Source organism: Orcinus orca, chromosome 8, assembly GCF_937001465.1.
Source record: "Orcinus orca chromosome 8, mOrcOrc1.1, whole genome shotgun sequence".
NCBI lineage: Eukaryota > Metazoa > Chordata > Mammalia > Artiodactyla > Delphinidae > Orcinus > Orcinus orca.
Genome location: NC_064566.1, coordinates 38,481,978 through 38,595,192, shown reverse-complemented (window position 1 = coordinate 38,595,192; position 113,215 = coordinate 38,481,978). Strand labels below are relative to the sequence as shown.

Genomic DNA, 113,215 nt, shown 5'->3' with positions numbered 1-113,215 from the left:
GTAGTACAGTAAATGACTTTTTCAATTCTTCAGGGCTCCAGATTTGGGACTTTATCAATTTATTTGGTAGATAGAGAGCAGTTCTCTCGGCAAAGCTATATTGCCTTCCATCTCTGCAGACTTGCTTACCTTAGCCCGAGCCACATCTCTCCTGTAGGACTTTTCTGAAAGAGGCAAGGCGCAGCCCACACATGCTAGCATTCTGAAATTCTACCACCATTTTCTCTGATACCTTAACCTCAGTTGGCATGAAGTATCACTGCCCCAAACCCTACCTTCTTAACAAAGCCAATTCCATTTTTTCAGATCCTTTTACTTGCTGCACCTTACTTCTAGCTACCAAATTCTGTATAGGTTAAGATTCTTCATTGTAAGTAATAGAATCATCTTCAGCTACTAAACAGAATGGGATTGATGGGGGGGGAGCAGTATAGATAGATAGCTCACAGAATCTTTGGGAGGGCTGAAAGAACGGAACTTAGGCTGAGCTTCTAGGAACTGCATCATGAGACTGGGCTGCCAAAGAAGCTGCTGCTTTTGGAACAATCAAGAAGCTGCCTGCTAAATCAGGAAGCCACCTGCCATATTAGGAAGTCATGAAGTTGCCAGCTCCAGAACCACACCACCTCTGCCTTGCTTTGTGTCAGCAAAAATGGATATTTCGTGTCCTGCTTCTCTCCCCATGTAATTCAGTTCTGAGTAAAAGTTTCAAGTGAGTACATCTGATTGTTTGGACCAATCATATCTGGAACCCTAGCTGCAAGGGAGGTTGGGAAATAATATTTAATTTCCTACCCCTGTAGTACAGGAATGCATGTTTAAAGCTGTTGAGTGAACAAATCTACTGTAATACCTCAAAAATTTACACTGTTTCTTTTAACATTAATAATTTTTAAAACTCTTAGTTCTCATTTTACAAATTTTAAAATAATCATTGCATACTCCTCCAAACACTTCAGATTTTTTTCCTTAAATCATGGATCCCAAAATTAAATAGAGCAATCTAGAAAAGTTCTGCTTATATGTAGCTTAAAAAAACCCACAGAAATTACTCAGGAGACTAATGCTATGCTTCTTTAGAGATAGAAAAGACTTCCTATCTCTGTTGTTTAAATTGTAGCAAATATTTTTGAATGATCTGGGATATCCTTTTGTTGATGACTCTATCTGTAAGCGTTATTGTGATAAGACAGGGATTCACCTAGGATAAATTTTTTTAGATGGTGGACTAGGGTCAAATCAGAAAGTAATTGGAGACAATAATATTGTACTTTTATGAAATGTGACAAATATCAATACAACAGCAGTCATATTATAATATATTAAATATATCAAAGTAACACATCTTGCACCTTAAATTTACACAGTGGTATATGTCAAATATATTCAAGTAAAAAAATAGTAATTGGAGGAGAACTTAGAGAAATTTTTTAAAATGCTCTTTTGGCATGAGTAGATAACGGACGGATATTAATGTAGACATACCTCACAGTTTCCAGCAAATTATTAATTTATATTATTAAAAAAAGAATTGTTGGCCTAAGATTATTTATGGGCATAAGGAATCCCAGTTCTTATGAGTATTGGGCATTTATGAGTAAAGATTGTTTCTTAAAGAGTTGCTAATAGTATTTTTTCCAGCTCTGTTAGAAAGTATTCATCCTGTGTTTGATTTATCCCATTCTTCTTCATATTCTTAGATATTAAGAAGTCTTTGGTTTAGTTGACTTAGTGGTATGTATAAGTAATTTGGAACTTTGTTTCACATATGAATTTTCATGAAGCATGTACATTTTATAGTATACTTAGATATATATAATTAAAATTATATTTTAAAAGACAGTGGTCCTCTAGAATATTTGACGCTCACTAAAGGAAACTGCAATTTAGAAGCAGTGGTAAAAAATCCTTTGAGATATGGCTCTACTTTTTTTTTTTTAACCAAGATTTGTTTACAATGGCATTTTTTTCATGCTAATTGAACAGATTTGTATTACCATAAGCCTAAATGCAAATCTGTTTTTCCCATGAAGAAAAATATAAAGGAAATTTTAATATTTGTGATAATGTGACTTTTAAGATAGTCTAGCTAATAAAAGAGGGGGTAAGAAATGTATTTCCTTTAGGGAGAAATATTGACAAGTCTAGTTCTGGTTAGTGCCTAAAGTTTAATTTTTGTTTTATAGCTGTGCAATAAATCGAGAAGAAATTGATAAAGAGGCAGAGTTAGATGATGACCTTCATCATTTTCATGCAAGATTTTTGTCGCCTGAAAAAGCTGCTAGAGAAGATCATCTTTACCCTTAACCACTGGTGTCTCAACTTGATACTTGAATAATTCATTTGTTTTTTGTTGGAATTGAGAAACTAAGGTGTATTAGGTAAAATGCAGAGTTCCTATAGGTGATACAATGGAAGACTCTAATTACAGCTTGTTTTCAAGGTATGAGATTTGAAGGAAATTGGATCTTTTCCTTGCTTTTTGTTTTTTTTAACACAGTATCATTAGCAGGATTTCAGTCTTTCCCTACCCATGTTTTAATTAGTTAATTAATCAATTAATTAATTAAAATCCAACAATTTAGATCTAATAGGTGACTTTTTTCAGTTTTTAAAATTTCATATTGAACTATAGTTAATTAACAATATTATGTTAGTGTACAGTAAAGTGATTCATATATATTTATATGTGTATATATACTTTTCAGATTCTTTTTCATTATAGATTATAAGATATTGAATATAGTTCCCTGTGCTCTCCAGTAAATCCTTGCTGTTTATCTATTTTGTACATAGTGTTGTATCTTTTAATCCCATATTCCTAGTTTATCCCTCTATCCCCCTTTTCCCTTTGATAACCATGTTTGTTTTCTATGTCTGTGAGTCTGTTTCTGTTTCGTGAATAAATTTATTTGTATTATTTTTTAGATTTCACATATAAGTGATATCATATAGTATTTTCTCTGACTTACTTCACTTAGAATGATAATCTCTAGGTCCATCCATGTTGCTGCAAATGGCAATATTTCATTCTTTTTTATGACTGAGTAATATTCCATTGTAGTGTGTGTGTGTGTGTGTGTGTGTGTGTGTGTGTGTGTGTGTGTGTGTGTATACCACACCTTCTTTATCCATTCATCTGTTAATGGACACCTAGGTTGCTTGGCTATTATAAATAGTGATGCCAAAAATCTTGGCTGTCTGTGCACCAATGCCAGAAAGAAATACGGAGACAGAGTTTTGGAGAAACAAGAAAAATGGTCTTAATCTTTGCCTGACAAAGGGGAAAACACAGCAGGCTAGTGCCTCCAGAACTGTGCCCCCCCTTCCCTGGGGAATAAGGAAAGGTTATATAGCCTGGGGCTTGAAGTCTGGGGTAGGTGATAAGGCTCAAAGTAATTAAGGTCTTGCATTTCTTTTCTTCTGCAAATTCATGGCCAAAGCTGGCATCAGGCAGCTCAGCAACCGGGTCTGATGGCCCTGAAGTTATCAGCCCATGATGTTCTTTTTGAAATGAAGAGTGCTACAAGGGAGTGTGGGGGAGAAGAAATGCTAGGTGCAAAGGGTAATTCATATGGAATCAAGAGTAATCAGTTTTGTGAAGGACAGGTCTAGCTACAAGTGTTTGTTAGTAGTAACAGCTAAAGAATAACCAAGATTGCTTAACTCTTTCAGGTCTGTTTATGTTGTTTCCCCAGCCTGTTCATTGTTTCCTTATTTTCCTTGTTTATCAGAAAAGAAAAGTCTCATTTCTATTTTGTTTTTGTAAATTTATTTATTTATCTTGGCTGCGTTGGGTCTTTGTTGCTGCATGCAGGCTTTCTCTAATTGCTGCGAGTGGGGGCTACTCTTCGTTGCAGTGTGCGGGCTTGTCATTGCAGTGGCTTCTCTTTTTGCAGAGCACAGGCTCTAGGCACGTGGGCTTCAGTAGTTATGGCACACGGGCTCAGTAGTTGTGGCTCGCGGGCTCTAGAGTGCAGGCTCAGTAGTTGTGGTGCACGGGCTTAGTTGCTCTGTGACATGTGGGATCTTCCCAGACCAGGGCTTAAATCCGTGTCCCCCGCATTGGCAGGCAGATCCTTAACCACCAGGGAATTCCCTCATTTCTATTTTTGCTGCAACAAATTCCCCACTGCTAGTTCATTCCCTCCATATCAATGGAGGAAGGGAGAAGGGCATCATTCTTGTCTGGCTGAGGACAAAACTTCAGTTTTGCTCCATTTGATAAAACACCAGCTGTCCAGCCCTGGGGCCCATCTATTTCCTACTTCAATAGCGCTATACTTTATTTATTTAATTATTTCATTAAAAAAAATTTTATTGGAGTATAGTTGACTTACAGTGTTGTGTTAGTTTCAGGTGTACAGCAAAGTGAATCAGTTATATACATATACATATATCCACTCTTTTTTAGATTCTTTTCCCATATAGGCCGTTACAGAGTACCGAGTGGAGTTCCCTATGCTATACAGTAGGTCCTTATTAGTTATCTATTTTATATATAGTGGTGTGTATATGTCAATCCCAATCTCCCAATTTATCCCTCCCCCCACTTACCCCCGATAACCATAGTTTGTTTTCTATATCGGTAAATATTTCTGTTTTGTAGATAAGTTCATTTGTACCCTTTTTTAGATCCCACATATAAGTGATAATCATATATTTGCCTTTCTCTCTCTGACTTACTTCGCTTAGTATGACAATCTCTAGGTGCATCCATGTTGCTGCATATGGCATTACTTTGTTCTTTTTTATGGCTGAGTAGTTAGTTATGCATTAGTAACCTTGCTTAAAAAAATTCAAGAACTGAGCCAGAACAAGCAGCAGCAGCAAGTGGTGAAGACACCAAATTGAAAAGTTTGGATTTATGGTTACCAGCACTACCAAACTGTTTACTGAGATAAAAGCAAAGCAAAACAAAACCAATAAAACCTTTTATTTAATTTCAGAAATTCAGGGATTTTTCCAAATATTGCCTATAGAGTTATGTAGAAAAAAATTTACATTTCACGTTTACAGATATCTACAGTTTTCACAAATTAAGTTTATATTTTAATTGATATTAGTCATGTTCTTAATGATGAATGCCATGTACCATCTTGGTTGTCAGTCAGCCCTTGACAGTGTATTTTTACTTATAGGCTCACCCTTCCAGTTGCCTTCCAAGCTCTGCCTGCCTGTTAACAAGTTGTTTTGTTTTGTTTTTTAACAATTTTTTAACTAGTTTTGATTATAATTTGTTTACAATCTATTGTAAGCAATAGATATGACTTTTGCTATGCAAATTTTCTTACCTGTTTTTTTTTGGCCACGCCACACAGCTTGTGGGATCTTAGTTCCCCCACCAGGGATCAAATCCAGGCCCATGGCAGTGAAAGCACCTAGTCCTAACCACTGGACTGCCAGGGAATTCCTGCTCCTTTTTTTTTTTTTTTCTCCTTTTGTTTTATCCTTAGTAATAAGTATGTTTCCTAAGACTGTCCAGGATTATGAATATATATCTTGCAGTTAAAGTGTTAAAATATTTCATTTTAGGGCTTCCCTGGTGGCGCAGTAGTTGAGAGTCCGCCTGCCGATGCAGGGGACACAGGTTCGTGCCCCAGTCCGGGAAGATCCCACATGCCGCGGAGCGGCTGGGCCCGTGGGCCGTGGCCGCTGGGCCTGCGCGTCCGGAGCTTGTGCTCTGCAACAGGAGAGGCCACAACAGTGACAGGCCCGCGTACCACAAAAAAAAAAAAAAAAATTGCATTTTACAATTCTTATAATTTTGCTACTCCATGAAATTTTTTAATGAATAATGATTTTAAAGTTGTAACTTGTCTGAGTATTTTAAAAATAAGGGAGGAAAAAATAAAATTCCATCTACTAGCTCTCTTTGCCATCTCCCATGAATCATTGTATTAAAATGTTATTTTTTAATTTTAGTCCATTTAACATCTCCTTTTTAGTGATATGAAAATATGTGTCATTTAATTAAATCCTCACCCTCACTTTACATTCCCTGTGTATGGAGTAAGTAACACATGTACGGCTTATGCCATTCTATATTTGTTTTGTACCATGTGACTTTACCTATTTTGCTGTCCACTATTACTCTTCACTTGTCAAAGTGATTTGAGTTTGCTTTACTTTTGAACTTTATCCTTTCTTTTCTTGGTGTTGCTACTTCATAAATATGTCCTTGTTAGAGTAGTGATGTATTATAGATTATTTCTTTTTTGAGACATATTTGCCATGCCCCTTTTTTTTTTTTTTTTTTTTGCGGTACGCGGGCCTCGCACTGTTGTGGCCTCTCCCGTTGGGCTCCGGATGCGCAGGCCCAGCGGCCATGGCTCACGGGCCCAGCCGCTCCGCGGCATGTGGGATCTTCCCAGACCGGGGTACGAACCCGTGTCCCCTGCATCGGCAGGCGGACTCCCAACCACTGCGCCACCAGGGAAGCCCTGCCATTCCCCTTAATGTTTTAAACATTTTTATGGTAGTACTGAAGCATTTTCCTCAAACACAACAATTTAAAACTCCTATATCTTTGTGTAGTGATTCCTTCTTGTTCTATAGCATTGAGTAATGTGTATTAGAATTTGTATTTTAACTTTTTCCTGACCAAATCTCAGTTCTAATCCTGTATTCATTTCTTGTTTCCTTTGATGTGTATGTGTTTTCACTCTCTGATATTTCTAGTATGTTTCATTGAGGGTCAAGGTTGATCTTGGGGAAAAGAAAACTATGTCAGCAGAAAAGTCAGGTTTTCTAGAGCTTGTTAGACAAGAAGGCAGTCCTTGCTAGAGTGGTTTCTGAGCACGGTGGAGAGTGCTTCTAACCCTGAAAAAAGTTTCTGACTCATGAGTAGAGATTTCCTGACTCCTTCCCTTTAACAGAGTGAAACAGCTTACAGAGCAAAAGCGTCCAGATTGTGGTGAATGTCCGTTGTCCAATTCTTTAGCTTTTTTATACCCTCCTTAAATAATAATAGTATTTAAAAATACTTTGTGCATCCCAACAGACATTCTCCATCTTGCAGTTGTTAATAAAGGAAAATAAGTATTTTTTGGAACAGAAAGACCAGGACATGAATTTGGCAATCTCTGATTAGAAGAGAAGTAGCATATTTTATTGTTTTATCATCACTTTTGCCTGGATGATCTGAGTTTTAGTTAAGTTCCTCTCTAAGTACTCTCCCATTTTTCTACTGTTGTATTGACTTTTCCACTATTGTATTTCTAATGCACCTCCTTAATCATTGGAGAGTTCCGAGGGATGTAGAATGTTGTAGCACCATTGTTAGAGGTCTTAAGGTATCATAGCCACCAGCTTCATGGGGCTTATTATCCAGACTTTCAAATGAATTCTCCTCTTCCCTCACAATCCCAAATAATAATCTTTTCTCTAAGGAAGTCTGTTACTAATTAAGATTTAGAGGTGATTTTATTAAAACAGGATTAATTTCCAAAAGGTTTATATAAAAGATAAAATAGAGGCTAAATCTTTTATTTTAAGGACAACAATTTGAAGCCAGTTAATGCTCAGAGTGACTGTTTCATTCATTTGGAATGTTTCTGGTGACTTCCAGGTAGTTTGGTCTGCCCCTCTCTATCTAGTTTAAGGACCTAAGAATGGAAGGGCCCTGGAGGCTGAAGTACTGTAGCCAAGGGGGAAGAAGGAGCCCCATCCTGCTGAAGGTGTTTCTTTCTCTGAAGCAGTTAGTCCAGGATCTATTAGCAAATGAAAGTTCTAAGCCCTTGCAACTTTCAAAGTATCCGTCTGTGTACCAATTCATGTAGCCTCTAATTGAAAGATCATATTTTTGGAAAGAATATGTGTTTATATGTAAGCTTGTGCCTAAAACAGGTCTGAAGGGAAGACCATTATTTATCCTGTGTTTTTTGAAAAAAATTGTCTTCTGAAATTAAAACATAAAAAACATTTTTTCATTATTGCTTTTCTTTCTCATGAAGGAAACCTGTGTTGCATAATCCATATTTAATCAATATTTATTATGTTTTAAAAACCATTTAATAATGATGGTTTATATATCCTATTTTGTCAGAATTTTTTAATTAATCAATTAATTAATTTTTGGCTACGTTGGGTCTTCGTTGCTGCGTGTGGGCTTTCTCTAGTTGCGGCGAGCTGGGGCTACTCTTCGTTGCAGTGCGCCGGCTTCTCATTGCGGTGGCTTCTCTTGTTGCGGAGCATGGGCTCCAGGTGCACAGGCTTCAGAAGTTGTGGCACATGGGCTCAGTAGTTGTGGCTCGTGGGCTCTAGAGCGCAGGCTCAGTAGCTGTGGCTCATGGGCTTAGTTGCTCTGCGGCATGTGGGATCCTCCTGGACCAGGGCTCGAACACGCATCCCCTGCATTGGCAGGTGGACTCTTAACCACTGCGCCACCAGGGAAGCCCTAAGGTCAGAATTTTAAATATCTTTTATTTGTTATTACTAATTCTGGGGGATTTTGAAAAGTTTTCAATTTAAATGAGTTAAAAAAGTAAGCATTTATAAATATGTGGCCAGACATGTTCTGTTGATTTTAAACTTTGGAAAGAAATTTTATTAGTTTTAAGTATCCTCAGTTTAATTCTTTTTGGCTTATTTAGATACTTTGGACTATTTTTAAAACTACAAATAAATAATTGGATTTCAATTTGATAATTAGGAAGACAGAGAGTTTATACGACTTTGTTATTTTTTTTAATAAATTTATTTTATTTTTATTTTTACTTTTGGCTGCGTTGGGTCTTTGTTGCTGCACGCGGGCTTTCTCTAGTTGTGGTGAGCGGGGGCTACTCTTCATTGCAGTGCACGTTGCAGTGGCTTCTCTTGTTGCGGAGCACAGGCTCTAGACATGCAGGCTTCCGTAGTTGTGGCATGTGGGCTCAGCAGTTGTGGCTCGCAGGCTCAGTAGTTGTGGCTCATGGGCTCTAGAGCACAGGCTCAGTAGTTGTGGCGCATGGGCTTAGTTGCTCTGCGGCATGTGGGATCTTCCCGGACCAGGGCTCAAACCCATGTCCCCTGCACTGGCAGACAGATTCTTAACCACTGGGCCACCAGGGAAGCTCAACTTTGTTATATTTGAATTTGTCTTTTGACTATATGTTGTAAGAATTCTTCCAGTGCAATATTTGTTGGAAAATATTATTCTAGTCATCATTTGTATAGGTTTATATTTAATTATATTAAATGTAAAATCAGAAAAATATGTAATATTTGTTGTAATTTTCTGGGGAAAAAGACAAATTTGACAATGTTGAAAGAATGAATTGTTTGAAAAACACTAATGTTGTACATTTTGGCTAGAATATTAAAATTTGTAATTTGTACATATCCTACATTGTTATTTTAATAGTATCACTAGCATATTTATTTTCTACACTAGATATTGAGCAAAAACATTTCTTTTGTGCGTGTGTTTCCGGCTAGCGTGATAAATGCTTATATGCATGTATGTAAATGTAACATGGCTGAGCCTTTTTCTTTTACCTCAGTTTAAAAAAATGCCAAACAGCACAATAGCCATAACTAAATTATCTATGGAGTGTTTACTTTGGAGGTGAGATAAGTTAGCTAACAAAAATACTTGAGAATAAACATAATGAGGCAACTTTTATACAGGGAAATATATTTCCACTATTCAAAGTGCTTCATATATTCATAGAAACATTAGAAAATGTAACTCTGCCTAAATAATGCCATACTCTTATAATATAATTTAAGATGTTAAATTCAAATGAAGTGATTTATCATTTCTAAAAACAAACAAACAAACAAGAAACACTAACATTGCAGAGTCATAGAGCCTCAGGGTCTTAGAGATCATTTACCTGGAAGGGACCTCTTCTCCAGCATTTCCTCGTAGACTTTTATCCAGCCCTGCTTCCAGTGATAGGACTGAAGTGGAAATCACAGTAGTTACCAGGCTTGTCTCCAATATTGGAATCACCTAAGAGCTTCAAAAAATACTGATTCCTGTGTCCCACCTCCAGAGATTGTGATTTCATTCTTCTGGAGGGCAGTCTGGGCTATGAAATTTTTAAAAGATCTTCGGGTGATTCTAATGTGCAGACAAGTTTGGGAACTGCTGGTAGATCATGTGGAAAACCAATCAACATTAGAGAATCTACGCTGGGGAGGAAACCTGACTGATGTTATGAAGGCTCTGTAAGCATTTAAATGTCACTTCAGTTACATGCACGCACACACCAGTGTTTGTAATGTGTAGGAAACATTTCCACTTAAATTCAAGAACCTTTTAATAGCAAGATATCACAGTGACAAAGAATCCATGATAATGGGATAGTGGAAAGTACTGGGGGCTGGGTGTTAGGACCCTGGCTCTGTCATTCTCCAACTATATGATTTTTTTTTTCCTCCTAGTGTCTGGAGAAAAAACTCTAAAAGTTCTAGACTGTGAGCTTTTACTAACTTTACTAACTAAAATTTCCTAACTTTTCCATTTGAAAGCATTTCAGATTTGCAAAAAGCATGCAAAAATAGTACAAAGAATTCCCATAAGCCCTTCATCTAGCTTCCCCAAGTGATAACATCTTACAAAGTTATTAAAATCAGGAAATCAACATTAATACAATTTTACTAACTAATCTGCAAATTTTGCCAATTATCCCACTAATACACTTTTTCTAGGCTAAGAACAAATCCAGGATCTCACATTGCATTTAGTTGTGTGTACATGTGTGTGTTTGTTAACTCTGACAAAAAATTATCAAGCCTATCCAAAAAGGTTGCAGCAATTGTACAGGTAATTCAAGTATGCCCTTCCCCTAGATATATCAGTTCTTAGCAGCTTGCCACATTTGCCTTCAAGCTTTCTCTCTGTATAATTCAGTTTTTTTTACTGAAGCATTTCAGTAAAAAAGTTTTTTTTTTTACTGAAGTTTCAGACATTGTGATCCCTTACTGTAAATATGTGAGTGAGCATCTCCTAAGAACAAGGACATTCTTTTATAATAACCGTCTTATAAAAATTATCCTCTTATCAAATTCAGGAAATTTAACATTGTTACTATGGACAAAGGATGTGGTCTGCCATTTCAATAAAGAAAGGATGTTGCTACCCTCAAGCCATCAGCCACCATAGCTGCCCACAAGAGTGCACCCTGAGGAGAACTCAGGATGGAGATAAACAGGATACTAGTCCTTAGAGAGTTGAAGTGCATATCAAAGGCATGATTTCAGTGAGCCCAGATTCTTGCATCTTCCCTTACATAGAAAAGTGCTAAATTCATTAACCTGAGATGTCTGGTTTTCTTTAATTAACGGTAATCTTTTAATGTTCTGACGACCTGTTTTTATTGTTTTTGTTTTTTCCACAAAAACTCCTATACAGTATATCCTGGTTCCTCCCTTACCTCTTTGGAACAGCCCCTTGGAGCTATCTGAGAGGCTGTCTCCCAGGCTTCAGTCCTCATTAAGTCCCCTGAATAAAACATAATTCTCGGGCTTCCCTGGTGGCGCAGTGGTTGAGAGTTCACCTGCCGATGCAGGGGACAGGGGTTCGTGCCCTGGTCCGGGAGGATCCCACGTGCCGCGGAGCGGCTGGGCCCGTGGGCCATGGCAGCTGGGCCTGGGCGTCCGGAGCCTGTGCTCTGCGACGGGAGAGGCCACAGCAGTGAGAGGCCCGCGTACCGCAAAAAAAAAAAAAAAACCACATAATTCTCAACTCTTAGGTTATATGTTTTTTTTCAGTTGACATTCTAATACTATTGATCTATTATAACATCTGGTCCATATTCAGATTTCACCAGTTGTCTGAATACTGTCCTTCATAGTAATTTCTTTTTTTTGTCATCTAGGATTTAATCCAGAATCAAGCTTTGCATTTACTTGTCGTGTCTCTTTTATTTCCCTTAAGCTGAAATAGCTCTTCAGCCTTTCTTTGTCTTTCATGACATTGATATTTTTGAAAAGTACAGGCCAGTTATTGAATGGCCCTCAACTTGCATTTGTCTAGATCAGTGTTTCTCAAAGTATGTTCTGTGACTGGTACTGGTCTATACACCAGTGTCACCCAACAATGAGGGGTCAACATAGAAACTGAAATTAGTTATGCCTTTGAAAATAATTTTATGTCTGTTTTATAATAAAAATGGGAGCTTATATTTTTATGTCTTGATTTCCTTTTTCTAAGAATTCATTTTTGTTGTATTTTATAAAATATCAGTCCCCAAAGGGTTGGATATTTTCTTTAAAAAGGTCCTTTGTCACAGCTACTTTGAGCAGCACTGGTCTAGATGAGCTTTGTGAAGCTAAGGACTGTGCTTTATTCACCTGAATCCATTATATTCAGACCGTACCTGGCAGAGTTCAGTGAATGGTTGCCTGTGGGATGACTTAAAATGGCCATTCCTGGGCTTCCCTGGTGGCGCAGTGGTTGAGAGTCTGCCTGCCGATGCAGGGGACACGGGTTCGTGCCCCGGTCCGGGAAGATTCCACATGCTGCGGAGCGGCTGGGCCCGTGAGCCATGGCCGCTGAGCCTGCGCGTTCGGAGCCTGCGCGTTCGGAGCCTGCGCTCCGCAACGGGAGAGGCCACAGCAGTAAGAGGCCCGCGTACGGCAAAAAAAAAAAAAAAAAAAAAAGGCCATTCCTTTATTAGAGACACATGCTGAGTTCAAATCTGTCTCTCCATAAATTCTACATAGGAACCTTCCTTCTGCCTTCAAAAACATGCAACATGTCTACGCATATACTTATGTGTTAGCTTTTCAGAGAGTTAAAAACTGATAATAAGTCTTAAAGCCCCAGTCTACTCCAAGCAAAAGTAGCTCCATTTCTTTTACCATTTGTAGTGATTAGGATTAAGTTTTGCTGAAAATAAGAACACCTCAAATAAGAATGGCTTATTGACTTTGTTTCTTATGTTCTGCAAGCTCAGAGGTGTCATTCTAGGGCTGGTAGGGAAGTTTCCCAAATCATCAGGGACCCAGCACCCCTCTATTTTGCTGTCCCATTGTCTCCAATGTGTGACTTTTACACTATGGTCCAAGATGTTTGCTGATGCTCTAGCTATTACATCTGCATTCCTGCCAGCAGATGGAGGAAAGGGTAAAGAGCATATCCCTCCCTTTAAAGACATTTCCCAGAAAGCACACAAAACACTTCCATTTATATTAATTGGGTCAGAACTTGGTCATATGGCCACAGTGAGCTTGTTCTGCAGATAAGGGAGAATGTAAATATTTGTTTAGTTACTGACAGTACCACTAACTCAAAATTCACTGTGCCAATAAGACTACTCTTTATTGGGATTTGATCCACAGCCCACAGGATACTGTAATTCTTACAACAGTCCTGCAGGGAAGAATTTACGACCTGAATTTTAGAGAAGTGGAAATCGAGGCTGTCGGGGGTAGAGGGGGTGAGGTAACTTGCCTTTTGTCCTGCAAAGAGCAGCTGGTGTAGCTGGCATTTGAGTCCAGTTCTGCCTGTGAGTTTCTGTAGGTTACACTCTTTTTAAAGATGTGAGAAAAATAATTAAATAGGATCAATGAGACTACTGGAATGCAAGATGCTGGAGAAAGAGATATGTGCGTTTATAACAACAGCAAATGCCACTTGTGTTCTGAACTTGGCAGTTAAATTGATTTTAAAGGTGGTCTGGAGATTGTAAAACTTGATCACTGAGCATTTTGTTTTGCTTGGAGAGGTCACAAGCCACGTTTTGGTTAGTAAGGGGAAATGGGCTGTTTTCAGACATTTGACTGAAGCATCCTGGAAATATAAATTTAGCTTTAGGTTTCAGTAATATAAGATTTTTTTTTAAAGAAATGTAAGTTGGAGCTGGTAGCAGATGTTCCTATTCTATAAGTTTGCTTTACAACAATATGAAAACACGTGACATTCTTTACAGGTTGAAGGGTTTATTTTTTGTATGTCGGCTGAAAAAATACGCGCATCCTAAAAGTTATGGGTTTTTTTTAACATCTTTATTGGAGTATAATTGCTTTACAATGGTGTGTTAGTTTCTTCTGTATCACAAAGTGAATCAGATATACATATATCCCCATATCTCCTCCCTCTTGCGTCTCCCTCCCACCCTCCCTATCCCACCCCTCTAGGTGGTCACAGAGCAGCCAGCTGATCTCCCTGTGCTATGCAGCTGCTTCCCACTAGCTATCTATTTTACATTTGGTAGTATATGTAAGTCAATGCCACTCTCTGAGTTATGTTTTATTCGGCGGGAATTTTTAGGACTTCAAGCCCAGGAGGCAGCATCTCAAGTAACCCTGAGAAAACTGCTCCAAGGAGGCGAGGGGGCGGGTTTTGCAACAAAGGGCAGGGAGTCGGGAACATCAAAAGATTATTGTAATTAAAGAAAACCAGATACCCCAAGTTAAGGAATTAAGCCCATTTCTACGTATGGGAAGATGCAAGAGTCTGGGCTCACTGAAATCATTCCTTTGGTATGTACCTTAACTATCTGGGGCCAGTGTCCTGTGTTTTTGTAGGGAGTGGCTGCGGTCTGATGGCTGCTAGATGGCAGGTATTCTTTCCTTCCTGAGTTGCCTCAAGGCTCACCAGCTTACCTTCTGGTGGTGGCTACAATCCCCGGTGACTGTGACAGCCTCTGTTTACTGATATGTTAGGAAATAATCCATTTCTCAGTATCAAAATAAAGAAGGACTTTTCAGAACCGTAAAAAAAAAAAAAAAAGTAATGTTAGTTTACCATGCTGATGGTAAGAACAATTGCCCCCAATGCGCTCCTGCATAGTGGATCTTCCTTAGAGCAGCGTCCAGGCGATCGGATCCTGGCCTCAGCTTATAAAGCGAACGTAGAGGCTGACGCGAACCCTGTGCCCATGCCGGCCGGCGCGCTCGGAGGCAGGAACTTCCTGCCCACTGCTAGCCGCTCCCACTCCCGGCGCGCGCGCGCAGCCGGTGGAAGTGTGACTGAGAAAGGCGCTGTCAGTAACTTTCCGTCTCTGTGAACGGAGCAACCAAAACGACTTCTCGCAGAGTTGCAGAAGGTGCAAATGCGCCATTAACTAATTCTGCGTAAAGTTCCACTCACCGCGCAAGAGATGTCCCGTCACCCACTCCTTAGGACCTGCCCACTCCTAAGAGGAAGAAAGCAACTAAGAGAAAGTTTGAGGATGCAAGTTCCGGGAGGCTGTGGCCACGGCGCAGAGGGCGGGCGGCCCAACGGGGTGGGGCTCCGTGCTGTGTTCCCGGTTCTGGTGCTGATCCTGGGGCTCACGCTGCTCACCGCAGGTAGGGCAGGAGGGAGAGAAGGAAGGAGGCAGGGAGGGAGGAGGGGTGGCTTTCACTACGCAGTGAGGTCCGAGTCCGGCTGGGGCTAAATATCTTAAAAAGCCCCAACCAACCCTGAACTCTGTATTGTGAAATGCGGATTCATTTACTGATTCAACAGTTGTATACTGACGCCTGCTATGTGCAGAGTCGGCACTTGTAGGAGTCTGTGAGCACACGCTCTGATGTTCTGTAAACCTCTGCTTCTCTTGCATCTTGCCAGTTGCTGGAACGGAGAGGCGTGAAATAAGAAATTTACTCTGGGACTTCCCTGGTGGTCCAGTGGTTGAGACTCCACGCTTCCACTGCAGGGGGCACGGGTTCGATCCCTGATTGGGGAACTAAGATCCCGCATGCATGCTGCCAAAACAACAACAACAACAACAAGTTTATTTCCCACAGTTCTGGAAGCTGGGAAGTCCATGATCAAGGTGCTGACTGATTTGGTTCCTGGTGAGGGACCCCTTCCCGGCTTGTAGGTGAACACTTTCTTACTATATCCTCAGGTTTGGAGAGATGTCTCATATTTCTCATGTCTCTTATTTTTTATTTTTATTTATTTATTTTTTGGCTGCATGGCATGTGGGATCTTAATTCCCCGATCAGGGACCAAACCCATGTCCCCTGCAGTGGAAGCACAGAGTCTAAACCACTTGACCGCCAGGAAACTCCCTCTCATGTCTCTTATAAGAGCACTAATCTGATTCATGAGGGCTCACCCTCATGACCTAATTATCTCCCAAAGGCCCCTCCTCCAAATACCATCACACTGGGGATTAGGCCACAACATGTGAATTTGGTGGGGACACAAACAGTCCATAACACATCCGCCAAACACATTTGTGGATTAGAAGCAACATTGCTAAGATGGCAATACTTGCCAAATTGATCTACAGATTCAGTTCAATTCCTATTAGAAACTTAGCTGACTTCTTTGTAGAAATTGATAAACTGTTTCTCAAATTCCTCTGAAATTGCAAGGCACCCAGCATAGCCAAAACAATCTTGGGAAAAAAAAAAAAAAAGAACAAAGTTGAAGGAGTTTATGTGGATTAATGAGGGGCCATAAACTAAGGGCCTTTGTATCTGAAGACCCCTCCCCCCTGCCCCCACAAAAAGGGAAGTTGTTTCCAATTATATGGCAGTGTTTTAGAGCCCCAGGCCTATGTTTCTTCCAAGGGTCTTCTATAACACAGTTCTCATATTGCCCCAGGTTTTCTGGAAGTGGAGATGGCAGGAAGGACTCAGATGGTTTTCCTGAATGAAAATGCGACTATCTTTTGCAAGATCCCTGGTTTCCCACACCTGGACATCAACAGTATGGGTATCACCTGGTTTCGGAAGGCTCAGTTGTCTGAAATAGAGATCAAACTGTTTGAATTTTTTGGAGACCACAAAGTGGCATTCCGACCTGGAGCCAACGTGTCTCCATGGAGGCTGAAGAGGGGGGATGCCTCACTGCAGCTGCCTGGGGTCCAACTGTGGGAAGCAGGAGAGTACCGATGTGAGTTGGTGGTCACTCCTCAGAAGGCACAGGGGAGAGTCTGGCTGGAGGTTGTAGGTGAGTGCCTGAGGGCAGTGCTCTGTGATTCCCATGGTGATGGGGCTTGGGGTGGAGATGTAGATGGGCCAAGTGGAGCAGAGCATGGGCCTAGGAGTCACATAGACGTGGGTTTGAGTCCTGGGCTTCCATGGACTTCTAGACAACTTCGGACAAGTTATTAATCACGCTGAATCTCAATGCCCTTCCCTCTAAACAAATGTAATAGTACTTTTCTAAGAGGATTGATTGTAGGGAAGAGGCTATGAAAAATGCAAGGAGGATGCTTAGAATAGTGTTTGGCCCATTTTAAGTTCGCAGTAAAAGATAGTCAAAGTAATTATATAATTTCCTTGGTGTGTGGACAGTTAGTCTTCACTGAAGAGGTACCTCTGAAAGGTAGCTGGGGAAGGAGAGAGATTGCACTCTGGTTCCATGGATCTGAATCCTATTCTATCTAACTTTGTTGCTTCCAAACTGAGTGATTGGGTCAGCCATTTAACATCTTTACACGTGAATTTTCCCATGTGCAAATGAATTTTCCATGTGCAAAATGAGGCAATAAGTCATACCTGCCTCATAGTGTTCTGAGGATTACACAAGATCATGTATGAAAATGCTCAGCCAGTGCTGTTGTGAGGTAGGTGCTCAGTCAAGATTTATAACAACACTTTTCCCTAAACACGTTTTTGAGCTCCACTTTCTTCTATTATAAATAGGTCAGATACTCTGTGGATGAGCTTGGGGCTGCCATAACAAAACACCACTGACTGGGTGGCTTAAACAACAGAAATTTATTTTCTCACAATTCTAGAGTCTAGATGAGATCAAGGTGACAGCAGGGTTGGTTTCTTCAGAGGCCTCTCTCCTTGGCTTGTAGGTGCTTGTCTTCTCCTTGTGTCTTCACCCCCTCTTCCCTCTGTATTTGTGTATCCTAATCTCCTCTTCTTATACAGACATCAGTCATATTAGATTAGGATTCAACCTAATGATCTCATTTAACTTGCCAACCTCAATGAAAACCCTACCTTCAAATATAGTCACAGTCTGAGGGACTAGGACTAGGGATTAGGACTTCAACATATGAATTTGAGGGGGGCATACAATTCAGCCTGTAACTGAGGGGCAGTGTCTGTGAGCCCTCCATAATTGTACTTAAGACTTTGAATGTTTTGTACATATTAATTTTGGTAATGGGGATGTATATTAGAATTCATTTCCTCTGCAACTGACAGAAAGCCTAAAATAAAAGGGTTTTTTTTCCAAAAATTAGATACATTTTATTTTTTAGAAGAGTTTTAGATTTACAGAGAAATTGGAAAGTTAGTACCGAGTTCCCATATTACTCTTGCCTCCGCACCCCACTTGCCCCATTAGTATCGTCTTGTATTTATGGTATATTTGTTATAATTGATGAATTGATTATTCATTAATAATGTTCTTTTTCGGTTAGTATTAGTTCTCTTTGGGTTCTCTTTGGGTTAGTTCTCTTTGGGTTAGTATTAGTATGGTATATCTTTCTCAATCCTTTTACTTTTAATCTATTTGGGTCCTCATTTAAAGTGGGTTTCTTGTAGAAAGCACATGTTTGAGTCTTTTTTTTATCCACTATGACAGTCTCTGTCTTTTAGTTGATGTAGTTAGACCATTCATTTAAAGTGATTGCATATATAGTTGGACTGATATGTATTGTGTTTGTATCTGTTTTCTATTTGGTGCCCTTTGTTTTTTAAATTTTTTTAATTTAATTTTCCGCCTCTTTTTATGCCTTCTCTGTTTCGTTTTTTTTTTTGTTCTTTTGCGGTACGCGGGCCTCTTACTGTTGTGGCCTCTCCCGTTGCAGAGCACAGGCTCTGGACGCGCAGGCTCAGCGGCCATGGCTCACAGGCCTAGCTGCTCCGCGGCATGTGGGATCTTCCTGGACCGGGGCACGAACCCGTGTCGCTTGCATCAGCAGGCGGACTCTCAACCACTGCACCACCAGGGAAGCCCCCCTTCTCTGGTTTTAATTGAATATTTTATATGATACCATTTTCTCTCTTTTCTCTGTATATCAATTATACTTATTTAAAATTTATTTTAATGGTTGTCCTAGAGTTTGCAGTGTACATTTACAACTAATTTAAGTCTGCTTTCAAATAACACTGTATTGCTCCAAGGGTAGTACAGGTCCTTAATAACAGAGTATTTCCAGTTCTTCTCTCCCATCTCTTATAACATTACTGTCATTCATTTAACTTTTTCATATGCTATAACCACCCAGTACATTGTTGCTATTATTATTTTGAATGAACACAATGATCTGTTAGATCTGTTAGTTATCTGTTAGTTATCTGTTAGTTAAGCATAAGAAAAATAAATGTTTTATTTTGCCTTCATTTATTCCTTCTCTGACACTCTTCCTTTCTTTTTGTAGATTCTAGTTTCTGACCTATATCATTCTCCATCTCTATGAAGAACTTCTTTTAACATGTAGCAAAGCAGGTCTACTGGTGACAGATTTCCTCAGTTTTTGTCTGTCTGAGAAAGTATACTTCATTTTTGAAGGGTAATTCTTCTGGATATAGGAGTCTAGATTGGTGGGGTTTTCTTTCTTCGAATACTTTAAATATTTCACTCCACTCTCTTCTTTCTTGCATTTAAGAAGTCCCATGTCATCCTTATCCTTGTTCCTCTATAGGTAAGTTATTTTTTTCCTCTGGCTCTTTCAAGATTTTCTCTTTGTTTTTTGCATTTTGAATATGGTATACCTAGGTATAAATTTTTTTTTTTCTTTTTTTGGTATTTTTCTGCTCAGTGTTGTCTGAGCTTCCTGGATCTGTGCTTTGGTGTCTGTCATTAATTTTGGAAAATTCTCAGCCATTATTTTTCAAAATGTTCCTTCTGCTCCTTTCTCTTTTCTTTTTCTGGTATTCCTATTACATATGTTACCTTTTGCTGTCATCTCACAGTTCTTGGATATTCTGTTCCCTTCTGGGTTTTTCCCCCATTCTTTTTTCTCTTTGCATTTCAGTTTGGGAAGTTTCTATTGACATTTTTAAGCTAGCTAATTCTTTCCTTGGCACTGTGAAGTTTACTGATGAGCCCATCAGAGGCATTCTTCATTTCTTTTATAATGTTTTTGATTTCTAGCATTTCCTTTTGATTCTTTCTTAAAGTTTCCATCTGTCTATTTACATTATCCATTTGTTCTTGCATATTGTCTGCTTTTTCCATTAGTGCTCTTAACATTTTAATCATTATTTAGAATTCTCTATCTGATAATTCTAAAATCTGTGTCATACGAGAGTCTTGTTCTGAGGCTTGCTTTGTCTTTTCATACTTTTCAGCATGCCTTGTAATTTTTTGTTGAAAACCAGATATTATGTATCAGGTAGTAAGAACTGAGGTGAATAGGCTTTTGGTGTGAGAGTCTATGTTGTTTTGGCTAGGCGTTAGGCTGTGTTTAGTGTTAATGCTGTACCTGTAGGTGCCAGAGTTTTCCCCCTTCCTTGTTTTGTTTGAATTTCCCTATGAACACCTTAAACAGAGCCTGTGTTTAACAGCTCTCTCAGTTGTAATCTGTTACCATTCTGGAACTCTGTTGATGTAGTGGTAAGGTGTTGTGGAGGAGAAGCAGTCTATACTCTTATGGTTAAATCTCATTCTTTTGAGTTGCCTGAGCCCCTAGGCTGTCTCACCTTCAGAAGTGTTTCTAGGTGAGGCGGGAAGGCTAGAGGGGGCTGGAGTTGGCTAATCATCACTATCCCAGGTCAGGCAAGACTCTGGCAAAGTCTTTTCCCTTGAGAGCATCCTTTATTATGGAGAATGCACTGGGTATATTTTAAATAGTTAACTTTTCCTCTCCCCATTGCTCAAAATAGGAGGGAATTTTTCTTGGATCTTCACAGTGAGAGCGTGGTGGGATTCTGGGAGGTAAAACTCATGAAAGTGTTGTGACCCCCCCCTAAGACTGGGCCTTTAGGAGTTTTTTATTCTCAATCTAGTCCACACTTATCCTTTAGCAGTTTGTCAGAGTTACTGCTTAAGTGTGTCGACCAGTTTATTACTCCAGTACCTTCTGCTTAAGGTTTTATGATCTCGGCTGTGATTCTCTCAATCTGCCTGTCTTTTTTCAGGGTGGTGGTTTGCCCTGTCACCTCAATTCTCTGATGGATCTAAGAAAAGCTGTGGATTTACAGTTTGTTCAGCTCAGCTTTTTTTTCCTTTTATGAGGATAGAAGTGATGACTTTAGGTCTTTACATGTCAGAGGGAAGCGAGAAGTCAATAGTGCTTTTAAGAAGGTAGTTTATTTTCCTTTCACAAAACTGTAGCCAACCCAGGGCATGTATGGCAGTTCTGTGATCATCTAGGACCCAGGATCCTTTTATGTCATCACTTTGCCATCCTCAACCTGCATTTCCACCTTGTGCTTGGAAATGTCTTCTCCATCTCCAGCCATGACATGGTATTGCAGCCATTCTGCAAGAAGGAAGAAGTGGAGGGGGAGAGACACTGTTCTTTTCTTTAAGATACCCTTGTTATTTCAGGAGACTTCTTAGAAGTTGCTCTCACTACTTCTGAATACATCCAAACTTCCAGACCCTTAGTTCACATGCCTACACCCAGCTGCAGAGAAAGGTGGGAGAAGTAGCTTTAACTTGGAGGTGTCTTTGAAGAATAGAGATTCGCAGCAATTAGCAGTCTCTGCCACAACACTGTTCCAAGGCTTTCCTCAGATTCTCAACCGTGTCTATGACACAGAGGGGCTTAAGAAACTCTGCTTTATAAAATTGCTGTGAGTTTCGGGGTCACAGCATATCGGCACCCTGCCAGCACTGGAACCAGCATACCCAGATCATTTAGCCTAGGCAGAATACCATTCAGTTGACTCACCTTTCCTGAAGGCTTGCCATGGGTCTGACATTGGGCTAATAATAAGCAAGTCCCTACCCACCCTCAAGGCATGATTTCTCTCCCCTGGCAGCTCACCCAGTCAGTAGCTTGTTTCTGGAGCGAGCCGTGATGAAAGATAATGAAGACAGACATATTTTGTGTAAGTCAAGTGGATTCTACCCAGAGTATATTAACATAACATGGAAAAGGTGGACCCAGAAGGATCCCCAGTTCCAGGAGATTTCTGAGGACGTTATCACTGGCCCCACCATGAAGAATGAGGATGGTACATTTAATATCACCAGCGACTTGAGGCTGAAGCCCTCTCTGGAAGACAATGTGACCATCTACCAGTGTGTGGTATGGCATGTATCGTCACTCATGTGCCAGAGTTTCAACTTCACCCCGATTCTGATAGGTAAGCAGCCCCCTAGACATTTCCCCAGCTCTTCCTCTTGAGGGGAATATAATATCAACTTTGGTTCCCACACAGTCTAGGGGAATATGGGGGCCAATAGGGAAGGAGAGAAAGCTTGGTCTGGTTTAGCTCAGCCCCAGAGTCAGCAGTCCAGCTTAGGTCCTTAAGCTGGGACAGATGGTCTAATAGGTAGAGAGTGGTGACGACCTGGCTTCCAGGGTCATGGCTCTGGTCCTGCTGGTCCAATGCATCTGCCTAGAGGTGAGGGAGGTAAGGAAGGCAGAGGCTAACCAGTGGCCCTGGGAAATGTGGTCAGGGTGTGCCAGGTGGGGCTTGGGATGGCCCTGAAGGGAGAGAGAAATTGTTCCTGGAAGTAAGGACTAGGGATTGTGTGGGTGGGTGGTGTGTGCAGGGATGTGTTTAGGATACGTGTGGGGCATGGGGAATATGAAATTGAAATATGCTTTGTGTGTATGGTATAAGGCATTTGTCTGGGTGATATGTGTATGTCTTAGTGCGTATGGGCTGCTATTGGGTTGGCCAAAGGTTCATTCGTTTTTTTCCATAAGATGGCTCTATTAGCACTTAGTTGTCTTTAACTTCATTCAAAACAATTTTGTGAGATTGTACGTGACAGCTGTCGTATCAGTGTGCATTTAAAAAAAGACATCAAAATTGGTGAATTTTTGTGTAGCCATTTTAATATTGAAGATGGAAGAAAAAAAGCAACATTTTTGGCATATTATGCTTTATTATTTCAAGAAAAGTAAAAACACAACCGAAATGCAAAAAAGACTTGTCCAGTGTATGGAGAAGGTTGCTGTGACTGATCAAACGTGTCGAAAGTGGTTTGCGAAGTTTCGTGCTGGAGATTTCTTGCTGGACGATGCTCCACGGTCAGGTAGACCAGTTGAAGTTGATAGCGATCAAATCAAGACATTAATTGAGAACAATCAACATTATACCACGCAGGAGATAGCCAACATACTCAAAATATCCAAACCAAGCGTTGAAAATCATTTACACCAGCTTGGTTTTGTTCATCTCTTTGATGTTTGGGTTGCACATAAGTTAAGCAAAAAAAAACCTTCTTGACCGTATTTCTGCATGCGATTCTCTACTTAAACATAACGAAAATGTTCTGTTTTTAAAACAAATTGTGACGGGCGATGAAAACTGGATACTGTACAATAACGTGAAACGGAAGAGATCGTAGGCAAGCGAATTGAACCACCACCAGCCACACGAAATGCCAGTCTTCATCCAAAGAAGGTGATGTGTATATGGTGGGATTGGAAGGGAGTCCTCTATTATGAGCTCCTTCCAGAAAACCAGACGATTAATTCCAACAAGTACTGCTCCCAATTAGACCAACTGAAAGCAGTACTTGACGAAAAGCATCCAGGATTAGTCAACAGAAAACACATAATCTTCCATCAGGATAATGTAACACCACATGTTTCTTTGATGACCTGGCAAAAACTGTTACAGCTTGGCTGGGAAGTTCTGATTCATCTGCCGTATTCACCAGACATTGCACCTTTGGATTTCCATTTATTTAGGTCTTTACAAAATTCTCTTAATGGAAAAAAATTCAATTCCCTGGAAGACTATAAAAGGCACCTGCAACGGTTCTTTGCTCAAAAAGATTAAAAGTTTTGGGAAGATGGAATTATGAAGTTGCCTGAAAAACAGAAGATAGTGGAACAAAAGGGTGAATACGTTGTTCAATAAGTTCTTGGTGAAAATGAAAAATGTGTCTTTTATTTTTACTTAAAAATCGAAGGCACGTTTTGGCCAACCCAGTACAACAAATTGCCACAGACTGGGTCACTTATAAAGAACAGAACTTTATTTTTCACAGTTCTGGAGGCTGGAATTCTGAGATTAGTGCGCCACTATGGCTGAGAGCCCTTTTCCAGGTTTCAGACTTCTCATGGTGTCCTCACATGGTGGAAGGGGTGAGGGATCTCTCAAGGGCCTCCTTTATAAGGCACTAATCTGACTCATGAGGGCTCCACCCTCATGACCTAAAGCTCCCCAAAGCCCCACCTCCTAATACTATCGTATTGGGCATTAGGATTTCAACATAAGAATTTTGAGGGGAGATAGACATTCAGTCTACAGCAGTATACAAGTGATACAGGGTAGTGTAGTAGTATGGAAGCTTTGGACGTATGCATGGTATGTGTATATTGTATGTGGTGTTTGATATTGCGGTGTTTTTCTGGCAAGTGCTAAGCAGGCTGTTTGATGTGTGAAGGTGTTAAGTGATAGGATGGAGGATGCAAAGACATGTGGCAGAAGGTTGGTGGTTCTATCTCTGACAGGGAAGATGATACACAGCCACACAGATCCTAGAAGCAGTCGTGTGGTCTTCTTTGGCCCCTGCCAGTAGGTTTCCTCTTAATGTTCTCCTCTTCTTTCTCTCTGCAGAATCTGAGAAGAAAACTGACTCGTGGATTGTTTGGTTGTATATTGGATTGATCTCTGCTGGACTGATCCTATTAATTTTATTTTTATATTTTTTTCTTTGGAAAAGATAAGAGGCTGCAAAGCAAAGTTTAGACTTATGTTTTGGAGTAGACTCTGGGAATTCAGAATTCATTGCCAATGCATGGTGTTGGGGAGTTCTCAGGGTTGATGCTGGGATATTCTAAGTGTGTTTATGGTGTGTAGCTTTTTCTGATGTGTTGGGGAGGAACTGTCCCATTTGGTCTCCATGTGGTGGCCTGGGACTCTGAGGAGATGCATTGTAAAGCCCCTCTGCCTTCTCATAATAAAGTCTCACTGTAAATCGAACCTGACCTCATTGTTCACACCAGTCCTGTGAATGATGTGGGCTGCACTAGTGTTCTCACATATAGAATCCACAGCTCAGAGAGGGGAATTCCTTCCCCCGGTTGCTCATATTTTGTTAATAGCTCAATGAGATAACTTACCACCCAGATTTTACTGGTTTAACCAAGAACTTCTAACCCTAGTGAGGGTGTTTCCAAACTAAAACGTTTCCAAACATGTTTATCCCTCTGGCCCACATAGCAAATAAAATAACTCAGGCTGTTGTTAAGACCAGTGTAAATGTGTTGGTTAAATGGTTCTAGGTAATAAAATTGCCTCCAGTTATTTATGAGCCTGCCAAGGCAGAATCTGTGCAATAGCTAATATATCTCATTATAAATGCTTTAGGAAAAGCAGAACAATCGATTAATCAAGAAAAAAGGCTGTTTGTCTAAAGTTGACCAACTGATTCATAGAGCCTGCTGGAGGGTGAGAGACACCGGAATCAGAGCCTGCTAGAGGATGAGAGACCCTGGAAGCTGGAGCTAGTTGCTCTAGTGGAGGCCAGTCTGGATCAGATGACAGCCACCGGACATGTAAGCAAATCTAGCTGAGATCATCAGCATCAACAGAACCAACTCTCAGATGCATGAGAAATACTTACTTTTTCTTTTTCTTTTTTTGGTGGATGGGCTGTGTCACAGCATGTGGGATCTTAATATTCCCGGCCAGGGATCGAACCCGTGTCCCCTACAGGGGGAGCATGGAGTCTTAACCACTGGAGCGCCAGGGAAGACGCTTTGTTTTTCTTGCTTTCTTTTTTTGAGAAATACTTATTTTTTCAAAGCCACTGTGTTTTAGGGTGGTTTGTTACATAGCAAAAGCTAACTGATACAACTCCCCAGGAAGTTGAATTTTGACCCAAAAGTGTGGTTGCCGTGATGTGCTGCTGAGAGCCCCTCCAAGACAGAGCCTGCTATGAAGAGTGTACTTAGCCACCATGTTCCAGCTATGGTATCTCAGGGATCTGCTGTAGCTTTTGAGCTTATGCCATGCTCTCCTGGCCAGCCAATGGCCGATCAAGGCAGGAATCTTTGGAGCTCCCTGTTGGGGTGGCTGAGATTTTCTTGGAGTTGCACTGTCATCTGACGCTCTTGCTAGCCAATCGTCCTTTCTTCCTCCCTTCACAGGTATAAGACCTATGTCAAAGTTTCAGTCAGAACTGTAGTTATTTACTTCCGTCTGGTTTACGCTGGCGTATCTTCCCTTCCCCAATAATAATGGCATTATGGGGAAAACTGGAGTTGATCAAGTGAAGAGTACACAGAGGCAGGGCTGCGTAATAAATTGTGTAGTGTATCACTGCTTTACTCATTGGCATCAGTGCCTGGAAGGACCTAAGTATGGGGGACAGAGAGAAGTTCACACTCCTGTACCCAAGTTGGCCGGTCTGATGTGGTGGCCTGCCTTTCACATCACTCCAGAGTTGGGCCAGCCCAGAGTGGAAATAGAGTAGGGTGTAGGTAAATGGAGATGTACAATGCCCCAGTCAGGTGGTCCTGGCACAGAGGATGCCAGTAATCTAGATTCTAATGCAACAAACCCACTCTCTGGAACTCAGTTCTGACCTTAATCCCATTGTTCGGCCTTTCCGCAATTCCTTTCAAGTTGGAACAGATCTGTTGTTCTTCAGGCCTGCCCCAGTCTAGGGTCAGCAGCATTCATGTCTTCTTCCCCCAAGTCTTCTGCATGTCTTGGTACAATAGGGTGTCTGACACTGGACCTGGGGAGACCTCAAAGGTGAGCCCAGAGATGTGTGGGGAGCCAGGGCTACTCCCTGCAGCAAGCTCCCTAGGAAAGTTCTCCCTAAAAGAAGATGTTGGAGAGGAACTCAAGAGCAGGACAGAGCTGGGAGGATGCTACCTGAGGAGAATGGGTTCTATAGAAGCTGGGTGAGTCCTCCCCAGCAGAAAGGCTGGAGGTCCACCTTAGTGGGCCACATGTGGGCCATGCAGTGACTGGCTGGAGATGCCAAATCCAGAGGCATTAGGCCTGAGCAGGTTTCCAGTATGGCTAGGGGGCTAGTTTTCCCAGACTGGCAATTCAGTTTCACTACTAGAAGAGGGTGGCTTGGCTTCCCTCCTCTCTTGGACTCAGGACTGAGGCCCAGGACACATGTCACAACACCTGTTGTGAGTTGGGGACAGACAGGAGTGGCAGATGTGCCCCATTAGTCTGCATTGCCACCTGACTGGCTGTGGGAAAGGTAGCCTGGAAGGTAGGGACCCCAGTCCATTTGCAAGAAGGCAGAAGATGGAGGGTTCATCATACACATGGGTGGGAGAAAGTGTTGGTGAGGTCCTGTAATAGGGAAGAACCTTTGTATTCTATTACAAGTTAATCACTAAAGGGATGTTGCCTATAAGCTTAAATTATACCCCTGGGAACCCCGCCTCCCACGTAATGAGTATTAAGCTAAAATACCTTTGTTTAGCTCAAAGGAAACATCCTGACCAGGCCCACCTGTGAATGACTGCAGGAAGGAAGAAATTAACACACACCCTCTGGAGGCTGACAGGAACCAGGACATGTTTGACTTTACCCCCTCCCCTTTTAGCATAAAAGAAGCCTGAATTTCTAACTCAGGCAAGATGGTTCCTGGGGGCACGAGCCACCACCTTCTCTGTCTGCTGGCTTTATGAATAAAGTCGCTGTTCTTTGCCCCAACAACTCGTCTCTTGATTTATTGGCCTGGCATGTGGCGAGCAGTACAAGCTTGGACTCAGTTAACAGTCCCTCTGGCTCCCTTGGTGTTTTGGACGTGATCTAGGCTGTCACTTATCATAGCTGAGTCTGTATCAGTCTCCAATCTGGGGCCTTCCTGAGTTGCGCTTTCGCTTCCTGTTCTTGGTCTAGAGACACGACGCTTGAGATCAAGGTGGCACCCCTAGAGAAAGGTGGCGCTCAGGAGATTGGGACTGTGCAGCAGGGGGAAGGGAGCAGGGCTGTGGTTTGAGACAGACTCGGGTTCAAATCTTGGGCCTGCCACTTACTAGCTGTGAGATGTTAGCAAGTTAACACCAAGTCTGATGCCGACTCCTCATCTGCAAACCCAGAGAACAGTGCCTCTGTCAGCACTGGACCACAGTGACCTGAGATACATCCTTGGGATCTGGAGAGCCAGCTCTGCACACAGGGTGTGGACGAGCTTGGACTGCTACATCTGCTCTCACGTGACACCCGGTGCTGTCCGCGAGGCGGAATATCAGAAACAAAATTCTCGCAAAAGTTCCTGCTGGGCTGAGTGGAGCTCAGGGGAGCTCCCTTGTCTAGTTTAGACAAGTGCCTTAAAAAGGGGCTGCCCCCAAATGGTGGGAGCACTGTCAGTGGACAAGAACATCCGGTGGAGGGTGTCAAGGAAGGTCTGGTCCAGCTGTCCCTCCATGCCTGGAACTTTCCAGCTCCTCCCTGAGCTAAGCCTAAAGGCTAGGTAGGGGTCTCAGAGCGGAAAGCCTCGACCAGTGGTTCTGAGTTTCGGGGATCAAGTAGGTCTTGTCTGTGGTCAGCAGGTGGCGCTGAGCCCTCAGTTCTGCCGGTTCACTGTCACCAGCTGTTTAAGGTGCATGAGGGAGTGGAGGAAGGTTACTCTGGATGGTCCCCAGGGAAGGTGCTGCCCAGGGGCTTCTCATTAGTGAGTCTGGCCTCCTGCTCTGGTCTTAAGGACTGTCAAGCTGAGTCCCAAGAGCCAGGCACTGTCCCCAGAACTCTGGGCCAGCTCTGAGGAGCTTCTCATCCCTTCTTCCTCTAAGCCAGAAACAGGTCAGCTCAGCAAAGAATCAATGTTGGGGGGTCTGTGGGTGCAGAGAGGGGGCATCTTAGAGCTTCGACCAGCAGCTTCCTGGCCGTTCAGGCCTGCCTCTGGAGTAGCCTGGGACAAACTCTCACTGATCCAGCCAAAGCCCTCTGCAGGCCTCAAACTGCAGCATTGACCTTGGCTTGTCCTGTACATTATCCACCATTCATTCATTCATTCAGCACTTACTCAGGGCCAGTCACAGTGCTGAATCAGGCACAGTCCCAGACCTCAAGGAGCCATGGACTTGGGGATGGGGAGACGGACCCATAAACACAGGCAAAAGTAGAATGCCCACAAGCACAGAGGAAGGGAAGGGACCATCGCTTTCTAGAGGAATCAGGGGAGGCTTCAAGGAGGCATCATTTGGCTTGGACCTTAATGGATTTCAACAGGTAGAGATGAGGCGTGGGCATTCCAGGCAAAGGGAATAAACAAGCAAAAGCTCAGATGTAGGAAGATAAATACAAGGAGGGGATGCTGAGGCTGCCAGCGGGACGGGTGGTTGCACAGTGTCCTGGCCAGAGAACAGTAAGCTGTAAGGCTGGAAAGCAGGCAAAGCCTGAAATGACTGGTCACAGGTCTAGCCTTGACCAGAAGGTGATGAGGAACTACTGGAGGCACTTGACGTTGGAGAGAATGATGTCTTTTAATAAGACCACTCTGGTGGCTACATGGCAGATGGTGTGCAGAGGATGAGATGGAGACAAGAAGCCCAGGTAACAGTTGCAGTCACAGCCCCTGTCGTCGGGGTCTGAGCTGCGAGGGGACATTGTGTAGAAAGTAAGACCAGGCAGAGAAACGCATCACCAGGGGACATATAATAGCACCTTCTCTCAGCACTTGCTTGCTCAGTTGTCTCATCACGTGGCTGATTGAATAGCAGTCTCAACAGTTAACATTTATTGAGCACTTATTATGGACGAGGCACTCAAGCATTTGACATAACGCTTTTCACTTACTCCAACAATTCTATGAGGTAGGTACTTGTAGTATCCCCACTTTATAGATGAGGCAACTGAGGCACAGAGAGGTTAAGTTATGTGACCAAGGTCTTAGAACTCAAGCAACTGTTTTGAGAGCTAACGCTCCAATTGCCACACTAATGCCTGTGACATACCCGCCTCTCTCCTGAGCCCCTCGGCCTTCCATCAGCCCCCTGGGAGTGGAGGCAGGGCTCAGGGCTATAAGCCTGATGGGTGCCCAACGGAGACGGTCAGACGGTCTTGTAGGGCTGGGCTACCAAAGGCAGGAAGGGGAAGTCTCTGAACTAGGGGAAGAGGGCCAGCCCCAGGTCCCTTTCCTGGCCTCCCAGCTGGGGTCCATGGCACCTCTGAGATGTAGGCTGGCAGCTGCCAGCCCCTGCTCTCCCTGCCCACCAGCAAGAACAGCCCAGAGTTTAGGTCACGAAGGGGGAGGCTTTATTGACAATGGAGAAGGCAGAATTCTGGGCAAGTACACACAGCACTGCTCCAAGAGTCTGGCTTGGGGGTCAAGCCTGTCAGGACCAAGGGCCTTTGTGCCTCAGGGACCTCACACACCCACTCCATCCTGAGCTTTCCAACATCTCCTTTTCTAGCAACCCAAAGGCCCTCCATGGCCACCCTCTGGACAAAGTGAGTGGCAGCCACTGGGTGGGGGGGAGCCAGGCCAGGGTACAGTCTGAGGCCTGCCAAACGTGGTGGGCCCAGGACCCCAGTCTCTCCCCAGCCTCTTTCAGCTTGGCATGCCAGGGTCCGCCCCAGCCCACTCCAGCCTCCCAGGGCCGGGGACAGAATGGAAGTAGGCAGGTGCAGCAGCCCCAGCCCCTGGAGTCCCTGCTGAAGAAGCCTTGGGGTCAGGGGTAAGGGGCCCGTCTCCCCTTCCCCGTGCCCGGGCAGGGCTCAGCAAGGTAAGCCTCCCGGTGCCATTTCCTCTCTGCCGAGCCCGCCCCAGGGAGGCTCCACATCTCCAGCCCTCCAGCTAGACTGTGTTCCCTCATTGCCTGCCCTCCCCAGCAGGCCAGGCCCACCCTTTTGGCCATCACCTTTTCAGGGACCAAGTAGGGGCTGGGGCCTCAGCACAGGCATCTCTCAGGGCCACAGAAACAGAGCAGCAGGCCTCCCATCTGGGGACTGTTCTTCCCCAGCCACCCGTCCTGCTTGCAGCCGGTCGGTCGTGGGGGCCGAGGACTAGATGGAGTCCCAGCTTTAGGGCCTGACACTTCCCACAGCTCCCCTAGCCTGGGGCAGGGTCGGGGGGAAAGCCAGTCCTGAGTTGGGGCTGGGAGGAGCAGGGACAAAAATAACCCGGTACAGGCTCCTGCTGAAGCCAGAAATAGAGTAGCGACAAGTGCCTTGCAACACCCTGGGCGAGCAGCAGGCAGGGAGGCTGAGATGAGGAGGGCCCAGCCTCTTAACAGGTCCTGGCCTGGCCGAGGGGCCCGCACTATGTCCAGTCTACATACCATGCCACACTGGCCTGCATGCACATGAGGAGGGGGGCCCAAGGGAGCAGGGCTCAGGACAGGGAATCTGGACAGATGCTGAACTTGGCCTTGGCCTTGGCCACGGCCACGCTGCGCTTGCGCAGGGGCCCACGGGCGAGGGTCAGGACATCCAGCAGGCTGGGGTCCTCATCCAGCTGGCGGGCCGTGCAGAGCGGCGTGGGCACTTTGATGGTATTGCCAAACTTGGAGTAGTCCACAGAGTAGCGGCCATCCTCCTCGGCCACGATGGGTACAAAGCGCTGGCCCCACAGGATCTCGTCGGCCAGGTAGGAGGTGCGGGCCTGGGTGGTGATGCCCGTGGTTTCCACCACACCTTCCAGGATGACGATGATCTCAAGGTCCTGATGGTGGTGCAGGTCGCAGGGCGCCAGGTCATAGAGCGGGCTGTTGGCGTCAATGACGTGGTAGATGATGAGGGGAGCCACCAGGAAGATGTTATTGCCACCCACACCATTCTCCATGGGGATGTCCACCTGGTGGAGGGGTACCACCTCGCCCTCAGGGCTGGTGGTCTTGCGCACCACCTGCATGTGGATGGTGGCGCTGATGATCATGCTCTTGCGGAGGTCGCCCACGCGCAGCATGAAGCAGAGGCGGCTGTGGCGCAGGGCGATGACCGCGTGCTTGCTGAAGATGAGGGTCTCAGCCCGCCGGTGGGCCTGGGCAGTCTTCATGAAGATGCAGCCCAGCATGATGGCATTGATCATGAGCCCCACGATGTTCTGCATAATGAGGATCAGGATGGCCAGAGGGCACTCCTCGGTCACCATGCGCCCGCCGAAACCGATGGTCACCTGCACCTCAATGGAGAAAAGGAAGGCAGATGAAAAGGAGTGGATGCTGGTGACGCAGGGCACAGCAGCACCCTCACCAGGGGCCAGGTCACCGTGGGCGAAGGCAATGAGCCACCAGACCATGGCAAAGAGCAGCCAGCTGCACAGGAAGGACATGGTGAAGATGAGCAGCGTGTATGGCCACTTGAGGTCCACCAGCGTGGTGAACACGTCCTGCAGGAAGCGACCTTGCTCCCGGATGTTCTTGTGGGCCACGTTGCAGTTGCCATTCTTGGACACGAAACGGGCTCTCCGCTCACGGGCACGGTACCGGGGCTCTGTCGGGTCCTCTGCTAGCCGCGTCAGCACATACTCCTCAGGGATGATGCCTTTGCGGGACAGCATGGCTCCAGCGACCACCAGGGAGAGGTCTCCCCCATGGGGGAGGAGCAACCACCTGACTGAGCCTTCAACCTACTTTGGGGTTTCTGCCCTGGGACCACCCTAAGTCTGCACCGGCCTCACTTCTGAGATGCCTCCCCAGCTAGACTCATCCTCAGCTCCACCTGGCCCCTCCTTCACTTTATACCAGCCTCACACCTCAGCCCACCTGCCCACTGCCTACTGAACCCCCTACTCTGCCTGTTCCCCACCTGGCTCTGGATCCCAGCTCAGCTCTCCTCCACTCGCTGACCACCCCTGGGCGTCTCCCTAGGACCCTTCTCCCCACTCAGCCTTCTTTCTCAACCCACCTCTCCCACCTGGGAACGTCACACCTCCGGATCTTACCAACCGACCACACCCCACACAACCCGCACCGTATTTCCCGCCTCAGCCATTTCGGCCCCGGGCTCCCCTCCAAGCTCCAGTTTCATACCGTCTCACCTCCAGGTACCTCTTTCCTAACCCACCCTCCGTAGCGCTCTCGCCGCTCTCCGATCTCCCTCTAGCTCTCGTCCTCTCTGTCTCCTTGGGATCCTCCGCCCTCCAGAGTCACCACTCCACCCAGCTCCACTCCTGATCCCCTCGCCCCCAGCGCGACCTGGCTGGCGGGGCCCACTCTAAGCCACGGCCTCCCGGCTCCGCGCCGGCAGCACGCACGCCGGCGCCGCGACCCCGCCCGCCGTTCCGTCCCTGCCCCAACCCCCGCGCTCCTCGCCGCGGCACCTGCTCCTGCTCATCAAGCCGCAGTCCTCGCCTCCCCGCCCCCTCCTGCTGCCCGGGCGCTCGCGGAGGGCCGTCCTCCGGTCCTTCTGTGTGTCAATCGGCCCGCGGAGGCCGACCTGTGCTAGGTGGGGTGGAGAATTGAGGACACCGAACGCCGGAGGCGTGGAGTGGGAGCCGGGGGCCGCCAGGGGGAGCCCGCCCTATTCCTGGGCTGGAGGGCTGGCGGGCACAAGCTCAAGCCCCGCCCCTCGCCATTCACCTCCCACCGTCTTCCTTCTCCCGGCTCGCTTCGTCTGGCCTTGGGAGTTTGCCCAATCAGATGGACTAAAGAGGTTCCTCCCAGCCCACACGCACGAAATTAGGGCGGGGCGGGGCGGGGCGGGACGGGGGCGGGGTGAAGGGAGTCGTGACCCGCCCTCCCATTCTGGGGACCGATTCCCTGTCGCCCTGGTCCCACCGCAATTTCCCCATCCTGGGTTGGGTCAGTATCCGCCTGGGCTTTGTGGGTTCCCAGTAAAAGGAGGTACCGAGGAGCTGTGTCACCAACCTGGTGACTGGGGTTGGGGCGGGGAGATTAGGTGGCCCAAGGACTCCTAACTGACCGCTTCTTTTCTATGGCGATGATTTTAGTATTTTCAGAGTCACGAATCCTTTGAGGGTCTGATGAAAGCCACGGACTTCCTGGGGGTGGGGGGTGGAGATGTACCTTAGTAGGTGTAGAAACATAGTTTAACACCCACTACAGGGGATGCTGGATGCTGCAGCCCAGAAGCCAGGGTGGTTGCATCTTCTCAATCATGACCCACACTTTCAATCCCACCCCTGCATTTTATTATATCTTATTTTATTATTTATTTATTTAAAAAATTTTTTAATTTATTTGTTTATTTTTGGCTGTGTTGGGTCTCGTTGCTGTTCGTGGGCTTTCTCTAGTTGCAGTGAACGGGGGCTTCTCTTCGCTGAGGTGCGCAGGCTTCTCATTGTGGTGGCCTGTGGAGCACGGGCTCTAGGCACTTGGGCTTCAGTAGTTGTGGCACACGGGTTCAGTAGTTGTGGCTCGCAGGCTCTAGAGTGCAGGCTCAGTAGTTGTGGTGCACGGGCTTAGTTGCTCCGCGGCATGTGGGATCTTCCCAGACCAGGGCTCCAACCCGTGTCCCCTGCTTTGGCGGGCGGATTCTTAACCACTGCGCCACCAGGGGAGCCCCCACCCCTGCATTTTAAAGGGGGTTTGAGCTACTGGCACTTGCTTTACACCTCCTTACACCTGCAGCCTGAGGAGCTGTGTCAGGGCTAGCTTGGGCACTGGGGTTCCTAAGCTCTTGGCCTGAAGAGGAGTGGTGTTTCTACTGCAGGCATCAACCTAGTATTGTCCTGTGGCTTGGGCCCCCTCTACTACTCATGGTAGATCTTGGGCTATACTGCCAGAGATGCAGTGCTTAGGGTGGGGAAAGGAAAATAGGGTGAGCAGAGAGGGCAGCTCAACGAGACAGAGTTACACAGGAGAACTCTGGGGCAACTACGGCTGCTCAGCCATCAGAAAAGGAACCTTGGAGAGTCTTCCCAGGGAGTTCAGATACTATCGCAGAAACCCCTGAGGTCCAAGGAGGATGGACTATTTTGTGTGGTCCAAAGTATAAACCAGTATAGACACTGAGTGGAACAGAGGCAGGCTTTGATTTCACGTATGGAAGAGTCATTTCTAATTACCAGAGATGACCCTCATCTATGGGGTATCCAAGTCGAGGCTGGCACACCATCAGGGGTGCTATAGAGGAATCTGGGCTAGAATGGCCTGAGGCATCTCTGCAAGACTTCAGTGTGAGCTGTGATGTGCCCCTGTGCCCTTGCTACTTCCCTTTAATCCTTTGGCTGGTCATAGGCATGGGGGGTGGGAATCCTCTTTTCCCTCCTTAGGCTCTGCTCCTGGGAGGCCCAACGGTGGAGGGAGTGCCGGGCCCCCAGAGGCATCTCAGAGCTGGAAAGGCTAGGACTTGCCTCACAGCGTGACCCTGAGGCCTCGCTTGCCAGGAAGGTGAGCCCCCCACCAAAAGGGCTCAGCCTCCTGCTCTGCTCCGTCCTGCACCTCCTCATACTCATCTTCCCCAAACACTGCACTTGTCAGGTCCCTTTCGCATTCAGAAACCTTCTCCACTTCCCTTTTGTGCATAGGCATGTCCCAGACTCCTTGTCCTGGCATTCAAGGCTCTCTGCTTATCTAATTCTCACCCTTCCCATGCCCAACTTAAATCCTGCCTCTCCCAGGAGCCTGCCAGGCCTCACAGAGCTCTCCTTTCCTGAGCTCCTCTGGCTCCTGGAACAGCCAGAAGGGTCTGTGCTGGACCCCTCTCCAATGACTGGTGGATTTTCTTTGCACCGTATGACTCTGACCCCCTTGCATACAACAAGGATGAAGGCCCAAGACTCCTCGGTCTGCACCCCAAGGGCCTGGTACAGCCGGTACTGAAGGCAACGTGTAAATGATAATAAAATGATACGCAAACAAGCACCTTCCTTTCTTGGTGGGACAGGTATACACTCGTGTCTCATGATGCACGTGGAGTCTGAGGACAGCTGTTTTTTAGTCTCCCCAGTGTCTGGGCCCTAGTATGTCCCAGTCACTACCTGGACGACTTGTGGCATATGTACTGTGCTTTCTCTCTGAAGGGCCGCCCTTCTCCCACTTCTGAATGTCCCTATGTGTGGGATGGAGATGGGGACATGTGATTCAGGCCCCTCTCTTTTGCAGAGGGGTAGGATGTAAGCTGGAGGTGCTAGTGGCCATCTGTCATGGGGGAGGGAGAGGAAGATGGAATTCATCACCCCTGATGTCAAACACCTGGATCTAGCCGTGCTTCAAGTAGTAACCTCCTGGTCTTCTCAATCACATAGGATAATAAATTCCACTGTTTAAGCCACTTTGAGTTGGGTTCCTGTCATTTGCAATGTAAATAATGCTAATCCGGGGTACCTGGGGACCCACAGTTTTAATCCAAGAATTAAACTGAGAAGGAAAAGGGACCAAGATATATGCAGATCTGCTACCTTATCTGATGAGATAATCACAAAAATACTATAACTCTGTTATGGACTGAATTGCATTCCCCCCAAAATTCATATATTGGAGCCCCTGCAATGTGATAGGGCCAGTGAAGAGGTAATTTAGTTTAAATGAGGTCATAGGAGTGCAGCCTCATCCAATATGCCTAGTATCCTAATAAGGAGAGAGAGAGATAAAAGGGGTGTGCACACAGAGGAAAGGCTGCATGAGGACGCAGCTAGAAAGTGGCTGTCTGGAACCGAGGAGAGAGGCCTCAGGAGAAACCAAGCCTGCGACACTTTGATCTTGGACTTCCAGCCTCCAGCACTGTCAGCAATAAATTTCTGCTGTTTAAGCCATCCAGGCTATGGTATTTTGTTGCAGCAGACGAATACGACCTAGCAGACTAAGACAGCCCTCATGTCACAGGTGAGGAAACATGCTTTTGCCCACACTCACAGAGCTTCGTCAGGTCTGCCTGATGCTAAAGTCAGACTGCTTCCACGGGACCCACGGTCCACCCCCGTCCCTGCCCACCAGACCCACGGCCTCAGGTAGGAAATAACCAGTCTCTTTATTTACAAGTGATTTTACAGTTAGAGAACCCAGGCGGGAGGTGGGGGCAGGGTGGGGCATGGGATGGCACTTGGGCTCTGGTAGGTCACTTGTCTGCACGGACAAAAGAGGCGAAGACGCTGTCCTTCTGGCTGAGCAGCTTCTCTGGCTTGTCGAACTCAAGGATGGCGCCGCGCTTCAGGACGATCACCAGGTCTGCACTCAGGATGGTGTGCACGCGGTGCTGGGCGGGGCAGGAGGGGCTGTCAGGGTGTGTGTGGGGGGGGCGGGCTGGGGCAGCTGAGGCATCCCTCCTGCAGCTTGGAGGAGGGGGCATGTGGCCAGAATGTCTTATCTCTGCGGTGACTGCCCTTTCCCGGGGTGGCTGTAACTCCAAACCCTCCATCTGCTAATGCCACCCTCTCCCTCACCAGGTCTCAGCTCTGCCCCACCTCCAGGCTTCAAGACTCAGAGATTCTCCCAACGCCCCCATCTCCCATTTGCTCTGGAGAAGTAACCCTATCCTAGCTCACAGGGCCTTGGGACAGGAGCGGACCTTGGAACCTGGAGAAAGAGGGGAGGTCTGAGGGAAGTGCAGGCACAAACCCTCCTACACCCCAAATCCTGCAATCCAGGCTCGCTGCAAGTCTGCCAGACTCCTTGCCCTGCACTGCCACAGGGTCCTCTCTTGATTACCAGGCGCAGGTGAGCCCAGAGGCTGCCCACTGATGACAGCCTCAGGAGGCCAGCTGTCTCTCTGGGTGTCCCCCCTGCACCCCATCACGGGCCCCTTACCGCTATGGTGACCACAGTGCGGTCTGCGAAGGCCGTCATCACCACCTTCTGGAGGATGTTCTCCTGCCAGGTCGGAGCAGCAACTGTTGGCTCACCTGCCCAGTGGGTGGGGTCTGGCCTGGCTTCTGGCCCAGCTCCCATCTGACCCCAACCCTAGCCCCACCCCCTCCCTCTGGCTCTAGTCCCCATAGGACCAACCAGGCTCCCAGTGTTCAGGGGCTGGGTTCCGCCTGTTGGGAGCTCAGCTGTGTGCATGTGTGTGTGCTGTGAGTGTGTCTGGGTGTGCTGGGTTGTGGGGACGGGTGTGAAATTTGTGGGTCCGTGTGCAGCTTGTGTGTATGTGTGTTATATTCCAGCCTTAAGACTAGCTGGAATCTGGGTCCCCCAGCCCGTCGCCTTTTCTGCTCCACATGACTCTTGATGTTAAAGGCAACTTGAGTTTCAGGACTATTTTAGGCAACCTTCTCCCTAACACCCCCGAAAACCCTCTCCAAGACCCCCACCCCATGGGTGTGCCCAGCACCGACCGTGGCCATGTCGATGGAAGCCGTGGCTTCGTCCATGATGAAGATGCTGGTCTTCCTCACAAAGGCCCGGGCCAAGCAGAACAGCTGCCTCTGGCCCTGGCTGAAGTTTTCCCCGCCTTCCGTGATGATGGCATCTGGAAACAGCCCCAGGAAGGGGGCACAGGGCTGAGTTAATTCTGCGTCGTGAGTTTAGTGGACGGAGTGGCTTGGGGTTTCGGGAAATGTGTGTACAGGGGTAAATATGTAGGTGTGTGTCATGAGTACAGGTGTGCACAGGGTGGCTGCACCTTACACAACACGGATGCCATCTGCTAGAGTTACAAAGAGAAGAGCGCTCTGTGGAGTTATGCACGGCTGTGGCCCTGGGCAGTTCTGGGAGGCGCATCAGCACAGAGTGTGTCCGTCCTGCATGTGTATAGGCCTTGGTGGGGTGATTTTCTGAAGCCAAGGCTTGGCCGGCCCCCAGTCCCAGGGGTTTCAACAGATACACCAAGGTCCTGCTGACCCCCGGGGTGGGGACACAGTCTTCCCAGTAGCCTCCATGAGTGACCTGTGCCTGTGGTTTCCAGTCAGTCCTCTCCTCCCTCAGGGCAGAACTGGGCAGGCAGGTGGATGCGGAGGGCAGGGCTGAATATACCATCATGGTATTGGGGACTTGCAAGCTCTGTCTCCTTACTGTACCCCTGTGCCCTGTAGGAGAGGCCAGATCCTGACTGACCAGTTGTGTGACCTGGGACAAATCACTTGACATCTCTGAGCTCCTATATAGTGAGAAGTAGAACTTAATGGTCTCTGGGATCCTGCCAGACCCCAGACTCTAAACTCTGAGCAAAGCTAAGACACGGGTGTGAGTTGTCCCTTCCCAGCCCTCACAAGCGTCCTTTAGTACCCAGCCTGTGCTCAGCCAGGAGTAGTTACCGAGGCCTCCGGGCAGCGCCTTCACCACCAGCTTCAACTGGGCTATCTCCAGGGCCTCCCACAGTGTGCTGTCAGAGCACTTCTTCTCCGGGTCCAGGTTAAATCTGGAGGGGGACACACAAAGCCCTTAGAGAGGGGAGCAGGGTCCTGGCTCTATTCCCGGGGGACACGCAGAGGGTGAGACTGGTGAAGGGAGCAGTGAGCGGGAACTGATTGACTTGGGGGTCTGGCTGGGAGGGGGCAGCAAGGTACTGGCAGTGGGTGGAGGAAAGCATCCCGGGCTTGAGGGTTGGGGGACCCCTACCAGTGCCTAGGCCTAACGGAAAAGAGAAAGGCATGAGGTGCAGCTTTAACGAACCCGCGCCAGCCCTTCATGCCCAGAGCTATAGCAGGGCTGCTTGCCCAGGGAGGCTCGTCCACCCCTTCCTCTCTATGCCCCAGATCTGGAGGAGCGGAGCCGGGCCTGGGGCTGGGGTGGGCCTGGTGGCGGGGGTCAGGGGGCTCACCGGATGGTGCCGCTGAAGAGGACGGGGTCCTGCAGGATGATGGAAAGGCGCGAGCGCAGGGTGTGCAGCGGCAGTTTGGCGATGTCGATGCCATCGATGATGATGCGCCCTGCATGCAGACAGTGTCACAGGTGGGGCACCAAGGAGCGGGGAGACGGTGGCACTGGGGACAGGGTCTGCCTGCAACATGGGTCCCAATGAGGATGCGGGGGAAGGCAGTGATGGCTGGGCCTCCTGTGACGTCTGACCATACCCAGGACTGAGGTCCCATCTGGTGGCTGTGGGTACATGAGGGGTGCCCGTCACACAGCTCACCTTCGAACATGTCCACCATGCGGAAGAAGGCAAGAGAGAAGGAGGACTTCCCACTGCCTGTACGGCCACAGATCCCAATCTGGAAAGAGAGGAGCAGGTACGCTGTGGGCACCTGGGGTGTCTGGGAGCCTCTAGTGCTGGGCTGTGCAGGTGTGGGAAGCCCCAGCATCTCTTCTCGTCCTGGTGTTCTGACCAGCATCTCTTTAGCTAGGGCTGGGCCCGGGTTTGGGCTTGTTTCCTGCAGTGGATCCAGAGGGGGCTCCTACTTGGCTGGCTGGGTGTGGTACATGACTGCAGATGTCTGACTGCAGGAGCTGGGGACACGGGTGTCTCTCTATGTGCCTGGGTGTGGCGGGAGGGCACAGGGGTGGCTGAGCGTAGTGCACAGGATGTACCCCACCTTAAACTGGAGTCGCCTCTCACCCCATCGCATCCGATACGGAGACAGAGGTGGTGATATAGAAGGATAAGAGAGGCAGGGACAGAGGTACATCTAAAGGTCAGAGACAGTGAGACAGACAGCCACAGACAATGACAGAGTGAGAGAGACAGAGGCAAAGAGACAGGAGGAGAGGGGCAGCGTCGGAGCAGAGGGGGAGAGAGGGGGGAGTCAGTCAGAGTCGGATTGGAGTGCCAGACAGGAGCTCCCTCCCCAGGACAGGGCCTCACTCTCTGCCCCAGGACCCTGCTCTGAAGTTCAGGGTACAGTGTCCTGGGAGAGCCCCTAACCATTTGTGGGGGGCCCTGACAAAACCCCTCTGAGTCAGGGGAGTCGGGGGTGTCCTGTCCATCTCCTTGGCGGGTGAGTGAGGGCAGCAGGAGGAGAAGGCGAGAGGCCCGGGCCTGGGAGACTGGCGGGCCCTGAGGGCCAGGAGGTGACTCTGTGAGGCGGTCCAGCCCTCTGCCCTCCCCGCTCCCCTGACCTTCTGTCCTGGGGAGATGAGGGCGTTGACGTGCTTCAGCACTGGCTTCAGGGAGCTGTCGTAGCGCACACTCAGGTTCTGGATCTGGATTTTCCCTTGGTCTGGCCAGTTCTTCGGGATCAGCGATGGTGCTGGGGGCCGGGCTGGGGGTCAGCTGCCAGGTGTGGGCCACAGCTGGTATCCAGGCATGCCCTCCTGCCCCCAGGCTCCTCATGTCCCCCTCAACCCAAACACACATCCACGCTGGGTCCTTCCCCCAGAAGTCCTCCCGCGCCCCTCACCCAGCAGCCCCTCGTAGCGCTCTGCTTCAGTGTTCAGGAGCCCGTGGATGCGTTTCACGGCCCCCAGCTGGAGCTCCATGTCCGCCAGGTTCCTCACCATCCAATTGAGGTAGTTGGACACCTGTGGGGAGCAATCCGTTCACAGTTAGTGATCACTTGGCCCTGTCCCTGGCCACCAGGATGGCTCTTCTTACAGTTGAGGATGCCTTTTGCTGCCCACCGCTGACTGTCCAGGGGGCCCTCCATGGAGGTTACAGTGAGTGTGGATCCTCACCCACCCCCACCTGGGGCCCAGGCCTGGGTGAAGGGGCAGGGACCTGCAGTAAGCCCTCCTGTCCACATGGTCCCTCTGGCATCAGACTCCGTATAGCTTGGGTTAAGGCCTGGGAGCGTCTCAGTCAGGGAGGGTGCCCTGGGCTTCCCCAGGGGCTGGTGTCTGACTCCTCCCCTGCCCTACCTGCTGCCACTCACCATTAAGGCGTAGGTAAGGCCCAGGCCCACCAGGCCGGCAGAGAGCTCCCTGTGCAGGGAGTTGGAGATGGAGGTCACGGCCGCGATGAGGACCACACATGCACCAATGTACTCCTGCAGAGGGAGTGGAGCTGGCCTGGACCCTCAGGGGTTGAAGGCACAGCACCCCTACCCCTCACTCCCTTCAGGGCACAGAGCAGCTCAGCCGAGACTCAACCCCAGCCCCGCAACACATCATCAGACACACAGGAGGCTGTGAAGGCTGGAGCCCCAGTAGACAACGTATGCACACAGCTCTGCTCCCCCCGCCCCCAAGGCCAGCACGCATGCCTCACCAGCTGGCCCACACCTGTCATATGACCCACTTCAGACACACCTGTCACAGCTAAACACACAACTGTTCTCGCTCTTGGCACACACCTCAGACACACAAGCGTCCAGGCAGTGATATAAGGAAGGGAGGGCTCAGGTCAGACACGGGGAGGACCAGCAGAGTTGGGAGAAGCAGGAGGGCTCGATGCCCACCCCGAATGCACACCAGGCCGGTATCCGTCCTCTCTTCCCACCCTCCGGCCCCTGTTTGGCCCTTGCTCTGGCTGCACAGCCCTATGAGAACCCCCTCTCCCGGGGGTGCGGGGAGCTGGGGGCCACTTGCCATGCGAACTTCGAGCCACCTGTTGGCGGCCGTCAGGAAGAGGGAGGCGATGTTGTTGGAGTCTGTGTATTCAAGGAGCTTCTGCTGGAACCGGGCCTCGTACCTGGGGGGAGGATGGGGAGGGTGAGGGGGAATAATCTTGGTCCGTGTAGCCCCCGGGACTTTCCTCACCTGCAGAGGGGGCTGCCTGGGCCTCAGCAGCCCCCAGACATGCCACCTCTGCCACCTTATGGATGCCACTCCTTCCTGGAACTCCTTCCCAGCTCCCTCCTGCTTATTCAAACCTGTCAAAGGTGCCACCTCCTTCAAACACTTGTTTTCACCCCAAGACCTGTTCTCCTCTGCAGGGCTTCCCTGTTACAATAAAGCGCACCTCCACCCACCCAGGCACTCAGGCTGGAAACCCAGGAATCATCGGGATTCACATCCAATCCCTCAGTCCTCTTATTTCTTTCTCCAAAATAGCCCTGGCCTCTGCCTGCCTCTGGCCTGCTTCCTGCCCACTGCAAACTCACTTGGACTATTGTATCAGCTTCCTGATAGGTCTCCCTGCTATCTCCCTTCAGTCTACCCTCCACACAGCAGCCAGCATAATCTTTCTAAGTCATAAATTGCATCCTATCTCTCCCCTGCTAAGAATATGAATGACTTTTCGGATAAAGAACCACCTCCTTGCCAGAAGCCTGTGTGAGCCAGTTCCTGCCAACCTCACCCACCTCCTTCCATGCCACAAATTCCCTTGCTCACTGTGTTGCAGACACAGAAATTACAGTAAAGTAATTTATTACTTTACTTGCCTTTTTTCAGTTTTGTGACCATGCCAAGTTCTTCCCCACCCCAGGGCCTTTGAACATGCTGTTCCCTCTGCCTGGAAGGCTTTCTCCTCTGCTCTTCCCAAGGCTGACTCCTCTCCACTTTCAGGCTTTACCTTAAGTGGCACCTCCTCAGAGTGGCCTTTCCTGGCCTCTTTTTCTCCATCTCTGCAGCCTGTTTATTTCATAACCTCTGCTCATATGTTAATTTCTCTAGCTGTTTAGTGTCCATCTCCCTCACTAGACTGTAAACTCCATGAGGATGGAGACCATGTTTGTTTTGGTCACCAATGTATCCCCAGCACCTGGCACTGTCAATAAATATCTGTCAAACGAATGAACCTTCCCTGACCCTCTAAGATAGATGGGACCTCTCTGTACCAGGAACTCTGGAGGCTTCTTTCCTGCCCTCGTGCCCTCATCACGCTCTCCCTTGGGTTACTTTGTAGGGATCTGCCTCTCCCCTCTGACAAGCCTGGGCTCCTGGTGTCGCTCTCCTTGGCCACCCCTTCAGACTTTGCGCCAGGCCTAGAGGAGGGGGCAGGTGTACTTGTTTGATGGTGAATGCAAGAATGAATGAAAGCTGTCTCAGCATATGCTCTCAGGGAGACAACTGAGGGGACTCAGAAGAACTCAAGATGGATCTCGTGGGCATTTGCTTTTCACTCCCAGAAGCTGTTTGTTCTGCTTCGATTTGTTCTGGGTGGAGGGCCTGTGTCTGAATCACGTGTCTGAGGAGAGCAAAGCAAGTCTCTGAGTTGTGAGAGGGTGTGATCGCCCAGCCGCAGGGTCGATGTGTGTGTGTGGGTGATGTGTCTGAGGGGAGTGTGAAACTATCGGTCTGAGGGTCTGTGTGAGTAAGTGGGTGTTGTAGATGTGTATGTATGTGTGAGTGCATGTGAGTGACTGGGGAGTCTGAGGGGTGTGTGACTGGCCTGAGGGGTGGGTGTGCATGAGAGTGTGCGTGAGATGGGAGCTTCTGTGGTAGGTGTATGACGGTATAAGGAATGTGGGAAGAGCCCCAGTTTGGGGGCCATGTGGACCCCGGTTGGAGTCTGAGCATTATTACTTACAGGCTGTGCCTCAGGACCAAGGCTCAGTCTCCTCACCAGTAAAATGGGGATAGTAATAGTTCCTATGTGGACTGAAACCACCATTCAGTGTTGGGCACCCTTGAAACTTTTCTTGGGAAAAAGCAGGGCCTCCAGAAAAACCCGGAAGGTCAGCCAGGCCTGGGTTCCAAGCCCAGCACCAGCTCTCACTGTCTGCGTGACCTTGGATACTCAGCCTCAGCTGTACAGCGTGGCTTCTCCTGCCTATGTCATGAGGCTCTTACGAGGATTAAATGTAATAACCCACACACATACCTGGCACGTGGGAAGTGTACAACCAATAAATGCCAGGTAGCTCTGAGCAGGACAGGCCTCTGGGCAAAAAGCCAATGAATTCAACACATTCAGGGATGATGTAAAAAGTCCTTCGCTCAAATTTAAAACTCATTGACCGTGTCAGTGCAGGGTGTGGGAGGCCTCCCAGGCAGCAGTTTCTCTGGCTAACCGCTGGCTTGGTCTGAGGCTGGTTGCAGGATGTGGGCATACACTCAGATCCTACTGAAGGGTCTGGCCCACTCTAGGAAAGTCGCACTCTCTCTGCCCCAGGCCCTGCCCAAAGGCCTCCAGGATATCAATTCTAAGAGGAGCATCACCGAAACTTAGAGTAGAGGTTGGCCCAGGAGTGTTGAGGGGTCTGGAAGGTGAAGGAACTGGGGAGTTCAGGCTTGAGAAGAGGAGGAGGCTGGAAGGAAACCCTGGAGTCATGCCAGGCTCCAGGGAGCTTCTGTGGGGAAGACAGCACAGGCTTGCACAGTGGCAGGGGATGTCCAGGGAGCAGAGCCAAGGCCATGGCAGAGCTCTGCTTTGCTTTGCTTTACTAGGACAAGACCCCAAAGAGGACCTCCCATCGGCCCCAGATGCCCCAGAGAGTGAACTGGGGCTGCGGTGCTGTGCCAGGAGCCTGGGCACCTCTCCCAGGGCAGCAGCTAGACTTTGGGGGTTGGAGGGAGGAGATGCAGGCAAGCCTCCTCAAACCCTGTCAGCTGGCCCTTGAGCCCTAGGGTTACTGGACACAAGGCTGGTGTCACATGGTTACTGTCATGCCCCGCACAGCTGTGCCATCCTAAAAATAACCTAGAATCATTCTCTGGGTGAGGCTTAGAGACCAGAGCCCCAGTATCTGGGTCAGGGGTCTCTGGCCTGTCTATCTGGAGGAGAGATGCCCTAATACTTCAGACAGAGACTGAGGTGGGGAGCAACAGCCCCCTCCACTCCCAAGGCAGCCTCAGATGCTTCTGTCAAGCCCAATATCACAACTCAGAGTGGCAAGAGGATGGTGGGAGTTTTGGAGGAACTGAAACTGAAGTTTTGGGAGAGTTCCTCCAGCCTGGTGAAGTCTTATCTCCTCTTTGAGTCCTAGCACTAATGACACCTCCTCAATGAAGCCTTCCATGACTGCCTCCCTTCTATGTTCCCAGAGCCTGTGTCCCCCTTTCTTTCAGAGTACTTGTCACATGGGTTTGCCCTGGCCTGCTCAAAGCCTGGACTGTAAATGCTTCCAGGGCAGGGGCTCATCTGACTCATTTTTGTCTTTTTAGTGCCTGGTGTGGGGCTTGGTGAACACTCAGTAAATGTTTGTTGAATGAACAAGCAGGTTCAAATCTGTACTTTGTGGGACCTTACAGAGAGCCTCAGTTTCCTTATCTGAGAACTGGGAATAATCAAGCTTTCCGTTTCAGATTGCAGTGCAGAATGAATGAGACTGGCATGTAAAGGACTCAACACAGTGTTTGGCTCACAGGAGAGTCTCAATGAAAGATGGCCTCAGGGCTGGCCCACACCATGTAAGGGCCTTTCCAGCATTGATTTGTGAGGAATTGTCCCAGCCTTTTCTCTTTTCATGTTTTGCCTTAGTTCACAGAGGCCATGGGCTTGGCTCTAGGCCTGAGATTCTCCTCTCTGGATCATGCCGCTAGAGCCCACTAGACCTGACACCTTGGGTGGACTGGCCTTGGGGACTGATGAGGGGGTGGGAGACATGTGTCCTGGGCTTTCCTAAGCAGAGTCCTGAGAATTGAATCTCATGACCTGTGACCCTGGCTCCATCCCCACCCCCCTACCCGCCCCCCCAGGGTGAATCTGGTACCTGAAGGCCCGGATGGTGGTGAGACCTTCCACGGTTTCGGCAAAGTGCGAGAGCAGCGGGAGCTGGGTGGTGTCGTCCAGCTGCTGCAGGTCCCTGTGCAGGGGAGCAGAGCCGAATGGTTAAGAGGGCAGCTCAGGGCTCAGCCTGGGCCTGAATCCTAGCTCCACCTTCTACTACAGTGCGGGCAAATAGCTTCACCTCTCTAGGCCTCAGTTTCTCGCCTGTAAAGAGGGGAGACAAGGGTACCACCCCATCAAGCACTCGTGAGGACTGGATGAGCTCGTTTATGTAGATACTTAAGCAGAGCATGCTGAACGGTTACTGTTATCCTGGGCATCGTCCACCTCACGTCTGCATCTATCTATTTGCTTTGCCACACCGCCTCACTCTGCAGCAGTGTTAGTTCCCTTTCACAGACGAACAACTTGAACAGCTAGTCAAAGGAACAGAAAGACCAAACTCCACGCTTTCAGTCCCCTCCACGATAACCACCAGAGGCTTTGGATTTAAAGAGCTCCTGGAGAGGGTAAGGCCAGTGGTTTCCATGGCAACGGAATTATTCCTGCTCCCCACAGCTGCACCTTGACAAGTGTATTAGTGCCAAGGGGGTCAGCTTGGGAATGCAGGAAGCAGCTTTCCTGGACAACCTGTCCCCAGGGCCAGAGTGGGTGCCAGGGGAACAGGGTGGTTTCTCTGGCAGAAGAAATGAACCTTGTAGATCAGCTTGTACGGTGTTTAAAAAGCCACTGTGATTTTGTGAATATCAGTGCACTATGTTCCATGTGGGTACCAGGGGATTCTGGATCATCCAGGCAAAAAGCCGTTTACACCAATCGTGATCCTTGTGGGCAGGGTAATTGTGGCCAAAATGTATCTCAATTTAATTATTATTATCATAGCCAATCAGTATTTTGACTCATTTCTAACAAACTCTGTGTACTTGAGAGAGGTACTTAACCTTTCTGACCACAACTCCTAGTAAGAAACACATTTTGTATCACGAATCAGTACACACACACCCCCATACATGACCAAAACAAAGGTTTCATCAAGCAAAGCTTACTGTTACTATGTGAATACAGTCTCATATTTTCTATTCTATTTCATTAAAAAAGTTACGGGTTGTGATCTATGATACCGATTTCATGACCCACTGATAGGTTGTGATTGGCAGTTTGAGACATACTGGCCTAAAGATTCTTAAAAATTGTCCCTACAAATCTTTGAATCTATGAGCTTAACAGAATCACTCCCAGAAAGAACTTCCAAGAGAACATTCTTAGACAATTTTGAGTAGGAAAGAGTCATGCGTGGCTCCAAGGCTCATGAAGGCGAATGTGATCAACGCGAAAGGCCGTGAGAGGCTCCCTCGAGTCCAGGCTTCTAGCCACGCTCTGGATCCACGTGGGTTGGGAGGTCTGGTTGCCATAAGACCCCTCACATCAGGTGCCCTCTGATTTTATGCATCAGCCGTCAGCCTGGACACTGGAATCATACAATCCTCCCGGGAAGCACTTTGGCAAAACGAACGAAGGGCATAATCACGTGCCTACACCCTGACCTAGCGATCCCAGTCCTGAGCATATCACCCAAGGAAACAGTTCAACTAGTAACTGCAGTGTGTGCGTGCTGACAGATGGTTATATTAGGGTAGTGGAATATGAATACTTCAATTTTCCATTGTTTTGGGGGACACGACTCTACTGCTTCTACGATGATGATTCTAATAACTGTGCTGAAGTGCCTGTTGCAAAGAACTTCCCATCCCTCACCCCCTGGCAAGTGCTGCCATCACCTGGATGCCACCCGGAAGTACTTCTGGATGAAGTAGCACACGACAGCCAGGGGCAGGAGGGCCACGAGGAACACAGGTGTGACATAGGAGATGACGGCCAGAGCTGAGACACAGAGCAGGGTGGAGCGGCTCAGGCACTCCAGCGTGGACGGGATGTGCTGCAGGAGGGGAGGGTGAGAAAGGGAGGTGAGTTTTGGTATTTGATGGCCTTCAGTGTGTTACCTGGAGTCATATTTTGCTCTCTTCCTTTATTACGGGTGCATGTCTTACCCCTGCAGCTATGCTGTAGGCTCCCTGAGAACAGGAATTAGAGCTTTGTTTTTCACCATCTAGTATGATGGCAAATAAAGAACACAGGCTAAATGGAAATGAATATTCTCCACAAAATCAGTCACCTTGGTTTAGAGTATGTTTGCAACCTTATTGTGAGCCAGAGTGGGCTTGGATGGAAGCCAAAGGGATGTGGTTTCCTTCAGCCTTATTAGGAGGGTCTCCCAGGGGAGGCCCCAGGTCCTGAGGCAGCATTATAATCAGATGGGGGCCACTGGGTTCCTACCCCAAGGCTCTGATCTGGGGAAGCCAGTGCCAGACAGGAAAAGCTCCTGGGGGCCTGGCCTCTCTGAACTGCGGAAATGCGTCGCCGTCCTGTGTACCTGGTCGATGGTGTTACAATCGGATGAGAACCTGTTCAGGATGCTTCCAAGGGGTGTGGTCTCGAAAAACCTAAGAGGTAACCAGAGGAGCAGTTACTCATATGTTTACTGATTTCCTTCCTGTTTACTGAAGGAGGACAGTTATTTCTTTCGTTTCAATGTCTATGGGGTCATCCCCAGGTCTGCTTTCCCAGGGGCATGCGCCTTTGCAGGTCTGTAGACATCTGGCCTGTGTCGCTGAGAATCCGGGTGGCCACCCAAAGGAGTGCTGGCCCCTCCCCAGCCTCTCTGACCCTACAGCCCATGTGTGACCTCTGCCACCGTTCTCAGCTTCTCGCTCTGCCCGACACACTCAGGACTCCCTCTGTGTCCTCCTAGGGACACAGAGTTCTCTCCAGAGGGACAACTCTCCCAGGGTGGGGAGGGGACAGGGCCCCGGGGCAGCTTGTTGGCCGGCTGACCCTGCAAGGCCACTCCAGCTGTCAGCACTCCGGCTGTGACCCAGAACCGGCACAACCCCAACAAGAGGATTTCAGAACCACAGATCTGGACAAATAGAGGGTAAGTAAACCTGGAGGCCATGTCTGTGGGCCACAGAGTGCTCACAAGGCTGAAAAGTAAAAAGTGCAGATGGTGAGGTCTGGCATTGAGGAGGGGCCAGATAAGCTGTTTGCCTACTGTATTTGTAAACCGAGTTAGCCAGCCAATTGGGCTGCGACAGCCTTAAACCTCTTTCACACCAAGCAGCCTTTGGGGGTTTTATCCATCCCATTACGGAGGATGAGAACAGCTTCCCTGTGTGTCCCTGGGGTCAGAACCTGCAGAATGGCTGCGGGCAGAGAGAGAGGCAGGGGAGGTGAGAGCTGAACCGTGGGTGGTACCTGACTAGGGAGGGGAAACTAACATTTACGCAGAGCCTGCAGACACTCGCTGTGAAGGGCTGTGGTGACAATTAGATGAGCTAACCATGTAAGATTCCTAGCACCATGTCTGGCTGAGTACATGCCAGTTTCCCTCTGCTTTCTGCACCGAGGAGGGCACTTTTCTCACATCATCTCCTTGAGTCACCCCCAGAAGCCTGCGACAGAGATCGTATATCCCCATTTTATTGATGGGAGACCTGAGGCCCAGAGAACAATGACTTGCCCATAGCCCAGCACAGCCAGGGGAGAGGCCTACCTCATGGGAGCCAGGATGATCTGGTTTAGCAGGCTACAGTGCAACCTCTTGGCCACCTTCAGGCCTGTCCACTCCACTGTGATGGATGTGACAAGGCACAGCACGATGCCCAGACTGCAGAGCACTGTGAACACCATGGCGTAGACGGTCTGGTTGAGGGAGCACTCCTGGGCCTGGCAGAGAATGAGGCAGCGTCCTGCGGGGGGCGGGGGTGTCCATGCTCAGCCCTCCCCCCACCCCAGCCCCGGCGCTGGGGCTGCTGGCCACACCTGGCTGAGGGAGCAGTTCCTGGACGTGGGGCTCAGGATCAGGGCGCTGTCAGTCCACTTGGCCAGCCAGTAGTCAATGGCCACCAAGACCATGTGCTTGAGCAGCTGGGAGAAGACGAGCAGTGAGAGAAGCAGGATGCCGGCTGAGGACAGGTACTTGGTGCAGGCCCGCCACGGGATCTTGGCGCGCTGGTGCAGCACCGACGACAAGTTGTCCTCCTCCTCACTCTCGGCCGCCTCCTCTGCAGGCCGCAAGAACCCTCCCTGTGGCTTCACATTGCACACCCCTCTGAGGGGAACCAGGGGGTGTGTGTCAGCCCTACTTACAGATGGAAAGACTGAGGCACACAGATGGGATGGGATTTCATCAGAGGCACACTATCTCCCCACTCCCGGAACCCCAAACCTTAGTCTCCTCAAGGTTGATCAGACCTCAGGCCATGATTTCACTCCAGTCCCACTGTCTGTACCTTCCTCTTCTTCCTCATCCTGCAGGAGGCCATCTCTCGAGGACATGGCCCGGGGCAGGCCCTGGGGTGGCTCTGCGGCTTTTCGCTCCACAATGGTCTCCTGAAAGACAGATGGGTCTGGCCGACGTCCTTGGGGTGTGCAGAGGGGAAAAGGGAGGGTAGGGGGGCAACCACCCCCAGTGATGTCCAGTGTCCGTTTCCAGGTTGCCACTGCCTGGGGGACGGTCCAGATGGACACGTTTGCCTGCCAGAATTTATTCCTTCCCCTTCATCAGCTACTAGCACCCCTACATCCCTGTGGGAGACCGCCTCTCCCCTATTCTTAGTCTCTGTGATTCAGGGGCTGATCATTCTCCCTTGCTCCTGGGGTGTGCACGTGACCCAGGACTGGTCAATCTTCACACTCCACATCCCTGACCACAGTGATTTGTTTGGGGCGGGCACATGACCAAATCGGACCAATAAGAGTCAGCCCTGGGACTTCTGCTAAACTATCATGAAAGAGGCACTTTCCTTCTGGCAGAGTTGTTGACCTGGGAGAATGGAAACCTGAGATTGCCAATGGCCCTCATTGTTATATGAGAATGAAGCCAGTGTGAGGTGAGTAGAGCCAAGGGATGGTGAGAAATAGATTCCTGATGATATTGCTTGACTACCTGGATCTAGCTGCACCTGAAGCTATGGCATTGACTTTCCAGTTTCTTGAGCCACTAAATCCTTAACTACCCACCCTTTTTTTTTCTTTGCTTAGCCAGTTTGCATTGGTTATCTGAAGCTTTGTAACTCAATGGGACCTGACTATCTCAGGATAAGGGGAAGTCATCCTCCCGACTCTGCCTTGGGTAGCTGGCACAGGTACTGGCTCTCTACTGGGAGCAAGTTCATGCCCAGCTCCCACATCTGTCCTTTGTGTGTGTGTGTGTGTGTGGGGGCTTCCTGGGGCCAATGAGGGCAGGAAGACCTTTATGAGTTCAGGTTCTAGCAAAACCTTCCCCTCAGGGGGTGGCTGACTGACCCCCCAAATACACCCACCTTCTCCAGCTCTTGGTCCTGCCGGTTCATAAGGGTCTTCCAGTGCTCAAAGAGCTGGCACTCAGACCTCTGGAAGTCCTTGAGTGTGCCCTCTCTCTGGATGGTGCCATCCTTCATGGCGATGATCTGGAAAGACAGAAACAAACCTGGCGGGGGGCTGGCTGGGGAGGAAGGGAGGAGGCCACAGCCCTGCCTGACCGAGAGCTCTAAGATGGATGTACACAGAGCACCTATCTCTTCCCCACCACAAACGGCCTCCAGCTTGCCCACTGCCCTCAGCAACACACTCCAGGATTTAGAGTCTGGTACCTCTGGGTCGGGGTGGGGGGTGTATTCTCAATGGTTGCCCCGTGGTTGATAGAAGGGTTTGCAGAGCAAATTAGAGCATCCTGGTCAAGCTGTCTGGCTATCCCCAAGGACTCCAGCAGTGAGAGCTGTTTCCATACACTGAAAGGGCTAATAGCACATTACCCTTAGCTCCTCCTCATGGCAGGTCTGATATGTTCCACCCGTGTCTGGCAAAGCACCTGTTGGTCTAAGTGTGTGTGGCCTCTTTGAAATCAATAAAACTTATTTTATTTGAAACATTCAATGTTTTATACTCATGTAGACCCATCAGTAATTCAGAAACTCATCCTGCTCCTCTCACCCCCACCCACCCCATGCTGGGGTTCAGGGACGGATGCCCAGGAGTCCTGTTCACTGACACCTTGAGGAACCAGGCACCTCTGTGTCTGCCTTCTTTGGACTAAAGAATTGTCTCACCAGAATCACCACAAAAATTCAGACACGAACCTGTACCTGCTTTAATAGCTTTTTAAAGAAATCTAATTTTTTTTCTTTTTTCTGCTTTAATATCTTTTTGTGAAAATCTGGATCTTTTTTGTTTTTTTTTTCCACAGTAGAGGGAAGATCTTACCACATGTAGAAGGAAGACTTATTTGGGGGGAATTAGCAGGGCCGATTAATACAGACCTGAAGCTTAGGAGGACCTCAATTTCCCCAGACAAATTTATGTAGGATTCAGGCAAGACCCAGATTTCACAAGTCACATGATTTCCGTCTTAAAAATTAAATGCTTTCCAATTATTTGAAAAGTAACTATTGTCTTCATGTTGAGGAATATGGGAATTTAACTGATGTGGGATTTCACAAAGTTGCATTCTACTGGTAATACTGAAGTTTCTATTACTACTGCCGTTGTTTGTTTCCATATTTTCCATTGGATCCTAACTTGAATCTGATGCACTAGTGGGCAGGAAGATGGCTCTCCCCTCCAAATGGGCACTCCCCAAGGCTAGGGGGGGTGAGTCATCAAACTGGGCAGGAAACAGAGGTAAGAACTGAGTGTCTGCTTCTTTTTGAGACTTCTTTGTGCCAGCCTTGTGTGTACCCACATGGGGCCCGTGTCAGGATATGGATGTCTGCAGCTCTAGGTGATACCAAACCCTTGGGCTATGCAGGGTCTCCCTGACTGGCCCAGCCTGTGTGAAGCCATCCATTGCTGATCTCTTCTGCTTTGTGGCCCTCAGCAGTTGCTACTGAGACATCTGATTGACTCCTTTGAAGATGTCTGACTGCCTCTCCCGCCTCAGCCCTCCACAGCTTGACCCCCTTGTGGCCCCTCACCCAGTCTGCATGCGGCAGGTACTGCAGCTTGTGTGTCACTAGGACCACTGTCCGCTTATCATCTCGGAGCAGCTCAAGGATCCCAGCCTGCATCAGGTGGTCACTCAGATGGACATCCAGAGCTGAGAAGGGGTCATCCTAGGCAGAAGGGAGAAGGTAGGGACACACGCGGGAAGAGGGGATAACAGTGAGCGTAAAAACCACCAGAGTTACACCAGCTCTGTTTTAGGGACTGACACGAACCCAGCCCACTGCGTGGTCCTGGACAGTGCAACCAACCTTTCTGGGCCTCAGTTGCCTCGTCTTGAAATGGGGCTATCAGTTATGCCTCTCAAACAGATCTAATCACAAGCATTTCCTGACTCCTGAACCTCCACTGACTCCCTATAGTTTATTAAGTCTGAATTCCTTAGCACACTAATCCAGGCCCTTTATTTACCACCTGCTCAGTCTTCCTTTCCAGTCTCACTTCTCATCTGTCTTGTGCAAGCTCCCTACGCTCCAGGTTTCCAGGGAATTTGCCATTCCAGGCCTTTGCCCAAGCTGTTTCCTCTGCCTGGAGTGCTGATCTGCCTCTTGTCTGTCTGGTGAACTGTTATTCATAGTAGTAGTGGAGGGTGGAGAATAAAGCTGGGGTCAGAGACCTGAGGTTCCTTCTTCTAACCGTCTGTCCAAATGGGCTTCCTCTTTCCTTCTGTTTAATTGACTCACTCTTCAAGACCCTCCTCTAGGAAGCCCTCCCTGATTACTCTAGCCCTCACAGTTGTCTCCCTGGACACAGTCTGTGTCACACAGTTTGGCTTTCAAGTGGGCTGTGGCTCTTAAGTGTGGGTAAGCTCTGTCTCCCTAATCAGACTCTCAACCTTTGAGGCCAAGGGCTAGGTTTTAGAATTCTTCAGTATCAACTAAGGTACCTCACTCAGAACTTGGCGTGAAATAGGGCAGGTATAGATAAGTTTTATCTCATGTTTGATTACTAGTGGTTAACTGGAGTGCTGTGTTGAGAAGGATTCTGAGGCCAAGTTAAGTTTCCATGGGAAAGAAAGCTGTGATCAATTAGCAATGTCTGCTCTGGGCATGAGATGTGAAGTGGTAACTCACCTTCCATGTGTTTGCCATTTTTATAGTCGGGCTAAATAAATGTTAATAGGTTGGGGCTGTCCTACAGGGAGGAGGCCTATAATTATTACTCGCCTCCCCTCATGGCTACTGCAGAGCCCCGTGCGAAATCCACATGGGTCAATTGGACTAACCTTGCCTCAGTTTCTCCATCAATAAGATGGGTAGGTAATATCTCTGGCAGGAGAGGATTGCTCCTGGAGGGGGAGGTTGTTGGGTGATGGTGTGTGTGGGACTGTCATCTGTGTAGGCAATGAGCCAAGGTGGCAGCCAGACACGAGGGCCCTAAGGAGGTACCAGCTGGTGCACTCACCAAGAAGACGACGTTAGTGTGCTGGTAGAGGGCTCGGGCCACGCTGATGCGCTGGCGCTGACCACCGGACAGGTTGATGCCCTGCCGCCAAAGGGGAGGAAAGGTCATGCCCTCACAGCCCTTCAGGAGAGACTGTCCTGGCCCCTCCTTGTGAGCTCTTTGGGAGGGAGGCCTGGCTCTATGCACCTCTTTGCCCCCTCTTCACCTGGCAGAGAAGGGGAACTTGTACATGTTTACTAAATTCATTCAGAAGTGGGGAGAATGATTCCCAAGGTGCTAGGGACCATCTGACCCATGAAAACCAGGATGGAGGAAGGGTGGATTTAAATCACACATAAGGAGGACAGCCACAGAAGAATCCTATTTGTTTAAGCTTATGGAGGAGGGACCCCGCCCGGAGAGGGAACAGGAAGAACCACCCTGAGTCTAGCGCAGTGTTGTGCGGGCTCTCAGTACATACTTGGGGCATGAATGGAGATGTCAAGTCATCTCCAGCCTGGGAAAGTGCTAAGCTGACCTCTGCACCAAGCAAGACCGAAAACTTTTCGAGGACAGCCACCAGCCCAGGGCTCAAGGAGATCATTTTGATCCCACGGCAGGCAACTCTTCAGCCTTCCCCCTCTCTCATTTCTCATTACCTGTTCTCCCTGAGAAGGATGTCAGGGCATGGTGATGGTGATGGGTGGGGAGCAGGGGAGGCTGAGGGCCCCAACTTTGAGAACCAGCCCCTGGAAGCTGCTACTAACCCGTTCCCCAATCTGGGTCTGGTCTCCATGGGGCAGGATGTCGATGTCTGGCTGCAGGGAGCAGGCTTCGATGACCATCTTGTACCTGCAGTGGGGTGGGTGGGGACACAGCTGATCAGCCTGGCCAGAGGTGGGCCTGGGCATTTGTAGAGGGTCATTACCTTCCGGGCAGACATGCCCAGGAGGAGCAATGGCTTTAATGGGCCTCCTGATGGGTGTAAGCAAACACCCCGTGAGCTTGAAAAGAGCTGAGGGCAGCACCTGACACCATCATGAAGAAAGTTAAATATTTGAAAGATGAAATTGGATGGGAGCAGATAGCCACATAAGTGACAAGAGAAGGCCTGGGGCCCCTGTGCAGTGGGAAAAACTGTAGCCAGAGCCCATGCTTGGAGCACTGACAGGGAAAAATCACTGCTGGTTTGCTTAGGCAGTAAACGATGATGGCTGGTCAAATATTCGCCCAGCCTGCTCCCCTCACACTTCCCTGGTCAGCTCTCAGCCTGGGCAGGTGCCAGCCAGAGTGCATGGAGGCATCACAGTGTCTTGGTGACATGTACTTGGGTGTCAGGAAGACTTGGATTTGAAACCCATTTCTGTCACTTACTGGCTGGGTGGCCTTGGGAAAGTTACCTAACCTTCCTGAGTCTTGGTTTCCTCATCTATAAAATGGGGATAATAATAGTACCTGCCTACTGGGATGATGTGAGCATTACAGCAAGTCATGCATAGCAAGAGCACCTGGAAAGAGCTCCATGATGTTAGCAGTCATTAGCACTGGAGGGATTTGTGTACAAGCTGCGGAGCTGGGGGCAGGGAAGCACAAGAACGGAGACTCACGGAGGGCTGGGCGAGCTTTTTCACCAACCTCAAGAGAAGGCACCAGGGTTCCTGCACCTCCCTCCCCTCCTGCCTTCTCAACCACGGGAGCTGGACTGCCCTGATGCCCAGCACATCTGGATCATTTCCAGATGGACCATATGGAACAGGCTGGAATCCAGATAAGGGGGCTGGAGAGCAGGATGGCTGGGTGAGTAAGATCGATGGAGGAGCAGGCAGCCGGCTGGGCTTGGGGGCTGGGGCAGTGGCTCATGCATGACCAATTGCTCCCCACCCCCAGCTTGCCCCCCAACCCACCTCCTCGAGGCTTTTACCGTTGTTTGTTGAAGGGACTCTCAAAGGTGATGTTCTCCTCCACGGTGGCATTTAGCAGCCATGGTTTCTGAGAAGCATAGGCCACGGGGCCTCTCTTCCTGGAAAAGGCGGGGCAGGAGTAGGGAGGTATTCTCAGGGGGTCATTGTCAGAGGTGGTTGTCAAGCTGATGGCTTAAACTGGGGCAAGGGGGTGGGGGCAGCACTAAGATGAGGAGGTGCAGTTGGCAGAAATCTGCTTTGAGTGGCTCCTGGTGGCCTCTCGTTCCCCAAGGGCCCGAGGCAGGCTTGGGTGCTGGGTCTTAGCTGGCTGGGGGATAAGGGACCTCAACCCCTCCCTGCTCTCCACCCCTCCCTATCCCACCCCTTCAGTCTGTTGCCCTTCCTAAGTCTCTACCCAGAGCCTGGGAAGACCCCAAAGTGTGACCAAACTAAGTAAATACTTGAACCCTGATTTCCTCCTTCGTCGAGTAGCCCTCAAACCACTCGACTTTGATGTTAGCAGGCAACACTCCAAATGGAACTTTTTAAAAATGAAGAGTCAAGGAACCCACATTTAGTGTGATGTGGTTCTGAAGACAAAAAAAAAAAAAGGAAAGAAAGAAAAGGAAAAGATGACCACCAGACAAAACTGATCTGGTGTGAAGCGAGCGGCTTGACGCACGGAAGCAGCGGCGGCCTCCGAACCACCGCATGGAGCACAGCGCCCTCCCTGGCCTCCTCTGCAGCTGGGCTGGACCTGGGGGGCTGCCTTCCAGAGCTCTGTGGCTCCCTTGGCCTGAGACCCCCTCTGAGGAAGTCTGCCCTGGAGGGCGATGCTCTCGGGACACAGTACCTGATATCCGAGTCGGTTGCCGTCTCCCGCTCTGGGCTGCAGCAGGGGAGGAAAGACGTACCTTCAGGGTTCACCTGAGTAGACTGAGTTCTCCATAGACATTTTGAGCTCCCTCAAGCCCAGCGTGAATGCCTTTATAATCCCTGAGACCAAGACTGCAGCCACAAAAGCCACACGCCACCCAGGGGAAGCCTCCGCTGCCTGAATACACGCGGCGTGTGTGAGGAAGGCCTCAGGGGACCTGGTTAAGTTACGAGGGACAGTGGGGGGAAGGCGCCACTGGTGTAGGCTCATGTTGGGGGTGGTGCTTCCCACGTCAGAGGAGCATGAGGCCCAACATGTGGCTTCTGCAGACCCAGCCTCTGCATTAGGGCGCGGACGCACTGGCCGAAGTCACGGGCTGACATGGCTGCACAAATATCTGGGGCAGGAAGTGCGCTTTGACCATAGCCAGGCGAGGCCGGGCAGGCCACCATGGGTGCCTGCAGTCTGGGGATGGCAACCTACAGCCGATGGAACTGAGTGTGGCACCTAGAGAGCTGAAAAGGGCTCCAGGTGTGATTTGCAGCCCCAGGTCCCTGTCAGAAGACAACCGTGGAGCCTGGGGGATCTGCCGACAGGGACGTGGTCAGCTGTGGTGCCCACGTAGCCTGGACAGACCCCAACTGCTCCAGTGTCAAATACTCCGTCTCGTTGTGTTCATCCATGCGTTCATACTTGTCACATACCATGAGGCCTGATTTTTGGCTCAAGAACTATGGTCACTATGGCTAGAGAGTCTGGGCTGTCATCATGCCCTGGCACTTGGCGACAAGATGGGAGAAAGGGCAGAGAAAGTATGGGGAACTGAAACTTCTGTGGTGTTGGAGAGTGAAGGCCAGAAGCTTAAACGGATTTCCAAGGTCAAGTCAACCTCCCACTCCTGACTTCCCACCACCTCCAGTGTGTCTCGATTGTCTTGGAAGAGGTGTGGTTAGGCAGGGTTTTGAAGGTCTTAGAGCCACATCAATCTATTTCACTTGGATGTCTTAGACGACCAGAACATAAAGCACATTGAACATAAAGCAACACGACTGAATTTTCTGTCTACCTAGGGGATACCCACCTCCGCTTTTTATAGCTTTGTTTCTCAACTTTTCTTTCTTTCTTTTTTTTTTAAATTTATTTTTTTATCTTTGGCCGCTCTGTGCAGCATGCGGGATCTTAGTTCCCCGACCAGGGATCTAACCCATGACCCCTGCACTGGGAGCATGAAGTCCTAACTGCTCGACCGCCAGGGAATTCTCCAAGCCCCTTCCCTTTATTGGAACCCACTTCCAACCGAGCTCCAAGGCTGTACCTGGGGTCCTCTCCCGTCTCGCTGTCAGGAAGGCTGCTGGGGCACAAATCAGAAAAAACAATACCCGTTACTTCTCACTCCACTGCCTTCCTCTCCATCACACTGTGTCTTTGGGGAGAAGCAACCCCACAATCCCCACCCCTCTGACCCATCCCCAGTGCCCCCAAGCGGCTTCCATGGGGGCAGAAACTGTTCTTCTCAATCTCTGTCCCTCCCGCAGCAACTGGATGGGCCCCCTCCAAACAGCAAGGGCTTCATTAGTACTCCTGACACAACTCCAAGCAGCAGTGAAGATGGTTTGGCATCAAGACTGGCTTATAGTTGGGAAAACTAAAGCTCAGGGAGGGAAAATGACTTTCCCAAGGTCATAATCATTTCGTACAGCGTTTTCCAACTGTGGATTGGGACCCGAAAATTGGGTCTGAAACAAGTAAACTGCAACTGCACTTGAAAAGAAAAGAAAAGAAGAAAATACCAATGTGCATTGCATGTGGTCAAGATGTGTATTTTTTGTGTGAATTTTTTTTTCTCTTACTTATCAATGCATAAATGTAGTGGACTGTGATGTAAAATCTGTTTCATACTGTGGATTACAGTAAAAATTTTTTTGAAAAACACTGAGTGAGGGGCTTCCCTGGTGGCGCAGTGGTTGAGAGTCCGCCTGCTGATGCAGGGGACACGGGTTCGTGCCCTGGTCCGGGAGGATCCCACATGCCGCGGAACGGCTGGGCCCGTGAGCCATGGCCGCTGAGCCTGCGCGTCCGGAGGCTGTGCTCTGCGACGGGAGAGGCCACAGCAGTGAGAGGCCCGTGTACCGCAAAAAACAAAACAAAACAAAACAAAACAAAAAACACTGAACGAGGTGACCTGAATTTTGGTGCCAACTTTGTCAGTGCTCTTTCGCCTGACCCAGGCCACCTTTCAACCTTCCAGAAGCAACCTTCTGCCAATGAAGTATGTACTTCTGACATGCACATTTGGGGAAGATCAATCTGTTCTGTCTTCATGCAGATCTTACTTTAATAATAGTAAAACCAGCTAACATTTATTGAACTTTTATAAGCACTTGTGATAAGCACTGCAATAGCATTATCTATTTTAAAGCTCAAAAAAACCATATGAAGGAGGTCCGCACTTTATAGACAAGGAAAGTGAGACTAAGAGAGGCTAAGTAACTTGCCCAACGTCACACAGCCAGCAAATAGCAAAGAAAATAGATTTGTCTAACTCCAAAGCTTCATGCTCTTAATGACTATGCTGCATTGCTTCACTGTGATTACCCAGGCCATACCTCTGATAAATTTCTTGCCAGGAAAACAGGATGGACAAAAACAGGGATGGAAAGAAGCCTGATGAAATTCTCTTTTGTCCTCTGCTGAGGAGCAGAACAGAATGGACCCTGATGGATATATAATCACCAGTTCCCTATGATCCTATTCGCCGATCTTTATGGTTTCATTTCACTCCCTCAACTCCACCTAACCTCATGTTCCCTAACCACCAGATTGCTGTAGTTTATGGACAAGCTGGTCATGTGGGACAGATTAAAAAACCCAAGCTTACAAATTCCAACTCTGTGGCCACAGCCCAGATAAGCTCATCGCTGCAGTCTTCGGCCTTGACTGCTTCCAGAGTTGCAAAGGCTGTTACTTTTCTGGAGGGAAGCACATCTGTGGCCTCCCTGAGGACCCCAGCACACACTGAACTCCCTCGGCTCTAACTCAGTTTGCAGCATTATCTGGGCTGTTCATTTAGCCCTTATAATGGACTACCTTCTTCTCTAATCAGCTCCTGTGTACGTCTTTTATCCCCAGCGGGATTTTAAGGCAGGAAGAGCATCTTTTTCAGCTCCACAGTGCTTAGCACATGACAGGTCTGTAATAAATGGAGGTTGGTAACAGACATCTTTAATCGTTTGGGAGGAAGGAAGGGAGGGGGGCTAGCACTCAATGCGGGCCATCCTCATGCCAGGCACTGTGTGAAGTTGTTTGTATTCATCACTTCATCCTCACAACAACTCTATAAAAAGATGTTAGTATCCCCATCTTACAGATGGAAACACTGAGGCTTAGAGTTTGCCTGATGTGCCCAATGGTACAGAGCTAGAAAGAGGGGAAGCTGGGATGTGAATCCAGGTTCCTCTTCTCCTCTTTCCAGTGCAGTTCCAGCCTTCCTAGAATGAGCCTCCTCATTGTGTGTGTATGTCTTAAGCTGAAAAGTAAAAAATGGCATATGTGGCACACACTTCCTCTCATTGATTGCTGGGCTCTTAAATGATTGTTCCTCTTCTGCCTGCACTTTTGGGACCAAGCAGTGAGCTAAGAAGATGATCTCTCCTTTTCTCTGACCCACCTCCTTCCCTGCAGCCAGCTGTGAGCTGGGTGCCTGTGTGCATGGCAACCCGAATCACTGCACAGAGCCTGCCCTCAAAGGGCTCACGGTCTGGCAGAGCGAATCAGACAGGTACAGATGTCAGAAAGTTATAAGGGCCAAAAGAAAAGTAGGAGCAAGAAAGTCCTATAGAAATTTGGGGGAAAAGTACACACAAACACATATGCAAATATGCAGAGAAAAGACTGGAAACTTCTGGGTGGCGGGATATTAGGTGGTTTTTAATCTTCTTTATACTTGCATATCTTTTCTCTTTTAATGTACATTCTTTTAGAGTCAGAGAAAAATGTACTTTTTACAAGTAGTTTGGAGGAGGAAGAAATCTGAGAAAGTGAGGAAGGGCTCATAGAAGTTACAGGTGAACGGAACCACGAAGCGGGAAGGATGGAGACAGCGGAGGTGGAGGGAGGGAATTCTAGGCTGGAGGAGGAGTCTGCATGAGTGCAGGCAGTGTGAGAAGTGGAAGGAACATGGGCTCTAAAGTTTGTATCCGATGGGCTTCTCTACTCACTGGTTGTGAAATCTTACGCAAGTCCCTTTCCTTAGGGGAGCCTGTTTCCTTATCTATAAAATTGGGGTAATGGTAGGAACCTCACCATGACTCTGGGAGGATGTATTACCAACATAGCTCATAGCTGGTTGGTGGGAAGGACCTGGGTGGGGTTCGAGAATGAGGGATGGGGTGGGCAGGAGATCATCCTTTCAGCTCGGTGCTTGGTTTCAAAGGCACAGGCAGAGGAGGAGTCCAATGGCCCCAACATTCATTTAAGACCCCAACAATAAATAAAAAGGAAAGCAGTGGAAATTGAGGTTGGAAGGGGAAGTTAGGACTTATGGGTCTCCATGATCCATTCATCCTGCCCCAGAGGGGCTTGTTGCTGCCCTGAAATGTTACCTTTCACGCACAGTGCCCTTTCTGATTGATGTCGTTGGGTCCTAATGCCAAATCTCTGAGGGAGGAAAGGGTTTTTCTTATAGTTCAGATGAGGAAACTAAGATGCAGAGAGGTGAAGTAACCTGCCCAAGGTCACACAGCTATCGAGTGGCAGAGTCAGGACCACAACCAGAGACTATCTAGTTCCCAAGTCGGGCTCATCATGTCCACATGGTGCCCCTGCTGTCTGCTCACCGTCTCACCACACCTGCCTCCTGCAGGAAACCTGGGGTGCCCTTGAGCCCCTGACCCAACTCCCCAAAGGCTCCAACGAACTGTATGAACAGATGGGATCGCAGAGTCGTCCTGAGACAAGTCTATTTTTCACCCTGGGGAATCGGGGGTCTCAGGAGGCAGCCTTCACACCAAAAGGCAACAATGTCCTGAGGCAGGCTCAGAACAAGTAGGGCCCGGGGCGCACACCTCCGTGGGTGGCAGGGGCAGCAGGGAGCTCCAGAGAGGCCAGTTTGCAGTTCCTCGTGGGGAGGTACCTCAACACTTTCCTCGGATCCCCGCTTCCTGCTGTCTCCCCAGGGCTGTTTAAAATCAATCTACTGTGGACATTAATGGCCCTATTTTTTACTTCCAGGGAAAGAATTTCACTTGAATATATCTGCTAATTTTGAGTGTTTATCAGAATGTTTTCCTCCTAAAGATTAAGGAGAGAGTTTGCAAATTCCCAGGTTAACAGTGAATCGAAGCAGAGAGCCAGGCAGGCGCAGGTGACTATCAGTAAAGTGAATATTTGGGAGCCGCACGAGACCTGGGTTCTCCCAGAGACATGGAGCCGGGCAACAACCGATGTGCAGGACCCACTCAAGGCTGCCTCAGTAACTCTGCAGCCTAGAATGTAGGGCCTCACCGCTGAAGCCCCCATGCGCATCCCAGGCCTCTGTCCACCCAGGACTGGTGAGCCCCCTGAGGGCAGGGGCCAGGTCTTCTCCTTTGTAGCTTACACAGAGTGGTTCACAAAATACACATCCTGTGGGGGGGGCACCTGGGGCATAGCATGGAGTAGCCCTCCAGTCCCATCTCCAAGGAGCTCAGTGTCATGGGGGAGACATGCCCCAGCATACGGTGTGAGGCACGCACGAATAGGATTTGCACATTCCAAATGCTGGTGGAGAAGTTGGGTGGTGGAGGTCTGGGTGAGGGAAACAGCTTGGGCAAACGCATGTGGGAAGGAGAGAGAGGTAAAGGCTCATTAATTGCAGTCTCCTAAAGGTCATAAGTTGTTCCTGGTTCATTCATTTAGCAAATGCATTCATTTAGCAAAGGCGCTGTGGATACAGAGAGACAAACAAGATATGATCTTTATCCCCAGGGAGCTCACTACAGTCTCTCCTGGAGACAGGCTGGAGTATAATTAAAGAGCAATAGGGGAATTTTGTTCCTGGAATAGAAGTACATCGTCAAAGAATAATATTTATAATAATATTTATAGGGCATTTGCTACATGCCAGGTTAAACCTCACATTAACTCCACGGGTAATAAGGGAAAACTGGTACAGAAGGGTCACAGAATTTCCCAAAGCACAGAGTCCAGATTTGAACCCAGACAGCCTGCCTCCAGAATGTTTGCTCCTATCCGCTCAGCAGTACTGCTCATTTTCTTCAAGGAAGGAATAAACAAATGGTTGTACACACAAAGCAATCTCCCCAGAGCATTCTCTGCTGTGACCCTCCTCATCCCCCAAATCCCTGCCTTGTACCTCCTGGAACTCTTTCTGGCTGCCTGGTCACCAGGTCTTGGCCCTGGTATGGATGAAAAACACTGGAGCGGCTTGGCATCGCCCCTGCCTCTGGCTGCAGACAGCCAGGCCCCGGGAGGGGCTGCTGGGTCAAATGCTATTTTGCTCTTGGCTCACTTGGCAAGCGCATCGTTGCCCTGCAGCCCTGCAGCCCAGGGTCTGAGGCATGGAGCTCCTGCAAGTAACGGAGGGGGGCCTCAACACACAGTCCCCACACTTAACTCATTGCCCAGGGTAGGTGGGCCAGGCAGAGCTGTGTACGTAACCAGGATTTTGAGAGACAAACAGCAGATGAAGCCAGCTGAGCCAGGTATGACCAGCCTCCTTCTCCCATCCGCTGTAATGAACTCCTGACTGATCTCCCTTCCTGCAGTCTCTCTCTCCCCGATCCCTCATCCTGTATCACCAGCACGTTTCTCCTACAGCCTTCAGGCTAAATCTTGTTTCCCAGACCAGGTATACAGGGTGTCTGACCTCAGCCCAGCCCACTTCTTTCTTTTTTTTTTTGCAGTTCGCGGGCCTCTCACTGTTGTGTACTCCCCTACTGCGGAGTACAGGCTCCGGATGCGCAGGCCCAGCGGCCATGGCTCACGGACCCAGCCGCACGGGCCCAGCCGCTCCGCGGCATGCGGGATCCTCCCAGACCGGGGCACGGACCCGTGTCCCCTGCATCGGCAGGCGGACTCTCAACCACTGCGCCACCAGGGAAGCCCCCAGCCCACTTCTTTAGTCCTGTCCTTCACCAGCGTCCCTAACACCCACTGCTCTGGCACCAGAACCACACCCTCTTACATGATCACACCTTTGCCCACGCTGATACCCTTGCCTGGAACACCTTCCTCTCCCACCCCGGCCTCTTCCATCTGATGAAACCACGCTCATCCTTCAAGGCTCAGATACCATGTCCACGTGAGCCTTCTTTCCTTGACCACAGAGTTCACTGTTCCTCTGTGCTCGATGGTGGCACTGATCTCTGTTCTCCTCCCTTGGAAGCAGCGACCACGTCTTCACCATCTTTGCATTCCTATTGCTGTGCTCGGGGTCTGGCACACAGCAGGTGCTCAGTAAATATGGGGTGAGCGAATACATCAATGCAGAGAAGCCAGAACATGAGCTGAGTCATGAACAAATTCTCACAATGTCCCGGGGTTGGCTGCAGGCTACCCTGATGCACCCGCTATGCTTGGGAGGGAGGCTGTGCTGTGGAGGGGGGCAAAGTGGATCCTGGAACAAAAAGATCCTTTCACCATCACCCCTCGCTGAGCCTGGAACAGAGCCAGGATGTGGGGCCCCACCTGCCGGTCGAGGAGAGTGTCAACGCAGACAGAGCTGTGAGCTGTGCTGCGATGGTTCTGCTGAGGTGGGGCGGCGGGGTATCACAGCCATTGAGGCTGCTGGCCTTCAGAGTGGTCAGGCTAGCTATTTCTTTGTGTTGCTCTCAAGCCCCTGCTCTCTCAGCACACGGTGGAAAGCCCATGCACTTGAGCACTTAGGGACACATCCCACTTCTGCCATTTAAGGGCTGGGTGGCCTTGGGCAACTTGCTTCCCCTCAGTTTCCTCATCTGTTAAATGGGGATAATGATAATGCCTACTTCACAGAGTTTGGTGAAGACTGACCGAGACAATGAAGTAAATAAAGTGCCTTACACAGTATCTGGCACACAAGAGGCGCTCCAGCACCCTGGAGAGGCCCCTGTACCCGCTGGGGCTGGGGCAGAGGTTTCCTAAGAAAGAAGAGGCAGCAGTCAGACCCTGAGGGTTGGCACACCTTGGAGAGGAGGTTGGGGCCGAGGCTGAGCTGCCTCTGTAGAGGCCAGAGAGGTGCTGACACTGGTGTGACGGCACCTGAGGCTGAAGGGGGTGGGGAGGAGATGAAGGAAGTGGGGCAAAGGGGACACGCTCAGAGGGGGTCTGATTCAGGCTGAGTGGGACACAGACAGGGGAATCTAGGGGCAGCCCCAGTCTCTGGGCTCTGTAATCTCATCTAGGAAAGGCCTGCCCTGAGAGAGGGGCTGGGTCCAGTTTGCCCTCCACATGGAATTTGGAGAATAATCCCTGGAACTAGGACCCAAGGGACCCCAGCCCAAGGCAGTGGCCAGGCTTGAGGGAAAGAGCCCAGGCTTGGGACCCTGGTCTGCATGCTGACCGGTAAGTCACCCAGCCTCTCTGTCCTCAGTTCTTACTTCTGTGAAATGGGGCGATAACACCCAGCGGGAAGCTTCAGTGAGATCGTGCCTGCAGTGCACTTAGCAAAGGGCCTGCCCGTAGCAGGTGCCCAATAAATGGTCAGTTGCTTTCTTCAGCTCACAGTTCACTGGGGGCTCCTGTCTTCCCATCACAGACACACACAGGCAGTCAACGGACAAGGGCTCCTCCCTCCAAAGCCCTGAGGGGCAGTTGGTACAAGGGCCTGGCAACGCAATGCTTGGACCTTTCCTGTCAGGCTGTGTTGAGAGACACCCGAATAAGATAGGGAATGGATGCAGAGACCGTCTGTCCCAGACATACCACATCCCCAGTGGAATCAAGGTTCCAGAGACTAAGGTCATGGGAAACCCAAGGGGCTTGTTTGCCAACCCACAGCCCCGTTGAGGAGGGAAACTTGCCAGATGTGCTGGGTGCACCATTCAGGGACATTTTGGAAAAACAGGAAATGCGGGTACATGCAGGTGTTCAGACACTGGTCCCAAGGTCTTTCTCTCTGCTCAGTCTGCACTCAAGCTTATGAAAAAACCTGACATCTTGCCTCTGGCTGTGACTTTCATTCCTGAAACCTCAGTCGGATCCCTCTTTCTCTTGGATTCTTGGATACTGGGGACGGGGAGGTGTTGGGGATGAGTGCCGGTAGGCTCCAAGCCACGCTGTGTGATGACTGCAGTAGCCATGTTCTGTCCAGGTTTCTGAACACCTTTTCCACCCTCTTCATTTCTTGGCTCTTCTTTTCTGGCTTTTAAAAAAGTCTTTATTTTATTTGTATCTTTAATCAACTAGTTTCAAGTGCTTTTTGGAAGTGGGTATAAATAATAGATTCATGACTGACTCAGTCTAGGGTTCCGGCTCTTTAATTAGGATAGTGATCTTTGCCCAGAAACCTACATTTGTCTGGTTTATCTCTGGCTCCTTGAAATACCCACTGAATGGTCTGTATCAACTTTGCTGATGACCAAGCCAGAAACCAATGTTTGTGTTACGGTCCCTCACACTGGGAGGCAGTGCGGCTGCGTGAACGCAGAATTTGGAGTCAAACAGAACTGCGTTCGAATTCCAGCTCTGCCACTTATTAGCTGGGTGAATGAGGGCAAAGAGTTTGGCCCTTCTCTACAACACGAGATCTGTTAACACTACTTACCTTGCTGGTTTTCATAAGGATTTTCATAAGGACATAGTGTGTGCAGAGGACATAGCAAAGTACCTGGCACATAGTGAGGGCTTAACAAATACTAATGATGGTAATGAGAATAACAATTCAGTGCTTTCATTGAGTACTCGCTGAACACACTCAGTAAATGCATGATGCATCCTCCACTGAGAAGCACGGTTGAAAAGAGGGCTTCTGCCTGCCCACTGTCTTTCCCCACTAACTGAGCCCAGAGGATGCATGTAGTACCTGTTCCAGAAGACGCCCCCCGAGACCTTCTGCATCTCCCCCAGGGTGGCTAGGAGGAGCGAGGACTTGCCGCAGCCCACCTGCCCCACGATCATGGTCAGCTGGCCTGCAGGGAGGGAGGGCGGCAGATGGGACTGGGGCCAGGAGGGAGTCTGAACAACCACCACCCGGAAAGACAGACAGACAGATATACCCAACCCCGGGGCCCCCATTTGCTTTCCTCCTACCTAGAATCCCCAGGGAGTCCTTTGAGCTTTTCCTTCTGGAAACCTACATCTTACCTCTGGCTCCCCAGGTCCTTCCTCCTTCCTACTGCTTATCCCCCCCGCCCCTTTCTAAGCACCTGCTTCTCCTTCCAGTGCTCTCAAGTGTGCCCAGCGCCTCCCAGTCCCAACAAAGGGCACCCTTTCCTTCCCACTTCCATGCTTTGCTCCTGCTGCCTCCCCTGCAGAATGTCCACGCTGCCTCATGGCTCGAGGCACCCTGCTCATTCTCAGAATCCCCGCCTCTTCCACTATGACTTCCCTGGCTACTGGGGATTGCTTTTCCTTTTGTGAAGCACCCATTCTGTCTGCAACAGATGGCTTGACATCAAGGTCCCGCTGTCTTGCCCTGTCCTTGCTGTTGCACTGCTGCCTAGCACATGGACTCGTCGGGGAAGTAGCCCACCCCCTCTCTAACCTTCATACCCTAGAGCACACACCAAGAGTGCACATAGAGCAGGTACTCAATCGATCCTGATTTTTCTTTTTCTCCCCATGTCACTCAGGGGAGCGTGGGAAGGGAGCACTTCAAACACGACTCCAAGGGGGACACCCCCAGACCATGATAGAGGGGTGAGCTGGGCCATACCTCGGGGGATGCAGATGGTGATGTTGGACAGTGTGGGGATTCCATCGGGGGTCCACGTGAAGAAGCCTCCAATGATCTTCGTTGGCGGTACCCCAGCCCCGGAAGAGAACAGAAAGGCAGCTGGGGTCTCAGTGTGAATAGTCCGTCGCCTCCCCTCCCCCATGAAAGCCAGAAAACACCGATTCCAGTCCCCAGATCACTTCCAAGGCAGGGGAGTGGGGGAATGGCCTTCTCATGCAGACCTCTCTACCTGAGGCACCCTCCCCAGAGGACTGCTACAGGTCCCCCCACTTGGTGGAGATGGAAGCATTGTCCCTGGTCTCAGGACTCCTATGGACTCTGCAGGCAGCCAGGTGACCTCCAGGGCAGAGGGCTCAGCACACAGGTCTCTGGCACTTCAGATTTAGTGTTTCCTCCTGGAGTTGGCGCTGGGTGGCGAGCGTCGGGCTGCGGGGTCTCAGACTCACCTGGACACAGCAGTTGTCAGCATCCCCATCTGCACTGGGGGTCAGGCTCTGCAGCGGACCCATGATGCCCCGACAATCCTCCCAGGCTGGACACTTGCGATTCACAACCTTGAGGGGCTGGGGATGGTTAGGAGGAGGTGAGGGCCCAGGGGCTGGGAGCTGTGCAGGGAAGGGAGCTCCCCCCCAGTGAGGACAGGCTGAGGCAGGACCAGCAGGGAACGAGCTGCATGCATTAAAGAAAAACACTGTGTGTGGGGGGGGGAGGTATGGCAAGGGGACGCTGGACACTCACCACCGCCTGGTACTTGCTGGCCTGGCCCCGGGGCTCGGGCTCCCGGGGAGCACACTGCTCCTCGCGGATCTCTGCGCTGGACAGGAACTCGCTCAGCTTCTGCACGCTGCAGAGGAAGTGCAGACACCCCTCACCCTGCCCAGGGCAGAGGGGAGGGGAGAGGGAGGAGGGCGAGGCCTGAGAGAGCAGCTCTGAGAAGATGCCAGGTTCTAGGTGTGGCCCTCAAAAAGCCCACACTGGAGGGGACAGACAGGGGGCATCCCATGGGGGGCGATAGGTGTTACCAAGGTTGGTTAGGGTCTACTAGTCAGCTGGAGTAGGTTAGGGCGTGGATCAGGTGGGATTGGCTAGTTTTAGGGTTAGCGTTACAGTTGATTAGTCTTGAGTTATTAGACTGAAGGATGTTGGGCTTTACCAGTGACTTTTAGGTTAGTTAGGATTAGGATTGGCTATCAACCACAACTGATATTTTTTGATCGCGTAATATACATGAAACACTGTTAAATACTTCATAAGCACATAATTTAATCCCCATAATATAATTTGATCTTGCTGGGGGAGGTGTGGAAGAGGTATTATTCCCAACTCATGGAGGAAAAGGCTCCACCCCTGGGATTTCTTTATGGACTCAGAGGAGGTTCCAGAAGCTTCACTCTTTTGATTCATTCTCTCTTATCCCTGGGGGTGGGCAAGATGCCTGGGGAATCTTGAGAATTGTTCGTGTACCCCTCTCCCACCTTTTGCTTAAATGTCCAACAGCCTGGGGCCACCCCCACCCCTGTTTCTGTTCTGGGCATGACACCCCCTCCCCACAGCAGGAGCAGACAGCCAGCCTCGTCCGCTTCCCCCTCTGTCCTTGTTCCAACATGACTTGGCAGGGGTTGTGGGGGAGGGGAGGAGCTGGCCTTGGGGTCAACCTTCAGGCTGTGTCCTGTTCCCACTTTCAGCCCAGAGTCTGGTCTCCCTCTTTAAAAAGGGCTTAGTGGGCTTCCCTGGTGGCGCAGTGGTTGGGAGTCCGCCTGCCGATTCAGGGGGCGCAGGTTTGTGCCCCGGTCCGGGAGGATCCCGCATGCCACGGAGCGGCTGGGCCCGTGAGCCATGGCCGCTGAGCCTGCGCGTCCGGAGCCTGTGCTCCGCAATGGGAGAGGTCACAGCAGTGAGAGGCCCGCGTACCATAAATAAATAAATAAATAAATAAATAAATAAATAAATAAATAAAACGGCCTTAGCTATCCTGATGATGGTGACATGAGAACGGTTTACACAGAAATACTTCTGACTCAGGCAAGGGATTTTCCATAGGTGTAGCATCCTTGAATCTGTGGGTTCTACACAGAATCACAGGCTGGGGTGTGGGTGGGGGAGGAGGGCTGATCATTAGAAGTCACAATGCCACGGCCAACAAAAGTGAGTCAGCATAGCCGACCCTGGAAACGGGAACTAATCCCTTTCCAGCCGGCTACTCCCTAGTCAGATACTCCTATGACCACAGTTCTACTGCATTATGACCCCTTCCATCCTTGACCCTCCTTCCATCAGCTACTTCATTCCAACAGCTACCCCTCCCTGCCAGCTGCCTCGGACTTGCCAGGGTCCCCGAGACAGGGGTGTCACTTCCCTCAAGGCTGGAGGGGCTTGGGTACAGAGGACATTTGTTACTGTCTGGTCCCATTGGTGATGAGAAAGGACACAGCCAGCTCTCCCCAGTGGCACGACTGGCCCTTGCTTTCAAGGAGCTGTTTCAAAGGCCTAAGGAGATCTTCGCACTCCAGCTGTGGCATTCTCCAGCCAGAGCCTCAGCCTTCTACCTTCAGGCTTTCACTCCCAAGAAGGCAATGCCTCTGGGAGAGGGGCAGAGTCACCACTGGGCTCTAGAGCCCAGAGGTGGGGCCTCCCAGAGTGCGAGCCAACTGGGGACAGGGTGTACAGGCACCTGGAGGAAGCTGCTCCACTGAGCGGGGCTGTGAAGGCGCTGAGACCCGTGGAGAGAACAGGGGATGTTCAGCTTAGGGAAGACCAAGATTTTGGGGATACCTTCTGAAATCTGAGGGGCTGTCACGTGGGGGAGGGATGGCGCTCATTCTGTGGGGCCCCGGAAGGCAGAACTAGGACCAATGGTTAGAATTGATGAGGTTATACCAAATTTGGCTCAATGTTGAATTTTCCTTTTTATGGAGTTCTCTCGGAGGTGACACTCTCCTTGCAGGATGTAAGCACGTTGGCTAGTCCTTCTCAGGGACTAGAGGGAGGGAAGCTACACATGGCCCATGTCCCTCTGACCAACCACAACCAGCTTCAGTGAAGCCCAGATCAACGGGCAGGCATGTCCTGGGACCAAACAGCTGTGGTTGTAGCAGTGACCAGAGTGAGCCCTGGGGCCGACACGTGAGCGGCCTGACCACTGCCCTTGCTGGACCCTCCTCTCACCTGACCAGAGCTTTGACTGTGGACCGGACCACACTGGACAGCAGGAACAGTGGCGTCACCAGGATGTGGAAGAGGGAGAGGGAGGCAAAGGCTACCGAAGGGGAGAAGTCGGCCTCTTTGAAGAAGCTGACGTGGCCCATGAAGGTCTGCGGACAGAGGCACAGATGCGACAGAGCAGAGCGTGACTCAGCGTGTGGGCCCCTCCCGCACTGGCAGCCCTCAGCCCTGGGAAGGAAATGAGAGGCGGGAAGCAGGGGACCTAGGGGACCTTTGGGTTGGAGACACCACCATTCTCACAGCCATCTCATGGAACCGTCCCTCCCTGCCCTGCCTCCTTCACTCCAGGAATGACCAGGGAGGAGCCCTCAGGGTAGGTCAGCTCTGCCTTCTCAGACTGTAGTCCTCAGTCGGAAATGTAAACACGATCATCACAAAACCACCTCTTCGCCTGCCGCCTGCCCCCCAGCCTCCGGGTACCTGGCTCGGCTCCGTGGCCTCTGCTACCCAGAGTTCCCCAGGGAACCAGGCCAGGAACCAAGTCAGTAAGTCACGTTGAAAGTGAATTCCCAAGTGTGACTGACAGGCTGTGAGCTCGCCACAGTTCAGGGACGCCGGCCCCGGGGGAAAGTCACAGCAGCCAGGGATGGGAGCCCCGGGTGAGGGGCTGTGGGCGTGGGGCCTTTCTGAGGGGCGCACTGCCGGCCCCCACTGTTCAGCTCCTACTCAGCTTTGGTCAAAATTGCTTTAGAAAACCACCATTGTCATATTTAATGGCATGGAGAATTCTTCGTGTCATATTCTTAAATTTTAAAAAGCAGTTTACAAACCTGCATAGGAAGCACAATCCTAATTTTGTAAAAATGCCGTATTCTGTGAATCAAAAACAGACTGGAGAAAAATACATTAACTTTGTTGCCAGTGGGATTATGGGTGATTTAAGTTCTCTTTGCCCTTTCCCTTCTGTATTTCCCAAAATTTCTACAAAAACATTGTAGAAATTTTTACTTTTATAATGAAGAAGTTTCACTTTTATAATGAAGAGGTTTGATAGTTTTTTTTTTTTTTTTCTTTTAAAGAAAGTTTAATTGCTCTAGAGACTAAGCGTCAGGTCTTCCAGGAGAGGGGTTGGAGGTCCTGTCTGCCTGGAGTGGGGCAGTGGAGGGACTGGCTGCATATATAGACTCTCCATCCAGCACCCTATTCTCAGTCCTGCTGCTGAGCCCATCTTCCGAAGCCCCTGTGCAGAAAGGCCAAACCCTGGGCGCCTCTCACGCCAGACAGCCTTCCCCACCCCGCCCAACCAACTCTCACCGGGAGAAGAAGAAAGGATCCACTTACGATGAGGACGGCTGCGATGGGGATGGCCGTGTTCATGAAAACTGCGGAGGAAGCACAGGGGGAGTTTAGTGGGAGGAAGGAGACGGCTGGAAGTGAAGCTGTCCAGGTTGGTGTGAAGGCAGGGCAGCCTCTGGGGTCCTTTCCCCAGCCTGCGGGGTGGAGCTGGGCAGAACTCTAGCTCTGTGGCACCTCCAGCTCCTAACGTGTGTCCCTCAGGACACTTATCTCCATCACTGAGACTTAAGCCTTTAAATAAAGGTTGAAATGCTCTTACTCTGCTCCATGTGGACAGTGTGAAGAAAGCCCTGTGAGAAAGTGGCAGGGGAAGGGATTGGAGAGCTGGCGGACTGCGGTCAACCATGAGGTCAGCAGCACGTGTTTCTGGGGGCACCAAGTTGCTACTCCTTCCTCTACGTCTGGTCCTTGAATCCCAGGCTCACTCTGAGGCTGAGAGGCTTCCCAGTCTCCCATGGCTCTTAGGAAGGATTTCAAACTCATTCACACTGAGGTATTAGTGACTGAGGACAGCTGGAAGCAGGGTCTGCCTTAGCTCTAAGGCTGACAGCCCACGCCCAGGTAGGACAGTTGGTTTGCTGCAACAGAGGCCCTCTCCTTATTCTGTTTATGGTGTGGCCCTCAGGCTCTTCATAGGGACCCCAAAGAGCAAAGAGATCTGGACTTAAAGTCAGAGAAGGGCGGAGTCCCCATTATTTCTAAGCTGTGTCATCTTGGGCTGATCGTTCACCTTCTCTGAGCCTCGGTTTCTTCACCTGATTTTTGTAAACTTGTACTTACTTGTTCACATACGCTGGCTCTCTCCAAGGTGAGAGCAGGTAATGCAGGGAACAGGTCTCTGTGATGCCTCAGTGCTACCTGAGTATTATACCTCATGGGCTGCTAGCTTAGCCCTGCTCCTCTGGTCCAAGCTGTGAGATGCCCGAGAGTGCCCTGACCCCAGGCCAGAACTTCCAGAGAGAGTAGCCCTCCTGGAGTAAGAGACGCCCATCCTAGCTGCCACCTTCCCACCTCCTCCTCCTTCCTTCCAGGAGCCTCTTCCAGGCCAGCGCAGAAAGGAGTCTGGTTCTGCCATTAGCTAAATTAAAGGAGAAGCCAAGAGCCAGGAGCCAGAGGCCAGAGTGTCTGACACTCTGAAGAATTCCAGACCGTCAACACCATTCCAAGAAGCTGATTGTCTACTTACTCCAAGAGTCCTGCACCACCTAGTACATACATGGAGATGTGGAACCCCAAGGGAGTGGAAGAACGTGGTCCCCGATCTCAGGGGGCTCCCAGTCTGAGGAAGGAGACAGGAGGAACTATGCTCCCAGGAGACACCTTGTAGGACGGGGAAAGAGGAAACATGCCCATAAGGGGTTCCCAAGCAGATAGGAAAGATATTGTGCCCATCTTTGGGGAATCCCCAATCTATGCGCCCTGCCATTGGAGGGTTCCCTGTCTCATGGAGAAGATATGGCTGGAGCCCTTGGGGCACTGCCAATCTCTCCGACCACAAGGCTTTTTATCAACACTAATATCACACATGACAGTGATTTAATTGCCCTTCTTTTTTTTTTTTTTTTTGCGGTACGCGGGCCTCTCACTGCTGTGGCCTCTCCCATTGCAGAGCACAGGCTCCGGACGCGCAGGCTCAGCGGCCATGGCTCACGGGCCCAGCCGCTCCGCGGCATGTGGGATCCTCCTGGACCGGGGCACGAACCTGTGTCCCCTGCATCGGCAGGCAGACTCTCAACCACTGCGCCACCAGGGAAGCCCTTAACTGCCCTTCTTGATGAAGGTTCCATGGTCTCCTGGTGCCTACCTCAATGCCACAGCCCTCCCTCACAGCCCTCTCGTACTGCAGGGGGCAGGATAAGCATTATTGGTTTTCCCACAGCATAAGGAACCCAGATCTGGGACATAGGACAGAGCATGGCCATCACTGGCTGGGGAGAGGGAGGGAGAGGAGGATGTCCATCAGGCCTGGGCCATTGACCATCACCAGTGATGAAGCTGAAAAGACAGTTAGCCTCGTCCCTCCCCTCCAAGGCAGTTCCTCCAGGGAGCTCCCTCAGGCAGGGGCCACCTTCCGTTCCTCTCCTGCCCATCCTGTCAGAAGGTACCTGTGCACCCCACCTCGGCCCCTGCCCCAGGCCAAGACCCCTCCCCCACACACGGGGGCTCAACTCCCAGCTGAAGAATAGGCTTGGAAGTTAGATTATAAATTGGTACAACTCGCTCAGAAAGCAGTCTGGTGCTTTGTAGCTAGAGCTGCACAGGAGTTCAGACTTCTGATCCTACCATCCCTCTCCTGGAAATTTATCCTGAATAATCACTCAAGAGAAGCACAAAGCCCTCAGCAAGATGCTGTTAGCTGCAGCACTGCCTGTCACAGCAACACAAAAACCACTACCACAGCAACGAACCCCTGAAACCAAGTAAACTGGAAACATCCAACAGGATCAGCTGTTTTAGTAAATGAGGGAAAAAGGCAGCTCCGGGGAGCCTCCATTTTCCTGAACCACATAAGGGCCGATGGGACATTAAATGCAGCGGAGGAGTGGGAAATATAACCAAGAATAGATTTCTCTCCAACTTTGGCATGGGGTGGGCTGACTCACTTAGATTTGATCTAGGAAACAATTCAAAAAAGAAGGACATGACAGTGCTCAACGCTTGAATGTTAGGGAGTAGGGAATACTGTTAAATAACACTAAGTGAAAGCAGAAGATTATGAAACGATGTGTGAGTGTGATGCTGTTATGGAAAAGTTTGGTTGCATGTAGGCAGGTCAGAAAGGCCACCTTCAAGAGGGAAAGCCTTTTTGTAATGGAGTAGAGATAAGGGTACCTATTGTTTTAATACTGCCCCTCCATCCTTTAAGAAATATTCATTCAGAAATTCTTTTTTGAGGGTCTCTGCTGTTTCAGGCATTGTGTTGTGTTCTGGGGGTTCCGTAGTGAACAATTGTGTCAGCTTTTCATACCCCCCAAACAAAACAAAACAACAGATCAACTGAAAACAAAGCAGGGCTCAGATCAACTGCTCCCCCGCCTGCCGCCCGCCACCCGCTGGGCTTTGGCCAAGGAATGCTGTCTGGCCTTGTGGGTGGCAGTCCCCCGCGCACTGCAATAGCAGGAGCTTTTCATTTGCAAAACATTGATAAATATTTCAGAAGCCATGCACGGGGAGGCACAGTGAGCCATTTGTGCCTCTGGTTAACTTCACCCCCTCCCCTACCCAGGGCCAGGGGAGGAGCTGCCAGCTCACAGTGACTGCAGGCTGCACCTGTAGGAGGGGAAAGGCATTTCGAAGTGAACAGAGCTATTCAGTCCGGTAGTCAGTCTGAAGTCAGCAGAGGGAAGGAAAGTAGGCAGTGGCGTGTGTCCGGCGCTGGAGGTGGTGGAAGCGAGGCAGGAGGCTCACAGCCACACTGATTGCGGCTTCCAGCTCTCCCTCAGACACCCAAACCCCCCGCCAGGCTATGCATCAGCAACCCACTGTGGCTGTACCAGCTGGTGGAAGGAAGGGCAGACGCTGAAGTTCAGAGAAGCTGGAGAAGGAAGGGGGACCAGGTCTGGAGGTCTCCTTGTCCCCGCACACTGGCTGTTCTGAGTCAGGGCCTCCGCCTAGGAGGAGACACTCGCCAAGAACAGCCAGGGCCTGGGTTGCGGGGAGGGGCAGGTGCTGGGTGCCCTGTGAATGGGGTTCACAGGCACCATCCTGCCCACCCCACACCTCCATCCGAGCTTGGGGGCTTGTTTTTTGCTTTTCAAAACATAGCATGAGGCCAGTCACATTCATTTGATGTGAACCACCTGACTGTGGCTCGGACCCGAGTGGGAAGAGGGAAGACCCCTGACCACAGAACACTGGAAGAGATGGCAGACCCACCTTTCCTTTAAAATCCTTCAATGCCTCTCCTGCCTCAGGAGAAAACCCAGCACACAAGGTCCTGCATGATCTGGTCTCGTTACCCTCTCCTCACCGTGATATACTCGAGTCTTGAACACACCCGTCATCCTTTTCACCTTTAGGCCTTTGTGCCTGGAACATTCTTCCCTCACTTGGCTGACAAGGGATCCTACGGGCATCGGCAATGGGTTTCACCGAGCACAAGGCTTCCTTGACACCCACCACTCCTAAGATGAGGTTGGGTGCCGCTCTGATGGATTCCACTTTCTGTTCCTGTCACTCACGACACAGCTGCCCGTCTGGCTTCCCTACTAGACTGTGAACAGCCTGCCGCATCCCCCAGGCCTGGCATAGGGCTTGACACATAGTGGGTGCTCAGTAAATATTTATTAGATAAGGGAACGAAAGAAATAAAGGAGGCCAGGGCCAGGTGTGCCCATGAAAGAGAACAGGGGGATTTAGAACTGACCCTGTGGCTCTAACCACAGGCACGGCCCCTGTTCACGGCCTGGTCTCCCACAAGACTGCGAGGGTGAGGACCGTGCAGCCCCCTCTCTAATGTCCAGGGCCTCAGGAGAGTCTAGCACAGAGAGGAGGAACGGGTGCTGCACAAAGGACAGAATGAACTGGCAGCATGTCAACTGGTTGACAGTTAGGGCCTGGGACCCCTGTGTCACCCCTGCAAAGCTTTCCTCAAATTTATGGCTGGACTGGACACCTAGAGCTACGCGGGTTCTGCAAGGAAATAAGGGTTGAATTGGTTTCTAAGGGGAGTGAGCACAGCACTTGCTCGCAGCTTCTCCCCACTTTGTCTTCTGCTCATTGAAACCCTGCCTGTGGCAGGTGCGGCCACGCCTCCTCTTGCACGAAGCTCTGTGTGAACTCTGAGGCCGTGCAAGCTTTCTTCTTCTCTGTTCTCTGCCACTTATTGGCTGAGGACCTCAGAGAGTCCTTTCACCTCCCTGAGCCTCAGTCTTCCATGCTGTAAAATAGGACAATAGTGCTACAAACCTCACAAAGTTGTTCGGAGGGTTAAATGAAGTCAGGCTTGCTGGGCAGCAGCGTGGAGCAGGTCCCCGTGGTCGAGAGCTCCCTGCCACACTGTTTCACGTATGTTAGCTCTGACTTCTTAGCAGACTATAAACTCCTTGAGAACAGGAGCACATCTTTGGTCTCTTGCGTCCCTCCCAGTGGTTAGCACAGGGCAGGGCTCACTTAACGCCCTCTGAGTAACTCACATCTGTTTTTCTTCAAGAGGAAATGCTGATTCTGGATTTTGATGGCAGAGAAACTGTATCATTTCCTTTTCACCCCCTTGCTCTGTCCTGCCATGCACCAGCTCAAGGCTCCACAAACAGGAGCTCTCAGTGATGCCACTGTGAGACCATTAGACAGAGTGTCAGAGGTAACCTTGTCTGCCTGACAGTCTGCCTGGTGTACAATGACCAGACTGAAAGCCCAGCAGGCAGCACCAGGATGGGCCCCATCAGGACACGTGACTCCAGGGCTCCTTTGCGGCCACAGGACCCCATGGCTGGTGCCAGAGGCGAGAATCAAAGATGCCCCATTACCTCAAGCTTAATGACCTGTGTCCTAATTCTGGGTGACAGGGAGCAGAAGGCAGGAAGTCCAGGAGGAAGTAAATGAAAACACACTCAAAGCATATAACTGCAGCCTGGCGGTGCCCTCACTCTAACTCCCTGTCTCTCCCCAACCCACTGCCGACCAACACAAAGAAACCCATCCCAGCAAGGGCAAACACAGAGCAAACAGCACTTGGCTTCCAAAGCTCTCTCTCCCGGAGGGCTCGTCCCCTTCCTCCTCTCTGCCCTCTTCCAGGGACCAGCCTGGGCTGCTCTGTTTATCTCTCTAGGTCACCAAGTACTGGACAGGTGAGGGGCCCTGGGGAGACCCCTGTTTAGCTCCAGAGCCATTGTCATCTCAGCTCTTGCCCCAGGTCCTCCTGGCTCCAGACCCTTCACAAAGCCATGGCTAGTCTTCTGGGGGCCCCACAGGACAAAAAGCACCTACTAGACAGGCTTCGTGGGCTAGCCTGGGAACCTAGGCGTCTTATGATGTTGTTTCCATAGGAAACATGTCCCAGCAGGTTGAAGTTTGGATTGCAGGAAATAAGCATACATCTCTTAGAACCAAAGTAGCTGCCACCTGCCCCCACCTGTGTGACCAGAGGCTGTCCCTACTTTGCTGTCAGGAATCTTGGGGACCCAGTGCTCCCAATTTCCTTACGGCTTCCCTTCCCTCTCTCCCGTCGTAGCAACAGTGAGCCTGCCCTACTCCACCCTGCCACGTTATTGCCGGGAGGGGGAAGACCTCCCCCACCTCAGCAGTCGTTCCCCCGATGGGGTGTCTGGAAGCTAGGTGTCTGTAACTCACGGGTCTGTACACAGCGTGGGGTTACTGTTACCACGACCAGGCTCAGGGGTAAGCAGAGCTGACAGAGAGGCTGAAGAGGGCCTAGGGTATGGACACTGGTTTCTCTGAGCTCCCCAGAGGCTCCCGCCTAATTTCTCCTGTCCTATCAAGTGCTCAGCCCAGGGGTGCCTGGAGGCCACAAGGTCACGGCTGAGGAACCTGGAGTGTCTTGGTGAAGAATCTAGGAAGACTGCCATGCTCATCGCTCCATTCTGAGAAAATCAGCTCTTAGCAGGATTTTCTGCAGAAGGGTGTCATGGCTGGTGCCACGATGGTGGGTGGCCTGGCCACTGGTGCCTGGACCAGGACGCCATGGTCTGACCGGACACAAGGAAGTGCTCAGTGCAAGCCCCACCTTGTGAGAACCTTCAGGTTGGACGCTGGCCACTTGAGCCCACCAGACCCCCTCGCTAGGCAACGTGACTGCCAGGAACACACAGGTGACCTGAGGGACCACCTCATTCTCCATGCACCTCTCTGGGAGACACATCTGGTGCACCCTCCACTGCTGCCCAGCACTGCCATGCCCACAGGTGTGTCTCTTCCTGCCACACCAAGAGAACCAACTTCAGCTGGAGGGGGGTGGTAGTCGTAATGTCTACCTCTCTTAATTTCCTTCCCTATTTCCCACTCCTGTCAGAGCCCATGCTGGGTTGTTTCTCCTCTATTCAGAGACAATAGCCTGAAAATGGTGCCCATTGTGCCCTCAGTTTTCTTCACCCCACTTGGGTTCCTGGCTCTGGGTGGAAAACAGCATGAGGCTGGGAGTCTCAGAGATTCCAGAGGATCTAGTCTGAGCCAAGCCATTAACCTCAGAAGTGACCTCAGGAAGATGCCCCCCTCTGGGCCTCAATTTCCCATCTGTAAAATGGTTCTCCCAACTCACAAAAACATTTTCCATTTATCTCTCCTTGCCACATTCTGTGTAATTTCCACAGATCTATCTTTTTATTCACAAATTCTCTCTTCAGCTATGTTAATTCATTTAACCTGTACACTGAGTTGTTTTTTGTTTCTTTTTTATTTTTTTCTCTCTGGGGGCTTCCTCTTGGCCCTTCCTACCAAAATGCCTCTTAAACTGGACAGATCAGGGAATCAGAATGAGGTTTTCTAGCTGCTAAATATCTACATCCCAATTATGCACTTGGGCAGTAACCACAAAGGGGTGGATCCATGGAACCACTAGACCAACTGTGAGATAAACTTGGGCCAGGACTCCATCCATCACCTGACCTCTATATGCCCACTCTGACCAGGGGGCCAGCTGAATTAATTTCAATAACTAAATTTTTAATTTTTAGATGTTCTTTCGGCTTTCTTTTTGCTGTTTTGCCTTGTGCCTTCCTTTAATTATTTTAACACACTTATTTTGTTGGTTTTATTTTGTTTTGTTTTTTGGCCATGCCATGCAGCTTGTGGGATCTTAGTTCCCTGACCAGGGACCAAACCCCGGTGCTCAGCAGCGAAAACACAGAGTCCTAACCCCTGGACTGCCAGGGAGTTCCCTTAAAGCTCTTATTTTATTATCTCTTTCAGACTATTCTATCATCTCGAGGTATGGAGGAACGAATTCTCCTATTTGCTGACTCTCACTCTGGTGGTACATCTTTTCTGGAGGATTTTTATTTCTTTTTTTTTGGATTTTTATTTCTTTATTATCAGCTCATTGTTTAACATGAGTATTTGCCACTGGAGTCCTATGTTCTCTGGAAAATGGTTTTAATATGCGTGTCTTCTGGGACCATAGGAGTTTTACCAGTTTTGGTCTTTTTTTCTCTATTTTCGGGGCTTGGGGTTCCCAAACCACTTGGTTAATGTAAATTCAGTCCCTACACCTGTGAGTACCTCAAGCTTGAGCTTTTGTTCTTTAAAGAGAAATTTTCTACCTCTCATGGCCCCAGGTAGATGAAAGCTTCCTTAAGGCACTGGCAGCTCAGTCTGACTTATTGAAAAGAAGTCCTCACACTCGGGAGAATTCAAAACTGCTGTTATTTATTCATTTATTGCTGCCTCTCAATAACATATCAACTTAATAAGACATCAAAGACCACATCTATCTTTCTCATCACTGTACCTTGAGGGCCAGCCCAGGGCCCTGCACGTAGCAGGCTCTCAATACGTTTGCTCGACAAATGGCTGAAGAACATTGATTTCTGGCAGCTCTGCTACAAGAGACAGCTTGAGGCTCTCCTGGACGGGATGATCCCCGAAGTCTCCCACTTCTGTCACCCCTACCTCCTCCCCCAGCCCTGGCACCCTATCCTGGCATGTAAGTAGCTGCACACAGGGCTGGCTGGTTGCGGGGGACTCACTGGAGATGGAGGTGTAGACGGCGAAGGCCCTGAGGCTGGTCATCTCCTTCCTGCGGGTCATCTCCACCCGCGTGCGGAAGATGTTCTCCCAGGCGTACAGCTTGAGCAGTTTGATGCCACGCAGCATCTCGTTGGTCTGTTTCAGCCTCTCGTTGGAATACTCCTGCCAGGAGTCACTGAGTCAGAGAAGGGTTTCTTTTGCCCCCATCCCACCCAAGAGGAAGGAGGTGAGTCAATGCCCTCACCATCTTACAGCCTCCGCCCAGCCTCCGTCTCCTCGGGGATGCTCCATTAATCCCATTTCACAAAGAAACCGAGGCCTGGACAGCTGAAGTGACCTGCTTAAGGTCAATCATAGTGTGGATGTGTGTGGGGGGCACTGTTTGGTGACATCTGGGGGAAGAGTGAGGAGACCCACTAATGTAAGGGGAGAGGGAGCAGTATGGGGGAAGGATGGGAAAAGGGGGCGCATGCACACCTACAGATACTTACCAGTGTGCTCCGCTGGGCCTGGGAGAGCTTGGTGGCCACAAAATACTGCACTGGAGCCAGCAGAATGATGACAGCTGCTCCAATTAAGGCACTGATTCCAAGGATGTAGTAAAGGAGAATCACACCCACGATGATCTGAGGGAGGGTCATGGGAATGAATTCCCTTTGATCTGGGGGCTTCCCTGCCAGGGGGTATTGGCACCCCCCTCCCCACCCGGTAACCCAGTGCCCTAAAGTGGGACATGCCTTTGTGTCCAGCTTTCAAAAGTTTCTTGTGGGAAAGAGGAGGAGGTGTTACAAAGCAATTTCAGAAGGAGGGACTAACATGATGGGCTCTCACACAAGCAGAGAATTTCTGGGCTGGTAACTAACTGTATTTATCTGCAAGGCTGGCTGAGGCATTAACTCTCTCCATGTCTACTTTTGCAGATGGAGGTCTAAGAGGTGAGTCTGCACAGTGAGTGACAGCACCTTTTGTTCTATTTGCTGGTTTTCAAGGCTGATGGTTCACTCTCATTGGAAAAAAGTGATACGTAAGCAAAGGAGCAAAATAGCTGTATCCATGCCAGACAAAACCAGTCCAGGGTCTAAGAGTTTACTTTTCATCCTTATGCTCCTGGTGTCTTTAATTTTTAGTGAATCTGGTAGGCATCCTCTAAAAAGAGAATTCATTCTGTTTCTAGCTTTATGTAAATGACAGCTGGCTTCTGAATATTTATGAGAAGTATAAATTACTCTTGCCAGCCCCCAAAGCATCACGATGACAACTTCTCAGGTCGCCTTCAAAGGCAGACGCTTCTAAACTCAGGACTTATTCTAGAGGAACAGATGTGCTGCTTCCTTAAAAGAAAACAAAAGTGTGTCTGGGTTGGCCCTGCACTCCCTGAGCCCTACACCAAATTGGCACTAGGCTCCTGCACCATCTCAAGGGCCAAAGAGCGGGCGGGTGGCTCTGTTGTGTCTATTAGTTAGAGAATGCCTCCTGCATTAGCAGGTTCCTAGGGGGCAGGTAAGTGACCCCTTTACCACCTGCCTCCCAGTGTTTAACTGATGTTAAATGCTGGCATGGATGGGCAGAGGAGCACATTAGGAGATGAAAAACCTTCCTACTCTTGCTGGCCCCCACTCCCATCATCCCTCTGGAAAACTATCCCTGGCCTCCACTCTTTCCATTAGTTGTCCTCATTTGGAGGCAGTCGGGGTGTTGTTTAGCAACTTGGGTAGAGCAGGATACCAGGGAAGCTCTCAGACCACTGCCAGAGTCACCGCCAGGGCCCCGGCTGGGGGGTCGGTGTCTGCACGCCCACCACCTCCAAGGCTGGCAGCTGCTGGGGCAAGAGCTGGGCATGTGACAACTTCTACTGCCACCAGCCTCCTCCTCACACTTCAGCCACCCTTTGTCACGCTCCCCAGACCCTTCTGCCCCCTCTGCCCTTCTGCAGGGGTCTGAATGGACCCTGTGAGAGAACATACCAGAAATCAGGGATTCTGAGTGTGCAAAGCAAGTGTGGGGAATAAAAGGACTATTTTATCTCCTAGTCTCAGGCTAGGAAAGCAATCTCGTGTAGTGGTGGGGAGATCACAGTCCCAGGAGTCTGCAGCCGAGTTTGAATGCAGTCCCAGCATTTACTGGCAGTGCAATCTTGCATCTCAGCATCTTCATTTTTAAAATGGTAATTTTAATTGCCGCCTTAGCAGGACTGTTGTGAAGATTAAATGAACATATATATGATAAGAACCTAGAATAGTGCCTGACACTTAGCTGGAGACAAGGTGGCTGACCTTTTTTTAAAGATCTTTTTTTGATGTGGACCATTTTTAAAGTCTTTACTGAATTTGTTACAATATTGCTTCTGTTGTTTATGTTTTGGTTTTTTGGCTGCCAAGCATATAGGATCTTAGCTCCCCCACCAGGGATCGCAGGGATCGAACCAGTACCCCCTGCAGTGGAAGGCAAAGTCTTAACTACTGGGCCACCAGAGAAGTCCCTGACCCTCCTTCTTAAAAACAAACAAACAAGCCTCATGGGATCTCTGTCACTAGGGAACCACAGAAAGGCGATACCTGGGTATGGTGCTCCTACCAGCTCACTGTGTGGCCCAGGGTAAGGTCCCTGCCCTCTCTGGGCCTCTGATGCCCATGGCATGAGGAAGCACAGAGGTCCCCACTCTGGCCAAGATCTTTGACACGGCTGTCAATAAGCTTCAGGGGGCCCGCAAAGCCCCTTAAATTGTAGGCAAAATGTGTGAATGCACATTTGTTTTTCTGAGAAGAAAGTTTCATGAGGTTTTCAAAAGTAGATGTAGATCAGTGGTTGCTTAGAGCTGGGGGCAGGGATGAGGAGTGACTGCCAGGGGATGTCGGTTTCTTCTTGGGGTGATGAAAGTGTTCTAAAATTGTGCTGATGTTGCACAACTCTGTAAACATGCAAAAGTGAATTGTACACTTTAAATGGGTGAATTATATCTCAATAAAACTGTTATTTAAAAAAGTATATGTGAATAAAAAAGATTACAAATCAGGGTGAGCCCCTGGGGACAAAGGAACAGGGGCTCCTGAGCTAATTTCAATACCATCAAAAGCCTCATGTGCCCTGTGGCCAACCAGGCTCCACATGGAATCCTGACCTGGTCGAAGGAATTGTATCAATTCCGGTGGTAACACTGTGTCTTGAGGCTGGTCAAAGCTATAAGGGCAAAGGTACAGTCTTTGAGGAATTAAAACAGAAAATCAAATGATACTTCATGATAAATAAGGAAATGTAAGTACTTTGTGGAGGTAAAAATTCTTACCTAATCTCCCCCCCATCCCCCACCCCCACCCCCAACCCCGGTGTTGTGAGAGTTAATTACACAAGTGAGACAGGCTGGGCAGGCCAGGCACAGGGCAGGGGCTATCAGCTATTAGTTTTGTTAGCAATGGTACATGTGCAACAAACACTATTAATGATAGTAACCAGGGACTTCCCTGGTGGCGCAGTGGTTAAGAATCCGCCTGCCAATTCAGGGGACATGGGTTCGAGCCCCGGTCCGGGAAGATCCCACATGCCATGGAGCAACTAAGCCCGTGCCCCACAACTACTGAGCCTGCGCTCTAGAGCCCATGAGCCACAGCTACTGAGCCCGTGTGCCGCAACTACTGAAGCCCGTGCGCCGCAACTACTGAAGCCCATGCACCGCAACTACTGAAGCCCGTGCGCCTAGAGCCCGTGCTCTGCAACAAGAGAAGCCACTGCAATGAGAAGCCCCGCACACCGCAACGAAGAGTAGCCCCTGCTCACCGCAACTAGAGAAAGCCCACGCGCAGCAATGAAGACGCAATGCAGCCAAAAAAATAAAAATAAAAATAAATAAATAAATAAATAAAATTTAAAAAATAAAATAATAGTAACCATAACAATGCAGCAGGTCTGGTGGACAAAATCTTCCAAAACGGGTTGTTCAAGGAAACACAAGAGAAACGACAAAAGGCTGTGACTATTAGATGAGCTCTCCGGGCCCTTCTATAGTTTCTGTAGTCACTGATCCATCTTGGCAGAGTGGAGGGGGGCACAGGGATCTGGGTGTTGGTCAGTGGTAATAGGGAATGGTGTATATGGCTGTTCCCATAAAAAGGACCATCAGATTTCCTGCCCTACATCCAATCTTGTCTAGCTGCCTCCCTATGCAAGCCTCTCCTTCTGTTTTTCTTTAGTGTCTCTTACATATAAGCTTTACAGGTAAGGAAGACCAATATACATCACTTTAGATTAAGGTTTATGGAATCTACATCCCAAGAAGCAATGGATTCTGGATTGGTAAAGTTCTTACATCAAAGTGAGCAAGTTAGAGAGCTGTGATGTTTACTTAGTGACCACTCTATGCCAGGCACTGTGCTTGGTGCTTTGCTTACATTACCTAATTGAATCATCAGAACACCTCCAGAGGGTAGGAATCATCCTCTTTTCCCAGATGAGGAAACCGAGGCTCAGATAGGTTAAGGACTTGAATCAGCCTGCCTCACCCAAGTCCAGACACTTTCTGCTATACCAGGCATCCCCTGTGAAGCCTGCAGGCCCTCTGGGAATGGATCTTGGATTTCAGTTTCTGGCCTGAGCACCAGAGTGAAGATTCATCTTCAGGCACACGGCAGGAGTCACAGACTCTGTGGTGGAAGAGCTCCAGATGGGAGATGGAGCAGATGAGGCCAGGAGTCAGGTAAACCATGCCGGGGATTCTCATTCTACTGTTGGGGGAGAATGTGCCTCCTCCAGAGCCAGTCCCAAAAGTTGCCTGGCTTTAGGAAATGCCATGTTTTAGATTTCCAAAATTAACACGGGTTTATTGGAGAATTTAGAAACGCATAAACAAAATAAAAATCGCTTGTAATCCCACCACGAGGACTTTCAGTTCTTTTTTTTCCTGTGTGAATCTGTACAAATATATACATGTGTATATCCCAATTTAGCAGGAAGCACACTGTGAATACTATTTTTAACTTACTCTTTTTGCTTAAAAATACATCGTGAACACTTTTCAACGTAATTAAGTACTCTGCTATAACATAACTTTTAATGTCTGTGAAAGTGTTCCACACATGATTATTCTATACATTTTTTTTAAGGTTGGCTACATTTTAAAAGTCTTAGTGACACTGCCTTCTCTGATCATCAAGAGAGATGGCTAGACCACTTGCAGAATATAAGACAGTATAGACACCCAGGCATACACTCCATGGAGACCCCAAGGGGATAGAAGGTACAGTCAAACAAGGAATGGAAGATGGTGAGCTTCTGGCCACTGGGCATGTACCAGCGGATTCTGGTTTTGTGTCCCCCAATCCCCAACAAAGCACACATTCCTTACCTGTACTGGCATAGCCCAGAGGTTTGGGCACAAGAAGAAAAACCACATGAGCTGGTTGGTGTCGATGGCTACCAGGTTACAGATCTGCCCGGCAGTCATTTCCCCCATGGATAGGTTGGAGGTGGACAGGTGCATAATTTTATTGTAAATTTTGGTCTGGAAATGAGAGCAGAGTGTTTCACATTTGTCATCATCAACATCCTAATCACCACCCCAGATGCCATGTGTCTCTAAAGTGCCAGGGGCTTCTCAGACATTCCCCCATGGAGCCCCAGAGCAGCTCTGTAAAGGGCACTGCATGATTGTTCCAGTTTTACAAATGGAGTAACTAAGGCTCAGAGAGGTAAAGGGCATTGACTATAGTTCAAGCAAGTCAGAGAGGCAGCATTCGCGTGAGGAATCTGTGCTAGCATGGCAAGCTACTTCCCCAGCAAGCAAGGCCTTTCCCTTGGAGACAGGACTTAATTAGCTTTTAAATCTTAAAAGCAGATTTTCACGTCCAGTTGTATTCTTGATTTACCGGAGGTCCGTGGAGAACACACTTTAGAGCCATAAAAATGACGAAGGGTGGCAGCCATCTGTTTTAATGCGGCTTCTTCACCCGGGAAAGGGGGTATGCTCTGGGGCCAAGTCCTGTCTTAATTGAGCCTTTAAATAAAACAAGGATTCAGCCTGGGAAGGTCTTATGTGAGACAAATGCTTGTGTCGATCAGCCCCAGCACCTTCCGGAGTCTGGCCACCCCAAGGACCTTGTTCTCCTTCCCCAGGGTAGATGGGGAGCAGCCATGGCAATGGCTCCCTGTGAACTCCGAACCTAAAAGCTCTATGTGCACGGTGACTGTGCCTCCCAGAAAGATGGCAATTGTCAGGCTCCGTGCCCTTAAACAAGGAAAAATGCGTTCCCTTTAGGGATGCCTGCTCTTGAATGAAATTCTACTGTGCATTCTGTTGCAAGGTGGATTCCCAGCCCTTAATTCATCTTTTGTGCAAACCCAGGCTTTTTCATGGGTCAGGTCTGCTTAAAGCATGAACCTGTTCTGTCTTTTACGAGTTTATATATACCATGGGTAAGGTTTAATATAATGGCAATGACATTTTTTGACAGATCTATGCTCATCCTAAGTTATGTGCAATCAGTCTTTAAAGAATAATAATAAATCTAGTTTCAGTGAAGTAGGAACATACAGTAAACTATCAAATAAAGCATTATTAAGACCAGGATATAGAGAATTACATGACCGAAACCTGGTATATGTCAAAAATTATATATAATACAGGAATCTTGCTTCATAACTTTTCATGCAAGAACCGTCGTTGTTCTCAAACTCATGAAGACATAAACCCTTATCTATAGATTTCTGTAAATCTCTGAAAGGAAGAAGTTTTTCTCTAATTTGCTCCCGTAATTAATGCCAGCATTTTCTTTCGGGGACATAATGAATTCGTGCAAAAGATTCAGACAGTTTAATAAAAATGATTACATGCTAATACATTAAAAAACCATATTTGGCTTTTTTAGTATAATTGGAAAATATTGGGCTAGTGTGTGATTTATGACAGAAATAGAAAGTAGATTTCATTACAAAACTGCTTGACTATGAAATTGGCTGCTGTTTGTGGTGATACATGCCTGCCTGTCACTGGAGGGGTCTGGACAGAGTTTGGGATTTTAGAGAGGTTTTCTGAACTAGCAATAGCTTGGTTCTCCTAGATCTGAACCCCTATGAGTCTTAGAGGGTCTTAGATTTTCCTGGGATCTTTCTACCTTTCTCACTTGATGACATTCATGAGGAAATGAAAAACCACTGGAGATGGACAGCTTCCCAAGCTGTGCACTATACAACTCCAGGGGGCGCCACTCACATGGACTATACCAAGATAACCAGCGTTTGGACCCAGACACAGTCTCCAGCCCAGGCTCTACCCTTCTCTTCTCAGTTCCTTTTCTGCAATGCCTCTGATCCTGGCTCCCAGAGGACCAATCAATGTTCATGATTCTGAGAAACATTTCTGAAGAATGAGCTGGCTTTGGGATTTAGTCACAATTTCCTAGTGTTCTACTGACTTCATGGGAATTGCTGGGTATGGCAGAATCTGCCAGCTGTCCCCCACTATCCATTCTCTTCTTTCTGTAAGAAGAATTTCTAGCAGGGCATATATGGCTGTCAAGAATAAAGACCAGGGACTTCCCTGATGGCCCAGTGGTTAGGACTCCACACTTCCACTGCAGGGGGCATAGGTTTGATCCCTGGTTGGGAAACTAAGATCCCACGTGCCGTGTGGTGTGGCCAAAAAAAAAAAAAAAGAAAGAAAAGAAAAAGAATAAAGACCACACTTTCTAGCCTCTCTAGGTATAGCCACGTGGCCAATTTCTCCCCAGTGGGATGGGAGAGGATCTGTGCAACTTCCGCATCATGATTTGAAAAGACATTAGGCCTTCCTATTGTCCCATCTTTCTTCTTGTCGGTTTAAATGTAGACACGATAGTGGCAATTTCAGTAGTCACATTAAACCATGAGACAAAGTCATGTAAGAAGGCTGGCAAAGCAACATTACAGAAGGAGCCAAGGTCTCTGATGATTGTATAGCTGCCGCATCAGCCCTGACTAAATGTGCAAAACAAACTTTTATCCTATTTAAACCACTATCACACTGGGTCTCTCCATTCCAACAGTGGAACCAAAATTCTAATGAAAACACTGGGGCTTGGGGCTTCCCTGGTGGCACAGTGGTTGAGAGTCCGCCTGCCGATGCAGGGGACACGGGTTCGTGCCCCGGTCCGGGAAGATTCCACATGCCGTGGAGCAGCTGGGCCTGTGAGCCATGGCCGCTGAGCCTGTGCATCTGGAGCCTGTGCTCCGCAATGGGAGAGGCCACAACAGTGAGAGGCCCGCGTACCGCAAAAAAAACAAAAAATGAAAAACACTGGGGCTCATCACCACCTTGCCTAATGGGGCCCTGAATCCTTCCTGACCTTGACCATCTTTTCAACCGACTCTGAGAAGGAAGCCACAGCAGACAGGAACAAGAACCTAGACCCAGGGACTTACCAGGCCGGGTACGTCTCTCTCGTCACGACCCAAGATTTAAGAGTTCAAATAGATCTTACAGTCTATCTAGTCTTGGTATGTCAAACATGCTTCTTTGTAACCAAAGAAGACTGTCTGGTAACAGAGCCCTGGAACAATATTTATAGACGGATTCTTAGGCTGCACTTGCATTCAGCAGGAAAAAGTGCTGTGACTGATTAGTGATGTCCGTCCCATTCAAGGCTGAGCAGTTGACATCTCAGATCTAGTCCAAGGCAGAACTAGGGCTAGAACTACTACATTTCCCAAGACCAGCCCAAGGCACTCTCCACTATGTCACACTGCCTTGTCAATGGTTATTGTTTCAAAACACTGTTAAAGGGTAACAAGAAAATAAATTCACAGCAGAATCATTCTTGAGTGTCCGTGAGGACAAATAATGCAGTTCTTATTGTTTAGTGAAAAGAATAATCATTCAAGTACCTGTATTGCTCCTCTCAAGTTAATTCCAGTTTCAATGGCGACATAGTAGGATGCTTGCAGAAATGTCCTTTGCAGTAGGAGGGCAAGGAACAGAAGCACGGCTAAGACGTAGGCATTAGCAAGGAACTCTTGGGATGAGACAAAGTAAACCCCGAGAAATTGTGTCTGTTGGAAAGAGAAATTCAGAGGTGGCAGTCGTGGCCAGCAAAATGACTGCCATTGGTACCTGTTACTGGGCCATAGAGGCCATTATTATAGGACCCTCCATGCTTGCAAGCCTTGGGCAACTGTTTATGAGTGAAAAATCAGACTAGCATTCTTCTAACTACAGGGAGGGTTGCCTATACTCTCTCCATCAATAAACTTAGGTGAACAGAATGTGGCCCAGTTCTAACCTCATGCCCATAAATATGACTCTCAGCTTTTTGGCCACCAGGCCAGGGGAGCTCACTCTGAATAGGACAAGAATAAATAGAGCAAATCACAGAGCAGCCAAAACTAGAACTGCTAGAACAGATCCCACGACGTGTGTTCTCTGCTACAAAAACTGAATCAGCTGAGGCCTTGTCCCACATTCACCAACAGCGTGCACTATAGAAACTTCTGGGAAGAAAGACCAGCAGAAAACATGGCAGTAGTGCTCCCAGGCAAGAGATGGGAACTCATTGCCTATAATTGACTATTTCAGACCCAAGCGCCCCAGCCTTGTGGGCTCCTGGGACCTCCTTTTAAATGTAAGGCTTCCTGCACCTCCAGCAAGATCTCAGATGATAAGTAGTGGGGGAAAAAAACCCCAAACACCTTGACTTCATTGCTAAAGATACCAGGGAACAACAGCATGTGTTTCTAAATTCATCATCAACAGCTCCTGGGAAAACTTTGATCTTGATTAAGTCCATCGCTCCCCAGCAGAGCCACATCAGTGTTTCCATGAAGACATAGCTCTCCCCTTCCGGAGACTCTGCCCTGAACTTTGCAAGTGATTTGGAAGGGTGTGGGAATTGCTGCTGCGGGATAAAGAGTGGTGGGAACAAAGTGCTGAGAAGGAGCCTGATGGCATGTCCACACCAGAGCAGGCTGAAAGGGTCAGGATTCTAAGCGGAGTCCTTCCTGTTCCTAGAGTCAGAAATTCCTACATCCTGGATACAGGCCTTTCTGATGGTAGAGAAGATCTTGTCTCTTGGTTCAACAGGCCCCTTTAACCAGCTCTCACAGCTCCATGGAGCCGGTCCTGGTTACAACTGTATGGCCCTTCCTCTGTGGCATGGGGTCTCTCCCTTTTGGGGACAGCAGGAAGCAGATATAGGGAGAAGTGAGGTCTCTTAGAAGGGGGTCCTACTGACGCCTGAAGCCCCTGACTCTGTCTCATTTGTCAAAGTACAACAGGAAAAGGGAGAAGGGAGAAGTGAGAGGGTGGGGATGGCTGGAAGCAGCAAAATGGACCTTAAAACTAGGCCACATGGCTTAAGAACCTGACCTTACAGGGAAGCAAGGGGCAGGATACAATATTTACCAGGTGCAATGCTCACAACACGTAATGAGAAGAGTACCATTATTAGCCCAATTTTACACATGAGGAAATGGAGTTTCAGCATGGTTAAGTGGCTGGCCCAAGGTCACATGCTGATAAAGGAAAACAACACGTGAACATGAACCTGTATGATGCCAAAATCACTACCGTAGATCCACTACTTAAGTCTCATCCAGTCTTTTGACCTTGAGTCTCCTACTGTCAGCTACAAGCTTGTGACTTGTGGGGGACTGAAAGATGCCCACCTGCATGGTTCTGGGTCACAAATGTAGTCATCCGGGCTTGGGAAAAACCTGGTCCTGTGTAACATGCCTTGGAATTCTTCTGTTCTACCAGCCTCTGTAGAGACCCAGCTCTGGAGAATAGAGTCCATTATTTTAAAGCCACAAAGCACATCATGGGGGTTTATCCCAAAGGAAATAATTTAACATAAGGAAAGAGCTGTATGTGCAAAGAGGTACTATCTCTGGATTATAGCAGGGGAGAGTGCAAAAAATCCATGTAAATATCTAACCACAGGGAATGGGTAAGTATATTAGGAGACTCATGGGAACGTTATGCCACCAAGAACACCAGTTCCCACGAAAGCTCTCGAGCAGCATGGAATGGCGCTCATTCACTGTGCCACAATGATCAGAAAGCACATACGCTGGGGAATGAGGGCTAGAAAAATCAACCGGTCTCATTGGTTAGGCTATGGGCGCTATTTATTAAATGCACTCATCCGTATTTGTACATTTTTCACAAAGCAACAAATTCTCATTTTTCAGATCTAAAGGCAAAGCCTTGACCCCTTCCCCTAACAACACACACACCCTAGGGTCAGAAATAATATTTATTTGGATCAAGAATTTTGTGACCTGTTAAAATGAAAATCTGCTTGCAGGTATAAGTCATTGATTGGGTCATTATTTGATCTCTCTTCAAAGAGACAGCGTAAAAGAAATGGAGGTCAGAATCGCTACATTTTGATGAAGAAGTGGGTTCTAGACTAGCCAAAGAGGGCTAGGATGCTGCCCAAGGAAGGCAGGCCCTGGGAAGCTTCAAATGGCTGTGAGAGCACCGGCATTGCCCAGCACCTTGAAGACTGGAGAGAAAAGGCCAAGGACTTACAACTTGACATTTGGCGGGTGGTAAATGCTTTGGAAGATCAGATGTCCTTGTCTCACATTTTCACAAGCTCTCAGGGAGGAAATTGTGTTTGTTTCCAGGGGTTTCCTCAGTAGCGCTCAATAAATATATTTTAAATTAATCAATGCATATGATCTTCATCCCCCATCTACTCTTTATAGAAGCTATACATTTCCCCATTTTACAGTCGAGCCAACAGAGGCCTGCAGAATGTAAGTGACTGCTGAAGAGCGCAGAGGGAGTTTGTTGCAGAGGTAGGCCTAGCACCCAGGACTCTACAGGTCTGATTCCCATCGCCCCTGCCTGGCCAGAGGTATGACTGGAAAGCCTCCTTTCCCTTGTTCTCTGGAGCTTAAAGGGGAGGGGGACACTTGGGATCTTGCTTCCAATTTTGGCAAGGGCCATAAAGTGAATTGCTTGTAGGTCCCAGTTCTGGGAGGCCCTGGGTAAAAACACTGAGAACTGTCTTTGACCACTCACAGACCAAGGCACCCAGCCATCCATCCACAACCATTTGACATTGTGGTTTAGAGCTTAGACTTTGAGGTTAGCCATATCTGAGTTTGAATTCTGACTCATTAGGTTAGCTACTGTGTCCTTAGTAAGTTCCTCAACCTCTCTGAGCTTCAGTTTCCTTACCTGTAAAATGAGGCCATTAAGGGTTTCTACTTCAGAGAGTTGTTATGAGAATCCAATGTAACAATGTAGGTAAAAAATTTTTTTAGTAAGGGTAAGCAGTAACAGTAACATCTGCATTATTCATTGAAGAATAATTTCTCCTGTGCCTCCTGGGTGTCAGGCACGGAGCTGGGCACATAGAGGTCAGACAACACAGGTCCTGTCTTAGGAGACTCAGGGTCAAGTTGAGGAAAAAGAAAAGGGGTGCTTTGATGGTGCAAGCATAGGATATTATGGGAGCACAGAAGAGGAGCATCTAATTCAACCAGAGGAAGGCTTCCTGGAGGAGGTGACATTGGAGATGCATCTTGGCAGCTGAGAGGGGTTAGTGATGCACACCAGACCAGAGCAGCTCATGGGCATTGTTGTAAAGAGACCAACCCACACGCTGACATCACAAAATCATAGAAATGGATATAAGTTCTCAAAGTACCCACAGTGATAGCCACAAATATAGGCGTCCAAATGGGGACACAGATATACACAGAAAGAGACATACCAAGAGACACAGGGACAAACAGAAGGAACATACGCATACACTCATAAGCAGGTCTCAGGAGAACTCATTCAGAAACAACACACACTCACTAACCTACACATGACTCCCACTGAGGTTTAGAGGCCATTCGAAGCTTTGGCCCTGAGATCAAACCCAGACTATTCTTTTTTTCTCTACTCAGCTCACAGCCTAGAGCAGTGCTGGCAGGTTTCAGATGCCAGCAGTTCTTTATAAATCCTTGCCCGCCTGACAGATCGGAGGCATTCATGGCAGGTGACAGATTGCTGGAGGGGGTTGGGTGAGAGAGGGGGCTGGAAAGAGATCTATTGTGGGCTGTGCACAGCCTGGGTCCCAGCTTTCCTTGGGGAGTGGCAGGGGGACAGGAGTGTCAAAGATCTAGCAAGCTATATGACACTTCCAACAATAAAAGAAGAGATAAGAAATGCTTGTCCTTGAAGATGCCAAGGGCGGTATGATTCTTGCCAACTGTGAGTATCCTGGCAAGGGAAGAGAGGACAGGGCAGCCACTGATAATAAAGTAAACAATGGGTGCCTGGCTGTGCTGACTGCAGCAGGATGGATTCAGGCTGAGCAGAAAGAAGGGCTTTCTCACTGAGAGGGCTGTTAAACATTGTGACGTGTAGCTAGAGAGCTTCCTTCTTTGTTCAAAAAGACCAGAATAGCACCTGTCTCTCTGGGTTAGAGCTGCCTGCCGGGAGGCAGTGGGGTGAACCAAGTAACTTTTTTTTTTTTTTTCTTTTTTGCAGTACGCGGGCCTCTCACTGTTGTGGCCTCCCCCGTTTTAGAGCACAGGCTCCAGATGCACAGGCTCAGCGGCCATGGCTCACGGGCCCAGCTGCTCCGCGGCATGTGGGATCTTCCCGGACCGGGGCACGAACCCGTGTCCCCTGTATAGGCAGGTGGACTCTCAACCACTGCGCCACCAAGGAAGCCCTGAAGTAACTTTAATAAATGACCCCTTTCCCCCACTTTCTGGGCCCAGAAGCCCAAATGAGAATTAAGCCATATCCCAAGTAACCACACGATTGAGGACTCTTTGTTGCTGACGCTGGAGACTATATTTACTTTCAACTCTCGTTTCTATGTCTGTAATTTGCTGATTGTATTTGGGCTGCAGGGAACAAATATTAAATTTGATAAGGCCTGCTGCCACTGAGGCAGTGCCATCTGTCTCGGTGATTTGTGTGCCAACAAGTAACTGAGACAAGAGCGTTCCAATGAGAGGGCAGCAAATCCCAGGGTTTGTGTATAAACAAAGAGAAAAGAGAAGGCAAAGCTAACATTCAGATGAATTAATATTCTAAGTGTTGTTCTCACCATCTCTTTGACACATCCGCCGTCAGAGTTCTTAGGAGACTGGCATAAGAGTTTTGGGAAACATAGGAAGGAGAAGACGATGTGGACAAGCTAATAAGGGCTCTGGCTGGTGTCACTTCCCCCTAATATTAACAATTGGCTCCATGCTGCTGCAGTTTTATCAATATGGAGTATTTAGGGGTCACCTAAGGTCAGACTGAACCTGAAGGTGACACTCCTGCGGACAAGAGAAGCAGTCTCCTTCCCCCTCTTTTGAGGGCAAATAAAGTTCAGCGGCTCAAAAGCCACTGAAGTCTAAATAAGCAAAAAGTCTTCGAAGTTTTTTTTTTTTTTAGGCTTTCTCAAGTTTCTTTTTTAAGAAATTGATACATTATTTAAGCATTTTCTAAAAGCATAAAAATTGTGAAGTACAGTAAAATTTTCATAAAATTTATTTCAAAGTTAATAGTCCTCACATTCTTGATTGAACAAGAAATCTACCCATCTTAGCCTAGCCAACTCCTATGCATCTGTCAAGGTCCCATTCAAATACCCTCTCCTCTACGAAGCTGTCATGATCACTGGCTGAGTTAGTCACTCCTTCTTCCCTTAGTTCCTTGTATCTACTTCCGAGTAGTAGTATTTAACACATGGTATAAAAATATTTTATTTAGATTTCTCTCTCCTCCATTGGGTTTCACAATCCTTGGAGCCAGCGGTGATGGCTTGATAATAATAATCAATTTAGCATCATGATTGTAAATGCCCAGACTATGGAGTGAAAGAGACTTGGTTTCAAATCCTGACTCTGTCACTAACTAGCTGAGAGACCCTAGGGAAAGTTACTTAACCTCTTTGAGCCTCAAGTTCCTCATCTGTAGAATGGGAATTAAAATACCTACCTTATAAGTTGTATGGTTATGTGAATTATATCTCAATAAAACTGTTACAAAAAAAACTTACCCTAAAGGGCTGTTTTAGGGATTAAATGAGATAGCAAATGGATAACTTCTGCACACAGCCAGGCATGTATTAAGCAGTCAATAAATGGTTGTTACTATTGTTAATCTCCTCATCGTAACCATTGCCTCTATACTCTGACAGTCTAACCCAGGTCTGGCACATGGTAGGGTTCAATAATCATTTGCTGGGCTTCCCTGGTGGTGCAGTGGTTGGGGGTCTGCCTGCCGATGCAGGGGACATGGGTTCGTGCCCCGGTCTGGGAAGATCCCACATGCCGCAGAGCAGCTGGGCCCATGAGCCATGGCCGCTGAGACTGCGCGTCCGGAGCCTGTGCTCCGCAACGGGAGAGGCCACAGCAGTGAGAGGCCCGTGTACCGAAAAAAAAAAAAAATCATTTGCTGAGTAAATCAGACAAACAGACTTGGAGTGTCTCATATTCCCGGACAAAAGTACTCAGCTGATTAATTATACCTCTGGAAAAAATTCATATGAACCTCCTGAGGATTAAATGGTATCTGCAATTTTGTGGCCCACGAGATGAATAACATTACACAAGGGAGAGTCGTAAATTAGTAGTCAGATCCCTAATTAGTAATTCCCTGGATCATTTTTGGACTGTCTATTTGTGGTTAAAAGGTTATAATGATGTTCTGCTGGGAAAATAAGACTCTGAATTTTATTAGAGGTGAAAAGTTTTCCGCTTCGTGACCATCTAAACCTAAGTGGCAGCAAAGAAACAGATGGAAGAATTAAGTACTCCACCCTCACCCCCAGAGTGGATGTTATTGCCCCAAGGAAGGAAACTAAACCCCAGAAAGATTTTTCTGTCGCTGTTGTCCGACAAATTTCAGTCTATAGCATCTTTAGAGCTGGAAAGGCCATTGGATATCATCTAGTCCAATGGGCTTCAAGTATTTTTAAGACATGGAACTCTTTTTAAAAAAGAAATTTTAATGGGCAAGTCTAACATATTAATAAAACTGGGGCAGCTTTTAATAAAATTTGTAGTGGAGGGAGAAAAAGCCCTACACACGGAGGTTTCCCACTCTCCTCCCCACAACAGCAGCCACCAAGATGGCCCTGCAGAACCTTGAGTGCTGTGCATATACAAAACTGAAGAAGACAGATCCCGGAAAAGTTATTTCGAGTCTGTTAAGATGACATGAACTAAAAGCTAACAAATAGAAGCTCTAGACACTGGATAAACAAATGCACTTCCTGCAACCTTCCGAATGATGACGTAACTGAGAGAGGTATTATGGTGACTATGGTATGGTGAAAAGAGCAAGACGCCATAAATCCTCTAGGGGCACAAGCTTGCCTTCTAACATTTCTGTTGACCAGATGCAGAGCATCTCCTAGAGGGGGATATTGCAAAGGGCTCTGTGCATCATAAGGAGCTGCCCCGTTGCAGCCACAGCTCACACACTTCGGCCTCTTGCCCTTTCTCACCCGTGAGTGAAAACCTTGCAAAGGGTGCCTGCTCTACCCCTCGGTGGCCTACCTTGGGCTGGAAGACGCGATTCTCCTTCCCAAGGTGGTCCACGATTCCAAAGATGCACAGTGGCCCAGCGAAGCCCAGCAGGTCAGCCAAGATGCGGAAAGTGCTGCTGAGGACCAGGCGCCTCCCGAAGGCATGGCAGAGGGCCTGCCAGATGGCCCGGGCACCCTGTGTGCTTTGCATGTCCTTCCGCTGTCCAAAGAGACCCATGGCCAGGTCAGAGTGGCTGAGGGCCCGTTCACAGCAGGGCCCAGCCTCCCAGGATGCTCCTGGCTCCTGCTGCCTGGGGAAACCCAGTGGCATCTGCTGCAAAAAGGTGAACTCCAGGAAGAAATTATGGAACCACCAAGTGTGTGGTTGTGTGGGTCCATATGGGGACCCAACATGGTCCAGGTGGGGAAACTGAGGCCAGATGATGGATCAAGGTCACAGAGCTGGTCAGGGACTATGTGGCGAGCACAGCACTGTAATGAGGGAGTAAATATTCCAGTCCAGTGCCGCTGTGTCTGCCTCAGTGTCTCCCCTTGATGCTAGGGCAGAAGCACTAGCGAAGGAGAACTGGACTGGGAGTCAGGCAACCGGCTCTACTACCTACCAGCCATGGGCCAGCTCTGGGGAGGTCACAGCCTTTCTCAGGGCCTCAGTTTCCTCATCAGTGATTTGGAAAGATGCCTGCCTAGCTCAAATCATAGAGTTATTGTAAGGATCAGGCTACTAATGCCCCTGCTCTCCAAATGGATGAAAATTCCCACCTTTACAGTCACTGGGCTCCAAAAGGAAGAGCACAGGGCATGGGAAATCAGTACCTCCCTTCAGGGCCTCAGTTTCCCCACATGGACAATGAAAGTGTTAGACCAGATGAGCTAAACTGTGACAGCCATTCCAGCTGTGACTGTCCTATGAGTCTTTGGTCTTGGACTTGTCCCTGGTTCACTGTGTGACTTAGGGCAAGCCTCTTCCTCTCACTGGGACTCAGTTTCCCCACTGTCCCATCAAGGGTTTGACCTGATACTTTCTGATATCCCCATCTGTGACTCTAAACCAGAGGGCAGGGAATGGATGGTGGGGCCATGCCCCCACTGACCTCCTGGGCATCAAAGGCCTCGCAGAGCCGCTGGTAGTTGGTGAGGGCCCTCATGGCAATGGGCAGCTTCCCAATGGCTCGGAGATCAATGGGCTTCTTGTGGGCAGTCTTGATGAAGGCGTTCATCCACCAGTAGGTGCCTTTGGACAGCAGGTTCACGAAGGGCTGCAGGAAGCGCACCCCCAGGTCCTGCAGGTCCTCTGGGGGCTTCACTTCCCTCGGCATCTTGAAGAAGATGTATCTCTGTGGGGCACACGGGTCACTGAGGATGGGTAAGTGCACCTTCTCACCACCCTCCATTCTGCCTCAGCAAAGATCTGGGGTTGTGACATCCCACCCTTGACCTCTAATAGATGGGGCCATCATTTGTCTATTCCCAGGAAGAGGATCCCCCAACTCCTCTTGGCTACCAGTGCCAGGGCCTCCTGACTCATAACACTTCATCGAGGGCCACTCTGAATCCCCTGGGGTGGGTTGGGTTGGGGAGGAGCAGGAATCTCCCATATACCATCTTCTACAATTCTGAAGATGCCATTGTGTTTCATGTAGGGTTTGCAGAATGTGGAGTCATGCAGACCTGGGTTTGAATCCTGCCTCCTCCACTTACTAGCAAGGCATCTTTGGACACATCTCATCTAAAGTGTATCCTCATCTAAAAAGGGGATGATGTGAGAGTCAGTGGACGTAGGGAATATAGAAGCCTCCATAGCCTGCAAATCACCAACTAAAGCAGAGGAGTCAGAGAATGCAGATCAAAGGAGCACTTTATGCTCATCAGACTGGCGCAAATTAGAAATGGCTATAGCCCCCCTTGCTGGTTGGAGAAAGGGAAAGCGCTTTCTGATTCACTGCTGGTAGGTTACAGCATTTCCGGAAGGTAATCTGCAGCATCAATTAACATTTAAAATACACAGACCCTTTGAGCCAGTAACTCCACTCCTTGGATTCTCTCCCATAGAAATAAAAGCAGCAATACATAAAGATATAGGAATGTTGAATATGCCATTATTTATGAAGGTAAAAAGTTGGCAACAGGGGCTTCCCTGGTGGCACAGTAGTTGAGAGTCCGCCTGCCGATGCAGGGGACACGGGTTCGTGCCCCGGTCTGGGAAGATCTCGCATGCCGCGGAGCGGCTGGGCCCGTGAGCCATGGCCGCTGAGCCTGCGCGTCCGGAGCCTGTGCTCCGCAACGGGAGAGGCCACAACAGTGAGAGGCCCGCGTACCGCAAAAAAAAAAAAAAAAAAAAAAAAAAAAAAGTTGGCAACAAAGTGAATGCCCGTCAATAGGGTAATGGCTGAATAAATTATGGCTCATCCACACGATGGAATATTACGCAGCCATTAAGGAAGCTAAATTAACCATATCAGACTTGGAGGGAGTCACAAGGGATATCTGTTAGATGAGAAAAGCAAGCTATGAAAAACTATGTATAATATGATCCCATTTTTATAAAACTAATATTGAAAGAAAAAAACAATACTTATATGTGTTAAGAAGAAATTCTTAACACATTATATTAATTATATTAATAAAAGCAAAGAGGTATTTAAAAGAGGTATAATAAAAGGTATTATATTAATAAAAGCAAAAAATGGAAGGACACATACTAGGCTGTTAATCTGGGTTACCTGGGAAGAGAAAGGTTGGGGGAGGGGAGGGTATGACACTCAGAGAGGGAAAGGGGGCAAGCAAAAATGATTTAAAAAAAGACATGTATGCAGCCACATTTACCACATTTACTCATTCATGTGTAACTATATGAATACATTAAAATAAGCCTCCCTGACCTCAAAAAGAAAAAAAAATCAAACAAACTCAGAGAAGCCAGTACCTGAAGCTTTTATTTCCTCTCTATGGGATTAAACCCAGACTCCTACAGCCTCAGCTGTCACTTCCTCTCCCCCTGGGAGCCTGGGGTAGAGGGCAGCTGGGCCAGATGGAATGTTCCTCCTGAAACTTTTCCCACTGGCCTCAACTCACCTTTTGGGAGCAGGTAAAAGAAGCTGACTCCTTCTAGGGTTTGGCTAAGAAGAGGGTGGGGACCCACACCCAGGCGCAGGACACGGGTCAGAAGCCCCGCCCTGGCCCAGGTGTGTCCTCAGGTGGGTGGCAGCCCAGGAGCGGCCTGCTTACCCTCACCCTGATGACGTTGACCTCCACGAGGAGCAGCATCCCGTAGAGGATCACCAGCAGCCCCGTGAGGCAGAAGCGCAGCTGCGAGAAGCCGATGGCGTGGTCGTAGAACTTGACAAACTTGATAGTCTTGGTGATGAAGGCCAAGGTCCAGTAGACTAGCAGTGCTGCCGAGGGGAGACAAGAGAGCACGGAGGATGTGTGTGCACGTATTCACGTGTGTGTGTGCAACTGTGTGGAAGAGGACAGAAAATAAGTGTGTCAGGGAAGAGGTGTGTGTGCGGACAAGCAAGTGTTATGGGTGTGAGTATGCACATTTCTGAGTAAGGGGGTGTCTGTGTGTGTGAATATATGAGCATGTAATTTTGAGACGACTGTGCATACATACGTTCATGATAGGCATGTTCAAAAATAATCATCATCTTATAAGTCAAGGTGGTCAGCCAAATTTCCTTTTACAATAAATAAGAAGAAAAATAGTGGAATTATTTCTTGAATTTAACTAAGTTATAGGCACCATACCAAATAAGCACTTTAAACATAGTTATCTCATTTATTTCTTATATTAGCCTTGTGAAGGAAGTCCTGCCGTCATGCTCAGTTTAACGGACAAGGGAATCGAGGCTCAGAAAGGTTTGGTAACTGATCTAAGGTCACACAGTCATTAAGTGGACTAGCCTAGTGCCAGAGCCTGTGCACGTAGGCTCCACCCTACAATGGCTTCCTTGTGGAATTCCCAAGCTGGGAAGATCTTAAAGGTCCTTCAATCTAGCCTTTTCATTTAACAGATGAGGAACCTGAGGCCCAGAGAGAGGAGGTGACATGCCCAAGCTCACTGCAAGTTAGTGACAGACAGAGGGTGAGGGCCTAGGTCCCTGGACCCCAAGTCCAGAGTCCACTACAGCATGATGATGCTCCTCAGGGAGCCTGGGGAGTGGGAGATACAAAAAAATGAGTCACAGTCCTGAGAGGCAGTGTGTATAGTGGTTAGAGCTGGGCCTGCAGCCAGATACCCCTGGGCACAGATCCTCTGACTTAATAGCTATGTGACCTTGGGTAAGTCATTTAATCCATCTAGGCTTCAGTTTCTTCATCCATAAATGGGAATAATAATAGTACTACCTCAAAAGTCGTCATGAGCAATGTATGGAGAACATTTAGCACAGTGAGCCTGGCACACAGTGGGTGCTCTTTGGATATCAGCTGTTAATATATTTGTTATCTCCAGATTTCAGACCTTGGACCATAAATACCAGGAGCCATCTGTGGATTCTATCCTGTAAATTCCCACCACCCCCATCCAAATCCACCAGTAAACCACAGTCAGCTGGTGACAACAAAAGACAGCAGTAACTAAGTCCCCCTTTAGGGGGTGCTTTAGCATAGGCAGTCCTTCCCCAATTACCCCCTAGAGTCATATGCTCTGCAATATATGATATATATGATCTTATATATGATATAAGGTCAGCCTAAATGCCTAGAGCTCCTTTCTAGAGGAATCACAGAGAGGAAAGGAGACTGTCACCCTGCCTTCACCCCTAGGAGGGCCAGGACATAAATGCCAGGGCATCTCTTGGGGACAAAAGCTGGGGTCTGTCCCAGCCTGGCTCTGGGCTGGGAATTAGGTTGAGACATTGAACTGGGGAGGGACAAATGCCACCTGAGTGAGAGCATTAGGATAGAGGGCAGGAGCATCTGCTTCTGGTCCCAGCCCTCAAGACTGGGATGATGTCCCTCAGCTGGGTCAGGTCTCCAGGTCACAAGGAATCCCCTAGCTGGGGGACATTCCCCTGCATCCACACCTATACTCTCCCAACAGGCTCTATCCCAGGCACCAGAACCTCTTTAGACCTTCGTGAGGGTTCCTCCTGAGGCCAGGACTTTAAAATATGTCTCAGATTGGTCTTGCCGCTAACACGTAACAGATATAGTTTGATTTGATCTTTATAAGAACGTTATGCCTTAGGCAGGGACTTACTATTCCTGTTCAGATGGGGAAACTGAGGCTCAGAGAGCCTGAGTGTCTTGTCCAAGGTCACACAGGGAGTTAGTTGAGGACCCAGGACTAAGCCCAGGGGTTATTTCCACAGTCCCATGTACAGTGCTGAGCCCTCAGCCTGTTGCCAGACACAGCAGCATTCGGTAAAAGCTTAGTGCATGTCCGAGAGAACAGGAGAAAGGAAAGAGAGTAGTAAAACACAGGGGCTGCTGGTGAGTTTTAAACTCTGAATTCCCATTACCTCTGCTTCTTCCCTCCCTTTCCTCTCCTTCATCCCCACATCCTACCTATTACCAAATTCTATTTTACCTCCTAATTATCTTGAATCCATTGACTTCTGTCCATCTGGGTGGCCACCTGGGTCAGGTCACCATCATGTCTCCCCTGGACCGCCTTAAGAGCTTTCTCATGGTTTCCCCACTTCCCCTCTTGCCCTCCTCCAACCTAGCCTCCGTAGAGCAATACATTTAATCAAATATGATCTCACCACACCCATGTTCATAGCAGCATTATTTGTAATAGCCAAAAGGTGGAAGCAACCCAACTGCCCATTGATGGATGAATGGATAAACAAAATATGGTGTGTGTGTGTGTGTGTGTGTGTGTGTGTGTGTGTATACACACACAATGGAATATCATTCAGCCTGAAAAAGGAAGAACATTCTGACACGTGCTACAACATGGGTGAAACCTGAGAATATAATAAGTTAAATGAACCAGTCACAAATGGACAAAATAGTGTATGATTCCACTTATACTACGAGGTGCCTAATGTAGACAGATTCATAGAGACAGAAAGTATTATCGAATGATGGTTTCAAGGGGTTGAGGGGAGTTACTGTTTAATGGGTGCAGTTATTGTTTAATGGGAAGATGAAAGAGTTTTGGAGATGGATGGTAGTGATAGTTACCCAACAATGTGAATGTATTGAGTGCCACTGAACTGTACACTTAAAAGTGGTTAAAATGGTAAGTTTTATGTTATGCATATGTAAACACATACACACACACATCCCAATCCTCAATGACTTCCCATCGCCCTTGGGATAAAGAATAACGCCTGTAGTGTGGCCTTCAAGGTCTTGCCCCACCTGTCACTCCAACCTTCAAAGTTCAGCTCCCTTCTGCTCTCTGCACTTCAGCTGCTGTTTTTTGCCCAGATTTCCTAATGTGCTTTGCATCTTCTGCCTCTGGGCCTTTGCACATGCTGCTCCTTCTGCCTGAAGCATTCCCCTGTCCCTTCTCGCAGTTAGTTCCTACCTATCCTTCAGTTCTCAGCTCAAACATGACATTCTCACAGAACACCTTCTGATTTCACCTGGGTCCAGGAACAAGGTTACTTCACGGGACAATGTAAGCCGCATCATGGGTCACCTTTCTGCAGGACTCCAGACCTGTGACCGGACAGTAGCTTCCTCAAAGGGCCAGCTATTCCCCTAATGCCTGCTGTCTTGCAGCTCATGGGGTGCATCCTCTTCCCTTTTCCCTGTTCTAGAATTTCTGGCTTTGTGGAGAGCAAAGCTCTACCAAAGGGGGGAGTTAGTCTTTGTTCCTTGGAGAAGGACTGGTCAATCCATGGGTGGTCATTTGTGCTTTGCGGAGAGAACATTATGCTCTTTCTGGAGAATGAGAAAATGAACTCGCCAGATGCCCAGACAGGGTGTTTCCAGGGGCACCGGTCAGCCAGGCCTCGTGGTTAATGAGAGGTCTCTGTGCATGAGGAGCTGCTTCAGACGCTGGCGCGGGAGGCTCTCCGAAGCTTGTATTTAACACCTCTCCATCTGTTGCCCCCTAGTCCCCCAACCACACTCACTTGGGGGACCCTGGGGTGGGGGCATCATCTGGACGATCCTGATGGAGCCAGCTCCCGCCTTACACAGGAAGGTAGACCTGTGATCAGCTTGGGAAACTTTCTCTGCCCACTCATGACACCGTGCTGTCTCTGGCTTAGCACAGAGAGTTCCAGACTCCAGATGTCAATTAGATGCTATGATTCCTACAAATCATAGTCTGACTTAATGACACACGGTCTGACCACAGCCTAACAGGCAGATGTACAGCCCCGGCCTTAGACATGCAGACTGAGCCTCACACAGAGGCAGATCTGTGGATTTATACCTCTGGCCTACGCACAGTCTGAGGACCCTTAGACACACAGTCTCAGCCTTTTTAAGAGCCTCCTTGGGTGCCAGACTCCTGGGATCTAAACCTGAATCTGAGGACTGCCCTGGTGGTCCCGTGGTTAAGAATCCACCTTCCAATGCAGGGGATGCAGGTTCGATCCCTGGTCAGGGAACTAAGATCCCACATGCCGTGGGGCAACCAAGCCCGTGCGCCACAACTGGAGGGCCCGTGCACCACAACTACTGAGCCCGTCCGCCACAACTAGAAAAAAGCCCGCGTGCTGCAATGAAGAGCCCACACGCCGCAATGAAAGATCCCGCATGCCACAACTAAGACCCAGTGCAGCCAAATAAATAAATAAATGTTAAAAAAAAACAAAAACAAAAACTTGGCTGTGGCCCTTGACTAGCTGGTGAGACTAGTGCAAACCATTTAACTTCTGAGCCTCGGTCTCCTGATCTATAAAAGGGAAATAATAATGGTACCTACCTCATAGAGTTGTAAGGATTAAATGAGTTAATATGTAAAATGCTTAGGATCGTGCCTGACACGTAGCAGGTGCTAAATGAGTGTTCACTGTTATTATTTGTAATCTCTCTGAGTTTCAGTGTTCACATCTGTAAAATGGGGATAGCAACAGTACAAGAGAGAGAGTGGGGGGGTTAAGTGAGATAATGCACGGAGGAAGCTTAGCACTGAGCCTGGCACACAGCACACACTCAGTAAATGTCAACATCCATCACTGTTGTTTCTGACTGGGACCCCGGCCACATGGTGTCAGAAGGTCTAAGCGGGCACTCCTAAATGTTGGCAAACCACAGGCTCTGGTCCTGGGGCCCTTCTCTTTCCTCCAGGTTACCTCATTTGGGCTCAGATGCCACCTAGGAAGCCGTGACTATCAGACCTCCTCTGGAACGCCCAACTTGTTTATCTAACTGACCGCCTGACACTTGAGCTGGCTGTTTCAAACTCAACTGTGGCCTAAACACCCCAACTCCTGCTCCTTTGCCATGTCAGTTACTAATACTGCTGTTCACTCATGTACTCTGGCCCAAAACCTAGGAGTCTTCCTTGTTCCTCTCCTGGCCCCTGACCTCATCTCCTACCATTCTTCCTTGGGCTCATTTGCCTTCGACCATACTAGCCTCTTTGCCAAGTTTGTTCCTATCAGAAGGCCTTTGCACTTGCTGCGCCATTTGCATGGAAACATCTACCCCCAAATATCTGCATGCTCACTCTTACCAGAGACCTCCTCTGAGCATCCTATACAGACAGCAACACAGCCTTCACTCTCTACCCCTTCCCAGCTCTATGTTCTTCATAGCATCATCACTACTTGTTTGTCTGTTTACTGTCTTTGCTTGTGCGTCTCCTCCACCAGACTGGAAGCTCCACAATGGCAAGCATTTTTCTTCTCTACTTCTGAACCTCTAGCACTTAGAACAGTGCCTGGCACATAGTAAGTCCTCAGCAAACATTATCTGAAGGAACAAATGGAAGTACCTATCCCTCCCCGTTTCCCACTCCTCCCCTTTCCCTACCAATCAGCAGCTTGGGGAAGTTGGAGGTCTCAATGTTGTGATAGTAGATCACAGAGGTGACAGCAGCCATGAACGCCATCCCGGCCGGCATGTACAGGTGGAGATGGCGGGACTCGGTCACCCTGAGATAAGGGCAAGAGAGACGGAGAGAGAGAGAGAGGGAGAGAGAGAGAGAGAGAGAAAATGTAGATGAGCTGCATCGTACCCTAACAGAGTAGCCCAGGCCTCGTGCTTAGGGCGCAGCACACAGTGGGGACTCCAGAAGACACATAACCATATACTTCCATACCATATGCTGGCAGCTCTGCCCAGCCCAGACCCCAAACACACCTGTTAACTAAGGGGCCCAGGCATTCACACAGAGATGCTATGAGAGCTCGGTGTTCAGGCTTTGAAATTCATGGCCTTCTCTCTCTGGGTTCACGCTTACAGAATCTGGCATAGGGGAGCTGGCCTTGGCAGTCGCAGCTGCAAAGCTTCTGGCTTAGAACCAGCTTATCCCCCTATAGAGGCCTCAGTAGGTGGGCTCTGGTCTGGTGATAAGCCCCATATGGAGCCAGAGCTCCCTCCCAGAACTCAGCTTCTCCACGACTGGTGAGGAGGCTGGACTTGCCTGGTCCTGGTCATGCCCTTCCAAGGCTCCCTTCTATAGAAAGCAAAACTCAAAGGCACAGGTGATGTGGCCTCAAGTCTTTTTTTTCCAGCACTGCCCAGCCTGCTCTTTCTAGTGAAGCTATGGTTAGGAACCCCTCCATTCCCAGGAGGCCTCCTCCAGCCTTCGGCTTCAGTGCTGCCCTTGCTTGCGCTGCTCCTTCTATCCAGTGTGCAAAGAGTCTCTGCCCTCGAGAAGCTGACAGTAGGGAAGGAAGCAACCATGCTCAGAGCTAACTGTCTGACTAGGCAGTCTAGGGAAGTGGTATTGCAGATGGACAGAAGGCTGAGAGCACACAGGGGAGGGTGGGCAAGCAGGGAATGCTTCACAGAGGAGGTGGCACAAGGCTGAACTTTGAAGGATGAGCAGGAGTTCAACGGAGAAGGTGGGGGGCATGAGGAGAGCCATGTTGGGACCCCAAGTGGTCTGGTGCGACTAGGATATACCATAGAGGCAGTGTGTTTCCCTTTTTCCTCGCTAGAAGAACCACAAGTTTGCTCCAGCAGCAATGCGCCCAGCCCCAGGGAATGGATGGCGATTGGTTCAAGCAGCCATGCAATTGCACACTTCTTTGTCAGTGATTGGTTTAAGAGTGGCCATACAACCCAATTCTGGCCAATGAGATGTCAGGAATGTCTGTAGAAGATGATCTCCTGCATAAAGAAGAGGCTTGTGGGCAGCATGCCCCCTTTTTCCTTGCTTAGTTGATGCCTGGCGTTGGGCAGCCATCTTGTAACCATAAGAGAAGATACGGTGGACACACAGAGTATGGCATAGAAAGATGTGGAGAAGCTGGGTTCCTGATGCCATTACTAAGCCACCACACCAACCAGAAAAGGTGGCCTCCAGATTTCTTGTTAAATGAGACTGTACACGTTGACGTTCTTCAAGCTTGATTAGTGGATAGTCTCAGTGCGAGGTCTTCGCACTGTTACAGGAGGTACAAGGCAGTCACTCGTGGGGGCACTGGAAACAACCAACACCCTGTCCAGGAGGTCTTCAAAATGCTTGCCTCTGTCCTCCTTGAAATAATTTTGAAAAACTCTGTACTCCTGCATACATTTTTAAGTGACATCCAAAATGTTATTTCATAAGTTTAAGTACATTCATTTTTTTTTTGCAATAGAAGGTAGAAATGATAAACATTTTATAAGATGAAATAAGACAGTGAATAACCATAATTGAAATAAGTATTTTATGACACGACTTAAATAGATTTTGGCTGCTTTACTGAATAATATACACTGACTTAGATAAGAAATTAGGTAAAAGTTTTATATATGGCTTTTTCCAGTGTATGGTGGTCTGGGAAAACATTCTATATTTAAAAAAAAATTCTAAATAACCTACACTGCTTTGGTTGTTCTGAATTCAGAGCATCACAGAGAAATAATACTTAAAGGAAGACAAGAAGCCCTACAGGTTAGATGCCTTACTTAATCACTAAATGAGGCTTACCTTAAACTAAACTCAAGTTCGAAGGCCACTGCTTTAACGGCCCCCCTCTCTCATCTGCCCCATACACTTCCGGCAAGTCGGCCAACCCAGGACAGGGACTGTGGCTTCTCCTCATGTCCGTTCCCCTTCCCATCCTCCTTCATGCTCCCCTGCCCAGGGGTGCAGGCCACAGATGGAAACCAGCAAATACCAGTTAAATGCCTATGGAGGAGCTGACCTGCTCTCTGGGGAGGAGACGGCGATCTGCACTGAGCTGGAGAGGTTTGGGATACAGGTGCTGACCCACACAGGAGGGCCTGCTGGACAGCCAGCAGGACAGAGTCCCCAGCCATATTCTATCCAGTCTCCCACATTCTGGGAATATACTAGCTGCCCAGGGCTCTGCCCCTGTGCACTCTGCATCCTGTCTACGCTCTAAGTTCATCCTCCACTGCCCTACGAAGCAGGCAAGGCAGGGATTATGACGCTCATTTCACAGGTAGAGAAAGTGAGACCCAGAAGGGCTGGGTGGCTTGTCCCAAGTCCCACAGCTGGTGCGTGGCATAGCAGAAATGCTAGCAAAGACCCAGGTCTACCTTCTCTGCAGGAAGGGTATTTTCCCCTCTGTTGTTTTGTTCATTACAGCCGGGTGAGTATATTCTGGCCGGAGGGCTCACAAGGCATCCCTCCCATCTCTAGCATCTGTGCTGCTTTGGAAGGGGTGTTGGGATGGAAGGCGGGAGGCGGACTTGTCACCTGCTAGTTATGTGGCAGTATGCATTCTGGTCCTGCTCATCTGAGGGCTTTGATAGCCAGGAGGAGGCCCAAGGCAAGCAGTTATCACAGAGATTACTGCTGAAGCCAGGATGCAGGGACATTGGGAGTGGGAGGGTGAGGCAGTGTGTGTGTTGGTGGGGGTGAGGATCCCATCCCCCTGCCATCCAGCTGCAGGAGCCAGGGCTGGCAGGAGTGGAATCTGGGCATAGTCTGATTCCAGCTCAGAGGGATTGGACCTCAAATATTTAAGCCAAATGTCCAGCACCCTCCACCACCCCTTCACCCAGGCAGTCACTGAGCCTTGCCGATCCTTCCATTCTTCCTTAGTGAGATGGCTGCTTCATGTCCTCCTCATCTGCACCCCCAACTGCTGACACACCACTTTTGGCTGCAGTTATCTCTCGCCTAGACTACTGCAATCAATCCCAAGTGCTGCTTCTACCTCCAGCCTCTCCCTGCTTCCACCCTGCCCTCAAGTTCTCACCTAAAAGTGCTGTGCTGATTACATCTCTTCTCTTCCAAACTGCCTAGAAAATTCAACCCAAACACTCAGCCTGGCATGTGAAGCCTTCCTGCAGATGCCCCCAGTTTCCAAATCTCAGCCTCCATCACTCCCACGTGTTTCATGCTTCAGCCCCGCCGCGCTGCTGCACCACTCCCACCCTGCCTGCTTCCCCTCCCACCACTCCCCACTCGCCCACGGTACCTTTCTCACGACTCCCCGCTGGCCCTCCCTCTCTGGAACTCCTCTGCCTGTCAGAACCCTAGTCATCCTTCCAGATCCTGCTCAGAAGTCCCCTCAGCCATGAAGCTTGCCCAACTCTGCCTTCCTTTATCCTCCCATAGTACTTACTTGTGACGTTATTTCATTTATTCTCTTAAGGAGTCCCTAAGGGTCTGTGGAGCTTTCTCAGGTGCCTTGCACTGTGCATACAAAGATGAATAACATGCAGATTCCAACTCTGAGGCCTTTCTGACTTAGGCGGGAGACAGTTTGCAAACAGATATAGATGTTAACATACAGTATGACCTATGCTGTGGCAGAGGTGTGAAGAGTATGCTGTGAGGTCCAGAGGCAAGGTGGGCATGGGGAGAAAGCCCATAGGAATGAGGCTAGAGAGAGGGAGGGCCGACTGTGAGGAACCTGGATGCCAGGCTGAGGACTTAGGACCTTGTAAACAACTGGGAACCAAGGAAAGATCTTAAGCAAGAGTGATTTTTTTCCCTCCAAGAAGGTAATCCCAGCAGCTTGTGGGAGAGGCTGGGCATATCCACTCTAATAGGCTCTAGGATCATTTCACCAGGCCTTGGTGTGCAGATCTGGGTCCCCTCCACCCTGCTGCACTGAGAGCAGGGCCTGGTCCTCACTGTCCAGTGCCTGGCACAGAGAGCCTGGCACACAGATGTTGGGTAAACAGTTGCTGGATTTATTAGCAAATGAAACGATATTGGCTCATGGAATGCAGCTGAGCTGGGGTCTCCCTGGGCCTTTTAGGAAGCACCCTTGAGTAGATCCACTCTCCTGGGTCCTCTGAGAGTCACTCACCCATCAGACAGGATGCCCTCCGCGATCTCACACACCAGGACGAAGAGCAGCATGAAGGTCAGGATCCAGCGCAGGTTGTGCCCAGGGAAGTGGAGCCATGTGCTGTGGTGGATGTGCACCTTGGAGCTCTGACTGCCCCATCCTGCAAGGAGAGACAGGAAGAGGTGGGAAGCCTGGCTCTCCTGGAGGAGGTTTCGTGAACCCCAGGAGGGTGCTTAGGCATTGGGTCCATGGTGGGGATGAGGTGTGTCCCCATGACAGTGCCCCAGTCTGGTACACATGAACTAAATGTCCTTGCATGAAACCCCGGACCCACAGAGGCCTACATGTGCAGGCACCCATTTTATATGCCAACTTCTTGTGTGACAAATAACCGCGTAAATAAACGTTTGGTGGAGAGCAACAGTGTAAATGCTGGTACAGTTTTTGATACACATGTGAACATAAGCTTCCTTCCTATTTCTAGTTGTCTTTGTCAACAACTAGCAACTTTTTGCTTCTGCAGCATCTTCCTCTTTTTAATTTTGTAGCAATTTTTCCTTTCTTCTCAAAAGCTGTATATGAATCTTAAGATTTGCTTTTTTCTTAATTAGAGCAAATTAACACGTTTTGGGGGAGGCAGGGAACACCCTATGAGTTGACAGAGCTAGCTAGCTTGAGAAATTCGAGGTCTTGGAGAGAGATAAAGGGGACCCTAGGAAAGAGGCACACACAACTGTCTGGGCGGTGACGCTCAACTCTGCGGAGAGCTTTCAAACAGGGGCGCTGGTGGCCTCCGTCCGGGTCGCTGCTAAGTCGGATCGGCTCTGCCCCGAGCCCGAGAAATTGCGCTCCGGAAACGCGCGTGCCGCGGTGTGGTTAGCTGGGGAAGCGGAGCCTCTTCTCGATCAGGGCGAGCGGAACCCCAGGATTGCCGGAGGCTACTGACCACTGTCAGGTTCAGCCCCTGGGAAGCACAGGGTTCGCAGGGCCTCCACCCAGCCTCTGAGGCGCAGGCTGCACTCCTCCCTGGGCCCAGCTGAGGCTGACGAGAAGGGTGCCTTGGGGGAGGGGTGGTCCGGCTCCCTACACAGCGCCTCTGAGGTTACAGCCCGACCCCCTCCCGACCTATCCAGCGCGTACAGAGACCCCTGCTTTCCCCTTTCTCCACCCCAGCTCTGGCCCTGCGGTGGCAAAACTTGGGGGTCCCCTGGGTCAGGAGCCTCCGTTGTGGTGCGTGCGGTTTCAGGGACACCCCGGGAGTGAGGGCTGTGCGGGTGTGTGAGCGCCGGCACCGCGGGGCATAACACAGGGCAGGGGAACCCAAGGGGGAGGCGAGCGGCGGTCGCCTGGCTGCAAGGGGACGCGGAGCGCTGCGGCGCGCAGCGCCTCCTTCTCCTCCCTGCCGACCACCGTCCTCCCCTCCTCCGCTGCTCGCCCCGCGCGCTCACCGATGAAGAGAATGGGGAAGGTGATGAAGAGCAGGAAGACGTGCGGCACCACGTTGAGCGCGTCCACGAAGCAACCGTTGTTGAGGACGCCCTGGTCCACCCGGTAGGCGGCCGAGTGGTTCTCGCTGCCGCAGAAGGCCAGGGGCATGGCGGCGCGGGCTCGGGCTCGGGCTCCAACTGCGGCTGGCTGCACGCGCCTCCCGCGCTCTGTCCCCTGTAGCTCCGCCGCCCGGCCCGGCCGTCAGGCCCCAGCCCCCACCCCGCAGGCCCCGCCCCGTTGGCGCTCCGGCTCTCCCACCCCGCCCAGCTCCTCTACCTGCGGGGCCTGAGGGGTGGCGGGGAGCCCGACCCGCCGGGCCGCGCTGGGGCCGAGTTCCAGCTGTGGCGGCCCGCACGATGCGCTGGGGGCCGCCTTGTGAGTGCCCCGCTGCGCGCGTGCGCTGGGGAAGCAGGGACGACAGGCTGGGTGGGTGGGCATGCTCGAGTCTGGATGGGAGGGTGAGGGGTGCAGAAGAGAGGAGGAGGGTCCTCGTGGCTCGGGAGTGGGCGCGGTCAGAGTCTCGAGTGTGACCTCCCTGCCCGGGGTCTGAGGTGTGAGCTCACCTGGGCCTGGCTCTCGTG

At 49.2% G+C, this 113,215-nt stretch overlaps 3 protein-coding genes across 13 annotated transcripts; 1 reads left to right on the top strand and 2 right to left on the bottom strand.

Moving 5' to 3' along the window:
• The first annotated feature begins 14,061 nt into the window (after nucleotides 1-14,061).
• NCR3LG1 (natural killer cell cytotoxicity receptor 3 ligand 1) lies at nucleotides 14,062-27,597 on the top strand. Its single transcript, XM_033416185.2, has 5 exons — nucleotides 14,062-15,225; nucleotides 16,478-16,825; nucleotides 21,772-22,098; nucleotides 24,535-24,563; nucleotides 25,356-27,597. Exons 1-5 carry the CDS (start codon nucleotides 15,036-15,038, stop codon nucleotides 25,491-25,493), a joined length of 1,032 nt encoding a protein of 343 aa, XP_033272076.1. The 5' UTR covers nucleotides 14,062-15,035; the 3' UTR covers nucleotides 25,494-27,597.
• A 2,023-nt stretch (nucleotides 27,598-29,620) lies between these two features.
• On the bottom strand, nucleotides 29,621-33,148 carry KCNJ11 (potassium inwardly rectifying channel subfamily J member 11). Its single transcript, XM_004285525.4, has one exon. It carries the CDS (start codon nucleotides 32,396-32,398, stop codon nucleotides 31,232-31,234), a length of 1,167 nt encoding a protein of 388 aa, XP_004285573.1. The 5' UTR covers nucleotides 32,399-33,148; the 3' UTR covers nucleotides 29,621-31,231.
• Nucleotides 33,149-36,752: 3,604 nt separating this feature from the next.
• ABCC8 (ATP binding cassette subfamily C member 8) lies at nucleotides 36,753-112,968 on the bottom strand. Of its 11 annotated transcripts, none has more exons than XM_033416156.2 (39): nucleotides 112,595-112,944; nucleotides 111,165-111,306; nucleotides 106,753-106,874; nucleotides 101,089-101,255; nucleotides 98,955-99,197; nucleotides 97,874-98,062; nucleotides 90,251-90,415; nucleotides 86,739-86,894; nucleotides 81,895-82,029; nucleotides 81,403-81,565; nucleotides 72,719-72,786; nucleotides 71,408-71,553; nucleotides 68,981-69,086; nucleotides 68,689-68,805; nucleotides 68,222-68,297; nucleotides 67,370-67,475; nucleotides 58,685-58,720; nucleotides 57,346-57,381; nucleotides 56,513-56,611; nucleotides 55,359-55,443; nucleotides 54,613-54,693; nucleotides 53,181-53,318; nucleotides 51,552-51,677; nucleotides 50,520-50,619; nucleotides 50,050-50,291; nucleotides 49,781-49,953; nucleotides 48,602-48,671; nucleotides 47,949-48,106; nucleotides 46,154-46,246; nucleotides 42,144-42,246; nucleotides 41,489-41,602; nucleotides 41,018-41,138; nucleotides 40,737-40,867; nucleotides 39,814-39,892; nucleotides 39,499-39,607; nucleotides 38,993-39,096; nucleotides 38,075-38,208; nucleotides 37,548-37,610; nucleotides 36,753-36,996 (listed from the first exon to the last, which is right to left on the bottom strand). In XM_033416156.2, the coding sequence occupies exons 1-39, from the start codon at nucleotides 112,740-112,742 to the stop codon at nucleotides 36,859-36,861; spliced, it is 4,782 nt and encodes a 1,593-aa protein (XP_033272047.1). In that variant the 5' UTR covers nucleotides 112,743-112,944; the 3' UTR covers nucleotides 36,753-36,858. The 11 variants fall into 11 exon arrangements, 10 of the variants coding, with proteins under 10 accessions (XP_033272047.1, XP_033272048.1, XP_033272049.1 ...); XM_033416157.2 differs by having other exon boundaries at nucleotides 58,685-58,717; XM_033416158.2 differs by having other exon boundaries at nucleotides 58,685-58,717; nucleotides 72,746-72,786; nucleotides 112,595-112,942.
• Between the last annotated feature and the right edge of the window lie 247 nt (nucleotides 112,969-113,215).

Bases quoted from the DNA above. Each gene is read 5' to 3' on its own strand.
- ABCC8 (XM_033416156.2), bottom strand. From the start codon at position 112,742: ATGCCCCTGGCCTTCTGCGGCAGCGAGAACCACTCGGCCGCCTACCGG. The intron at 82,030-86,738 runs GTAAGGAATGTG...ACCCTCCCTCAG, and splicing joins TCTGGGCTATGCCAGTACAG to ATCATCGTGGGTGTGATTCT. The intron at 38,209-38,992 runs GTAACTACTCCT...GGCTGTTTCCAG, and splicing joins GGCGCTGCCCGGAGGCCTCG to ATGCCATCATCACGGAAGGC.
- KCNJ11 (XM_004285525.4), bottom strand. From the start codon at position 32,398: ATGCTGTCCCGCAAAGGCATCATCCCTGAGGAGTATGTGCTGACGCGG.
- NCR3LG1 (XM_033416185.2), top strand. From the start codon at position 15,036: ATGTCCCGTCACCCACTCCTTAGGACCTGCCCACTCCTAAGAGGAAGA. The intron at 16,826-21,771 runs GTGAGTGCCTGA...CTCCCCTGGCAG, and splicing joins AGTCTGGCTGGAGGTTGTAG to CTCACCCAGTCAGTAGCTTG. The intron at 24,564-25,355 runs GTTTGGTTGTAT...ACTGATTCATAG, and splicing joins AGAAAACTGACTCGTGGATT to AGCCTGCTGGAGGGTGAGAG.